This window comes from Chelmon rostratus, chromosome 21 (genome assembly GCF_017976325.1).
Source record: "Chelmon rostratus isolate fCheRos1 chromosome 21, fCheRos1.pri, whole genome shotgun sequence".
In the NCBI taxonomy this organism is placed as follows: Eukaryota; Metazoa; Chordata; class Actinopteri; order Chaetodontiformes; family Chaetodontidae; genus Chelmon; species Chelmon rostratus.
The window spans coordinates 9,505,907-9,650,085 of NC_055678.1; the positions used below are offsets into that span (position 1 = coordinate 9,505,907).

General features: G+C 45.1%; 1 protein-coding gene across 12 annotated transcripts; it reads left to right on the forward strand.

Moving 5' to 3' along the window:
• Nucleotides 1-8,817: 8,817 nt before the first annotated feature.
• tcf7l2 (transcription factor 7 like 2) lies at nt 8,818-96,771 on the forward strand. Of its 12 annotated transcripts, none has more exons than XM_041963050.1 (15): nt 8,818-9,342; nt 9,501-9,567; nt 9,805-9,929; nt 39,461-39,562; nt 46,943-47,002; nt 80,460-80,592; nt 83,231-83,333; nt 84,365-84,451; nt 88,672-88,812; nt 88,903-89,065; nt 89,374-89,481; nt 90,182-90,245; nt 91,061-91,111; nt 92,941-93,013; nt 95,667-96,771. In XM_041963050.1, exons 1-15 carry the CDS (start codon nt 9,154-9,156, stop codon nt 96,118-96,120), a joined length of 1,920 nt encoding a protein of 639 aa, XP_041818984.1. In that variant the 5' UTR covers nt 8,818-9,153; the 3' UTR covers nt 96,121-96,771. The 12 variants fall into 12 exon arrangements, with proteins under 12 accessions (XP_041818984.1, XP_041818985.1, XP_041818986.1 ...); XM_041963051.1 differs by having other exon boundaries at nt 90,197-90,245; XM_041963052.1 differs by having other exon boundaries at nt 88,687-88,812.
• Nucleotides 96,772-144,179: the final 47,408 nt, after the last annotated feature.

Below are 144,179 nucleotides of genomic sequence, written 5' to 3' on the forward strand. Positions count from 1 at the left end.
CCTGATGATGATGTGCAGTGCTTTAAAATGGCCCTAAATAAGCTGATGTCCTCTAGGCAAGAGGGATGCACAAAACACACCGATTCATCCAGCAACAATGCCGCGGATGATCACAGAATGTTAAAAGATCCTCATTTTGAAGTGTAAATAAGGCAGGCTCAAAAGTGTCGGCGGCGAGGGCACAATTTCTCCACAACACATCCCAATTCTTAGAAATCATGTTCACGTTAAGTGATGCTTAAGTGCCAACCAAAGACATCATTTCATGCCCCGAAATATACATTGTGCATCACAGGCTATCGCGAAAGGTGGAAAATTAGTGTTTATTTCATTGAAATTCATATATCAAAATCCTCCAGCTATGAACACATAAACAAAAGAGTGAGGGGGCTGCGGAGCCACCCATGTGGAAAGCATTGATTGCTGCTCGCTTGAAGCCTTCAGGAGTCTATTGGACACAAAACTTGAGGCCAATTGATTTTTCTGCATTAATTTCTCAATTAGGATCCTTGTAGAAGACCATGAGGGCTGCAGCCAAAAAAAACTCCAGTTGAAGCAGGAAGCTTTGGGGCCTTAATGGTGTGTGTGTGTGTGTGTGTGTGTGTGCAGTATGTGTCCACGCCGTATCTGATCTGCCTAACGCAGAACTATCTGTATGATTATCAACGATTTTGGGATCAATTTTGAGGAAAAAAGGAATACCTGAGAGGTAATCAATATTTGCTCCAACTATGCCCTTAAACTTCATACACTCACATCCCTCCATCAGAGTCAAACATTAAAACAAAAGGCCGACAGACCTCTAAGAGCAGCTGTGAGCGTGCAGTGTGTCATATATTGACAACAACAAGCATCTCAACAAAGAGAGAAATTGCACCGCTGAACGTGCAGTTTGTTGTGCTGTTTTTCCTCGTTGCTTTTCGCCCTCTGCTTTATTCCTGTTTTACCTGAAAAATAACTACTGTTATTGTTTCTAGGGGCCGTGTCCCTCAACCTGACAACAGGAACATACATATACAGCCAACATACAGTGAACACAGACAGATCACTGTTCACCAAAAACATGATTTTTTTGCAAACAAAACATAAAATCACCTCATAAAATAAGCTGAATTTTTGTAAATTACACAAATCAGCCCTATATAAGACACTTAAAATTAGTTAGCATGCTGCAACATTGAAATTCTGCTTTAACGCATTCAGATTCAGAAAAACTTTATTGATCCCTGCAGCAGAACAATAAAGTAATAAATAAAGTATGGTAAATATAATGGTAAATAAAGTAATAATACATTTAAGATTAAAGATACATAATGCACAATATAGTAAAAATAGTGCTGATAATATTAATGCAAGGTAAGAGTTCTACTTCATCATATAGTTGAATGGCCACTGGAAGGAAAAAGGGATGTATTTATACATCAGTATAATAGCATAAGACTCTGAGAGGGACTTTTTGGTATAATTAATACCTTTACCTTTGATATTTTGGACAGTGATGTATGTGTACGTGCAGGACTTTCACTGGTAATTGAGTATTTTTAGATTGTAGTATTGCTACTTTCTTTCTTAAGTAAACAATCGAAATATTTTCGTCCACCAGTCGATCACACAGATGTCCCCAACAAGCTATAAATTTGAGTTAAATCAATGCTGTCGTATGCTGTAAGGATTATATAGCCCCCTGAGGCAAATCTGTGATTTGTGATATTGGATTATATAAAGGAAATTCACCTAACTTTACTTGCTGAATGCAGAACTGCTGTAATGTGTCGATGGCACAAAGTGTACGGACTAGTTCAAATCTTCATGTTTGGTACATGCAGGTTGCTAATTTACCCTCTACTGTTATTCTCAAATGTTAACAACCTCGATCTTTTTGACCAATAAAAAAATGAGTTTACATACGTGCCTCACTGATGAATAGATTTTCGTATAGGTGCTGTTTTCCTGCTGTCTTTGAGATAGCGGCAGACATGTGTGACAACAGAGATATGAGCCTTTGCATCAACTATAACCTGCTCACAATTTAACCTTGGATGATGTTTACCGCTCTTTTGACTGCTTTTGTACAAAGAACGCAGACTGATGTCTCGTTAATGGGCTCATCTTCTATTCTGTTAATGAAAACATAGCCAAATGAACACGACGTTGCTCTGATTTGCACTGAGAGGCAACCCATTTGACTCAAGGTCACGTCTCCATTGTGCCGCTCGTTAATAAGCGTGCGCGTGGAGCGTTAAAGATGCAATTGTTTCTCTGTACGAAAGCTTTTCCAATAATTTATAGCATTGAAAGAAAAACAGCCGCTACTTTACAACTCAGCAAATGAGCAGCAGTGTCAAGTTCAAATGAAAAAAAAAGTAGGGCTTTCTTTATGTTTGCTAGAATTTCTTAAATTCGTCTGTGTGGTTTCATTTGATTTTCTGTAAAGATGATGAGATCATGTGTGCAATCAAAACTTGCCCTGTGCTAAACTAAAGTGCCTTGAATATCTTGGAAAATAGCCCTGAACCCAGTGAATGTGCGCTGGAATTCAAGGAGCACTTCTGTGAGTACCAGCAGCACCGCATGTTGCCTTTTGTGTCAATATGATATGATTTCATTTATTGTACAAAGTTGGGTAAATTGCATTCAATTTAAGTCGTCTTCTGATAAAGCTCAAAATGAATGCACATGCCAATCTAGACATAAAATAGCGCAAAACGCTGCTCAGAACTCGCACGCAGTCGCACAGAACAACCTGCCTCCAACGTGCACTTAATGACCCTTCACTCAAGCCCTAAAAGGTCAACTTGCCCTCGATGTGATTTTAATTATGACCCCATTGTCCGCAACATGAAGAAGACACTGTTCCCTCTTTTTCTTCTCTCACAATAAGGCCTCCTGCTTCCTGTTTGAGGAAGTACCTCCTGTGAGATGCTCCCAGCCTCTTAAACGACAATCAGAGAGCATTTTAGCCCCATTAAAAGCCCAAAGACGTGGAGGGTCCTGCATGCAAGACCATCGCGCAGACAAGAGGCAGCTCCTCTGTGCTCCTCAAACACAAAGCAGGGGTCAGCGGGAAGCTCCGCGTTTGTCCATCTGCATCTGCTCGCTGCAGCCGAGGGTTTTAAAAAGGTCAGAGATTCACTTTGTTTTCTGACTTCCTCTTTAGTGGCTCGCCAGCTGACAAACTCAAATTCATCTGGATCTCGCAAACATGGCTGGAAACATCGAGATAAGAGCTCATATCCATCTCTTCACGAGGGGTCATGTTCTTAAAAAGGACACCCGCAGGGTTGTTCCATCTATGATTCAGTTCCTGGTTCAATTACGCAGTCTGTCAGTGATTTTCCGTGTGATAGAATCAACCCCCTGCTCCATCATGTGGGCATGCGAGAGGATGACTGGACTTTACTTCGGACTGCGCGTGAACCGAAGGTCCAGTGGCGAACACGCACCATCTTCTCTCCCAATCAAGACATAAATCAGCGAATAGAAATCCCTTTGGCTGCCTGACGGCTGATGCATTCGCTGTAAAGCCAGTGTGAAAATATGACTCAAACCATTAACCCGCTGGCGTGTATACCATTGACCTTTAAGTAACATTTACCAGCCAGCGGCGGCTTGGCTCGTCTTCTCCCTGCGAGATGCTGCCGTGACGGACAGGTGAACGGGTTTTTGTGCCGGCCGCCAAATCTGCAGCGGCCGAGCACATACTGTAGGTTACCTTGTCTCTCAGGTGGATTCCATGTTTAGAGAGTTCAGGACCTGCCTCAGACCTTGATTAATGACTATCGCGTCCATTTCTGAAAAACGCTTGACTGTTTGTTTTGGAGGCGACGGGAGACAGCTCACGTAGCCGGCCTGATACGGTTCCCACGATGCTGTGCGGACGAGTTCTGGAGACGCTCGGCTCCTGCTTGAGTCCAGCACCTACAGTGATATGAAAAGCAGCATGGCTACATTAATCATGAGTGTCCAGGCTGTTCACAACTCCTGATCTCACTCCTGGGGTTTTTCTGTTGGGGGGAAAAAAATGAGGCTCCGCATCCTGAGATTTGATCTATTTTGATTATTGATTCATAAACTTTTAACCTAATGAAATGCTTGTTGAGCTGTCTGTTGTATTAGTTGAGACGTCTCTGGGGGGTGATATTGATTTTAGATGAGTGCAGAGTCACAGGCCAATGTGACTCACTCTTCATTACACTGTTTTTCTCCTCCTCTGCTGTCTTCATTGTGATTTGTGTTGTGGATTATAAACAGACAGAAAATGAATTTATGAAAAGGAAAAAAAACGTGTTTTCAATAGGTGCTTTTCAATACTAATGTGCATTTACAAAGCTACTCCCTCAGATATTGTTGACTTTCAATAAGCAGAAACACTCTATTTCGCTACATGTGCGTCACTCGCAATTCCAACAGTTTCTATACGTGAAAAAGATCAGCCTGTAAGCTTTGGTCAACATAACACAGAGTGTTTTGCCTTTTAAATTCGAGAACTAAAGAATTCCTGCATACAAAGCTTTTATTTGTATTTATCAAATGCATTGTCCCATTGTGTCAAGTGATTAGAATGCTGAGGACAAGAGAGCAGAGAAGCTCCTTTTCTGCAAGTACAATGAGAGAAAGCATGAATATATATATACACTGAATATACAGCGCATATGTAATAACTCACTTTTCTAAGGAAGCAACTCTTCCCTCGTCGTTCTTTGTGTTTTGATGTACAGAATACAAATCCCAAGCCGGCAGAGAACGGGTGAATATTTTCTTAGAGTAATTAAAATAAGTACACAGAAATATTCTGCATAGAGGGCAGCCGTGACGTGCTGGATTTAACAAGCGCAGTAATAAGTACGCTTATTCAGGAAAACACAATTGACCATCTACACACAAATGCAACCTGGATATTTGTTGCCTGATTTGCTTTTACTCTAATGAATAATATACAGCATGAAAGAATCTTTTCATAATGAGGTAAATCAGACATCTATTTCGCCATCCTGTCCATTCCAAAAAATGATGAGGACCATTAGTATACATGTAATTATGGCTAACCACAGTATTAGCCCGCTGATAGAATTTATATGAGCTGTGCTGACAATAAATGGCAAAATACTTAACAGCGTCTCTGCCAACAATAGAGGAAATTTGCACTCGACTACATGCAACTAAAGTTAGATGTTAAGTTTCACTTATTATCAAGTGAACAAACTTCATTGCTGGAATAAATCAAACCACAGTTGCCATAAAACAAGCCTGTTTTCATGAGAAAATGTCCAGCAGTAATATGTTAATCAGCAATGAGAGACCTTTTAGCCGGTATGGCTGGCGACATGGATGCATGATGGGTAATTAACTGTTTGCAAACACAGAGGAAGTGCACTGCGCGCCGCTGCTACCTTCCCGGCTCCAGATGAAACAGCCAGGGTGTTTCGCAGAAAAGTAGGTGATTTCTCAAAGTAGTTTGGTGCTCTGTGTGAGGATTTCTCAAATCTGTTTCTTTGAGTGCTTATGTAGAAATGTTTTCTTTTTTGTTGTTGTTATTTTTTAACCAAGCATTTCTACTGCAGGTGCAAAAAATGAAGAAAAAAGATGCTAAATCCAAATTACAAAGCGGTCAGTAAAAAAAACCCCCATAATTTTACAACAAAGAACAAATCGATATTAAAACACTGATCCGTAAAATATTATATTTAAGCTTCCCCGCAGGCAGCACAGATTACATATGTGTTCGTTTAATTATATGTCTTCTATTTCTTTTATTTCTTCACTTTTAAATGACAAGATCTGCAAACACAAACATATGTGCGGTGGGATTAAGAGGATTTAAGAGATTCTTGGTATTAAACACTCACCCTCTTTGTTAAAGCTCTGTTCACTCTGCTTATTTAAACAGTGCGCCCTGACTATGGATATACTATTTAATTATTTAACATTAAAAGAAATTCTGTCCCCAGAATCATTTGACACCAAAAAAAAAAAAGATTAAAGCTAAAATTTCTTGTGTAAAAAGCTGTGTGGCAACCTGTAAGAGTGCAATCTTTAAAATTCGCCCTCCCTCCCCTGAAAAAAATGCCTTAAATAAGCAAAATTATTTGGTGCATCTTGTATATGTATTGCATATATTGCTAGATATATTTGGAGTTTATTTGTCATCGTTCTGTTTTGTCTATGCCCCATATACATGCAAACATGCATGTAAGAGGCAAAAATATGTTGCCTCTTACATGCATTAATATTTCCCAGTAACATACAGAGTACAAGAACACAGCTGGTAGTCATGTAACAGATGATCAGGTGTAAAATATGAAAGTATCATGTGTTATTTAAAGTGCTTGTGTTTTGCAGTTTCATATCTTAAATTAGTGCAGGCTACAGAGACGGATTTCTAATTAAATCTGCCACAGTTTGATTATTGCTGACTTCAAATCTAATAGCTGAGGCCAGAATCAGCGTCTTTCTCATCAGGGCTGGTGGAGACAGTAGAGAGCTGGAGTCTTGTGATCACTGGTGATGCCTTTGACTTCCTCCAAGCTGCAGAGAAATGGAAGTGCGTGGATGAGACGCTCCCCAGAGGCACCGAAACCACATCTGCACGGGGAGCAGAGGTGAGCGTGCAAAAAAAAACAACCCATAACAATCTAAATAACAGCAACAGAAAGCCGTGCGCGCTCCTGCTCCATCGTTCAGAGCGGCGGCGGCGGCGGCAATGCAGCCTATCATCATCTTATTAAAGGGTCCTGCAGATTAGAATCACCAGGGCGGCATCAGAGGCAGGTGTCCCCACGGCAGGCATGATAACACGCTGCCAGCCCCCAGTAAACTCTCAGGTGCCTGCTGAGGCAATCCGGGGAGAGGCCAGCTCGGAGCTCCTCTGCTTTGGTTTGGCCTGTGTGGGCTCAGTTTTGGAGGGCCCCGAGCGGCGGGGTGCCTCTTCTTCCACCGGCTGCCTGAACACAGACGCACTGGATGAGAACCAGAGACGCCGATCCCTTCCCCTTCCTCCCTGCTCCCTCACGCTGCTGGCTGGGCTGCAGCCAGCTGAACACAAACGCTGCTTTCACCTCATCCCGATAAAGCACATCAGTGATCACTGAGCGGAATAGGCTGCTTTCATGGTGTCGCCTGGTCTAGGTGCGTTGGTAGGCAGGTTCACAACGCTGTGCACATAATTCCTCACCACTGCTGTTTGACAACACTTGCATATACACAGGAATTACTGCCATAATCTTGGTTCATCTAACAGCATGATGACATGGAACCATATTTTTTAATCAGCAATTCTGCGTCTTCTTTTGATCTTATAGTGATTTATTTTGCTTGAAGGGACCAGCCGTGTTGCAACAAGGTGTAAGTGTCACCTGGATGTATGTTTCAGCTCCACTCTCTTGCAAGCTGCATTCGAAATTCATTGTTGACTCTGTGATTGCTCCATCAAATATCGGCTATAATAGAAACTGCATTTCCTGAGCTGATGAGATAAGGTTACTGTGTGTGTGTGTGTGTGTGTGTGTGTGTGTGTGTGTGTGTGTGTGTGTGTGTGTGTGTGTGTGTGTGTGTGTGTGTGTGTGTGTGTGAGCGTGAGCTCATCACCGACACACACACGCACACATGCACAATCCCCTCGTGCAGCTGCAGAAAGCTGCTTCTCCTTCTATTGCTTTTATATACGTTTCAGGTGAACCACACGGCTGTTTGTTTTTGTTTTATTTTGTCTTTATCCCTAATTAACCGGTTTTTGCTCAGAGGAAATTGCTCAGTATTTAATATTTTAGCATTTTTCTCTTTGTTGCTCCATTTTGTTATCTTAATTGCTAATTAATAGGAGCACAGCACATCAGAAATGTCTAACTGACTTCACAGAGCAACTAGCGTGCATGTAAAATGAACAAAAGCAGGTAATAAGAACATAATATGGTTTAACAGACATATTCTATAAAGGTTATCTTCTAATTTAACGTGGCCAGATTCTATTTCCCTAAACTCCATATGAACCACAGCAGAAACGGACTGCCTTTTTATTTCCAGACGAAAAAAGACACAGAACTGGAGCATCCGAATCTGCATCGGTTATTTGTGTCCGGTCTGGCTGCTGAGGGAGACGGGGTGGGGGAGGTGGGGGGTGAAAGAGAAAAACAGCTCAGACTGCTGCCAGTGAGGAATTCAGGTTAGTCCCAGAGGACATCGCACCTGTCAAAGAAAGCAGGGATGCAACAACACCCTCCGTCCCAAAAAATAGATCTGAGGAAACATTATCTAATATAATGAGAAAAATAGATCTAAAGGAACTGACAAAGCAGATAAAATTGGAAAACAAGCTCAGAGTAGCGGCTTTTTTACTCTGCTTTGATAGGCCTCTTGCATTTAGTAAGCACAAAAAATAATAAAAAAAAAGTAGGTTGCAGAGGCTGAGTGTGAAGGTTTAAATGTGAACTTAATTTGGCCCGGGTGTCACACAGGACTGGTTGGGAATAGTGGAGTCAAACTGGTTGCAAACAGCCTGAGGAAGTACCTTCTTTTCATTCCCCCCCTCCTCCTCCTCCTCCTCCACCGGGAGACCGCCCATATGTGCGTTTAATCCACATTTTCTAGCAACTCCTCTATCTTCCTCCTATTTTACCACCACTGTCCTGCTCCCAAACTGCCTTTTTCCTCCTCACATGCTTTTCACTGCAGTCGTCCGCCGGCTTCCTCCTGCCTCTCTCTCTCTCTCTCTCTCTCTCCCCCCTCCTCCTCCTCCCTCTCTCTCTCTCTCTCTCCTTTTTTTCCTCCTATTTATGAAAACGTCACTTCAAGTCCCTCCCTGTTTGAATCTCATTAGTTTCTTGTGTGTTTCTCCCTGTCAATAATCCTGAATCCAGACTCTCTCTATTTCCATCCCTCTCTATCTGTCAATCAGCGCCGCCTTTGAACTGAAAACCACTCCGACCAACTTCAACTCACTCAATCCGAGCGGCTCGGCTCCTTCTCCGGCTTCCTTTTTCTGCCAAGATTCCCTTCTTTTTTAGTTTTGTACCAACCGCCAGAGCTTTGGAAAACGCCAATACAGACCCCAAACTTAAACTCGGACTTTCTAGATCGCCGAGATCAAGGGTTTAAAACTTCGTGTTTTGCCCCCCCCTCCCCACGCAAAAAAACAGAGAAATTTTCTGCTCGGGAAAAATGCCGCAGCTCAACGGCGGTGGAGGGGACGATCTGGGTGCAAACGATGAAATGATTTCCTTCAAAGACGAAGGGGAGCAGGAAGAGAAAATTTCGGAGAACTCCTCGGCAGAAAGGGATTTAGCCGATGTCAAATCTTCGCTTGTAAACGAGTCGGAAACGAATCAGAACAGCTCGTCGGACTCGGAGGTAAGTGGCTCGGTAAAACCCGGGGATCGATCGTCCCCGGCGCCGATACGTGAACTTTAGGGGCCTGCATTTGTGACAGTAGACCTGAAAAAGAAAGTTTCCAGTCGCCCTCTCCGTGTTAACTTTAACGCAATCCCTGTGTTTCATTGCATTTCAAGGCGGAAAGACGGCCTGCGCCTAGATCTGAAACTTTCAGAGACAAAACAAGAGAAAGTTTAGAGGAGGGTGAGTTTCTGGTTTATTGTTCCACATTTAAAAAATATATATATTTTAGTGCACCGTGGCATTACATGTGTGTGACGGAGGGGGGATCTCCCCTTTGCTTTATTGCTCTAATGCATTTTTTTTGTGGAGAAAAAAAAAGTTTTCAAGGCCACATTATTAAAAAAAAGTTTTCTTCTCCCACCCCCCCCACTCCACCCCCCCCTCCCCTCCCCTCCCTCCCCCCCCTCGCCATGTTAGCTGCGAAAAGGCAAGATGGAGGGCTGTTCAAGAGCCCACCGTACCCGGGCTATCCATTTATAATGATCCCCGATCTCACAAGCCCCTACCTTCCCAATGGATCACTTTCTCCAACAGCACGCACAGTAAGTTCATTTATTTACAACTGTATGTGCACACACTCCTCACACACACACTCCTCACACACACACACACTCTCACCAGACACGCAGTGTTGTCACCCAGAGGTGCAGCCGATAAAAACGCAGAGCCAAGTTTTGCAACTCATCATGAAGTGCACAGCAGAGCGGTCCATGCATGTCCGCCTGCAGCTCCCAGCCTGTGTGTGTGTGCGTGCGTGTGTGTGTGTGTGTCACGGACAGCGGCTAGCATGCTAACAGAGCTAAGCGCTAGGTGAAAAAAAAAAAAAAAAAGCAGGGCATTATGGTTTCATGGCAGGCCATGTGCACATTGCATTTTTTTTTTGCAACCGAATTTTTATTTTTGCAACTTTTAAATGAAATGCACGAGAGATTTAAAGGAAAAAAAAATAAGCAACACTGTTGTTGTAATTTGCGTTACTGTGGTGCTGCTGTGTTCCACGCCACAAGTGCATGTTTTTAAACCCTCTGAATAATGCAGTTGGCTCGTGTTTGCACAGCCTCATCAAACATGCCCTTTTTTCTGTGCGCAAGCTGCATGTGCGCTCAGACCTTTTGCGGCGACTGTCCGACACGCCGCACGCGGTGTAAAGCAATGTTAAAAAAAACAAACACACAAATAAAATCAATATGCAAATGAGCTGCTTGGGGTGATTTGCATGTGTCAAACCGTGGTGATAAAGACGAAATGTGCATGAGTTAAAAAAAAAATTGACAGCATTTTATTTGAATTCTCTAAAAACATTAAACAGGAATTCCCCCCCTCATTCATGTAGCTATATTTAAAAGTGTGGTTTATTGAATGGGAGTGATGCTGCTGTTCTGCATGTGCACCACCTTCCCTGCCTTAAAAAAAAAAAAGCACGTGCCATGTAAACCCATATTTATAAATAAATTCATGTTATTTAGACACAATCAGCCATGCTGTAATTATGCACACTTACTCATTTGCTCAGCACCTCGCCAGTCCCACTGGGCAATGGCAATCCTTAAGCGGAATAATTTTCTCAACCTTGGGTGTTTTTTTTGGCCCCCCTGTTTTAAACGGTTGCAATTACAAGTCTGCACTTTAGGACCTGTCATCTCATTTTACAAGGTTAAGGCAAAGACCAGGCATTAGGAAATATGACCCCTCCACCCCCACCACCACCTCAGCTCTGGCTAACGAAACTGATATTTGTTACCTCAATTTTTTTTTTTTTTTTTTTTTTTTTTTTTTTTGCAGTGCGCCGTGCACACCTTGAAAATAAACGCACATCTGACACATAACGCCTCCTTTTGTGTTTGACACAATTTCTGCTTCTGAGTTCACCCGGCTCTTTCACACAAAACCATTTCTGCCGCTTGCACAATTCTGTGTGTGTGTGTGTGTGTGTGTGTGTGTGTGTGTGTGTGTGTGTGTGTGTGTGTTTTTGCAGTTTGAAAGATTTGATCATTCCCGGCAAATGCACATATGAGAACATTTTGCCATTCTTTCCCTCTTAGTCAGCCCGGCCTTGTTAACGCTACTGGCTGGTATGTGGAATTAGTCACTCATTATTCTCATCAGCGCCGACACAAGCGCACATTCACAACAACGCACATGATTTGAAGTGAGGCACTTCCTTGTTTCAGTGGCAGGGGTTTGTAGTTGTCTTTTGTGGCTATCGCAGAACTGTGCTCGTCCGGGGAGCGCTCGTTCTCATTGTGCTTATGCAGCAGTTGAAGAAAAGCAGTAAACTGTGTAGCATGGCTGGAGGATGCTGCGGCGAGACGGTGCTGACCTTTGCTCTCTTAATTCCAGCCCTCAAATGCTATTTTCAGACAAAATTGAGCAATTTTTTTAAAAAAATATTTTTTTTTAAATGCATGTTCCTTGATTTGTTACCTGTGTGGTTTCCTGTCTGCGCCTCATGTGCACGAGATAAAGTCGTCACAAAATCTGAAAGCCACCGCTGATTATTGAGGAGGTGCTTTATGTGCAGACCGGGCGGCGTTTATTGCAGCTTAATTCACAGATGCACCTGAGCGAGCGAGTGTAGGTGAGCACGGTTTTCGGCTTGCGGTGATCTTCCTCCCGTGATCTTCCTTCTGTACAGCCTCGGCCCCCACTGTCTGCAGCGCCCTGTGTGTCCAGCCATTAGAGCTTTGAAGTCAGCGGCCGCTGTAATATAAATGTATTAGACTTAAAGCTGGCATAAATAATTCACCTGGACATTGATTAGCTGTCTCGCTCCCTAACATGTCATGCGAGACACTGAATATGACTGCTGGTATTATTGGAACGAGACTTTCTCTGTCTTGTCACGAGAGGCTTTGATTTTGGCTGCTTTTCCCTTCCTTTTTCTTCTTCTTCTGCTCGTCTTGGTCTGGGCGATGCTGTGGTATTATTTTTAGGATGTGGCTTTCAACTTGCAGGCCTTTTAAATCTGTGTTTTTGTATTTAACATCAGTGATTTAAATTGCGATTTTTTTCATACCTGAATAGTAAAAATTTCAGGTATTTCTCTGAGCAGAATTCTGCTCTATTTAGATTTTTTGTTTTTCTGTCAGCTGGCACTAATCCTGATCTGTTTGGATGTTTTACCTTGTCTCTGTGATTTTTGCTTTTGCATGACTTCTGATAGGGGGGAAAAAAATTCCGACATGTGGCAGTTACCATAATTTGTTGGACCTCTGGGAGCCATAATCAGTGAGAATTTGTTTTTCCTACCACCTAAGTCCAAGGAGGCTCACAATTTACTATCATTTAGCAATTTGACATGACGTTGTGCCCGGGCTTTAAAAGCCTTCCTGTCCTTCTCTCCTCCTCTCTGCTCCCTACCGTCTCCCTCCTCCCTAAAGCTCACACAAAGGCCTGCAGGATCACTGGGTGCAGGTCGAATTGGAATGGTGGCCTGCCCGGTTCACCCCTGTTTTCTGTCTCCTTTCACTTTCCTCCCTGTTCCCTTTGCTCTGTCTGTCTCCCTTCCTCTCTCTGTCTACCTTTTGTTTCCTGCCGATGCTAACGCAGGTCTTGTGAAAAAAGGCGGCGGGTTAACTCCGGTGCTGTGGGCTAACATCACACCTCAACAGGTCTGGAGACGCAGAGGCTCAGGGAGGGAGAGCGGGATCTGGATGGCCAGCTCTCCAGCATCGGGGCTGCAGGGCCGTAAATCCACTGGCTTTATTTACTGCCTCTCGGACTTATGAATGTTAAGATATTTGACGCCACCCCTGGCCCCATAATTCTCCAAGCCTGGAGACTTTTGGCGGAGGTTTTGAGTTTCGACGTATAATTACGAGTAGTTTAAAAAAGAACAAGAGAGTGGAAGGTGGGGGGTGGATGGGGGGGGATGAAAACGCAACACCAAGCATCCACCGCTGTGTTTAGAGTGAAAAAAGACGCTCCCAGAACCCGTGGCGATTCTGCTACAAGACGCTGGAAAAGCTTTGTTTGGTTGAAACAATAGCTTTTCTCCCCTTTTCCCTCTTTGTTTCAGTCGTGTTGTCGCGGCGGGATCGCTCACGTCGCCGTAGATTCACCTTCCTGGAGAGAGGAAAAAAAGAAAAAAAATCAATCCACTTTCACACAGGCTGACCACTTCCTTTATCAGTTTTATTTTAGGAAGAAATAATAGAGGATTTTCTGCTCAGATTATTGTAATGAACATGCAGAAGTGAATGCAACGCCACCGCCTTTGTGCTCACGTGCACGCACATTGCTGTGGCCTTATCTGTTCTAATTGACACAGACAGACAGTATCTCTCCCGAACGTGGCGGCAGCATAAGCATAACAATGGTGTATCATATGGATTATGTGTGTTCGGCTGCTGTAAATGGATTTTTGGCTGTGACAAGAGGAAAGATAGTTTAATGCGGATTTAAGGGATAGGGCCCACACCTTATCAAATTGGCTTTACATGTTAATGGGGCCTAATTGGTGTCCGCGGGGGGTTTCGTGGCACGACGCGGCCGCATTTTGTGCCTCTAGCCGCAAAATGCACTCTGAATTTAGTTGGAAGGTTGCGCTCCTTTTGTCTTGCAAATCACTTTTGTTTACAAAGTATGGCGGAAGCGGCTCCCGCTCTCTTTCTCTCCCCCCCCCCCACTACTCCTCTTCTGTGCTCCCTCTCTTCCTCCCTCTCTGCTGCATCTCTCATCCTATGCGAGGAGAGGGGAAAGAGAAGGTCCTTATTTTTCTTCGACTCAATAAACAGTCATAAAAAGCACAATCTGCTTTGGATTTGAGGAGTTAAGTTTGGGAAGGGGTGGAGGGTGTGTGTTGGGGGTGAAGGGGGGGGGGCAAAGTTTGGCACCATTAAACTAAAATTGGGGCCTGCTAGACATTAGCGGTGCACAGCACATTCTCGGAGCTTAATTAGTCCAAACTGTAATTGTTCATGGTCTGCCAATAGGAGTAATGCTCAGGAAAAGTGGAGTTGCACTAAATCGGCCCAGGGTTTTTAAAACAATAAATCACTCGCATATTTGTGCCGTGATTCAGATGGAGGCTCGACCTCTCCCATCTCGACATGTGGTAAATTGTAAAGTCAATGAATCGCAGATGTAGGGGTGGGGGGGGTGGTGGTGGTGGTAGTGTGCGTGTGTGTCGGGGGGGGGCTCAGAAAGCGAGGCAGTACAGTAAGGTTTTGTTAGTGCCTGGTGAATGAATGGAAAAGATTTGTGCAGTAAATATTTACTGAGGAGATATTTTTTTTTTTTTCTCTCCGCTAGCGGGGCTTAATTGTCTAATGCTGATGATGTTGGCAGGCTGAGCCGTGTGAGAGCTTAGGCGCTCGTCGATCTGTCACTCTGCTTGAAACAGCACAGAGGCAAAAAAAAAAAAAGGAAAAAAAAAAATCAGTCAGTTTGTGAGTGTGTTTCTAATCAGATTTTTAACTAGTGCAAAGGGAGCAGTGGTTCCCTGGTGGCGGTGTGAGCTGGGGTTGGGTGTAGCTAATGTTCAGCTGCAGTCAAGTCTGGTTTGGGGCTGAACCTTTTCTTTTTTTTTTTTTAAATTAAATCATTGACTTCATTGTTTTTAATGTAATAACGGCTAATCTGATGCCTAATTTTGACTTCAATGTAACAGATTATGCCTGTTGCTCATTAAGTCATAGCCTGGATGTTTTTTTTTAGTTTTTTTTTTTAGTTTAAACAAATTATTCTCCGAATGGATAAATCCATTTTCACCTCCTGTATCCTTCCCTGTTTCTGTCAGTGAGCCACCACTCTGCTTTTCTGTGCCTGAGCGAAGAAAAAAAAGGCATTAGTTTAGCAGCTGTGCACTGGTGCCCCCCCCCCCCCCACAGCCCCCAGTGTAACCCCCTCCTCTCCCAGTGGCACCCCCCCTCTCCTCGCTCCCTCTTGCTCCCATGCATTTCTATAGAGCTCAACACAAAGATAGTACTGTACATCTGGAATGCAACTTTTGTCATCTGTTAAATATAGGCCCGCTCTGCTCCTGGCCCACAGGGCTTGGGGCTCCCTGAAACATGGAAATTAAATTATTCTGTGTGTGCGTGCATGTAGCCACCAGTTAAATTTGTATCCACGTACAGAGCGTGCAGCTTTATTTTTATTTACTGTTTTTCCTTGATAGAGAGCACATTTTGCACTCCCTAGAATTGCTGGCAAGTTCACTTTTAATTTCAAAAGCAGTGCAGAAACATGCACAGAACCTGATATTCATTCCTTTCCTGACCTTTTCTTTTTCTCATTCTGCTTCTCGCTCCAAAGTAAAAGTCTGGATTTGTGAATATTTAAACATGAATGTACACCTGAGTTCCTGACAGGACTTTCAAAATGCGCTGGTCTTCTTGAAGGACAGTGTATAGCTGATCCACTCAACCCTGCTGAGTGTTGGTTGGTTGTGAAGCTTCCTCTCACTTTCCAGCCAGCAGAGTGACGTTACATGCAGTCGTTTCAAATAAAGACTTATTGAAAATGGTGATAAGCCCATTTGGAGTGCTTGGTGGAGTTTTGAGATTTGATTGGCATTGTTACTGCGCTGCGTCCACCTGAAAAGATAAGGTCAAAATGACTATTGATCGCATCTTTTCGATATGAAGGTTATGGTTAGGATTAGGTGGTTCCAAGAGATGATTGCTTAGAATTGGTATTTTTGTGTCACAAACACAAGAAATCGCAGAAAATGTTATTTTCTAGCAAAGACAGTTTAAGTGTTGAAGAATGTTGTCAAGTATTATGCCCTGCAGAGCTGTAAATGTGCACCTAAACATATATTAGCTGCACTGTGCTTGTGTGCAGAATTGTTAGAGCTCAGGTAGCTCTCCAGAAATACTTCTGGTTTGTGCATTTCTTTTTCTTCTTCTTCTTTGCCTTGCCTGAATGTGCATAAGTTCATTCATAATGGGCCCAGAGTGCTCCAGTAGCCAAATGAGTTCACCAGTAGTGGAGCGGGAGGGAAAGCACGGGGCGGGAGGGGGCAGAGAAAAGCGGGAAATGTGTGTTAGGACTGGTTGTGTGTGTGAGCGGAGGGGGACGGAGGGGTGACGGCGGCGGAGGGGGGGTGGGCGCTGGGGGTCGGACGCACAAAAGCCGTCTGAATAGAGCGCATAATTGCTGTTAATGCCAGGGCAATGAGAGCAGCGACAGTTCCTGGTTAGATGTCCAAACAATAGTGCCCCTAGGCTTCACATTTATCTTCCCATTTACAAAAAAAAAAAAAGGAAAGAAAAACCCAGCAGGGACTGAGCGGAGAGGAACACAGATTGGAGCAGGCAAGTTTCAGTTTTCAGCCACGCTTGACGAGCGGGCTTGCGTTCATGTGTGTGGTTTCTGCCTCCGAATCAGCCCCCGCGCTCCTACCCACCCTCTCCGACGCGTTGCTCTCCGCGCTTCCCACCCTCATCGTCATCAAAAAATTAGCCTTAAAAGCTCTGGGTGAGAGGGCCGCTGTGACGCCGGAGGAATTCTGGCGGTGCCGGCCTTCTGTTTGGATTGTGGAGTGTGTATGGGAAGGGTCAAAGTGCACCGGCGCTGACATGCTTTTCGTTGAGAAAGGAGCTTCCCCTCTCACCCCTTTTTTACAACAACTGATAGGGAGTGCTCGAGTCTCCACTGGAGTTTTTTTTTTTCCTCTTCCTGCTTGTGTGTGTGTGCGTGCGTGTGCATGTAGGGAGGAGGTGCCACACTGCCATCACAGCTCTTAATGATCATGTCGGGCTAGATAATGACTAGCCGTGCCAGTGTGCAGTGAACACCTGTGGTACACCAGCCTTTTATGGATGTGGTAGAATGCTCTGGAACGTACCACAGAAGAAGAATCTCATTCATGCTAATATCTTTAAAAAAAAAAGAAAAAATACTTTGCATTTATTTATTTTTGACTTTTTTGCTCTGGCACATGAAAAACCAGACAGTCGTGGTGGAAAATAGCTGCATCTACTGCATCAGCTAATTAAATGTTCTGCATAAAATTGAAACAAGCTGTCGTTTTACCTCAGTTGACATATCTTGTGGTGGTTTGAGCCCCTATATTCTGCAATATTTAAATCCTTATATCATGATGTTTAACATAAATAATATCAGACTCAATGAGCTGTATCAGTTTGCTCAACTACATGCAGTATATTATGCAGATGGTGTTTTTCTGCAGTCTTGTTTTTGTACCTAGTTTGTATCTCAAGTCTTAATGTAGTCAAGGGAATTTCTGTATGCAGATAATCTGTTCAAAATGGCTCTGATGGGAAGGAGGCACTTTGTGTGCGCTAAACACATAATGGAGGAGTTTAAGGTGATAAAACTCCAGCCAATGTATTTTTAATCTACTAATTAAACTTTTAATTGTAGCAGGATAAGCCCCAAGGAGTGTGTGCGGTTATGTGTGTGTGTCTGTGTGTGTGTTTGGGAAGCCGAGCGAGTCCACTAATGAGGTGATCGTCTGCTTGTTTGTCGTTAAAGGTGGTGGATTCATAACTGCCTGCAAAAGGTGAGGGAGGTTTTAGAGCGCAAGCAGAAATAAATTCATCTGCTAATCTGAGGATTACGATAGGATTTGAGGAGGAGGGGGGGGGTGTTGGCGAGATTACTTAAAAATGCACAAGGCTAATAAAATGTAACGCCTTTGCACTGGCGGACCATGTGGAACAACGTCAGATTCTTCCTTTTTTTTTCTAGTTGATGAACCAATTCCAGTGGAAAACAGATTAAGAGCAAATTCCCATGTTAGCTCTTAAACCAGCTGTTAGAAACCTATTTACACACAATAATAATACGCCTCTTGTAAAGAGACAGCTGTCAACTTGTGTGCAGCACTAGATAACGTTTCATGTGAACAGCTTGTCACATCCACACATGGCCTACGCCTAGCATGTGAGCACTGAATCGCTAAGCATTGTGCAGGTGATGGCGTGTTCGGAGAGCACTAAGTGTTTATTTTGCTCCAAAACGCAGCACAAGGCAATATGATTGGTTGTGCAAATTTAAATAGATTGCAATGTAATTGTTTAACATCTGTAAACAGTACTTTACAGGCTAAATATTTTTCCAAAAAACCCTCCTTGCCCCCTCATTCCACTCCAGCGAGAGGCCGGTGTGTCAGCAGTGTGAAGGGTCAGTTCCAAAAGTGAACAAATTGACTCACGGCACTGAGTGAATTGTCAGTGGCCTCCCTCCCTCCAGGGGTCAGAGTGAATGGAGTGTCTTGTTTGGACGACCGTCCTGAGGTGGGATGAGTGGCCCTCGCCGGCCAGCCGGAATGGACGGACGGACGGAGGAACCGAAATGAGCTGGCGGGCGAACAGAACGTGGCGCTGCTGAGGTGGAAAACAATGCAATCTAGTCAGCCCGAAGTGACTGTTTGATTGAAATAATGACCCGCAGTTCGCCGTCGTTGGCGGCTCTGTCGGCGTCCGCGCTGACACGGGCAGGAAGTAATGATTTTATTCTTCCTATAATAAAGCCAAGCCTGAATGACAGCTGATTTACTGGACCTCTGTACTAAATATCCTGTGCTTGAGTTTACATACTTCGGCTTTGGGAATGCACTCAGGGTGATCATTCTACGTCCCGGTTTGTCAAATGAGTCAAGTTCCTCGGCTGCAGTCCCTTTTCGCAACTGTTGAAGTGAGAGATTGGATTTCTTTCTTGGTTTGGAAGCCACCTAAGTGCAGCAACTCCTGTCAAAGTCCAGAATTAACACCACAGAATTCCAGGGTTTGTCTTCTGCGGATACACAAGTAAGAAGATACTGGCCTGTAACTTTTTGGATGTACTAAATGCAGCCTTTAATACATGAGTTATCCCCAACTTGAGAGAAGTTGTTGATGCCATGTATTTGTATGACTAACATGTGTACTATTAATGAGCTTTCCACATGTTTTCTCAAGCTAGTGGTAAGCTCTTTTACTATCTCTGGGCATGTAAGCAAAAGGTTAATTCACATTATGGACCGTGAATCCGAAACCTGCTCAGTCATACTGAAAGTTAAGGTTCAGAGGCTGGCATCACGGAGCAGGGCTGGCCTTTGTGTCATGTGATGCACGTCACAATGCCCTTTAGAACTAGGAGGTTCTTTATCTCCTCTTTACTGCCTCCTCTATCTTTATTGGCTACCACACTTTGCATATTTGAAATATCAATAAAGATAAATTGCCGGTTTCGTCATCACAGGTGGCGCCGAGCAGGTTGCGATTTCAGGAGCGACGTGATGATTTTGCTTCTTTCGCGAGCTAATCTCTGTTCTGTGGGAGGTCAGCGAGGACTCTGGCAGTCAGCGTTCAAGCAGCCAGCGCAGGGCTGAGATGAGTCCAGTTTTGCATGTCTATAAAAGCCCTTTGTCCGTCGTGGATGACCCTTGCTGCTGTAAGGCCTGTGTCTGTCTCTGCTCAGGCAGGCAGGCAGGCAGGCCTGCAGTGAGGATGCAGCAGCTGGCCGGGGCCCAGGCACAGGAATGCTGTGTGTGCTGTTTAAACAGTGGCTTGTCTCAGTGCAGGCTTGGAGGAGCTGAGGGAAGGAAGTTGCTGCATGTTTACATAGCTGAATTGTCCTTTGGGCCCCCCCAGCGTCTAATGCACTTCTGTTCAAACAGTCACAAGTGTGGAGATGACCCTCGCTGATGCCGGTGTTCGCAGCTCTGCCTTCACCCAGCCCCTGCTCTCTGTCTGAATGTGTGTTTGTGAACAATGAAACAGTGAAAGACCAATAGCCGCTACTTTCTTCCCTACTGTGGGTGTTTGCTGCTTTGACCTGGAGGCTTGGATGAGAGATAAAAAGTATTACAAGGCTCAATTTATCACACTGAGACATAAGGGAAGGGCAGCAAGAAGAGATGTACAGACAGATGAAGAGATAGAAGGCACCTCATTGCTCCTGTCCAACAAGGAGCCAGACATTGACATACGGCGGTGTCGTCGAGCTAATTGTTGTTTGAATTACCTGTTATGATCCGATGACAAATCTCTCACACTCTTGCCACCAGAGCGGAAAATGTATCCGGGGATTGGCATGATCTTCGCGAGCGTGTAAACCTGGCTTCAACAAGATGGATAAATGCAATTATTGGGCAGACCTGGAGAGGAGAAAATCCATTTAAAGCCCGTAAAGCTAAGCAGGGGCCGTGGTTAATTCATTTGGCCAATTTACGGGTGATGTACGAGTGTCAGGGCACATTAGTCAGGCGGGGGAGAGGTGAGTGTGTGTTGGCTCGGTGCTTGGGGTGGATGTGTATGTTTTCTTTTGCAGGGTGGGGGGTGCTACATGTGAAGATGCTCTCTGGTTGCACATCAGTCTCCTTGAGGCCTGGTTCCTCCCTCCCCCTTTGCCACCTCAGCGGACGAAACAAATGGAGCCTGGACATTGAAATGACAAAAAGATGCACTGAGCGCACTGAGTGGGAGGGAAGCGGGATTGCTTTGCAAATGAGGTGGGGAAACGTGGCTGTGGTCCGCTGGGCGGCAGAGCGAGTGCCGGCGCACTTTTGCCGTACCGAGAACTCAATCAGGTCCTGTCGGCAACCCCACTTCCTGCGAGTTAAATGCTTTTCCCCTGCGCAGCAGTTGTGGCCAAGCTGTGACCAGTCATAGTAATTAAATGCCTGAACAGAGCAGACCTATAACCTAATTTCTGCTTCTAGTGTCAATCTATCAATCTTTACAAGCATTCCCATGTAATTTGGAGTGCGTGTAAGATAATGCATAGAGGAGCAAGCTGAATAAAGAAATAAAAATGTTGCTGCAGGGTTTGTGTTGATGTTGTGTTGCAATTTGCTCTGACCCAGATTGACTTTGATACTCTCTCTGAACTCAGTAGAGTCTCTTATTGGGTTATAATTACAGTGCGGATGTCATTGTTTACTGTGGCTACGCACAGCCTGCAGCACATTGACAGGCTCACCTGAGATGTTCCCTCTGGCCTGAGCGCCGTTTGCCCATGCAACAGGAAGTCACGCCTACGTTGCTTTCAGTTTATCATGACAGCTCCTCAGCTGCTTAATGCTTCCAGTTATTTTGGGCTGTCTCTCTTGTGTGGCGTGGACAGATTTATGTGTATCAACTCCCGCAACTCATTGACATTAGGTGGCTTCGCTCTGCTTAGTCTCTGTTACACAGCCATTGTCTCGCTGGAGCAAAAACCACTCAACGGTTACACAAGCTGAGCGGTATGCAAAAACAGTGGTTAAAGCATTGCCGGGCGGGTGAGAGGCGTTGAGGTAAGCTTTGGTTTACAGCTCCAAGCCACAGCCTGAATCAGGGCACGGTTTGCTATCAGACGGAGAAACACGAGAGGCCAAGACCTCTCTCACTATGATGCCGATGCCTTTTAAGTGGTCGGGATCGTAGTTAAGTGCCTCTTGGTTCTGTAGATTTGGATTGCCGCGCACATGCATGTTTGCAGTGTGTGTCAGAGGCAGTGTGTGTTAGCATTTGTCACCTGACTGTCAGGCAGCCGGTCTCAGGAAACCAGAGTCAGTGTGAATGCTGAGGCTTGTCAAAGACAGGTGCCAGCGATGCCACCTATGCCTGCCGTACAGCAGCTGGGGAAAGACTGCAAGGCCCACAGTCAAGTGTGGGCCACTGGGATACAGCATCAGCTAGAATTCCCTGCAGGCGGGGGATCAAATGGGTAGGCCTCACTGCAGTCCTGTGGCTTAAAGCTGAAACATGCTGTATGTTCAGGAGGAGTATACCGTCTGCAGCCACTCGGTATACCCTACATACTTTCTGCGCCCTTGTCTTTGTAATCCTGCAGAGAGACATGCAATTGTGCTCTGAAATAAACACAGAAAGATCCTCTTTTTGCTTCAAATACTGTCGCTCATGTTTTAAACACTATCAAAATAAGCAAACTAGAACACAGAAGTCTGTTTTAATCTGAAAACTTGAACTGCTGAACGGACTCTGTTGAAAAACCCAAAAGATTTATAGGGAAGAATCAAACATTGTGCAAACACAAACAAGTCCAGCTGATCTGTTGTTTTTCATTTCGTTGCGCACACCGAGAACCAAACATCGAAAAGCCTGCAATTAAGGCATTGGCAGTGTTTTGAATTTTGACAGATAGGCAACAGATCTGCACACATGCTACAATTACATCACTGCAGACGTGAGACCTGTGCTGGCGAGCAGCAGCAACCACAAGAGGCATGTATGGCCTTCAGTGTTCGAAATATTCCACTATGTAACATCTGCTGCGTGATTATTTATAACAGAAGCGCTAAAATGCTTCCTACAGATTTGACTTTGTTCTGGTTTTGTTCTGTTTTAGCCCTGAACGTGTGATTTTCACATCAGTCTGAATTAGTTGCAGTTAAATTGTAATCTGAATGTTCTTTTTCGTGACCCGACATAATGTGAGGAATGCAGACCAACTGGTAATAAATTCACCATGTAAAACTGCCCCTTCAACTTCTCTCTGTTAATGTTTTGGTGTCTCTGACTTCCAGTCGTGCTTGTGAACACTGTGGCATTAAGCAGCCTCTCTGAACAGGAAACCTCCCCCGTCCTCTCAGGATAGTGGGGTTCTAGATGTGCCTGGGAGCCATTACTGGAAGCCCTCTGAGCCTTCGAGGGGGAAGTTCCACGGACCCTTCTCCTCTCATTCGCTCGTCTCGCCTTTGGGATCACTTTGAGTGCAATCTGAAAATCCAGCGCTGCGAATACGCACATGTAGTCATCATTTTCTCCTGAATCCGCTCGCTTCTTCCCAGATGCTTGCCCACCCTCGTGGGAGAACAACTGCCGTCTGTAGGCCGGAGCAATTCCTCACCCTGACTCGGGGAAAAGGAAAAAAAAAAAAAAGACATGCATGGAAGCTTTCGATGTGCTCCCACAGATCATTTTACATCAGTAGACGTGCCTCTCAACACAACTGTTCCCAGTTAGTGGCGGGCTGCCAACCTTATTACGGTCACCAGTAGGACAAATGTTTTTCACTACCACTGTGTGGAGTTTCATACGATGTGGTTTGGTTGAAAAAGTTATTCAAGCTGGTGAACCAACTTCTTCCTCTTATGCTTCGGCAAACTTAGAAACAAACACTGGACTCAGCCGTACCTCACATGGCATACTTTTGGCCACTCCTGACATGAAACGCCGAGGCGCAAGGATAAATTATGGAGAAAAAATGCAAAGTTATCCCAGCAAGCAGCCTGTCAGCTGGGAGAATTTAGAGTCGCACAGTCCAAAGCCTCATCTTTTTTTTTTTTTTTGGTATGCCCATGAACCAAGTTTTGGTAATTGAGTCAACATTAGTGGCAGGCCTCGCACATTGAGAAAGCTCTCACTGAAAGCATTTTATGCCTGACATTAATGAGGCCAGTCAGCACAGTTAATTTGCTGTTATTTAGCTCTGTGGTAGTGTTAAATCATAAACAGGCCGAGAGAGGCCTCACTAACAGTCAGTGATGAGTAAATAGCAAAATTCGGGCCCGAGCTTGAGGAGAGTCTTGTTTCTTGGCTGGCTGGCTGGACTGCTGGGGCTCCCTGGCCAGAGATTGAGATGCTGTGGTCTGAGACGCTGGGAAAGTCAACCTCTAATTGTTCACAGAAGCCATTGGCAGGAGGAGCTGAGAAATGATGAGTGAGGCATCAACAGGGGCGGACATGAGATGATACCGCTCACACTTGCCGTTTGGGGTTTTTCAGGAAAGAAGTCCGCTGGGACGCTCCCCAACGACAGACTGGTCATCCTAAAGAGAAAAAAAAACAACAAAACTCTAGAAAAACCCAGCTCGTTTTCCTTGGCTCGCCTTTAAGAGACAGGCACTTTCTTCACGTTTTAAATTGGCCTTGTCATGCGGTTTCCTCAACTGGGCTGCCGGGAGCCGACTGTTTCCACATAGGCCAATGTTCTGTACCAGTTTTGGTTTCGAGAAAAATAAGGGTCTGCTTTTTCTGGCGCTGATCACTGTGGTATTAAACTTCCAGTTTTTTTTCCAAAGGCGAACACAGTCATGCGCTTGTATCCTTCACGCCTTTTTGATCTCTGTCACAGTTGCTTGGCAAGAGGCACATCTGCCTCTGTCCTAACGCTGCCACGACCCTTTAACCCCCCCTCCCACCTCCTCCCCTCCCACTTGTAGCTCAAATCCAGTTTTTGTGGCATTTTTCTGTGTGCCATATTCAGCAAATAACATTAGTAATGATTCAATTGGGCATAAAGTAATTGAGAGGCGGCCTGCTTGCCATCTGTCTGGTGAGATTACTACTTTCTGTGTAATTAAACGTGTGACCTTGCAGCCGTGGAGGGAGGTGCCAGTGGGCAGCCACTGCCAAACAGCCAGGCCGTCTTATTTGAAGTCGGGGGAGGCTGGCTGGGGGGGGGGGGGTTGTTGTGCGGTTTTAACAGTTTAGCCCAGCTGCTAAAGATAGCGCAGGCTGATGTGAGTCGAGCTTAAGTGGCAGTCTCCTTTACATGGATGTGGCCTGTGTGAGTGTGTGTGCGCGTGTGTGTGTGTGTGTTCACACAAGCCAACGAGCCCGTGTCAAAACCCAAGTCACCGAGCCTCAGTCAATTTGGCGATGTGAGTGGAGCCCCGCTGAAGTCGGAGTGATCCCTGTGTGCATACAGTGTAACCAGCAAAGGGTAGAAGCAGGAGCTAGAAAGTGTGTGTGTGTGTGTGTGTGTGTGTGTGTGTGTGTGTGTGTGTGTGTGTGTGTGTGCTGGTGGGGTCACGACGGGCCGAATAGAGGCTGCTGTTTTAACTCTGATTTTATGTGTGGTTTTGTTTTTGACTCCTGAGGTTTGGTTTCCCTTGGACAGTGTCCAGAGACTACAGGGCCTGCTTCTCCTCAGCTCTCCTGCGAGGCCGACGCGAATGGCCCTGCAAAGCCCCGTGATTGGATTTCAGTCCTGATCTGGTCGTTTTGTGCTGTAAACAGGACATTAAAGACGGGGCGAGCTAATGAGCCTTTGTGCCAGTGTGCGCGCAGGGGGTGTGTTGTTGCGGTTTGCAGGCTTTATCTTGTGCATCCTCCATTGTGGCGATACACGCTCAGCGAAGAAGAGGAACTAAAACCCCCGTAGTAGCCTGGCGATGTACAGCGCGCACACAAACACAGAATGCGCAACTGAAAAAGACATCAGTGTGGTTTACTCAGTGTGGGCTGGATGGTGTCTTGCAATACTTCCGCCCAGAGCTTGGAAAAAAAAATCCCTCTTGTTCCCCTAAACAAAAATAACCATTTTAATTACTATGGTTGTGCTATGCTGCAGCCACAGCGCGGCTGGCAGGACCCGGCTGAGGTGGCACCGGCCACTGGGGATGGGGACGAGGTCTGGGCCGGCCTCCAGGGAAATTACAGGGTGGTGAGGAGGAGGAGGAGGACAGGATGGTGGTGGGGGGGTGCTGAAGCCTGCATCCACTCCCTGCTGTCAGCCCAGAGAGCTCCTGTTTGCAGCTAGCTAGCTCCTCTCTGTTTCATCCTCGCCCTCTGGAGAGAAACGGAGGATGTACTCTGTGTAAACACGTTTTTTTTTTGTTTCAAAGTTAAGGTGCATTGTTTCAGTCCAGCGTGCAGAAAAGCTAAATTAAATCAGTTTTTCTTTTTTAAATAGTGCTCTCGAAGTGGACATTTTCTGGTGTTTCTTACATTCTTCTGCTCCCCCTCTAATCTCTTCAGCCATCTCCCGTCTCCCTTTTCCACCTCCCTCTCTCCACCGAGTGATCCCTCCCCCCCTCTCCCTCTCCTCTCTCAGTATGTGCTCTGATTACCTCTCCAAACTGGCAATAAGTTGATTGCTTTACAGAGATGATGTAAGCCCCTGCCCTAGGGTACATCAGGTTGGATTTCTCCCGCTTTATCTTGTAAAGCCTAAATTAACAGCTGGTTTGGTTGGAGTTCTCCTGGATCTGACTAAAGGATTAGGCTTGGTTCTCATGCGAGTCAATCCGGTTTGATTTATTGCAGGTCTATCAAAAAAGATCAATGGGAGTCCTTTTGAAAGTAAATCCTTAATCGCTCTTTGCACTTACGTGTCATCATTGTGAATTTTTTTCCCCCTCCCTTCTATCTCTTGCTCTCTTCTTTCTCTATTTCTCACTCCCTAATTCTTATTCTTTCCTTACACCACTGCCTTGTCTGTTTTTATTTCTTTTTTTCACCCCCTTTCTCCTTTTACGCCCCACCCATCCCAGTCTGTGGTAGTGATCTGCCTCTGTCGATGGTATCATGGCGAATCGCCGGATGGATTTTTCTGTGTTCTCATTAGGTATCCATCCGGGCCAGGCAGCCCTAAGCACGGTTTTAGCATCCTCTGGTCGTGATCACAACCGAAATGAGACCCTGCTGCTGCCGCTCATGTTTCGTCTTCACCCAAACTTCACCTAAATCATGCCCCGTCTTTTCTCCACATTAGGCCTGTCAATCACCTCTTGCTCTAGGTAACAAGCAAGTTGAAGAATTCATGTGTTTTGTTGTCATAGCCTTGGACCATCCACTCGATATTAGTGAGCTTGAAATGGCCATGCTGGTGAAAGCGAACATGAGTCAAGTGAGATGGGCGCATTCATTTTGATTTGCAAATTATCACACTGTTGTGTTGCTTTATGAAGCTGATTTACATGTCGTGCTTCCTTAAAGGTCAACAGAGCGTCAGCAGATTTCACCCTCTGATGACATTTTTCAAATCTCAGGTCTTTGCTCTTTGGTTTTGGGAGAACGAGTCGTCTAAGACGGCTCGAACTCTGTAAATATTACCACCGTCAGACTCAGAAATCCATTTGGATTCTGGTTCGTCTTCCCGTGTTGACCGCTTCTTGCTTTCAGCCTGCATTCCCTCCAGGCCTGGACGCATGCTAACGCGTGAAACATGCTGAGCAGATTCCAGTAACATAATCCTAACTTTCACTCATCTCACAGTATTGGAATACTGAATATTTTCTTGCACATTCAAGCGCACATACTTCCCTGTCGACAAAATGATATAACACTCAAACAACACCCTGCTGCATGTTTTCTCCCAGACGTTGGGAAAGTGACCTGGCAGCTGTTGAGAAGTGGGGAAGGGGGGTTAAGATCTCACTGCGGTTTATGTTCTTCCTGCTGCTCCAGCTTTCTCTTTCTCCACTCGTTCTTGCCTCCTGCTCGGCCCTCCATCTGTGAAGGCCACGACTTTCAAGGAGTAGCTTGAAGAATACAACCGGCAGCTCGGGCTGAAGGGCTAGACGGATGGACGGGTGGCGTTGATGGGTCTGGTGATGTGTAGCCTACGTTTCGCTGGTGTGGCGGCTCCTCCTGAGCTCCTCCTCCCCATCCACCCAACGCCCTTATCTCTCTCGAGGATTTCTCTGAACACTCCGGAGTCTATTTTTTTGCACTGTTGTGCGAGTGCGAACGGGGCGGCGGGAGGTGAAACTCGGGGCCGGTCGATGTCAAATTCAGGTGTGTCCTCCTGGCATGCTCGACGAGCTGGCAGACCTAGGGGTGGAGGTGCGGGAGGGGCTGGAGGTCGGGTGTGTGTGTGTGTGTGTGGGGAGGTGGAGTGGGGGGTTGAGATCGACGGGATACGTGGGAAGGAAGGGCTTGCTGTCAGCCAGCTGGACCTCTTAATCCCACAGCCTTGGGGAAAGGGTGTGTGAGCGTGCACGTGTGTGTGTGCGCGTGGATTGTGTTTGTCTCGTAGAGATTTGTCAAGTTTAGCGCACCTCTGCTCCCCTCGTTGGCCCAGCTGAGCCCACAGAGCGTGTGTTTGTGCTCCGGCGAGAGACGACCAGGATTTTGCGTGCACTGTGTTTACTGTAGCCCTCGCTTTAGCGGCGTGCTGTATATCTATGGCGAGACGACTCAGCCTCTCGCCCCCTTGATGTGGAAGAGGCGCTGGGTGTGTGTGGGGGGGTCGGTGCGAGTAGGAAACCAGCGAGGGGTGGTGGCTGTCCTGCGTTGCGTGTTGAGGGTGCGGGAGGAAGAGGAGGGGAAGCTGCAAGGGCAACAAACACTGCCAGCGCCCCCTGCTCTGCCCCATCCCGTCCCCGACCTCCGTGCCCAACGCCTGCTCTCTAAAACCACGTGTGTGCACTTTATCCAGCCCTACGTCACACTCTAACTAGCCGGCTGATTGCGTCATCCTCTTGTCATTCATTAGACACAAAACATACTATTTAGCCACATTCCATGCAAGCTTGTTTTTTTTTTGCGCCCCAGCACCCTCTCTCTCCCTCTCTCCCTCTCTCCCTCTCTCTGCCCTACTCTCTCTCTTTTGGCGTAGACTTTTGCATATATCACAGGCTGGCAGGCTAAGAGCTTGGGACTTCCCCACGCCACACTCCAAGCCTTTGATCCTTTGCTTTGGAGGTAACATCAAAAGGAGAGGCATAGAAAGGCAGCTACTACTGTGAAGTTCAATGTTCAACTTGATGGCTTGGCTGAGGGCTTTTTTTCCTCTCTCCTCCTCCCCCTCCCCTCACCTCCCTCCCTCCTCCCGCTGCTCCCTCGATCCCTTCGCTGCATCCCTCAGCTGACAAAAACACACAGTTTGTAGCCAAGGGTTTTTTTTTTTTGTGCCTCTGACCTCACCACCATAGAGCCTATCTGGCATGAAACAAGACCTCCTCCCTGTAAAAACTCAGCTATACAGATGGTGTACACAAAGATTCAGTCGTTTCTTTTTGATGGTGTGGTAAAAGGTGCAGTTCCAGCGCCCGGCCCTTCCCTTTCTCCCTGTTTCTTCCACTCTCTGTGTGGATGACATGCAGCAGCATCCTATATTGCAGCCGGTTGCGTCAATGCCAAGCCAGGCCCGCTGCCGCAGCGGTGGTGGATAGGTTAGCAGGAGGAGCGGGGCATCGCGCCGCATTGTTTTCCGCACGCCCTCTCTGCACGGATCCGTCGCGACTCGCTACGTCACCTCCTCTGAACGCGAGGAAAAGACAGAAAATGCTCAGAGGAAGAGGCAGACCTTTCTCTCTGTTTTTTTCCCCAGCTGCTTTGGTTGCCGTGTTGACACGGGGCGCATAAAGCTCGCAATCATTCGCTCGCAGGAAAAACAAACGATTTTCATAATGAATGCCTCAGCTGAGTTTCTTATGCAAACTCTCTAAATTAAGGAAGTATCAGATGAAGCCATGCATTCCAGGTCAAAGCCGTGCTTTTCTGTGGTGTAGCCGACGGTATTTAAATGACACAGACTTGATAAGGCGATCCAGAAAGCTGAGGTGCTCCACTAAATGCTTTTTCGTCTTTTATGAGCTTCCCTGTCTGACTGTGCCAATTAGCAAAGGCGTGTGGCCTGCTTTTCTTCTCCTCTTTCTCCCTTTTTTTTTCCCCTGCTCCAACTCTCTTTCTAGATAGACGCTCTCTACCATGCTCCCGCACACACACACGCCGCCGTACACACACCAAGCACACGTTTGGTGTATCATTAGCTTAGTGTGCGGGGAGGCGTGCGAGCCCGGGCTCTCCCCTGCCTTATCTCCATGTCAATCACAGCGTGTGTGTGAACATCAGTTGTAATGATCTCCATCCAGCCTGTCGGTGCGTGTTAGCGCCTGGCTTCCCTCGCCCCCGGAGCAAGCCGTTCCCTAGCTAATAGATGCAAAATTAAGTTGATCAATAGATGGCCTCAGCTCATTATTGACATGTTATCGCGGCGTGGGATTTTTGTGCGGGGGTTTTGTGCAGAGCTAGATGGAGATGCAAGGCAGGAAGAGCATGAAAAAAAGAGAAGAAGTTAGCTGTCTTCTCCAAATGGCTCAGGCCACTTTAATTCAACCCAACAATGATATTACATTAAACTAATTATTATTCAAGCTTATGTGTGCGGCATTTCAGATGCTAAAGCCGTTTTCTGCTCATATAACTTGTCCTATTGGAAGAGTAATCACCTGCTCAGTGGTAGGAAATGAGATGGAGACTTTGTAAAACACCATATTAAAGATTCATCAATAATTGGCATGTGTGCTGCTGTTTGTGTTGCGGGGGAGGAGGGTGGGGGTGGCTCTTATGGACGGATCACCATGTGATTGAGCTAAGTGGTAATTAACCATGAGAGAGGTGTGTGTTTTGTGTGTGTCTTTTCAAGCCTGCGCTTGCAGGTGTGTGTGTGTGTGTGCGTGAAGATGCATGTGCTGCTGTGTCAGAAAAGGTGGGGGATGCAGAGGGGAAGGTTGGGGGTGCATCGCTGACAGAGTTGATTTGGAGGTGAGCGCTGGGGGCATGTGGTCAGGTAATGGAGGGACGAGGGGAGGCGGCTGCGGAGCTCGGGCCACAGCCGCCTCCCCTGACCCTCCTCAGGTCTTATTGTCATGGCAGCATCTCCCATTTTAATGAGCTCCAATAACCAAGCCCTTATTACTTATTTATTCATTAAGCTACCGTGGCAAAGCGGCAGTACCCCACTGTGTGAGTGTGCATGTAATTGCTTGTGTGGGAATTTTTTTTCCTCCCTTCTTTCATGCACGATATCATAGTAAATACCATGTTTCGTAACAACAATAATAAGTTAGGTTAAAGCTAATTGAACCCCAAATAGATAGCTTAAAGGTGAAGAATTAGCCTAGTTGCTTGGGTTACAAATCCATAACCTAAAACCATATTTGAGATTTGAGCCGAAACCCTTAAAATCCTGGGCTTTAGGTATGCTGAGGGAGTAGGCCTCATGAATATGGAGGCTGAACTGCTTCAAGGTGTATGTGCAAGTGTGAAAGAGACAAAAAACAGACTTAATGTTTGTTGGTTTCATATGATGCTTTTGTGAAGATTAATTGCCTGTTGGTATGTGTGCGTGATGCCTTCGACATAATGCTTTCTGATTGATGAATATGCGTAGGTGGAACTGTGTGATAGTGTGTAGTGTTTTCAGAATATCGGAAGTCTTTGTGAAGCCTGAGAGTGTACACATTCTCTCCCTCTGAGGCATGTTTCATAGCTTCCTTATATCCAGTCTACCGTTTAACTAATTCATAGTGAACTCTCGCAGAACAAAAACCAGACACTCAACATCAAGGGCAGCGTTCAGCTCTCCTCCAGCACAATACCAAATACAGCGTTCTCCAGCAGAATGTGGGCGCTGCAATCAGCTCACTTTTCTCCCTCAGCAGAGCTCAGCTGCTGCTCACCTTTTTAACTCTCACCTCCACGCACCAGACCCGGCTTCCTGCAAACAAAGGTAAGCGTGTAGTGAGCGTATGAGTTGCCCAACCTCTTCTCCTCCCTTCCCCTTGCCTGGCCTTGCGTAAGGGGCTCAGACACGCCTAGGCTCTGCAGACATGCCCGCTCACCTCCATGTAGCCTGTATGTAGGTCAGTGTGTACGAGACTCCGGCCAGGAAGGTCTGGGGCATGGTCTTTGGCCTGACAATCCATCAGTCTGCTTCTGATGAGATGTGGAACCTGTACTGCATTACAATGCATTAGCATCATCAACAATAATGATGTTGATTTAATTATGCTGAATATCAGATTGCACACAAACCACAATTACTGCGAATACCCAGACTGTGCTAATAGTTTACGCAGATGTTTACATGGTTTTCATGCTTGATGCATGGAGGGATGTGTGGTAGCCTACAAGCTAATATGAAAAAAAAATCCCACAGGGAAATAAGGTATCTAAAGGCATCTGGATTTGCTGTTTTAAGACATTTCACCTTTCATCCAAGATCCCTATGAGTACTCAGAATTGATAAGTGGCAAAGCGTCCTCAAGACGAAACCAGTAAATCCAGTTTCCTTTGAGTACATGTAGTTATCTTCTTACATGGTTGAGTGATAATCTAAAGTAGAGGGACTCGTTTATCATGTTGATGATTTAATAGAGCACCTGAGTACAAGCATATACTTTTTTTTTTGTTTTAGCTGTTACATAAAATACGTTTTTGTGCTACGCCAAAAAAAAAGCTTCATCTCCGCTGCTCTTATGTTTTAAAATAACTGCGCTGATGCATCCAGATATCTTTTTAGTCTGAACGCAAAATCAGAACAATCACTAGACCAGTAATCCCACTCTGTTCAGTAATTACCTCAACTATGATTACAACCCTAATAGGTCTAAGTAAGACAACCTTATTAAGATGTATTTATTGCCAATACAGTGGCAACACTCAGTTTGCCACTGTAGGGATTATGAAAGCCAATGAAAGCGCCCCAAGTTATATTTGTGTCTGAGTAAAGGAAAAGAAAGAAAGAAAGAGGAAGATTCATTCAGCAGGAACAGCAGCGAGTGCAGCTCTGTGAAGCAGGAAAAACACCTGAAAGCAGAGGCTTTCTGCAGCAGGGCCTGATGCTAAAGGTGCCAGAGCGCCTGTTCATTAGTGGGGCTGATGGAAGACCAGCCAGCTCCTGCTGGCCTTCACCCTCCCTGCCACAATATTTATAGAGCAGCCAGGAGATATTCCTAATGACACGGGGAGAGGGACAGTGGGAAAGGGAGGAGGGGGTGCAAAAGTCAGAAGTGGAACACGGTTTACTTTCTGAGGCTCGTTGAGAAGTTGGTGTGTTTTGGACTGCAGTCGTGTCACCCCCACACTTCCTTTGAGAAAACTGTGTGTGCATCCAGGTGTGTCCAATCGTGGCTGTAGCCTGTTCTCATCCAACCAATGTAATCAAGTGTAGTGAAGTACATTTTAGGTGAGTTATTGATGATTTTGCTGTCTACTTGTCAAAAATGTAGTTTTTGTTTTTTTATTCTAGAAAAATGCGTCGACGACATGTTGCACAATCCTTTGAAACTTTCCGGTCAATCAGCTGGTGTTTGAACAGCGCATTTGTCCACACTTGCTAAGTAAACAGTGTCACAGCAAAGCCGCACTTATCTCATGAACCAGTGTGTAAGAGAGCGAAACTAACTTCCAGAACAGGCCAGACAAAAGTCACATGTTCACAGAAATGAGTCTAAAGAAAGGACACCAAACAGGTCGGTTAAAAAATGAGCCGCCCTCCCCTTTCTGCTCAAAGTCTGCAATGCTGTCTCAGATATTATGAACAATAGTAGTTTCACAAGCCTGTTTCCACAGCCTCATTTTGAGGGGTGAGTAAAGTCTGAGTTGGGTTGAGAGGAAGGAGAGGTCATGTGCGCGTTTCCCATGTGGAAAAAAGGCTTATAGGAAAGTGTCAGGTTGAGTTTCTCTGCAAGAAAGGGAGAGAAGGGGAGTTCTAGGTGGAGGTGGAGATAGTTGGCAAAGGGGGTGGGGGTAGGAGGTGAGATGGGGAGGTTTTGGATCAGGTCGGCAGCCCCAGTGCTGTCAGGGCCAGTGGAACCCCCAAGCGGTTCTGGCTTTGGAGTAAATATGGGCCCAGCGGACCCCTTCCCGCCCCAGGGCACACAAACCCCAGGCCTTCCCACATTCCACTTTTATTTTCCTGGTTGCAAAATGCCTCTGGCTATCAGAGCAGGTGGGGTGTTTTTTTTTCTTTAATATTTACTCATAAAATGTGCATTAGTAGAACCAAAGCAGCCATGATGGGCCCTCTTGTGTCGGCTAACTTTCTCCCAGTTTTGTCAGGGAGTTCTTGCGATGCTTCCATTCGCTTCACGGTACTCCCGCTCCTCCAAAGGCCGGCACTGTGCACAGACACATCAGCGCATCATGGAGCTGAGGTGACTGGTGATTGCGGTTTGAACCAGGGGGATTTCAAAGGGTCTGAGATGCATTAAGCGTCTCCCTTCTGTCCCATCCTCAACAAATTGCGTGTTTGCGTGAGCGCGTGTTTGCTTCTTCTCTTGCGCTTGTGAGTGAGGACAAAGACTGCCGGCACTATCCGCAGCAGATCAAGACAATATGCTCAGCTCTCGTTTTTAAAGGGATAAAATTGTAGTCAAACTGGATGAACTAATCTTTTAAGCTCTGTGCAGTTTACTTGCAGAGCTTTGAATGGGCTCCTCTTACTAGCCTTGATCATTTCAGACTTAAATAAAGCTCTTTATAGTAGCGGTCTGATTGGTGTAATCTGCAAGCTGTCAATCCCATCTCCGAGCGCGCTCCCAGAGGAGCTGCTGGGCCTGTCGACCAGAGGCTGCTCCGATGTGGGTGAGCATTGTTGTTCAGGTGTGAATGAGCGTGTGAGCGTGTAAAGTATGTCAGGGGGTCACTGCGAATGTACATGTGTTATCTGTATGATGCTGTGGAGCTATGCCATGTCTGCGACATGAGGCGGCCACAGATGGGTCGAAGATCTGCTGGACCTCTCTGGAGCGACACCCAGCATCCATATGCTGCCTCTAAACCCAAGCTGCTATCTGTCTGTCTGTCTGCGTCTGTCTCCCATCCTCTCTCGCATCGCTCACATGGCTGGAATGGCTTGATGGAGCCCCGGTGGTCCTCGTCATCTGTCCTGTGGTTCCCTGCTGGAACGCGGACCAGCGTATGGGAGCCACACTGGCACATAAGGAGCTCTGTTTGTTTGATTGGTCTGAAGCTCTCTGCTCTTAATCCAAAACAAAACGAACAAGCCGGGTGGCGGCTGCTGCTCCAGCCGCCAGGCCGCATGTGATAAACACATCAGATGTGGGCTTGATGGAAAAGGAGCTGGCTGTTGACCAGAAACGGGCAGAACAATCCTGCGCTGTCTGTCATTCACGCTAAAAAATGTATGAGTAAGACTTCTTCCCCCTTCTTTGTCAATAGCACGTATTGACGTTTGGTTAATGTTTGATAGGATGTGGAAAAGGTGTTTTATTTTTGGGAAAATCAGACGTCGAGCACTGGTACCAGGAAGGAGTGTTTTAGGCCAAATTGCTTCTGCGCCAGCCCGCTGAATTAATAACAACAATGGTGGGAAACGGCGTGTAGACGTGTGAGGATGATGTGTGAGCGCTCAGGATGCCCCCCCACGTGTCTCCAGCCTCCCTGCCCTCTGCCACGAGCCGTGACACCGGGACCAGGGCCCCAGCTTGTTTTCACTGTGATGACAGTCAGTGTGGATCTGGGTTAACACTCCGCAACCCACAACATGCCAAACCATGATGCAGCAGCAGCAGCAGCAGCCACTCACCTAGGGGTGAGTGGTCCAGCATGCAAGGAGAAAGCCCCCGTTGGAACATACTATAGTCAGAAAAAAGCCAAACTGTATTGGTTCTGGCTTCTTTAATGGATATATTCAAGTTGTGGACAAATTTGAAGGCATCACCTTTGACCTTGGGCTCTGGGAACTTCTGACAGGCACATTTTGCTGTTTTATTGATTAAACGGTTAATTGAAAGAGGAACAGACAGGATAATCAATAATGAAAATAATCATTAGTCATCATAGCCCTTGTAAACAGCTCTCACCCACCACCGCCAGCCCCCTGCTTGTGCTTGGGAAAGCAGTGGAGGACAGGCAAATCGGGACAGTGAGAGTGAGTTCATCCCTCAGTAAGGATTTAGAGGACTCCCTTGTCTTTCACTTCATCAGAGACAATTGAGTCATTCAGCTCCCATTGTGGGGCTGGCCCGGCGAGGAGGGGCGCAGGGTAGGGGAAGGGAACGGGTGGGGGGAGGTTGGGTGGGAAGGCTGAAAGGGAGAGGGGAGAAGGAGAAGCGGTCTGCTGCACAGCCCGGAGCCGGACAACAACCGCTGGGTGGCTCTTACGGGGTGGGGGTCTGTCAAGGGGTGGGGGTCTGCTCCGTGTTTGTGTGTGTGGGAGGAGGGCAGGAAGAGAGGCAGAGGAGAGGAGAGAGTTATCCTGGAACTCCAGGGCAATTTGTCACATTGGAATGGCTCTTGAGTTACCCGGGGGGCCCCCCTCATAGCAGGAGAGTTTTCAGGTCGCAGAGTGGGGAGCAGGGAGGGGCTCGGGGCAGCAGAGAGGGGTCAGAGGTCACGGCCTACTCAAGCCCAGGCGGTGCGTCCGTTAGCAGGGCGGGTGGGTGCAGAGAGAGGAAGGAGGCCAAGAAGGGGGGGGGGTCGGAAAGCCCGGTGCTTGCCAGGGCTCCGTTTTCCTTGGCATGCTTGTAAAACCTGCAGGAGAGATTAGTGTGTGAGAACATTTGCAATAGCTGGGCTGAAGTGGAGCCACTTGTCAGGGCATGCGCCCCGACACCCTCCCTCTCTCTGTACGCCTTCGGTGTCTCTCTACCCCGCCGCCGCACTCAGGGGTGTCACCTTCACGCTCCTCACCCATCTACCCAGAACGTCCTCTCACCCGAGCCCTTCTCCGGCTGCAGCTGTGTTTGAATATTTGCACGTGTGAGCGTGCGTGCACACGCGGTGGCAGGACTTTCCCATGACTGGATTCACAGTCCGCCCCCCTTCTCTGCAGCACTGCCCTGTCTCCTAGCCCCTCTGGCACCAGCGGACACTGTCTTGAATTACCTCATAGATGACAGCAGCCCCGTCGCTCTCTTCCTCCTCTTTTACTGTTACACCCCGCCCCCCTTCCCCCCTCCTCTCTCCCCTTCATGGCAATTAATACCCAGTGTGGGGGGTCCATAAAAACCCACAAGACCTCAAGTCTAGTTTTTACAACCTTTCTTTTTCCACTTTCAGGACACACAAACAAGCGTAAACAAACCCTGTTTTTTAGCAGTAAACGCCGTCTTGGGGTCATAAATGAGTGGTAGTGGTGGAGAAAGACCAGACAGCAAACTGTTTTTTTCCCTTGCAGGGGCTGTAACTGAGGACATGGAGTCAATAACTCCCTCCAGCGCCTACCACTGGCAGGCACCCCACAGTGAACTCTTCGCTAATTACCACTGATTTAGACACAGTCTCAGGAAGGGTCGCGACACACTCACTCTCTGACCAGCTCTGACACACATACAGCACACACACACAGGCGTACTGCATACAAACTAGTGGTCACCAGCACAAAGAAACTCCATCTAATATATCTGCATCACCATAAAACTACCAAGTGAGCCGTAGCTTAGCTCGCTTCATGGATTGTTGTGTTAGGGGCCTGAACCGTTTGCACTAAAAGTTGTAATTTATAGAACTCAACTTGTCGCTGAGAGCCAAAATCTGATCCCGCGCTCCGGGCCAATGACGATAGTGAGATAATTATGAAGCAGAGCAGGACTGCTGTTATCATCGCAGAGAAGCACATGATCTCAATCAGTCGTGAAATATAATTTAATAGGATTCAGATAGCATCTTGAAGTGAAGCAACAAACTCCAAACATGTGGATGTCAGGCTGTGGAAGGAGAGCAAAGGCACTCCAGTGTTTAGAGTTCTCCATCATGTTGAAGGTTTGTGTCCAAGTGGCGTCACAGGCCCGGATCCAAGTCCAGGTTCACCTGTCAGACTGTTTTTAGGGGGATGTCTGGTGTGTGAAAGAGCAGCTTATATCCATGAAGAATTTGCGCCATGTTCATTGGCCCGTTGCGTGTTGATTCCACCAGGTCCGGCTGTGACACAGTTTTGTTCTGTCCTCAGCACAGCCTCATACCCCACCAGGACAGTTTCAGAAGGGTTTTGCCTGCTGAAGTTTGTTGACTTACCCAGATTTGTTTCTTTGCAAATTTTTTCTTTGATTTTTGTGCTTCTACCATGAGTTTCTCGTTTGTCTGTTTAACTTGTGTTTGTTGACATACGATCTGGAGTCTGCACAGTGTGTTTTATTTTGAAACGCCGTTATGCTGTTCCAGTGTCCGACTTCCTGCCTGGCTCAATCTGCTCTCTGCAGCTTGTCGTGGCTTCATATATATTTGCAGCAGAGTGGAGAGCTGCATCTGGGATGCTTCTGGTGAAATCAGAAACATCGTCTAGGATGGCCGCGATCATCTCTGGCGTCCGCGTCTCAGCCTGAACGTGATGCAGCCGAGCCCGGTGGACCAAAGATTGTTCCTATTCTTTCAATTGCTTACTTGAGACAAAACCTGTTCTATTGCCTTTTTTTTTATTTGAGTGTGTGAATAGTACTTTAATGGTCTTTGTCAGAAGAGGCTTTTTATTTGATATATATTTTTTAGATCAAACTCATTTTCATTGCCTCTGGTTTTTATTAGCCTCAGTAGCAGTTTAGGTGATCTCTTTATTGCATGCAAATAAAGGGATCACCTAAGCTGCTACTGAGGCTAATATTTGAATTGGAACTTTTGCAAGCAATGCAAAAGTGTCTGGTTTCAGACTGTTTACAGCTGTTTCCCTTGATATTCAGTAGTTTCCACTCTTCACTCGGCCCTTCACCTCTTAGTACCCAATCGAAAGGCCTCAGAGCTGGAACAGCTGCTCTGACCTCTTAACCTCAAATTAGGTGGTCGTGACATTGATAAGCAGAGTCTGGACCACATACTGCAGCAGGGTCACTGCCAGGCAGTCTACAAATCTGTGGAGAATTTGCTGTTTGGCCACAGAGTAGTTTTCACTCTCATATGAATCTGCAGATTTGGATGTTTGCCAGGTTTTATGACCATCGAATATATGACGATGAGGCACAATGTAGCCCATTTTAGGTAGAACAGTCGACAAAGCACATGTCATCAAATTAAGGACTCCACCCAGTTTATAGCATAAAGACAGATGTTTCTCATGACCCTTGTTTCTGCTTATCTCTGCTTGTGTGTGTGTGTGTGTGTGAGAGAGAGAGAGATAGACAGAGAGAGAGAGAGAGAGGGTGGGAGAAAGAGAGGGAGACGTGTGATAGAGGCCAAGTCAATCATTTATGGGAGCAGTCAGGAGGTTTAGCCTCAGAGGAGCGTGGTTAGACGCCATGCTTTAACCTCTTTATGGGTTCCAATAAAAGCCTGACAACAGTCACATTTATGACATTAGGTCATGTTAAAGCCATGAGCTGTGTACAGTACCGTAACCTCTGCCCAACTCCGAATTAGTGACTTAATACAAAGTCACTCGTCAGCTACTTTTCAAAAAAGTTTAAAAAAGCTTTTTGTTCTTGAATTGCTGCTCACTGTGAAGGAGCCTGGCTGCAAAAAAAAAGAAGTTTTCTGTTGTGTATTTCGGAAAAAATGTGTAATTTGGTTTACACAACCGCTGTGTGCACTCCTGCTGGACTCTCAGATGCATGCTGGAGGCCATCCTCACCCCATCCACCATCCGCCTTAAGATCTTTGTTTGCGTTTCCATGTTTTTGAGTTTCCACTCCCATACACCTGTCAAGAAATGTCGTCTCCCTTTTTTTTGTCTTATTTTTAATTTGTTCTTTTGCGTTTTGCTTTCTGCATTGTTAACATGTTTTGTTTCTTTCTTTCCATTCTGTTTCCTTTCTGCCATTCAGTACCTACAGATGAAATGGCCCCTGCTAGATGTTCAACCAGGAGGTCTTCAAAGTAGACAAGCACTTAAAGATGCCAGGTCCCCGTCACCGGCACACATCGTTGTAAGTAAACACTCCGCTCGGTACTTTTCCTCTTTCACCAGCTCTTCTTCCCTCATTCACGACAGGAAGACAAACAAACCCTGCTTTTCTTCTCTCATCCATCCTGTGAACAGCTTCAGTGTTAAAGCCCTCCCCTTTTCCCCATGAATGGATGTTTTGACTGGAAAAATGCATATTTGTTTGCATTTGCCCTTAAATCACAGTCCCTAACACACTCAGATAGTTTTATGTGAGCTCGTTTTGACAATTAAAGTTTTGTGGATCTCTGAAAGTAGAGCTTTTTGCCTGTTGCGATTGATCATTAGGCGACTGGGAGTGGAGACTGCCACTCAGGCAGGTGCAGCAGTTGTTCTTTGGACAGCCACACCGCCTGTAATCCTGGAGAAAATGATCACTCCCAGCTCGGCCTTGCACCGAGCTGGATGATTATGGAAAGCTGGTCTCATGTTGACGGCGTTTTTGAGAGAATGAGCTAATGCTGGGCTGCTAACATACTGTCTTTGAGAGAAGTGTGGGCGTTCCTTCAACATTGATTACCCTATCCATGGAGTTGGAGGAGTAGTCTGGCAGGAGAGTTGGCCGGACAGCGATAGGGGCATATGCAGTGGATGCACATAACAGAGCATCCACCGCAGGCACGTCGATATCTAAGAGGATAGCAGCTCTAGAATGAACAGTTGAACGTGAACTTAGTTGTTAGCCAAAGGCATGAAGTTTTCAGGAGGTCAGTGGAAAGGTTGAACATAGGGAGGTGTACGTATGTGGTCACAGGGTTAGCGAGCCAGGAAAATCAATGAGAGTGGGGATTGAGCAGAATTAGTGAGGTGATCATGAGTGCCCTGGGCCATTATTGGCACAGTTGTTACTTTTGTCTTGGAGTCGTGCATCTTCTGCATATCCGTATGAAAATGGAAATTTGAAAAGCAAATAACGATTTTAAGACGGAGAAGCCTTCCAAGTTTATATGCTCATGAATACAGTATCTCCTGTGGTAACAGTTCAGTGCTGGAGCTAATAATACACCGCTGACCCTTTCTGTTTATGCAACAACACGGTTTGCAGTCGTCATGGCTCTGGAGCTCACCAAGAAGGTAGTGATGATTTTCATCGCGCAAATTACGCCGTCAAGACGCATTGTCCTTCTGAGTCACATTTGACATTTGATCAGTTGGGTTACTTTTATGGTCTGCAATAAATACCATCTAGAACGGTTACTCAAAAGTTGGCGAGCCGAGGCCTCCTTGGTATTTTGCCCGTTCAAGTTAAGCACGTCTTAAAATAGCAGGAGTCGACAAGGCTGTTTATCTGAAACAGAAACCTTGTCAAAAGTTGCGTTTGAGACAAAGAGCTCGCGATGACAGTGTTGTTCTGAACAAAACAAGCCCAGCTAAGGCCCTCCTTATCTTTCCCTGCGATGCCAGTGTTATTTTTATACCAAAGAGTTCAGGGGCCTCTTCTTACTCTGTTATTTTAGGAGACGCTGAGAAAAGAGTCCCAACTCCTATGAAGTCATTAAACTGGTCGTAGGCAGCACAAGCTGCAGGTAAATACTTGAGGTTTTATCCTGCTATGAGTCATATGGCTGTAAATACTTCCCACCTCACATCCACCTAAACGCCTGCTGTACAATTCACTTTTAAAGGAAGTTTAGGAACAACTCTAACATGTCATGGTTGCAGACCCAACTTTTTAAGAAGGCATTAGTGACGTCATAACACATTTTATATACGTTTCTCTTGTATGACCTTAAAAAAAATCAGATTGTGCAGTGATGAGTTGGGTGCTAACGTGATCTGTAATTACAGCAAAACACTTTTCTGTCTTAGTTTTGGGAAAATAAGTGCAAACATCTATTTTTCACAATGTACACAGAGAGTCGTAATACAAACAGTCAAGCGTGCAACACTAACAGGCCTGGAACAAACAGGCAGCACCAGCAAGTCATCACAAAACAGAAATTGGCTGTGGGGCAAAAACAAACTTGAAACAACAAAGATGGACAAGCAGTCAGATGGAAAAAATAAGGCTCGCTGAAGTGCAGACATTCACAGCAACACGCTGCAGTGACTGTAATACGAAATCCTGAGCGTCGGTCTGTTATTAAGTATGAGTTTGTGTTATCATGGCAGATGAAGCCGAAGCTCGCTTTAAAGTAACACTAAATTGTGATATAACAGTAAGAGAAAAGGATGTGTGAGAACAGGAAGTTTGCATATGCAGCCTGCCTCCATGGCGAGGTTAAAAACACCATGCGGTGCCATCCATCATTGAATTTCTGCACAGACAGACCTCAGACCAGGGAATAACCGATTTGATTTCATCATGAGGTTAGAATTTTAACCACAATTGAGACTGAAGAGAGTCGTCCAAATCCTGAAGGTGTTTTTTTTTTTTTTTTTTGCAGGGTGAAGAAAACAGTTGAATTTAATGATAAACAACTCACTTTCTGAGCCTTAGATTAACCTTCTGGCTCCTTTCTGTCTTTGTGCTTCAGTTCTAAGCAGAAAACAAAAGCAAAAGCAGAACAGAGCAGCTGGAGCCCCATTACACACATATCGTGATTAGTACTGACACTGATCAATACCAGAGAATGTATGGTAATATTATATACTGCCCGGCCCTCGTGCGATCTGTTTGATAGAATACACAGGCTGGTAAGATCAGAGGCGTTGCAGCATCGCCGCATCGTCTCACAACTCGCTGTTAGCACAAGTGATACAATTGAATGTGAAATGCAGCTTGCATTGTTGCCGCTCCCACCATCCTGCTCCAGCATCCACCTCTGACTGAGAAGGAAGTGTGATTGAATGTTTCCCTGGTTTGCATCATACTGGCTGTTGTACATATAGAAAAGACAGATAACTGTGGACAGCATCGTGAATGCCAATGATAACCCCACACGGACTCCCGCTGGTGTCACTCAGTCAGTCAGGCTTTTCTCTTTTCATTTTTTTCTCCCTTTTTCACCACAATATGTAGGCCTGCGTGTTCCAGTACGTGATCCCCTTATCAATAAATTGGGCTGTAAACGGTAGTGTCTTTTTGTTTACAAATGCGAAGAAACACTCAGACACCTTGACCTCTCCCTGCCTGGAGCGCTAGCAGGCTGCATTGGCAGTGATAAGGAGCCGTCAATTGGCCTGCTAGATAACAGCGATCTGAAGCCTAAGTGACCCTGAGACAGTTGAAACAACAATAGAGAGACAGCGATAGACCGAAGGAGGGATATAGATGGGTGTAGATAAAGCCTGTTAGAAAGTTGTGGCCGAGGAGAAGGATGGAGGAGAGACGGACGGGGATGGAGATGCAGACAGACGGTCTCATTTGCGGCTGGAAGGCTCAGTCGAGGTGGAACGCTGGAGGATCAGCCGAGAAAAGAGGAAGTGACCTCACGCAGGCCGGTCTGTCTGAGGGCACGCTGTATGCCCCTGTTTACCATGCCCTCAAAGGGGGCCACGCAGGACCTTTTGAAGTGCCTGACCACCCCGCAGGCAGCCTCAAAACCTGCCGCTGCTGAACTTTTATGCCATTGGCTGAAAGTTATTCAATATTTATCCACCTATTGATGTGTATTTTTTTTTTTTTTTTGAGGGAGAGACTCCAAGATACATTTTTATGCCTCACACGGCTCCTGAGGGAAAGATCACAAACAGTCCTTGCTTTGTCAACTCGCCTTTTATTATGATGTTTTAATTTGACATTGTGGACTTGAAGAGTCTTTGTGGGTACTTAGCAGCAAGAAGTAGCTTTAAGCCCGTGGACAAATTAAGGAAATGTGTGTGTGTCTGTGTGTGTGTTATTGTTTTTTTTTTGCCGCTTTCACACTTATGGTATTTAGACAGTGATTATTGCATTAACCCAGTAACACAACATACCATACCGGATTGATTTGTAACCCCCGACTTAAAGTGTGCCTGTGCTGATAGCATCCACATTGGTGCAGTAAAGGACTCAGCTGGAGTCCAGGCAGGCTCATGTTGGTAATGTCATGACATAATTTGGCTCATCTCACAGTCGTGTGATCAAACTTTTGTTTCAGTCTCAGATGAAGAGCAGCAGCCTTAGAATGAGAAGTAAAAGCATTTTAAACACAAGTCATTCTTACTGAATCGCCTTTCTAATTTTGCCATTCTGGGAATTGGGGCAGAATCATGCAAATGTTAAGGGCATATGCACACAAACATCTTTCCTGACATTCACGTGCATACACACACACACACGCATACACATGCACACACACACACACACACACACACACACACACACAAGTGCGCATACACAGCCTTAGAGTCTAGAGCCTAGCCCTGCTCGAACAATGTCTCCATTGTTTTGTGGGCTTTCACTGGCAGCAGGGGACGGCTGGAGTGTTAACCATTTCCCAACTGTGCCTCACTGTGTATTCTTGTGTGTGTATGTGTGTGTGTGTCAGAGGTAGTGAAGCATGGGCTCAGGGAGGGAGGGAGGGAGCGCACTTGCTCCAAGTGTATGGTAATTAGTGTGGAGGAAGTGATGGAATCTGGCCATTTTTATGGCCTGCAAGACCTCCCACCTGAGCCTTTACAACTACTGAACAACTTATTTTATTCCCATTCAGTCTCACTCGTTTCTCTGAAGAATGTGCACTGGAGAGAGGCCGCGTGAAAAGAGCTGACGTGTTTCTGATATCATTTTGAAGAAACAAAATGCGGCGTCTTAGCCAAGCATTCAGAAAACACATGCCACAGTAACTCTGTGCATCCTAACAATGGGCCAAAGCACTGCGCTGCCATGTGACCGTTCCTCTTGGTCCATGTTAGAAAAGACAGAGCCCCGATCACATTCACCCTCCTTGACCGTTCCTCTGTCCGTTTTGGAGGAACGGGGATAAAGGGGGCTTCCTGTGGCCTGAATGGGCCATGCACCTGGGCTGGCCAGACAATTGCTCAAGACTCTGGGAAGCTTGGCCTCCTCAGCTGTTAATGAGCGACCCCATGGTCAGCAGGCACCACCCACACACTGTCCACAGGCTTTACCTAGAATGCTTTCTCTGTCCTGCCTTATGCCGACCTTAAAGTGCTCTTTCCCTCTGTATTTTAAGCCCTTTTCCAAATAACCTCTCTCACCTCCTTTTTGTCTTCTTTCTGTGCATGCATTCCTCCATCCACCCTTACCCTTTGCTGCAAGAGGAAGCTCATATCTCAGAGTTGTGGTCACTCTTGGATCCAGAGTTGCAAAACGCTCTTGGCATGTAGGATTAGACGATATAACAGACATTCGCATCTGGTTCTTTTTATCCATAGACTGGTTACTTTACATGTAGTGTATCATGACATATGTTCATACAGAAATCTTCTTTTACATATACTGTCCAAACCTCAGATAGAGGCCATTGTGTCTGTCAGCTGCCTCTCACTGTCTCACCCCAGACAAGACGTTTGTTCAGGGGGTCACGCTTACATCATCGGCTCGGGCCCAAATCTGAGGCCGTCGAGACGTGGCGTCAAGCCCCGGGAACCGTGACAATGAAAATGAGAGCACCTCGGTCATTGTGTCTGTCCAGCAGTCTGGATGGCCGCTTGTTCCCTCAGACAATCCCGTCAGTGTTGGCTTAGTCAGCAACAGTACTGCAACGACTCGAGGGTCCTCCTGCCCCTTCATGGACTATGGACATATTTTTAAGTATAGGTGCCTGATTAATTTGCGTTTGCATACTTTTTTGTCAAACGTGTACACTGAATGTGCGAAGGACATCGTTAAGGATCTCTGTTACAGCACATGATTGTAGGAACTGTGAACAGCAGTTTGTTGTTTCTGTCTCTGTGAGTTTCTGTGAGTGTGAATAGCTCCAGGGCTACTGTCGTCTTTTTTTTCTTTTTTCCTTGCCGTGGTATTTGACCGTTGCATAACCCCTGTGAACTTAAGCTACCCCAGAGTATGTGTGACTCTGAGTTGGACATTCACATTTAAAATGGATAATACGTATTTGTATCGGTAAGCGTGTGTGTGCAAGCTTACCAATAACCACACGCTGACTAGCTGTTATGAAAAGTTATCTAGCTGGCCCCGGGGTCAAGCACAAGTAGAAATAGAAACCCAGTGATCTCAGTGCAGAGAGAGCGACTGACACGGTAGCTTTTAGGTGCTGGAGCCCAAACTTAAAGCTCCTGTTGCTTTTCTCTGCATGTTCTGAGACTTCTGCTAGCGTGTCCTTTCTTCCCCAGGAAATCAATAACTCCCATTCCCTATTTTCTTCCTCTTTCTCCCTTTCCTGTCCTCTATCTGTCAGAGAGAAGGGAGATCTGAATTTCAGTTGATACAAGTGTGCCAGGTTAACCTCTGAATGCCTCCTCCTCTAAAGAAACTTGTGTTTGAACAGCTAGTAAGACCAGGCAGTTCACAATTTCAATTTCAGAGCACAGTGAGGTGGTAAAAATATCAGATATGGCTGATCAGGGTACCCGCTGTCAGCCTGCTTCCTTATTTTCATTATAGGCTCACTCAAACTGCACTTTTAACAGCGCTAACATCTAGAAAAACAGAACTTTAGGACATTTTGGTTGATATTATTATATTATATATATTATTGTGCTGGATCATGCTACCCGTTTGCAGTTTATAGATATTTAGTCGGGGTGGGAATCACACAGTAACTCATGATGCGATATGTTGTCCACGATGGTATCAGGAAACTGTGATTCTGTATCACGATGTGTGTGCAAGTGAAGTAGAAAAAATAACCCTAAAAAGGCAAAAAGCTGGAAATTCTATATTTATTCAGCTGAGATGAAACAATTTGCATAAAAGTGCATGCCTCCCTAACACACACACACCTGCATGTATTAATAAAAATATCGACATGTGGTGCCAGTGTATCAATAATGTATCCCAAGAGGAAGTAATGCTATATATTCCCTCATCAATATTTTGTCCCACTCCTGATATTCAGAGCTTGATGTGTGCCAAAACGTGGTGGCGACAGTGGATCCCCAGACCAGCTGACTGCTCCTGTGGAGATGCCGAGGAGATTAAAATGTTCTCCCAAAGTGAAAGGGTGTTTTAACAACCAGTCAGCCAGTACCAACAGCCACGTAACCAGTGCAGAGCCGGTGTTCCCCTATTCTCTGTGTGTAAAATTAGTAATAATGGGGCCGAACACGTACCCAGGAGAAAGCTGAGCCAGCAGAGACGAGGTAGTAGTTTAAATAACTAAAAAGCCAGGGGATGCATTATTTCCAGGGAGAGCACGTTGCCTTTGCATAAAACCTGGTCGGCTGGGATTGTGTACAGATGTGTATGTGTGTGTGCGTGTGTGTGTGAGAGAGAGAGAGAGAGAGAGAACGGACAAGAGATGGAGAGCTGATATAATTGTGTGACTTGGGAACGTCCGTCTTTGCCTTTCAGGGGCCCTTCTGCTGGGAATTCCCCGGACAGTCAGATCTGAGCCTTCACCAATTTCATTTGGTGAGAGACCTTTGAATTCCAAAAATATCTTGTTGGATTTTTTTGGTTGATTCCACACACAAATTAACAACTGATAATTGCTGATTATTGTCTTTTTAAGCAAAAGTAATGAATGAAAACCCTGAATCCTGGTGATGATGCTGATAATCATGCTGTGTTGTGCTTTGTGCTGTAATTCAGTGCTGCTGCTATGCTGCTGGTGTGGTTTTTAATGTTTTACAATGTCAGTGCAGGTGAGGGGATATTTGTGGGGGAGGGGGATATTTTGGATGGTGCATACATCATACACTAAACAGAGACCGTCCACCTTCGTGGGGGTAGTCAAGTTGTTTTCTCCTCCAGCTTTGTTTGACTTTTAACTCATTTCTCTGTGTTAAGGATTCTGTTTGCCTTCTTTATTTGTCTTATGCGTAACAGGTCTCGGTTTCTGGATCGCTCTGGTTTAATGCCAGCATCCTTTTTAGCCTTGGGAGTCATTGTTGATGTATTTGGTTTGAATTAGCCTGCGATCTACCAGCAGGAGAAGGGAGGCTTTCTGCTTTGTTTGCATGTCTTTGAGAAGCTGTTTATGAGCATCATCTGGGTCTGAATGTTAGACAAAGAGGTAGAAAAACACGCTGTTTGTGTCGGCTGATAGAAGATCTGGATTAGAGGTGACCCAACCTGAAAAGTGCTGCAACACTGCATGCTTTTCTCTGATTCCAAACAAGATGTCCTGCAACAAGACGGCCCTTGAATATGTAATATAAAGAAAGTTGAAGCTAAAGGTAAAGTTGGTCTTGCTTTCACTGCAGAGCTGCCATGCTGGGGACATCAGTGGGCCTTGTTGTGATTTGGGCTCTGTGAAGCCGGGAAGACGCTGGCATTGTGAAGCCCAGAGAATAACTTATTAATCTCCTCTGAGGCGACCGTGGCTCTGTGGATTGCCTACTTGAATTGTCTGACTAATCAATTGCTTGTTGATTTTGCACACTCTGCCGGGCCTTTGTTGCCAGTAAATAACACGAGCCCTTTAAAAAAAAAAGAAATAGGGGAAAAAAATGAAGAGAAGAAAGAAGGTAAATCATGCTTGATTGTGAAAACAGCTGTTAATATGATGTGCGGTCGAAAAGGATTTTGGACAAAATAAGGCAACAACAAAAAAAAAAAAAAAACATTCCTCTCTCCATGTCAACTTGCTGCTTCTCCTCCCTCTCTTATACAAGCGCCTTTGCTGGAACTTGTTTGACAAGGTCTGGCAGGATCACTGATGGGTGTGCCTGTCTTACTGCGTGTGTGTCTTACAAACACACCTTTGTCTACGCCAGCGTATCTGTAGTATCCTTGCATATTAGGTGTGATTTCAGTTTTGGATGACTAGTCAGAGCTGGGTCAGGCCAGGTTATAACTTTCATGTGTTTGCATACGAGAACATGGGATCATTTAGCCCAGAGATCTGCCTCACAGGTGCAGAGTGGATGCTGAGCAAGAAGGAAAAAATACTTGTGTGGTCATCATGATTTGGGCAGAGTTCATTTACACAAAGGGCTGGGATCAAGGTTCAGAAGTGATATTGATAAATAATCTAATTTATGATGAACCACTCCTAACAGACTGACCGTCGAGTGCACTCATCTCTGACAAATTTTCCCAGATAGCACGATCCCCGGCTCCGCTCAGCGGCCAGCCTCGTGAGCGACAACAGACTCAGCAGCTCCCTACGCTACTGTATTAACACTGGAGGCCGTTTCACAGGGAAACTTGTTTTGACAGAACTCCAGGTGTCTCATTGTTGGAGCTGGCATGGTTCAACAGATTTACCAATTAGCACTGGGCTGAGGGCACAGGAAGGGTGGGAGTGGAGGAGAGGGGAGGGGAGGGAGGAAGGGGAGGGAAGAAATGAAATGGGGGCGGGGGCGCCGATGGATGAGGCGGATTTGGCCACAGTGATGGAATGAGATTTTGAGTGAGAGGTGCTGGTAGGGGAAGGTGTGGATAGAAGGTGGGGGGGGGGGGGGAGTTTGTGACCATACGAAGGCAGGATGGAGTAAGGCGATCCGTGACCTCTTTTTTTTTTTTTTCCCCAGCAGCAGTATGGAAGGGGCTGAGGTTTGAGCTGAGCCACAAAGAGGAGGGGAACTACATAGAAAAAGAAGAACAGGGCAGGAGGGTAGTAGAGGAAAAGGGGAGACTGTGTTACTGAATGGAGACTTTTTAACTCAACGTACACCTCAACTCAGCTGAAACGTCTTCTTCAGCTTTTGTACCTACTGAATAAAGCATAACTGTGGTCACTTGTGGTATTTTGGTTCTAGATAAACCCCTGACACTTGAATCTGTTGTTATGCGTTGCTAGCACATCTGCAGGAGCGTTGATTTGTTTTTGCTGCAAGTCCCTCTTGGCTTGCTGTTCTCACTCTGGTACGAGGCAGAATTGTGTGGGATTAAACACAATGTTATTACTCTCACTAACCCTCTTTGTTATTCCTCAGAAATGTCTGCTCCTTTTTCCAGGAAGTTTGGAAGTGAACTTTTGAGAACGGGTTGAAGTGATTAAGTGAATATCCCAGGGGTGGCCTGCAGAATTTAGAGTAGTTTTTGGCTCTTGAGTGTTATGACACTGGCACACGCATGCACAGGCAGTGTAGCATGCATGTGTTGTAGGTACATGAGCAACATGAAATCACTGCCCTCTCAAAAAAGGGGGTTGAAAATATATAACTAGTGAGGGTGTGCTTGCAGTATTTCGTTCAAACTGACAGCTTTTCTGAAGTTGAGAAAAGTTTCATTTCTTGGAGGAGCATGCTTTTTTTTCTGTGTGTATTTGAGTCGACCAATCACAACAAAGAAAAGTCGGGCTTTCTCTATACGTAGGAAGCTGTCAGTTTACTACAACAACCAGAATAAAACTGGAAAATAGCGGAGGAGAAGCTGAGGGGTAGCTTTTTGTCTGATCTTTTAGTCTGCAAGCAGTGCATGGGATGCCTTGTTTGAGTCAGTGTTCAGCATCGGGGGACTTGGACAGAAGTAATGTTCATGGCAGCTAGTCTTACGGAAAACTGGTGACCTGAGGTCACAAAACAGTAGGTGCTGAATGCATGGCATAAAAACGGGAGTAGTGAGGATGGATTTTTCTATCATCACTGAGCAGAAATGATTTCAGTCGCACCGGGAAAGGTTGTCAAACGCTTGAAGCCTAAATATTTCCTGCATACCCTTTAACAGTGCTTGGAGGGGTTGTAGTGGTGCAACGTGGTATGAAAACTGACTGATGACATGTACATTTGCTTATTTACGTGATTGAATTCTACTGTGTTAGTGTTATTAAAAAAAACTCTAGCACGTAATATTTTGTGAAAATATAGTAAAGCATTTGTTCACCCTTTGTCTTCATCCCTTTAAGGGTCGTTGTAGCTGATAATAATGATAATAGCAATAATGATTATAATTGTGTCACACCGTGATATTTTATGAGTTATCCTACCGTGAAAGTCTCATACTGTTGCGGCAAGAGTAGATACCTCATAACTTGTGGGCTACCAGGGCAATGCTAAGCTAAATTAAGACATTAGTATTTAAGAATCCAACCAGCCACAGATCAATCATCAGAGAAGCAGTCGATAATAATCAAACTGGAAAAGCAAGTTTCAACGATGCAGCACACAAGCTATTGGTGCGTCCTTAATGATAAGCTCCACATCGCTATGTGGCCTCATGAATCTCTGGTTTTGTAATGACTTAGCGTTGAGCGATCCCACAATTGCTATGGCGACTGCTTGTTGTGTACATATGTACAAGCAGCTTGTGATTGAGAGTGATGGAGACAGCTTTGTGGAAAGGGAGAGAAGAAGGGGACCGGAGAGGCGAAGGAGGGGTGGAGAATATGAAGCCCCGCCAAATTCCCCAAAGAACAATTTACAGTTATGGATGAATACGCTGTCACAGTCAAATTTTAACTCTGTGGAAGTGTGTGTGTGTGTGTGTGTTGAAGACAGTGGAATGCTGAGTGATTCCAGAGAGCACTTAAGCTGCCTTGAATTCAGTTTTCTGTTCCCCCCGCGTTATAGCGGGAGAGGGGCTCGTCTTTGGAGTTTGTAAGGGTAAACACAGGGTATCTGCTTTCTGAGTCATTTAGCATCGTCCTCTGTCACCTTCCTCATATATTCTAAACAGTGTTTTCAGGTTTGTCAGGCCAGCCTGAACGAGACTAACCCCCCCAATTTATTTGATTTTGCTCCTCTTGGCAGTTCCACTGAAGACCTATCTGAACTTTTCTTGGATTTGTTTGGCTCTGGTTTTGATGTGCGTGTTGTTGTTTTTTTTTTTTCTTCTTCTTCTTCTTCTCCGTCTTCCAAGTCTGTGTAGTCGACGGCGCCTGAGTGCCAGGCCCTGCTTTTGTCTCGGCCCAGGGAAGGAATTTGATGTGAGACTTATTTTCCTACCCAGTCAGTTTCTTTGAGCGTTTTTCCCCCCGCTCCTCTGTTTTTTTTGTTTTTTTTTTTGTTTTGTTTTGTTTTTTCTAATAGTCCTGGAAGTTTGGGACACTTCTTTGAGGCAGGTGACGCTGCGATTTGACTGCTCTTGCATACCTGTGCAGGTGTGCGCACGCCGTTGTATTTGTTTATCCAGCCTCTCAAAGAAATGTACTCTAATTGGGTGGCCTGTTAAAACGTCACTGAAATCAGTCATGTAATAGCAAGAGGGAAGTGTGACGGGGTGAAAAGGAGACCTGGATTCCATGAGATTAAGGAGGATCACCATACTAGAGGTTTCGGATGAAGGGAGAGTTATATGAGCTGACGTTATATGGGCTGTTTTTCATGGGAGAGAAATCTAAACTCACGTGTCAGACTAGTTTTTCTCATCAGCGAGATATGCTATAGACGCCCAACATCGGCCAGACGTCGCCTGGGAATGATGCAGAGAATTGCATGCTGGGAAAAGAATAAACAAGCCTGTCACCAAAGTTGGGAAGAACCCTTAGTGCAGCGCTACTGTCAAAAAGCAGCTTCCATTTCATACATTATTAACATTACCTAAACGCATTATTTGTGTATTTATTCATTCATTTGTCTTGTTAACATCCTCCTGGAGTAAGATAAACAGCGCGGCCAGACTGGCTGTGTGACAGTTGTGTGTGAGATTTGAATAAAAAGCCCGGCAGCCTGATTGGAGCGAGACAGGAGCGGATTCTGTGGACACCAGACTTCCTCTCCAGGCTCATTAAGGGACAGTAAGGCGATGATGTCGAATCGGCGCGCACTTTACCGGCCTGCCTTTTTCTTTGAACAGCGTCGGCCTCTTATCTGCAACATGCTCTGTTCCTCCATAACAAGACGCTCCCACTCCCATGCACACACACGCTCTGTCTGTCTCCCTCACGCGCACACACATTCTGCCTGCATACACACTCCTCATACTTATTTAGTTTGTGTAGACAGAAAACTCTTAAGTATGTGGCTTGTCCACAGAATTTTGGCAGCTTTTGTTGTATTTTCTCCTACGCTATCGAAAAAGCCTGGTACTTGGTTTTTTGTTTTGTTTTTTGTTCCTTTTTTTTCTGCACAGACATCACAAATGGATATTTTAATTGGAACTTTTGGCACTGTCTCCATCTTGTGTTGGAATGGCAGACAAGTGAGTGGCTGGCGAGGCCGGGGCCGGGCTGATTGGTGTGTAGCGAGGCGTGCCTAAATCAACTGGCAGCATGAATAGCTCGCTTGATTCTCACTGGCATTCACTGGAATCCATGGCAGTTTTTTTCTTAAACAAGATTCTTTCTTTGGAAAAAAAAAAAGTCTGGAATAACCAACAAGGGACAGAGAATACCTCCTCCTTCCTTGAAGCATGACTTCCCTTTTGTTTTGTTGGTGCAATTTACTTGCCTTTATGCCAACTCACTCTCTGGTGCTTTTGTAATGTCAGAATAAAATGACTAACCTCTGTTGTCGCTGTATCCCAGCCATAGATCCATTCATTCACGGTGCAAGTTCATATGGAGGTTTTGAAATGTTAATGCGCTCATGATAATGGAAATAATCACGTTAGCATCATGAATTATCGTTGCACTCTTGATGTATTTATATTGCAGCCTGCTAAGTCAAAGCAAGGGGTGAGCTGTTCAGATTAGAAAACTAATGCAATCAACCCTGAAGATAATTTAAGATATCTGCTTTTTGAAGTGCCATTCAGGCTGTGTGTGTGGCAGACTTAGTCATGACTCTGACTTATGCTCCATTGTGTTGCTAGGCTTTAAGAAGTAGTGATGTCATACCAGGATCTTTGTGCACCACCAAGTTCAAGCATGAGGACTAAAGCAAGTGAATTAAAAAGAGCTAATAATGTGTGCGTTTGAATGTGATGTGACAGAGGTAGAAACTTGGCTAAATGCTCTCTTTTTTTCTTTGGTCTCTTGAACTTGAACTGATATCAAGAGGCTCCACTGCTCCACTTATTATTTCTGTGCCAGAGAGCCGTTTACTCACAATTGCACATTTTTTCAGAGATTAAATCTGCATACGGTACCACAGAGTAGCTTATTCATTCATGCACCTTTTTTGGAATTTTTAGGAAATATTCGCTTCCTGACTTCAGGGAATTGAAAACGAATACATCACCAACCTCATGTTGGGCTTGACTCCTGCTCCAGTGAAAGCTCACTCTGGCTTCACTGCAGCAGCTAATGTGAACCACATGCTTGAGCTGCGCATCTGCATAAGTACACACCTGTTTAAACTGTGGACAGTCTTTTACCTCAAACAGTAAATTCAGGCACACTCACGCCAGAGGCGGAGCAGCTGCAGAGCCGGGTCAGGTTGGAGTCATTGTAATCCTCCTTGACATAATGTAGTCCTTGTGTTTGGCTGGGCCTGTGTGTGTGTGTGTGTGTGTGTGTGTGTGTGTGTGTGTGTGTGTGTGTGTGTGTGTGTGTGTGTGTGTGTGTGAGGAGGAGGAGAGAGAATGGAGAGGGAGATATCGTGTGTGTGCAGGTGGGGTTGTGTGATCTGTATACTCTGTGCTTGCAAATAAGTGTTTTTGTGTATGCGTGTGGTAGTGGGCCTTTCTCTTCTGGCTGGTAGTCAGTGCTGTGTAATTACCTGGCTGTCTGCCACTGAGCCCCACTGGAGCAGAGACAGAAGTGGAGCTGTGTCTTACACAACGTAACGCAGCAGCCCGTCTGAACCACTGGCCCAGAGTTTGTTCAGCTTGGGGTCTGGACACAACATGGGATCTCTTGAGATACAGGCGAGGTCCTTCTTCTACTTCTAAAGGCCAATGGATCAGAATGTACATATTTAGATGTTTTGTGTAGGGGAAAAAAAGCATATCCTCACTTCCTTATACTACCTACAAAACAGAATAAACCAGATTTAATTCACATATGATCTTGCCAGCTCTTGTTGCTGGGATTATGATAATTTTGATAAACTGAAGATGGCTACTAATGATTATATTCATGCCATAAAATTAGGAAAAATACCTTGCTCAAGTTCCCATAGCCCAAGGTCGTGTCTTCAAATTTGTTCCACCAAAAGTCAAAGGTATGCAGTTTGAAATAATATAAAAACAGAAAATGCAAATTCTTGCATTTGAGGTGCCAAAACACAATAAAACCTGTTTGGCATTTTTGCCTACTAATGGATAATTACAACTGATGACTAGATTGACATTGACAAATTGATACCGAAGTAAATACAGGGCCAGGTAGTGTTGGGAAATGCTGCACTACTGCCACAGGGCAGAAAGCTCCTAATTGACAGACCAAAACAGGGCCAGCCAATCAGAAGCCAGGAAAAGCCACAAGACAGATGTATGGCTTTGGCATAAAAAACATCTCTCAACTTGTATGTGACTTCTCAAAGCTTCACCAATCACTGGGATACTGATATCTGCTCTAATACTGAGGTGCACCCCCTACCTGTGAAGGCCAGGTCCGGGGCGCGCAGGCGGGCACATGGCACACGAGCCGCACGAGCGCACTCTGCGGTGTCAGCCTGCCTCTCCCGCCATTTTAATTGTTATATCTCCTCAGCCTTGATATGAGCAAAAAGGGAGGCCTCGGCAGAACCTGGCACATCAAAGGCTACCTCCCCTAGTCTTACAAGTTGCCTGTCTCTCCCAGGCTTCGGAGAGCCAGAGAAGGGGATTGGAGAGGCGGTGTGGATTCCCGGCTGGAATGAGTTTGATGGGCTAATTGTAGCCCCCAGTGGACACAGGCACTCATCACAGAGGGCCGGCAGAGCGGGGAGCAGAAACTGTGGACGAGGAGCTGCAGTGGCTGTCAAATACTCCTGCTAGCTTTCCCCTTCATCTCTGGATATCTGCACATGGCTCTCTGGCGCCTTTGATTTTAGTATCCTGTCTTGAGTACGTGGATGTCAGAAATATTCCCGACGTATATCACTCGTTCCCTCATTACTTGTGCTGCACATTTCAGTTTTCCCTGGCTCTGTAAATCTCCCTTGAGTAGTCCTTCCCATCTTTGTGTTTTCTCACAAGCCTGCAGGTTTTTTTGTTGTTGTGTGTGTTTGTGTGTGTGTGTTTTTTTTTTTTTCCGTGATGCAGCTGTAGGCCTAATCTGCTCACTTTGACATTCTCCATCGGAATAGACACTTTCTGCAGGCGCTTGTGCACATTAATGATGCAAGGCGAGCCTCGACCAAGAATGCATGTTGGTCACTACATCTAATAAGCCCTCTGACCACGCAGAATCACAGGCTGAAGCCTAACACAGAACATAACAAAGCCAATGTAATGCACGGAGAAACATGCGCAATCCTTGTGCCTTACCACCAACAACATTACCAACTGGCTCGACTGTAGTGGTGATCAAAAAAGCTCTCCGCAGCTTTGAACAGTTCTCTTTTTTCCCCATCTGCATCAAAAAGAAATCAATAGCCAAAACTTTTGAGCACATGTATCAGTTTTTCCTCCCATTGCACCCTCCCTCCCACCCCCATCCCCACCGCCAGTTTGGCAGTTGTACATTATGCCACAAGAGTAAAACACAGTTAAAAGGAGAAAGGCACAAGGAGATGACACCAGCGAGGAAGCGGCTCGTGTTGGGTAGGGCCCTGGCTGGGAGAAAATCAATGGGAGGGAACGCTTCCATACACGGAAATGGCACAATGGGAGGGAGAGGAGGGAGTAAAGATATATATATATTTTTTTCTTTCTTTTTTTTTTACGGAAAAATGATGCATTTGTTTTACCCAGGGAGAGAAAAAGCAGAGACGAGGAGAGAGAGAGAGAGCGTGAAAAAAAACACTCTTCTGAACATCTTTTGAAAAAAGCGAGTTCTTTGGTGAGGTTGAGTTGTGTGGTTAAGGTTTGTTTTATCCAACTGTGCGGAAGCGTGTGTAGCTGTCTTTCAGGTCTCTTTTTAGTTGAAGCGCAGAAAGACTACTCATGGCATGTTCAAGGGCACTCAGTGGACACGGATGCCCTGCAGGAGGCGGAATTATGAATACAACATGAGTAAACAGACACCTACATATACTATTAAAATAGTAAGCCTAGTCCTTGGCAAGAGACCATCCTAAGTAGTAATTTGAGCTGGTCCATAGCAGTTCAACCTTACTCTTCTGAGGGTCATTGATAAAGACTTGTGAAAAATCAGCTCTAATTTGCCTGATAGTAGAATGATTTGCACATTGGCAGTAATGTATTCCTGTGTGCATTCCTCCAATACAACCCTTTTAGTATTCAGTTTAGTGATAAAGGATTTTTTTACACAGCAGCTGTGAACAAAGAATACAATAGCACACAAACTTGAAACACAATTCCGAGCCTGAGCACTGAATGGCATTCAGACTTCACTGTGACTGAGCGAACCCATTCAGTGGGAGTACGCGGCGGTTGGAGAGATGGTATCAAGTTGCCTGCAGATGGAGGTCAGTGTGACTGGCACAGTTGGCACCTTGGCACAGCAGCAGTGTGCTGCGGCACTCAGCTCCGCAAAGGATGCGTCGACTGAAGGGGGGGACTGGGGAGCGGAGCGTTTTTCTCACTTCTCCTCTTTTTTTTATTGTCTCTGCTTCCTGTTTTGAAAGCCATTAAGGAGCAAATTTCCTCACAGCGAGAGGGGAGATGAAAAGGCCCCGTCTTTTGAAACATGTCCAAGCGCAAATGTGAAAAAGAGGGGGAATGATAGCTATCTGTAAACATCTCTGTTGAGGGGTCGACGGAAAAGGAATTGTGAGGGAATGATACATTCATTTGCGTTCTTCTTCTTCTTTTTTTTTTTTTTTTGATTTCCTGATGAAAGGGATGCTGCAGTTTTTGTTCCAAGCCAGCTGTATTGCTCTATTCACAGCCACACTAATATATCAGGGCAGGCTCGCATAACTACACAGCCACCACCCCCTATCCCCCTTCCGAAAATGCTTTGTGACATCTGCATCCACACATGTCTGCATTCACTGTAGCCAGTGAGTATTTATAGACGAGTTGGTTTTGTCATCCATTGATCCCTTCAGGTTCTCTGATCACAAAACTGCACTTTTAAGCAGCTTTTATGTGGCATCATAAAGGTAATCTCTATGTATTTGAACTGAGAGCACCCGAGGTTACCTGCAGAACCTGACCTGGTTATGAAGACTTGATTAGGCCCTTGGCAATTCTTTCTTTCTGAGTCCAACACTGGTAACATCAGTTAGTCATTTAACTGTCACAGCTGTCAGTTCTGTTTAGTATCTGTTTAGTTGGCATACAGTATATTTACACCAGTTTCCTCTCAGTGGTGCTTGCCTAGTTTCTCAAGAGTAGCAGTAGCTTGGTGCTGCAGACTCTCCTCCTCCCTCTCCTCTTCCTCCTCCCTCCTCTACCCCTCACTGCCCCCGAGCCTGGCCAGTCTGTGCCTCTTAATAAAACTGACAGGCTCTAATTGGGCTTAATTGCACCCTTCGGGCGTCGTCAAAAGGAGTGTTGCTAAACAAACTGCAGGGTCTGCAAGCAGGCCAGCCCGTCTACGGCAGCACATTGGCCGCTGATCTCATGCCGGCACGTATGTGTACAAATCGCCAGAGCTGCCGTGTAAATGTGCATTACATGCGAGTGTCTAATTGCACATTAGGAATGTGCATGAGTAAGCATCAAATTTAACGGCGTGGGTGTATGTGCGCTGAGGTTTGAGGGATGTAGCAAGCCGCTCATTCCTCGCAGTGAGCCAACTGAACAAGAGCTCACAAGTCTGAGAATCTCATGCATTCAAGCAGGCAGCATCACCTGACTGTGAATCTCTCAGCGCTCGCTGCCGCTAAATCGACGCCGACAGTAAAACAGAGTATGCCTGTGTCTTTGAGGAAGTGTCTACAACTCCAGGTGTCAGAAAAGCCTTTTAAATCCCCACTATTATGAAAAACCCCGACCAAACAAATCCCCGCCTTGCTTTTCAGCCGCATAAGCAAAAAGGATGAAGTGGCGCTCTACATCCCAGTAGCACCACCTCCTGGTTGACGGACAGGGGCGACCACGACGCCGGCTCCCATTCGAACGTGGTCTAATTCGGAGAGGTGGGGCAGGCGCCCGCCACATGGGCCTTTGCTGGGTCACTGAGCACAATCGATAGAGAGCTCCAGATGCGATTGAGTCATTGAAATGGCAAAGCCTAACCTGTGTGTGTGTGTGTGTGTGTGTGTGTGAGAGACAGAGAGTCTGAGACGGTGGTGACCCCTAAAGCTGCGACCCGCAAGGAAAGAGGACCGATAATCACATTGAGCACAGCGCTGTGCTAAAATTCTTCTGGCCATTTGTTCCTCCCGTCCACGCTTTGAGCTATTTACTCATTACGGCCTTTCACAGCCTGTTAGTCTCCCCGAAAAGTTTGGGAGTTCCAGTTTGTTTTGAAGACGTTCAGCGTGATGCGAAAAAATGCCACAAACAGGATGGTTTCTATTGTGCGTTGCGCCAGGAAAGACGCGGGGAACGAGGCATCCGCAGTGTTTTTGTTCAGAGCTTAAAAGTCATGTAATGATGCAGTGGCTGAGCTGGAGGCCCCATAAAGACTGGAAGGGCCTCATTTCAGTGGCCTGCTGCTGCTCCAGTGCCTGACTAGCTGACTCTGTCACCCCTTCTTTTAGGAAAAGAGGCAGAGCACATAATTAAGATATACAGCCCAGGGTGGACTGAATATATAGACTGAAAGTATAGAGGAGCAGACCAGTCGGCCTCAATCATAGCCTGCGGTTTCGTGTTTGGCTGCAGACGGTGCCCAGACCTGCGCGAGTGTGTGTGTATCAGTGTGTGTCTGTCAGCTTGTGTGTGTGTGTCAGCAGTCTGAGCAGCATGCTATAAAAGGCTGGTGAGTCGAGCCATAGCCTCTCTGTGTGTCGGGGTCACAGTGAGCCAAACTGTTTGTGCGTGTATGGGAACACGTACACATACTCTGTGTGGGTATTCTCTGTATTTATTTGTCTGTGTGTGTGTGTGTGTGTGTGTAGGACGCTCCCTGACCCAAAGTTCCTTCCCCATTCCTTCCCTCCGTATTCATCCCTGTAGTAATATATAATCCTGCTGTCTCGCGCAATAGTGTGTATCTGAGAGGACACATCCTCCTGCTCCTTGACTTTATGCCCGGTCCTCACACACACACACACACACTTTGCCGCTCACGCCTCAGTTGTTTCAGTGCTTTGTCACTCTCTAATGATAACTATCCATCAATGGTAGGGGCGTTACTCTTGGAAATGAAGATGGATTGAATTAGCGTTGAGCGCTCTGGCCGTTGCATTGCGGTGGCAGCCCGTAATTACACTGTCAGGACCATTGAACCCCCCTCGACGAGACGTTGAACTTAACACATTTGCGCCAGTGTTGATTACAAGGTCTTTTAGTCTGGGCAGATTCACATCATGTAGTTCCTAATAGCAAGTGAAAGGCCCAGTCATTTGCGGAGGATTAGTGTATCGCGGCGTGCACGCGGGGGCTCCATCGCACTGAATCAACAGCAGCGATCGACCGACTGCTGCAAATTCACCCTTATTGTTAGAAAAATGGGAACGGCGGCAAAAGCTTGTGGTCCCATTATGAACAAATGCACATTTGGCTGGTAATTAGCTCTCAGGTATCTGTGGAAAACACTGCTGTATTTGCAGTTGTAAAAGCGGCACGTTCATGAGAATTCTGAATGGGAGCTGACATTACACTATTGGTCTTTGAAGAAACACAAACACAGATAGCAGTCCGGGGCGGTGAAGGCAAGTAAAACAAGCACAAACAGCCAACCCCCCCTCCTCCTCCACCGCCACGTTCCCTGAGTCTCCCCCTCTCTGTGGGAAGTGAAAATTGGGCTGAAGTGTTTGTTATTAAATACGTCCAGGGAAAACTCCGGGAAATGGACTTAATTTCATATAGAGGCACATGACTCAGAGGATCTTAGCGAACCAATTAACCTCACCTCAGCTCATTAAAAACTCTCCTTTCATGGCCAGAAGCAGCGACTCATCCGCTAACACGGGACATGAAAGCGCAAATTTGTCCATCCAAAACTCTTAAAAGTAATTGGAAAGGTAGATACGAAGGGCCAGTAATCTAGTGACACAGCCGAACTCGAGTGATGTGAAAATAGGGGTGATTATTGGGAACGGGCGAGACGGGATCCATCACACGGACGATCTCGGGGCGTGCAGGAGTTCTCAAAGCTACCCGCTCGGGATTTAGGGAGTTTCACTCAAGGTCACCGTGTGGTTGAGGGGCAACAGCAGCTGGAAACATCTCCTTCGCACAATGGAGGTCAGGTCACTCTTAGCCTCAGGGAATGCCAGGAGAGCTGTTTCAGGTAGCAGCAATATGGCTGCCATAATTACTGATTCCACATTTTGGTGCAGTCAAATCCAGCGTTTTTTCTTCTCAATCGGCCCACTGCCATAAAAGGATGTAAACAGTCGCCACAGTGATGGTGGTATTTTTCTGCAAGAGAAATTTCTTTGCAAGCAAAGAGCCTGCCCTGGAATTTGAACAAACTTGCAGATTTTTATCCACAGTGGGAGAGCTAAATATCTCTTTTTTTGTGTGTGTGTGCAGTGGTGTTTTCCTGCTTTGGTTGCTTTTCTAAGCTCAGCTCGACACGTTCTGTTGTTGCCTGGGGTTTTCTCTTTCAGTCTCATTGAAAGTCCATTTGTGTCGCCCAACAAGAACATTAATATTAGTTATAAGTTGAGGATGACGGCGCAGTAATTGCATGTGCGCTGTGCTCCGAGTATTTTTTCCCGCACATGAAACATTATTTCCGGGCCTTTGTTGAAACTATCTAATGGGTTAATGGCATTGAGAGGAACCATTCAGCTCTTTCCACGCCAGTGTGCAGACACGCGTGCCTCGCCTGCGCTCGCGTGTGTGTTTGCGTGCGCACACGCGCCTTGGCTCACACTGTGCACACTCATCAAGCCACATGCAAACAACCAATCTCTGTCATCTGCATCAAAATAATTACAGAGAGATAAACACAGCATTTGACCATTTTCACAGTGATCTAATCTGAAGCCGGGCTGTGAGAGCGCACGGGGGGAGATGATCAAATCCCTGCTTAATGGAACTGATCACTACTGTGTGTTCAACATTCAGCCGACAGCCGTATTACAGATGCATCTACTCGTCTTCCTCTGCATTCAGCCTATTTAGAGCAGAAATTAGGGTAAAAATTCCATTTAGTGTTAATTTAGATTTTGACTGCGTGACCCATTTTTCTTGGCTGTGTGTACCATGTAGATCAAATGTGAGGGGGGGGGGGAAGTGCAGGCCTTTTGTCTTGAGGTCAGGATGGTGTTGAACTGGGAGTGTATTGGTTACAGCCCTACTGCTCCACGCGCTTCCATCTCCCTTTAGCTAGAAGGCAAACGGCATCCGAAATCTGATTAGCCTCCATTATAAAGAGTGATATTTTCATCCCGCCGGTTCTCGGCACTGCGTCAGAGCATTCGGTCGCTTTAATGCCGGGAAAAGCCCGCTCTTTTGACAGATAGTAGATATTCCCAACATCACTTGTTTGGACATTTCTGTCTTTTGTGACATGGAATAAAAGACGGCCGAGAAAATAAAAAGCAGCTAAATAATGTCAAAAGATCAGAAATCAATGGGCCGGAGGAACGTGATCCGCACGGCTCCGTATGCGACCGACCCTCTCCCGCCGCCCCCCCTACCCTCGCATTACGAGTGTCTTTCCACAGCCACTAAAGTTGCTTTTGTTCACCCCCTCGGAGATGTAACTCAAGCATGAGGAAGCCGTCTGACAATGTTTGGATATCGGCAAAAAATAGCCCTTTACTTAAAGGTTACTGGCCCAGGTTTATAGAGTTACATGTTCGTCAGTGATGGGAGGCAGAAGAGTTGAGCCATGAGAGAGCTTCGTTAATGTGCAGGTTTGTGTTTCACATTTTGATGCAAGCGTGATGCGGAGGGAGCAGGAAGTGATCAATGAGGCTGTGGATAAAACGGTCAGATGGAAGTTGGGTTTTGGACGGATGTTTTTTTTCTGTTTTTCTTTTTAATCTAACAACAAAATACATTTAAATCTACATTAAAATAGGTCAGAAAAAAATCCAAATAATTGCACTATATGAGAAATTAATTTTACTGTATGCAGTCTTAAATTTGCTGATATAAAGAGAATACAGGATTTGTTAGTATAATCTATATATATGGAAAATATTTTTTGCAATTTGTCTTTAAATTGTTAATGTCCTGAATATATTTGATGTATTTTGCAAAAAATCTATTCTTTTATTTACGTAGATGAATAGGACTTAATTAGAAAAACATGGCTGCGAGACAAACGTAAAGATAACAGCTCCGCGCGTCTGTAAATTCAAAGATTAGCGCTCATGTGAAGATTGATTTTGAAGATTGATAAATACCAAAAAAAAAAAAAGGCCCAACAATTTCCCTTTAAAGCGTTTTATTTGTTTAATCAGATAATAGCTCCCCTTGTTGGGTGAGAATAGATACTGCATTTATCAGCGTCTAGTATTTTTGTTAAAGCTGCAGGTCACTGGCGGGCCACTCTATCGCCTCCTTTTAAAGAAATGCCGGACTCCTTTTTAGAACAATTTTTCCGGGTTACACCAGAGTTTACAGTATAGGGTTTCAACTTCTGTGGGAGTTGTGATCTGTTCTAATGAGAAAAAGAAAATGCAGCACCACAATGCTTTGTGTCACCCGCTGAGGCTGAGAGATAGACACAGGATTAAAAAAAAAAAAAGAAAGAAAAAGAAAGAAAGAAAGGGGAGGGGGGGAAACAATTTCTGGACATTTCTAGGAGATAAATTTAATTTCTTTGCTATTTGGAGGTCTTCTTTGAAAATGCAATTGTAATGAACACATTCAAAACTGGAGAATAGATTTACCCTCGGCTTCAAATAAGTCGGCGTTATCGGGCTCTGTCATTCGCTCCTTCCCATTTTCGAGCTGCTAATTGATGTTTTTGATGTCGGCGAGAAAATTGAAGAAAATGTCATGTGTGAACCGGCGCGGAAGTTAATAAGATTGACTTCGTTGACTGAATTCACAATGAGCGAAGGAGAGGCGTGTAATGGGGACTGCTGCGAATTCGCCCGTCCATCTGCCGAGGGATGAAATCGACACCTAGCGCGAATGGGCCCGTAGAGGTCGATATGGAGGGATGGAACATTTGGGATGCCCCCTCCACCTCAAAAAAAACCCAAAACAAAACAGTTTTTTTTTCCGCCCGTCTTAGCAGTTGGGTTTTGGTTTTGTGTCCCACTGATTGGAGTGCATAAGCAGCTGTTTTTCCAGAGGGCTCCTGCCCCGGCTTTTCCGCGGACTCGTCTCCCAGGGCTGCCTCCCCGCAAACAATACGCGTTCTTAATGCTGTTTTGAGTCTGAAAAGCCACAGAGCTTTATAAAGGTTAGATTAAGATGTGGCTAAAAGATGCACCTATATCAGTTAGGGTCATTGCATATGCTTGGCCAATGTGTAACAGAGCCTGAACTTAAATCCCCTTAAATAAAAGGATAGAAGCGCCACCGGGGTCGCTCCATCTTGAGCCATTTATCGAGCGCTGGCCCAGAGCCAAACGGAGCCGCTTTAATTCTCTTTCTCGTGAAGCGAGTTTCACCTAATAATCAAATTATTTGTCAGAATTTGCCGATCGCCAATAAATGTATGATTTGCTTAAAAGCGTTTATTTGTCGATTCACGATTAACGCTAGGTGTAATGGGTTCCGCGTTTTTAATTGGGGTACGGATTAGTTGAGTTTGGTTCAGTGCTTCTGATTATTTTTCCCGGCCTAAAGGGGACTGAGCTAAACCCCTAATACGGCCAGTACCCCTAAGCGCTCCTCTTTTTGAAGACACCAAACAAAAAAAAAAAGAAGAAAAAAAGTGGCCTCTGCTAGCGTTCGGCCCTCCGAGGATCGTGGATAAGGGACATTATTCTCAGAATAGGCAATTAATTCCGCTGGCAACGATCGGTTAGAGCTTCTTCCCCCACCGCCCCTCCAAATGCCCTCCTCTCCACCCTCCACTCGCCATTTGAAATGCTAACACAATGAAATATTTTTCTATTGGTCCGTGTCCCTCGGCTAAGCCACCGCCGCGGGCAAAGAATTTCATCGACTGATGAGACCACAGGCATGCCCGATAAAAAGGTTAACTGTACGTGACACGCACTCCAAGCAGCCCGCGGTACCTTGAACTCTCAAGTTCTGTAACTTTTATTTGACTTTTTATTGTTAGCGAGGCCGGGCTTGTTTGGCCGCGGAGGCCGAAAACGAAGCAGGTTTTTTTTTTTTTTTTTTTGTCGCCGTATTACTGAAGAATGAGGATAACGTGACAGGGTTTTTTTTTTTCTTGTCTTTTTCTTTTTATAAAGCAATTTCCCTGTTTTTGATTGCGCTTTTCCCGCGATGACATTTTGCGGGCGAGTTGCTATTGTCCGCTGATTATTTGACAGCTGTTTTTCATAAAAAGGAAATGAGTTAGAATCAAATGCAGTGCCTTTCAGATGATAACGGGATAGCTTTATCCACGTAATGTCCTGTTTCACACGGTGCGATTGAGGAATTAATTTGTCGAACGATGGAAATATTCCCATGAAGAAAGAGAAATTGATTCAGAAGAATAAATAACACTAGCGTTTGTATTGTGCTGAATTATTATTATTCTGTAAGCACTAAAACCTTTCATTTACATTTTCCCTCAACGCGGTGTACGTTTTGTATCCATTGTGCTGGATGTTACAATAGCTTGGCTGTGCTGTGCGAGAATAAAGAACAATCCAGGATGGCACATTTCTTCCACCTTCAGGGATAGGCAAGGTAGACTGCCAGAGAGTGGGAGGAGGATTTCAGGCTCTTTTTAAATTGTTAGTAAAAGATATATGGGCACAGAATAGGTATGGCTGCTGCAGTACCCCCCAACCCCATCTTTCATGCACACAAACACACTTGCGTGCGCGCACACACGCACACACGCGCGGAGTGCTGTGCGAGGACTGAGGCAGGTGGCTCCCCATGGCTGCAGCTTCATGACAACATGCCATTAGAAATAGCAGGCCTGTTGATCAATCCTGCCGACATGACAGCTTCGCCGCGAGGCCTGGCTCTTTGAGTGCCGACGCCGCGGCAGCTCCCTCTCCCGTTTCTCCCCACTAATTGGTGAAGGTTTCTCTTATATATGCTCGTGGCACAGGGCTTTTTTTTTCTCCTCCACCTCCTCCTCCTCCTCCTTTTCTTCTTTTTCTCCCTCTCCCTCTTTTTGCTTTTTTAGCTTCTGCTTCTCTTTTTCCCCCATCCATACACCCCCCCACCCCTGCCACCCATTTTTATCTCTCTTTTTTCTCTCTCTCTCTATCTTCTCTGTCTCTCTCTTTCTTTCTATACTATATTTATATATATATACATACATATATATATGTATATATGTCTCTATGTTTATATATAGAGATATCTAATTTTTTTGTTTTTTGTTGTAACATTGTCACATTGGAAGCGATAACTTTGGGTGAAATATTGCAAGTGGGTTGAGTAAAGGGATGTGTGTGCCGCGGGCACTGTTCGTTCTGTATTTTTTGTGGGACTGTTGGAGCTGGGATTTGACATTGACTCTAGGCAATGTGCATCAGCACCAGATACACAATGGGGATCATCCAGAAGAAAAAAAAAAAAGTAATCTTTGTCAGGTGAAATGAAGGAGAAACAAGGCCTTTGATATGATTGCATTTTTAATTGCATGGTTTATTTTGACAATTTAGGCAAGGCTGCTAAAAATACTATATCCATAATTAAGTGACACTGTGTCATTTACGTTGAAGCTCATTTATTTCTTTATTTTTTATGCTTTTCACAGCTGTGTTGCAGAATCCCTATTTGCGTTTATTTGATTTATCACGTAATCCCTTTCTTTCCCATCAAACAGAATTAAGTTGCAAACCGTCAAAGCGATTGTCAGGAAATGGCTGCGTGTCGCTCGCTGACTTGTCACGGCGCACGGGCCCGCGTTCTAATTCCACCAGCGTTTTCGCCGGCGCATCACTCTTAAACGCCACCCACTCTGAATCTCTCCCAACTAAATAAATGAGGGGGGAGATAAGCACACATTAAATGTTTAACTGTCTCGCATTTGTCATCTGTTTTACCCCTCTTAATTAAACAGACGCAGCTTAGCCCCGGCACTCCAAGTGCAGACACACTCGCGCACAGACACACACACGCAGACACCCCTCCTGCGAGCGCTGGAGCCTGAGCGCAAACACTGTCCTGCCGATGATTAATTTAGCCGTTAATATTTATTTTGCTCTGTCCTGCTAAGTTAGCAGCTCAGCGGAGCGCAAACCTGTGGTTTTGTTTCTCACTCTTGCAGGCTGTCTCGTTGCAAAATGAGGAGGAATCTTGATTTTTGTGTCGTTGTTTTTTTTTTTTCCCCCTTCATTTTTTATCATTATGTTTTTCACATTCGTCCCACAATGGTTTCAGCTGGCAGAGAGAAGTATTCTGTGGGCCGGTTGAGATTTGTGTCTGCTTCAGTGTATTATAGTGATGCGGTGCATGTTGAAAACATTAACTACTACCTCCACCCAGTGGCACAAAGTGAAAAAAAAAAAAAAAAGGCAGGTGTGATTGACAGCACACAGTATTTAATGTAGTGGGAAGACTTGCCTTAAGCGAAGAGGGGGATGTATTCACCACACAATAGTACTGCTATCTCCCACTCTGCATTGTCTCTCTCATCGCCGACCTTATTACATGCCGTATTTGGCATGAAGAATCCCCTTCTTATCGACACTGAATTTTAATGCCAATGCGCTTAGATGGCAGCCTTATTCTAGTAGTTGTTTTGACATCATATTGCATTTTTCTGTGTGTGTGTTGGTTTATTATTTCTTGGAGAATCAGAAAGGAGATCTGTCTGCACCACTGTACACTACTGTGCTCTCAACTTGCTGACTGCTGCGCAAAGCGTGGTGCGATTGAACGTTGTGTGGCACCGGCGCTTTGCCGGTTCTCGGGGCATCAGCAGACGTGTGAAAGGGAAAGGGAGAGCTGGAGCCCGGGCCCGGGGTGAGCGGGAGAAGAGAGGAGAGGAGAATTGGGGGTTCCTCTGAAGCCCCCTCTCCAGATCCGAGGAGCAGAGCGGGGATCAAAGTGGCTTGTTTTATGTGGCTGGTGCGAGACTTTGAAGTCCTAGAGTCACCTACAGCACTCACTTCATCAAGTTCACTAGTGTCTTAATAGCAGATCAATAAGTTTCAAAGTCAGAGAGTTAATTTGATACTAGCGCTGATGTGATCACGCTGGGCCACAGAGCTGCCTGCTCTGCTCCCTCTCGTCTCTCTCTTCCCTTCTCTGCTCCTCACCTAGATTGGACCTGTTTTAGGCTCTCAACTTGAATTAAGCCGCGGTGGGATTCTGTGTTCGGCGCCTGTTTTCATAGGCAGCCTCGCGTGAGCACTTAATCAGCGTCTGTGCTCGTGTCACAACAATTAAACGATCATTTGTTTAATTAGAATTTAATTTGCAGCATTCCTTCGCAGCCGGTTGAATTTTAAGATCTATATTTTACATCCACATTTTCAACGTTTGTGTAATAAAAGCTGTTATTTATTCATGTCAGTTTTTGCACTCTGAGCTGCAGTACAGATATCTTATTTTTGGACATTTTGAGCCACAAATGATGACATTTTTCTGGCTCTAAATTATTATTAAAAGACTCAAATTAATGTAATAAAATTTGGAATTTATTTTTGATTAAACCCTTTGATTAAATCATTTTTATCATTCTTTACTGCTGAACTGGATCGAGTCTAATTCATCAGACGTCTCATTGTGAGATTTTGTAAAGTTCTAAGTTTTAATTAGAATTAAATTGTGTGTGCAATGATACACATTTTGGCAAAATTTTAATGAAATTAACTAAACATTACAAAGTGATGCCTAAAGTTTTAAATGTGAAAAGAGCGCTGGCAAAATATCACGGCGATGCCGGCGGCTTTTGGCGAGTCGCAACGGAGCACTTTCTTATGCGCGCTATTCATTTCAGAAAAAGGCAGCACCATCTGTATTTGGTTCTGTGACACCAGCGAGGCTGGATCGGCACCTTGAGAACAAAAGGCCAATTTAGTATGTTCATCTAAGGGTTGCTAATGGTATTAGGGAGCCGGCAGGGTGGTCGGCAGGGGCCCGGCGCTCCAAGGTGAGCCCGCAGCTTGACCCCCGCACTCACACCAATTCACTGGGCTGCTGGCATTAGTGCCCCACATCTGCCATTTTTTGTGGGACCCCCTCAATGCTTTTCCCTTTATTTTATAGTTCTTCTGAAGGGCGCAAGTTGAAAATACGTTTTAATTTGACCGGATAAGATTTTGCATTCGGCCGTTCGTCGGACCGAAAGCACTGAACGGGGGGAACTAAACAGATAATTGTGCAAAAAGCGCGGATGGTGCTTTCAAAGCTTGACTCCGTGTTGCTCAGAATTTATGTGAGAGGAGAGAAAAGGGCTTGCTTTGTACAAATCATGCAAAAGACACAATGATGCTTTTGGGTAGAGAGGAGTGAAGAAGATGGCATGTCGTCTGCTTAATTTTTCAAGACAGGTACAGGTAGGAATGCTTTCGTTTTCAGGCAAATATTTCAGATATGAGAAAGAGAGATCTTTGTTTTTATTTAATCATCCCAGAAAGCAAATCTGCAGATAAATTGGAGAGACGTGATTATTTAGAAAAGATTGTGCATTGTGACATGTGTGATGGAGGTTTGGCAAATTGTGCAGAGAGCCGTATTTGACAGAGCCGCGGTTCCTAATGTGAAGCTGTTTCTGTGGCGAGCGGGTGGCGGAGCAGGGAGAAAGCCCCTGGATGCAGCGGGCGGTGCTGATGGAGGCTGCCTGTGTGGTCCTCAGCAGTCGGTGCTCCGCCGGGCTCTGCCGAGAGTGCTGGAGGTCCAGGGTTTTAATGAATGTTTCATGTTAAATTTAGCGCCGGCGCTGTTCACAGTGCAGCGCTTGCACGTCTTATTTCTCTCAGCGTTCCACCAAGGTGAAAAACCAAATCCAGGTCTTCTTGTAAAAAAAAAAAAAAAAAAATCAAGGAGAATGAATCCGTTTTTTCATCAAAAAGAAAAAAAAGATGCCCTTTGAATTTAAATTTTTGTCTGCCATCATCAAAATTATTTGTAATTTATGATTTCAGTCCTTAAAAAAACGGTTAAAATTAAGAGTCAAAATATTTCTATATTCCTCTCCTTTTTTTCTTGAGGTTCCTGCTGTTCATGCACCATGAAATCTTGCTTCATTAAAAGTGTATTAATCTTGCCTCGTCTCATGGGAGGTACCTTAAGATGATGCTGTGTCTTTTTCTTTAAATTGTTGGAGGAAAAAAAAAATCTTCCAGATTTGGTCCCTGTCAGTCAGAAATAATTGTGTGCTTAATCTTGTCCCTGATGGATGACTTGGAGTTCAGCAATGGGCCAGCTCCAATGACAAATACAATATTAATATTCATTAACTGCTTTGACAATGCTAATTTTGATGCAGTAGTAAAGGGCCTTCCAAAGTTAGCGGCCAAAGCATCAGAGCTGAGCAAGGTGGCAAGATAATTTGTGCTGCTTTACTGAGCTGAAGGCTTTTAAAGTCTTAAGCAGGGGAAAAAAAGGCTAGGTACCACAAACAAAATAAAAGAGAAAGGGAAAAAGTTCAGACGCATTGGAAACCAGGACTGTGGAAGTAATACGATCAAGAGACGGCTACAAATATTTGACACCTCCAATGCTGCATCTTTGAGCAAATATTTTTTTTTATTTAAACAAAAAAAACCTACAACAAAAAAAGGAGCATAACATGGTAAGTCAGCACATTCTCCATTTTTTTGTTTAATCTTTTTGATCTTTTCAATTATCGCTATTTGAAGATCAATAGTCATTTTTTTTCTGCTGTGGTTAAAAGGCTCACAGCGGTGGTATAGTGGATGGTCGGATCACGGCTTTAAGAGTGGGCTTCCTCTCTTCAAGCCACCAGTTGGCCGGGTTGAATTTTCTATTGCCAGCTCTCCAGAAAACCACACAGGGCTTGTATCCATTTATTGGTATTTTTGGTATTGTTTTAACTGCTGTTGTTGGCTTGTTGTCTGGCAGGTTTGACTTTGGAGTTTGGGGTTCCTTTTCCCCACTCAGTTGTCTTAAGAGAGTTCAGGCAGGAGAGTTGGAGGTGCAAAAGCTGCACTACAATGACAGGCTCTTTTGGTGATAAATGTTTGTTTTTTTCCTGTCTTTTGTGTGGCTGTTGTTTTTTTTTTTTGGTTGTTTTTTTGTCCGGGGGCTTCTTACATCAAAAATTGGGGCTACCGACGGGCAGGACCGTGGGGCAACGTGGCCGCAACGCCACACACCCTCTGCCCTGGATCGGAATGCTTTCCGCAGCCTTTTTTCTGACACTTTTCCTGCCCGGCGTTTGTGTTTTTGATTTTGCATTTAATTTAGTGTGACTAGCGGTGAATGGAGCGTGGCTAGTTTTGGGGATTAATGACATGACGAGAGACACCCCGCTGCTTGAGTTTAGCCAAGTTAGGGCAACTCCTATAGACGGCACTCCACTACCTTTATGTCTGCCAAGCCGCTGAATGAAAGCCTCTCTCTTTCTCTCCCTCTTTTTGTTGTTCTTTCAACTTATCAAAGAAAGAGAGATGGACACAAAAGAGCTTATTAGGGGGGATATGAAGATGGGCGAGGGGGAAAGAGGGAGTCCCGGTCAGACGCGGAGAGGAGCAGCGCAGCCTGAGCGTGCGTTTGAATGCGTGAGGGGGCTGAGAGTGAACAGCCGGCTCTCGCGGTCCTCTCCGCTCTGGGACCTGAAGGGCTGCCGTCCTTAGTCGCTCCAGCATACCTTGGCTCTCGCCCGGTCCTCCGGCCGCTCTCTTATCGGCTTAACCCATCGGGCGTCAGCGAGGGGCTGCCGTAGATGAGGTGCTGCCCCCCAGTGGATTAGTGGCTGACATGGTGGTGGGAGTCTGCTTGGAGTCTGTGCACTACCACGAGTGCCAGCATGCTTGTTTTAACCAGGAACCGAGCAGCATCCCAAATACAGCTCTTTTAAATGGTAAGACTTTTCAACATTTTAATTACTGCTGTGCTTTATTTTCCGGCGCTTGTTTGGCTTTAAATATTATGTTTTGATTGAATTTATTCATGGATATTTTTCTGGGCTCCGTTTGGCAATTTATAACACTTATGTTGCTAAGTGACAGATTGACAATTTGGATAATGAAAGGCAGTGTTTGATTGCTTTGTCTTGACAGCCTGACAGGGGTGTATTATTCTAAGACATCAAACTAAATATGATTATTGTTTATTGCATGTTAAAACTCAATTATATTAAATCTCATTGATAAATGGCAGTATTTATATAGAATTTAAAATATTATATATGCTATTAACATTTAGATTTAGGTCATTTTGATCGTGTGTCTGATCTGCTATTGCTGTTAGCATTAATAAATCAGGGTTGATATTTTTTAGAGTTCACGTCTAAAAGCTTTAACTATCTGCAATTTTTAATCAAATATGATTTTTGTAAATAACATAATTATACAGTAATTATAACAGTATATGCTAAAAGAAGAGAAGCAGGACTTGTGTGTTAATATTATTTTGTCTTTTCTGTTTTATCCTGCACATTTATCTGAGAAAATAAAGGTCATGGGCCGTTCCGTTGGCTTGTTTCGTAGAAGTTTTTGTTCCTCCTTGTGTTTTTTTCTTGTATTGCACACTTTTTTGGTCTCGTGCGAACATCTCAGACAGTGGAGTGGGATAGATATTTTTTTTTCTCCCCCCTCCGCTCTCTTGTGTTGTGGCGTTGATGCCATTGTGGCTGGGTGATTGGGAGCTGTCCATCACTTGCTGGTGAACTGGCAGTTTACTTAAGAAAGTGCACGTGGGACAAAAGGAGATGGCAGGAGTGTGGCAGGCCGGCTGAATGGAGGGAGGGCAGGCAATTAGCCACCGCCTTGTCGGGGCTCTTTTACTTGTCAAGCTGGAGCCCCCGCGCTATTGTCCAAGCTGTGTAAAGGACATTCCCAGGGCTTTGTTTTGGCTTTAAGGGCCTCAGGACTGCCTGCTGCAGGCCAGGGGAAGAGCAGGGTCCTAACAGTGACAGAGAGGCTGAACGACTGCAGGAGAAAAAGGGGGGAAAAAAAGGAACAGCGTATTAGGAGAAAAGTCTCTTGGTTGTTTCTGTTGCCAACTTTTTGAAATACCTTAATACAGCTGAAAAACATGAATCTTTTATTGAGCTCACTTTTAAAGATGTATTTGTTTCAGTCCCCCCCCCCCACGTGTCTAAATTCCTTCGCTTTGCTTAATTTTTCTTCATTATTTTCCTCTTTGATGACCTTCATCAGGTTGCATTAAAAACACATTAAATGTTTGCTGTGCTTAGATGGAAATAATTTTTCCCTATAAATATTTAATTTGTCATGGTCATTAGTCAGGTTCGGGTTGTTAGAGGTTGTAAAAGGTAATTAAAGGCTGACAGGTCTAGTTAATTATAGAATGCGAAGATGAAAATGAGCCTCATGTTAGGAAAAAGTTTATTCTGTTGTCAGAATTTGGATTTTTGATGATTTTAAGCTGCTTTGGAAATTATGATTTCTTTATCTGAGGTGGTTTAATAGCCTTTAAAATTGTGTTTCATTATTTTTTCCCTGTACTTTATCAAGCATCTGGATAATATTTCCCTAATATAATATTAAATGTTTAATGTGGGAAATCTTCTCTCTCAGCCATGTCAGGAGAAACATTTTAAACTTTTTCGTTTTTACTGCCACACTTTTTCTTTTTTTTTTTAACAGCATGGCAGATTTTAGCAACATTTCCCAAAATACCAAATGAAACGTTTGATGGAATTCCCATGTAATGCAGCTTGTCTGTGTGTGCACTGATGGTCAACAGATCTCTTGAATTTCTTGGCGCTCGCTGAAAGAAGTCGTGGCCATGTGAAGCTTATCATTTGACTTCAGCATTCAGAGGAATAATGGATTTGAAGGTGAAATAGTCGCGGAGAAAAGGGAACGGGGAGAAGAGGGCGGCGAGGAGGGGCTTGAGGCCTTGTTCACATGAGCCTTGAATGGAGACAGAGTTGACGGGGGAGTTGGGAGAAGAATGGTTCTCCGCTCTGAGGTATTGTTTAGAAAAAGGGTGAGAGGGAGGGAAAAAAAATAAGAAGGAGTGCGACGAAAGGTGCCACGTCCGTGTCAGAGTGAAGACTTTCTCTCCCTCTCCTCGGTTTACCCCCCTTCCTGGAAAGAGGGCATGAAGAGGGGACTGTCAGCATCACACAGATAAAGTGACTGTTGGCCACACTTTGCTGAGCCTGCCCTCCCTTTGTGGATGTTGTTGTGTCTTGTTCCCTTTTTTTTTCCTCCCTTCTATCTCTCTCCCTCTCCTGCTCTCTCCTCTTTGTCTCCATCTCTCGCCTTGCTCGCTTTACCTTGTAGCCAAAGCTTTTCAAGCTGCCAGTTCGTCTCTGGGCATCCTGGAGGCACAGCAGAGCCCACACACATACACACACATACTCTAAGAAACACATACACAGACCCAACGTACAGCCGGGATTTGGGTAATAACTGATTTTTTGCGTGTGTGTGTGTGTTTGTGTGTGTGTGAGTATATATTTTTTTCTGGAGTATTGCTTGTGGGAAGACTGCAGCAGTGCAGAAAAGCTGCTCACAGTAATTTTTCCTTCTCTGTCTGGCTCCCACTTTTTGTACTCCTTGTCACCGGCATCAAAACTTTCACTGAGAAAGAAGAGGAGACTGCCGGCCGCTAAGAGCAAGGGCTTCTGTGGTTAGAGTGAGGGATTTTGGGGGATTTTTTGTCAGGATGGATGTGGGTGGGTGGGGAGGATTGTGTGTGTGTGCATGGGGGAACTAGGCCCCAGACCCTGAGCCTGCTCCAGACGCCTCAAGAGATGCACGCACTCTAATGTCAAAACCTGGGGGAACAATGGTCAGCCGGCCGCGGCACCAAGTGCAAAGAGAGGGGGGACGCTGAACACGCATGCACGCACGCCACACATGCCCAGCAACACACTCGCACACAGCGGAGGAAGGAGCCAAGGCGGAACCAGACAAAGAAGGAGGAGAGGTGGAGGAGAGAAGCGGCCAAGAGCAGCAAGAGGGCTTCTCCCCGGCGTAGAGAGGAGGGAAGGAGGATCTGGGGGGGCCAGGTGGAAGAAGAAGAAGGAGGAGGAGGAGGAGGGGGAGGAGGAGACGGGGGCGGGGGTGGGACAGAGGGGGTCATGTACCCGCGGGATGGAGCTTCAGCCGGGCCGGAGGAGACGGGAGCCAAGGCAGGAGTCGTGGGCCCCGGGCTCTCTCTCCTCCAGCAGGTGGGCTGCTGGCACCTGAATCTGAGCAGCTGGGTGAGTAACGCAGCACTGCTCCCCTGCTTCTTCACTGTCTCTGCTCCCTCTGAAGGCTTACAGCATTATTCTGACAGGTTGTTGCTGCTGCTGCTGGAGGTTGGTGGTAGTTTGGTGATGGGAAGGGAGGGAGTTGGCATTTGGGTGGAGAGAGTCGTGGTCATCTGCGTTTAACATGTTCTGCCACGTAGAAAACTTTTGTGTTCACGTGCGTGCTCATTGCATTACGCGAATTACTCAAACCACTGGAATCCACATGAGCTGTCACACACTTTTAAATGATTTGTTTTTTTAATATTCCTAAATAGCAAATATTACAAACACTGCATCCAGATTGATTTAAAGAGCGCACATTCTCAGAAACCCGATTTTCTCCGGAGAGGAATATTATTTACTCGACAAAACATTATTCGATCAAGCTCATGTCTCAACCATGAAATGTAAAATAAGATTTCAATAACCTCACGCATTAACATACTCCTTTGTCAGTGTTGCCATCCAATTCAAATTCTTAATTGCCTGGCTTTCAACTGAAATTCTGAGGGGCTGATTGCATTTCAAAAGGCAGAATTCAGTCTGGCTCTTAACACTGTGATACAATATCACCTCTTAGAGAAGCCCCTTTAACTCAGGTACGAGAGCTCAAGAGGCTGTTTACATTGAAAAGGAAAAGCTTTAGCACACGTGTGTCTAAGAGGCGATTTGTCTTCACAGAATACAACGGTTCTTCCGAATACCACTTCATATTTAAGCTATTTGTGCGCAGTTTTATTTATCCGTGACATATCAGAACATGTCCTTTCTGCGATTCTATTTGATGTGCCGACTATCAAAGATGGGAAGCGAAAATAAATGGTGACGAACGACTTGAGTGCTAGCGAAGAGAGCAGGAGGAAGGGGAGCAAAGGCTCTGGCCCACATAATATTTTTGTTCAGCGCTGTGATCAAGCAGTCGGCATGTCACTGCAGCAAAGTGAATAGATTAACTTTTAAATATACTGTGGTCTCCGGAGCCCCTTGCCCTCAGAGACGCATCTTCTCTGCAAGAGAAAACTGATCAACACCTCCATATCTGCTTTTTAAAGCCTCTTGCTCCCCCCTACAATTCCCAGGTTCTTAATATTGTGCAGAGTTTTTTTTTTTTTCCCTCCTCTCTAATGATTAACCAAGAAATGTTATTTCTGAAATGTAGCTGGGTTTTTTTTAATCAGCGTGGTATGCTGGAGGATCGTGGCTCTGATAAGCCTTTAATTTGTCAGAGCATTTCATATTCCATCGGCGTTAATCTCTAAGTATTCCTTTAGATTGTCTGCTTGAATCTGAGGATTGATTTGACTGAGTGCTACCAGGGCTTGTGTGTGTGTGTGTGTGTGTGTGTGTGTGTGTGTGTGTGTGTGTGTGTGTGGACATTGGTTGGTATGATATGGGGTTTGCTGGGAGATGAAGATCTTTAGCCTGGAGGGGGCACTCCGTCCGTCCCTCCCATTGGAAAAACAGCAATCACGCCTGTAAACACATTGCAACAGGACGACCCTGAATGATACCAGATGATTCGGCGGATTGGTGGCAGCACAGTTTGTACTTTCTTGCTTTTGCTCAAACCGAACGGTGCGCACACATACAAACGACTCCTCTCTGACGCTTCCCCCAGCTCCCCAGTGCTGCTGGTGTGTGTGTTTTCTGCGTGGTGTCACTCCATGTGCCTTGGACGTGGGCCACTTGCATGCTCTTGGAGAGAGCTCAGGGCGCTCTGGCAGCTTTTTCTGCTTGCTTTGGAATTCGGAGGCCTGAGAGGACCCCAATCCATCACGGCACTGTCATCCCCAGCATCTCTCCCCTCTCCTCCTGGCCTTCCTTCCCCTGCCCCGGCCTCACTACAGCTCATTAGCGCCCCGCGAGCTGCTGTGACAACTCATCATATCATGACATAAAGCAGAGAGCGGCAGAGGCTCTAGCCCCCCGCCCGGCCACCCCTCGGGCCCGCGAGGTCGCCACCTTCGCATTTAGGGCTCAAATTGGCCCTGCGAGGTGCCACCAGGCGGAAATGCAAGGCCAACAGCTTTTTCCTGTCCGGCCTCCACCTCTCTGTCTCCCTCCCTTTGTCTCACTCCGTCCTGCTGTCACTTTCTCACCCCCCTCTGCCTTCTCCTGTACACCCCCCTTTCCCCAGAGGTCTGACTTGAAGCAGCTCATTCATTTGTCCACTTCCAAAAAGGCGCTTTTCACACGGTGGCGGAGCAGCATCTCTCGCCGGCTAGCATGGGAAATATTTTACACGTGAGCTGGTGTTCTGGTCGCGCCAGCAGTAGGGAAATGAGTTTAGCACTTGCAGGGCTGCACTGTCGGAAGTTTGGAGACCAAAAAAATAGTCCCGTTTGTTCGCCATCAGTGCACAGGGGATGGACAGGTATTGTAGAGAAGCACCATTGAGAGGAGAGGATGGCACAAAAAATACAAATGCGCGTAAGCTCCTTCTTCTTTAAGCATGTGAGCCTCGCAGCTGGAAGTGGAAGAATAAAATAGAGTAGAATGGAATAGAACAAATAGAGACGAAGCAATTTCAACAGCATGACCAGAGGGGGCAACTGCTGTTTCTGTTTGTGTCTGCTGTACTTAAGTGTGCTGCCTGCACTTCACAGCGCTGGCCTTCCTCAGCAGCGGGCGCCGTATGTGTCCTGGACGTAGAGGGAGTCAATGTGCTGCTTATTGATGTTTGTATAAGAGCGCGCTCTTAAATTTTTCTGCAGGCTCTTTTGAATGCAAGACCTCTTTTTTGAGGCTCGAGAATCATCACGGTCATCAACAGAGCGGCGTCTCCGCTTGCTATATTTGTTTGTTGTAATGACGGAGGCGGTGGGAAGGATGCAAGGCAGCGGGGGTGTAGGGGCAGGAAGTGTTCTTTCTTTTCCCCTGGCTTTTGTGGAGCAGGGAGAGTAAAGCCTCCCACGTCGCCTGCTTTTGTTTCTCGCCGCTCTGTGGGCCCCGTGCGGCTGAAGCACCCAGCAGCCTACCAGACGAATCCCGGGCTCGCATTGTCCCGCGGTGACCACAGGGCAGGTGCTGGGCCTCTTTTCCGCGGGGGACCACCGGGTGCTGCCTCGACGTCAGCGGGAGACGGTGGGTGTGCGACGATCACGTGGCAGGTGAGCTGATTGAGGACATCAGCTGACTGGCCGTGTGAGCGTCGGGTGATCAGCACCGTGGGTGAGAGGGAAGAAGGGAAGACCTCTGAAGGAATGTGAAGAGATAGAAAGCTGCAAAAGCCACCAGCACACTCACTACCAAAACTTCAGCTCATGTTGCTGTGTTCTTCCCTTCACATCCAGTCTGTAGTGGACTGAGCCCACTGTGGAGGCAGCAGTCACTCCAGCCCGTTGCTGTTCCCCTCACCCCGGGCTTTTCAAGAAAAAAAAAAAAGAGCACACTCTAAGACCACAAGTGAGTGTGATGTAAATCGGCTGGCTTCTAGCTCTTTCCGTCTCTCCCTCAGTCCCACACACACCCTCTCTAACACCCTCTGTCTAAATGTGGACTCAGTGGATGGGCATTTTGAACTGTCTACTCAATGGCCGGGGCCCCTGGACAAAAGAACTCATTTAAATGGCCACTAAAGCTTTTCAGCACCAAGAGATGAAGAATTGACAACATTCTTTCACATCATTACCCGAGGGAGGAGCGGGGAGTCGCGAAGGAGGAGGTTAGGAGGTGAGAGATGGGGGGGGCGAGAGAAGAAGAGGGAGCGAGAGTGGGGAAGACAGAGGCCATCTTCTGGCGCTCGGCTGCCGACTCATCAGCTGCGCTCGGCAGCTGCCATAATCCTCTTCCTCAGTGTTTTTCTACCACGTTTCTTTTTCTTCTCCATCCCTCTGTTCTAGATGTGCAGATCAGATCAGGAGCCCCAACGCAACGAGGAGCGCCTCGGTTTATGTTTCTTTTTAACGAATCCCATTCCACCTACCGCCCCCTCCACCCCCGATGCACAAACACCCCCCCCACCCCACCACCCTCCAACCCCGCTCTCCCTCTCTCCTCCATAGCCTTTTCAGCTCGGGGCTGTGAATGAGTCCCAGGAGTCTCTCTGCCTCCCTGGAGTTCTGCTGGGGTTCATTAATCTTTCATTGGGACCATGGCAATAGGGAATGCCCCCCCCCCCCCTCCCCTCCCGTCCCTCGCTCACTTTCCACTCCCCCACCACCGCCACTGCAGAATAGAGGTCTAGATGGCCTGGCTTGCGCGGACCATACAGATGGACGGCTTTAACTACCCAGTGGAAATTTAGCACGGGGCTCTGAATGGAGCGCCAGCCCGACATTAACTTCAGCCTCAACTTCGGGCTTGTGATTAGTTTGCAGCGTTAAATTCTGCTCACATTTGCCTCGCCCTGGGTCCACAGCTTTGCATTTGTATTGTCAATGAGCATCGGGCAACTGAGCATCTTATGTATGTATGCCCCCCCTGCCAACATCTAGTCCCATTAATGTTTTTCAAAGTCTGTTGGAAATGTGCCACAGTGGAGCTTTTTTTTTTTCGTCTTTCTTGCATGGGTTAAAGTCGCTAATGAGGGTGTGTGGCCTATGAGATCGAACACACACACACACACACACACACACACACACACACACACACACACACACACAAGCAGCTTGGTGTCTCACTCCTCTCCCCCTGAACATATCATCCATGTTATGATAAGCCTGATTAGTGCTGCTTCTTTGACTGCTGAGGGCAGGATAAGGATGTGTGGGTAAAGAGGCGAGAGCAGCCTCTTCCACCAGCCTAATCTACAGCAGAGCTCTAATCTGGTTATCTTGTGGTCGGGGACTGTGTGTGTATTAGTGTCTGTCTCGGCCTGGCCTGATGAGAGGGGCTGAGCTCCGGTTAACGCAGGGGCCCACGGCAGCACACCCCTAAAGCTCCACTGTAATCTTTGGGTAATTGAAAAAAGGGGGCCTGCACCACTTAGGAGCACAAAGAGAAGATTACATAGCTAAAACTAATTTGGCAAAAATGCAGAAATGGATTTTCAGCCCCACCTCCTCTCTCCTAACCCTTTTATTACAATACTCCCCTACCCTCTGTGAACCGGGCCCTGGGGGAATAGATGAGGGAAGGGGAGCGAGCAAGAGGGGAGACCGGGGAGGAGGCTCGAGAGCAGGGAGGAGGAGAGCCGAGCCGAGCTCCGACTGGAGCTGCTAATGACTGTGGATTTACACGCGCTGCCTTGATTTCGTGGTTTACAGATGATCGATTACTTCGCTGCAACCGTGGTTAAAAAGTGCCTCATCACACAGCAGACCCAAATGTGAACTGGCAACCCCCCAAGCCTCTTAGATTGTGTTACTGAATTCCAGGGTGACACCGCAGAAGTGTTTTTAATTACAAACCACACTATTTTCACTGTGGCTTGGCGGTTTGGCGCCCCGAGAGTACCCAGAATTTGATAGCTCCTCTTTCTGAGAGCCCTCAGACCAAGTTGTAATTCTGTGGAAAGCGCCTGCAATCTCTAACCCTTAACCCAGATATTAACAACCTGGCCTTTTTTTTTTGTTTCCCCCTTTCTCTCTCTCTTTATTCCCATCTATCTGTCTCTCTCTGTATCCTCCTCCTGTCTCTCAGTCTAATAAGGTTCCAGTGGTACAGCACCCTCACCATGTGCACCCTCTCACGCCTCTGATCACCTACAGCAATGAGCACTTCACACCGGGGAACCCCCCACCTCACCTACAGACAGACGTGGATCCCAAAACAGGTAAAGCAGTTTTCCACTGCATGCATGATTTTTATTCACAGCAGCCTTTCAGTTAGCAACATGCTACCTGGTTCCTGCTAAAAAAACAAACTGTAAAAAAAAAAAAAACAGTACAGCGTGTCTTTAGAGGTGTCAGGATGAAACTTCTGAGCGCACGTTTTGAAAAGAAGTTGAGGAAAAACCACAGAAGCGGCTCTGGCTCAGATAAGGCACGTCACCTCTTTGCACTGATGGCTGTGTAAATGTTTTATTACGCCCTGCCACCACGGCTCACACACTCAGGACTGTGTTTGTCATGGTGGCGTCTGTCTGTCTGCAGACACATTCTTGTAAAAACAGATCAAGATTAAAACATTCAGATGTCACGTTCACAATACAGGTGTTCTGTAAAGTAGACTGTACTGTTTAAACCAAGATCTTATTTAATATTGATACCACGCATGTATTATTCATATGATATTTTCCCATTAATTGCTTATTTAAGGATCTCAGAAATACAGCTTGGACTGTTCAGGAAGTGGGACAAACTCAATCTCAAGTGCTTCTTGCTGACAGCTGCTGCACTCACATGTTGCTGATTGATTTGGCTAGCATGCTAACGAGCGGTCTGGCCTCAGTGGAGAGTGGCCTTCCGCTCGAGAACGAGCACCTGAACGGCGAACGGCTCGCAAGCCTCTCGTTAAACGTGGAATTCAGCAAACAACCACGGCGGCTTGTGACCGCGACTCTGTTTGCCAAGGCTCAGAACAAGACGGCCACTGTAGTCAGAGGTCGTCGCATCTGAATACCAGAGAGCAGAGAGTCCTCGATCGCGTCTGTCTGGAATGATGTCCCCGTCGGAGGGTGCAGAAATCCCCACGATGGAAGATGCGGCCCGAGCGCTGGGATTTACATGCTTTCGTTCGTCGACTCCATCCTCTGCAGCCTGTTGATCCTGCAGGTTCAGCGTGTCCACGCGTAGCTGTCAGACCCTGCCCACGCATTGCCCTTCTCCATCCATTCAGCATCCATTTTTAGGCAATTTCAGTCATTTCCGTGAGCATCTTGACCCAGCACTTCATTTTGTTAACTGTCATTCAGCCCGTCCTTTCAGTGTAATGCATTTTCAGTGCGGTGAATAATTTCATGCTTTCTAGAGGTCTCTGGTGGATTCAGTCAGTGTTTTAGGTAATAATGTTCCCTTATTATGATGGTCCTTACAAGGGGGAAATAATGTGCCAGCTGCTGTTTAATGTAGTGCTTAATGGGGCTGCTTAATTGGGCTCAGTGTTTAATTAATTAATGAGCTATATTAGGTTTTCAGTGCTGGGTGGCAGTGGGATAATGTTGGTAAGGCTTTCCTTTTTAATAGAACTCGCCTTTGGTGTAGTCCAAGAGAAGTTTTCCGCTTAGACTCAAACTGCCGGACAGCGCATTGTCCATCAGTCACAGAATCCCTCTCAAGAGTCTGCTCCTGGATAACCTGGATCAGCTGCACGCTCTGGGTGTAACCGCCAACGCCGGCCAAGTGCTGATCTACGAAGACTGATCTGGCTCCGCGTTCGGCCGTGTTGGAACTGACCGCTATATCTGCAGCAAGAGCAGCTGCACGGGCGAGCCAGCTGTGTGGAAGAAGCACACATCAGCCAAAATGAAAGTCCCCCACCGTTCCTGGTCTACTGAGCGCACACACCTCCTTGCTGTGCCTTTTACACGTGTCTAGTGTTCCCAGTTTCAAGTTTGTCATGAGAGAGAAAGTTATTTTTACACCCGGCTGTGTACGAGACCTTTTCAAGGGCAGCTTGTCGATGCAGTTTCTTCGCCTGTCAGCTGCCACGGAAAGTAAAAGGCAACACCGTGGACGCTGTGATTGCTCGGCGATGCCCTCACCGAGAGCTTTCCTTAAATTGGACATCTTTGTCACTGTTCGTCTGCGGGGGGATAACAAACAAAATCCACTGCTGTGCATGTGCTAACTCCGAGGATTGGTTAGACTAATGGATGGCGATGAGCCGATGCACAGGCGGCGTTTCACATTGTTATTAACTATGTCGCTGTATTTAAGTCGCCATTAACCTGAGTCAAAAGCTTAAATTGGCGCCAACTTTCAGCTCGCGACCTGTAACTGTTGCATACTTCTAATATTGGTTTATTCATGTATGACATCAGGTAAAACCCGTATCCATCCAGCCGCTGTGACAGGATAAATCCGCCTGACTCAACCTGTAGCCCTGCATTAGCAGCTCTGTGATCACAGAGAAGGCTTTAATTATATTGTTGTGTTTTGTTAACTTCTAAACTTCAGTCATTTTAAATCATTAGAGCTGAATCAGTAGACAAATGTGACAAGAATCGTGTTGGTGTTTTCTCCTCACCTCTCTCCCCTCTGCCTCTTCCAACACATTGTGCCGCCGCCGCCGCCGCCTCAAAGGCCTTTGATCAGGAAGTGTGATTTAGCACTGTGTACATGCGAGCAACAAGCCCTCTTCCTCCTCCTCTTCCTCCCATCTGCACTCCTGTGATGTCTGCCCCATTCAGATGTGAAACTCTCAACAAAGAGCGAATTCAGCACTGACAAAGATTTGGTTCTCTCTCTCTGTCTGTCATCATCTTGTCTGTCCACCTCCTCTCTGCTCCTGTCATCCTCTTTCTTCCACAGGAATTCCAAGGCCTCCACATCCTCCAGATATATCTCCTTATTACCCACTGTCACCTGGCACTGTCGGCCAGATCCCCCATCCGCTAGGATGGTTAGTACCACAGTAAGCAAATCCTTTTTTTTATTACTCTTCCTACTGTATTCTCTTGTGAGCTGTGTGCAAAGGCTAGCGACACCCACGTATTGTAAGGATTAATAAGCATGTACTGTGTATCAAGCCAAATCATCAAAGAGGAAAACAGCAAACCATAAAAGCGGATATTACCTTACATGTGTGTACGCTGGCTGTGCAGCAGGATGTTGGTCTCTTTGTACACAAAGTCAATTATGGAAGCTGTCTCCGTCTCCTCTTGGTCCCCAGTGTGGGTCCTCTCTCTGTGTTCGAGTCCTCTAAAACTTCAGCTCGCACCCTTAACTTTCTGACGCACTCACTCCTGGACCACGGCAGCCCACTGCAGCTTCCTCAGGCCCTCGCCAACCTCAACCTGCTACTTTGTGGCAAATGCTATTTTGCATGTCTCTGTATGGTCCAATTAGAGTAATGAACCGTGATTGCCCGTATTTTACCCACAATTCCACACGGGGGCTCTCCCTTGGTAACTCTTGTCAACACTTGTTAATATGACAAAAGGCTACAAATTAAGCTCTGTTAATTTAATGTTTTCTCACCGCAATCTAAATACCGAGAGAGGCCCCGAGCGCAGCCATGGTGCCCTTTGATTTGCTGCACTTTATTTTGGTATAAATTTACATTCATTATTGTTTGTCTTTGAATGTGTAGACCTCAATTAGCGTGATGGCTCCATTAAAGAGACCCACGCTTCGTCTTTAATTATCACAACAAAACACCTAGTTCCAGCTTGGGGAGGAACAGGGCCCCACTCTGTCGACACCGAGCGAAGGGTTATGAAATTTAATTAGCCATCGCTATCAAGATTTGTGGCATTCAAATTGTTCAGAGTTTTCCTCCCTTTGATCTGCGCTCTGCAATCCCCTAGATTTTTGTCCTGATCAAATGAGAATAAAGAGGCCCACGGTGGGGAGAGGAGAGAGACAGAGGGCTTTACCTTCTCCTCTTCCATCAACCCTGTTCCTTTACCTATTCGCCTTTCTTCTTTTCTTCCCCCTTCCCAGGCAAGGTCAACCTGTTTATCCAATCACAACAGGGGGTTTTAGACACCCCTACCCAACTGCGCTCACTGTCAACGCATCCATGTCAAGGTGAGTTGAGCCCTAGGAGCTAAACACACACACACACACTTGCTCACACATCCAGTTGCGTGTGTTTGTGTTGGCTGTGAGGGCAATGCACAAGCAACACACATGCACACTCGCATGCAGAGACAGTGAGCAGCAAGTTCTCCCTTAAGGAGCGCTCGCACTCCCCATCTCTGTGTTCAAAAGGCCAATTCTCCAGTGTGGGGCTCCAGCTAGCGTGCTCAAATATTAATTATATTTATCATTTTCTAATGAGGCCCCTGAAGAACATTTACCCCCACTGCATGTCAGGCAGATCTGAAATGAGCTGGGGCATGTCCTTGCTGTGAGTTTGAGCAGGCAGACGGATAAACAAACACAGCAACACTTTGAAGGGGACTGGCTGATATAAGCCGGGGCCTGACACTTGGCTAGTTGCTTTGGTCCAGCCCATTAGGGTCCAGCTCAAGTGCTGCTGTGGACTTTAGTGCACCCATGGGGGGGTTGGGTGGGTATGTGTATTTGTTGCCATCTTGTATACATGTGTGTGTGTTTGTCAGTTGGTGTTAAACTACTTACTGTTCCCTTGAGGGACGCGTGTCCTCTATATTGGTGGGAAGCGAAAAGAATTAATTTTGGAGGACTAAAAGCCCATGATTTGTGGGTGTGGAGGAGCCAAAAAGGCACCAGCACAAAAAACAAACAGCCTCCTACTCCACTCCTCCTCCTCTTTCCTCCTCCCCTCTTTTCTATACGCCCTTGCAGCAGGGGCACTTTGGACGGGGCTGGTTTAGAGTCTAGGGATGAGGCCAAGCTTTAGTTTAATTACAGCCCAATTGGAAAAGCAGCTCCTGAGGGCGGCGTGTTTAGACCTCTGTGACATTGATGGATCATGTAGATGCAGGGAGGGAGGAGTCGCAAGGAGGGGGTGTGACATTTTTAAGTATAGCACTGAGAATAATAAAAAAACTGAGTTCATAAGCTCAGCCAGACAGCTCAGTTCACTTTTTGCCATCTTTGTGATTCAAATATAAAGACTTTCTTGCATCAAACATCACTTTTAAACTCTGCAGTAGGGTGTCTGGATTCGCCCCTCCCAGCCCGTCTCAGGTGCAGAGGGTCAGACGGTGGGTCTGTCCAGACATCGGCATCTGGCAGCAGCATCCAGCCAACCTGGGCTTTAAGTGACTGCTAATTTGGTCCCTTAATGACAGCCTCTACATTGTGATCATCTTATTTCCAGTGCAGTTAATTGAATATACCGGCTGGGGTGTGGGGGGGGACTGGCCATGGGGAAGAGCTAATGCTCTGTGATGAGGCCCCTAATTGAATTAGTATAACTGAATAGATGGAGGGCTCTGGGAGCTCTCTGGAGAATGGGAGGGGTTAACACATCTCCCCCCCAAAAAAAGAAAAACCCTACCTCCCTCCTCACACATGAAAAAACCCCACCCGAAATTCTGACTTTGACAGGGCAAAGGAAGAGAATCAATTTGTTGACAAAATCGAGTAAAAATCTGTCTAATTGTGTCAGCAAAATGGCAGGAGCCTTTCATACGTAGCCTTCAGCCAGTCGGTTTTGTTCAAAGAGTGGACCAGACTGTTGTGATAGCTCAAACGATTTGTAGGGAGCAGGCTGAGCGGAGGAAACGGGAGAGAAAAGACATCCCGGCCTTGTACACTTGTCGGGAGCCAGTTCTTTGCGGGAGCGCGGCGCTTCGGTATCGGTCCCCTGTGCCGTAGCCCGAACTGAATTAGGATGCGGAGAAGGAAGCTGGTACCTCGTAGTCCTGCGATGAGCACCTTACACCTAGGTCCTGTTAAAAAATGCATTCTTTTAGGACGGGAGGAAAGAGAGCCAAGGAGAGAAGAGACAGTCAGTGGAGCAAATGAAAGACATTATTTTGATAATGGGGTTGGAGCCAGTGCAGGTCCCTTATATTGTGTGTGTGTGTGTGTGTGTGTGTGTGTGTGTGTGTGTGTGTGTGTGTGTGTGTGTGTGTGTGTGTGACAGGTGGGAGGATGTGAAGGCCCCTTTGCCCCTCATGCTTAAGCCTGCCCTTTGATATGTTCCCCCATCATCCCGCTCCCTCTCTTTTCCTTGGGAACGGGAGAAGCGCACCGGCCAGATCATTATACATTAAACAGGCACGGGGGCTACTGCTTCGCATTGGCAATTAAATGGCACTGGCTGACACTGGGCTTGCTGCGCCAGTGACCCCCCCCCCTCCCCTCACCCTCACCCCCACCCCAACACTGCTAGCCATTCTTACCTTTCAGATTGAGACGTAGCAGCCCCGGGGTTGGGGTGGGTGGATGGGTGGGGGTCTCCGCTGCGTCTCCCCTCTCTGTGTTGGTTAAATTGGTCCAAGGCGCTGCTTGCTGCTGATGAGCCCGGATGATGATGATGATGCCCCCGTGCTTCAAAGGGATGGCCGTCATGTTTAAACCATAACCTGGGCCATGCAGTGGCAGCGGGAGGAGGAGAGGAGGGGGGGGGCGAAGGAGCATGGGGATGGTGAGGGGACAGGGAGGAGTAGAGAAGAAGAAAAAATAGATCTTGGAACAGAGGAAATTTTAACAAGTGCACAGAGAGAAGGAGGGAGGGTGAACAGGGAGAGAGGAAAATGCAGCAGCCTTAATGATGGGCGATATGCAGCCACTGCTGCCGAGCTCCCCATCAACGGATGACATGGCACAAACACCAATGTGTCAGTGATGAAGGGAGAAGAGGGGAAAGGAGAAAAAGAGGGAAAGAGTTTGAGGGGGGAGCGCACTGGCACTCCCCTGAGATGGCCTCCAACAGAAACTAGTTGTTCCTGGCGAGTTTATCCTCATCATTATATTCTGGCTCGGAGCCATGCAGCCAGACACAGCCGGATAATGAGCTGCTTTAAAAAAAAAGAAAGAAAGAAAGAAAAAAAAAGAATTATTCCTCCTTTTTTTTCTCCTCCTTCATCCTCCCCTCTTCTCTTAAATGTGTGTGTGGTCACGTGGAGCCGAGGCGCCGCGCTGTAAACACACAGATGCAGATAGGACGCGCACACGTTCAAATAATCTGACACAAATAATTAGTGTGATACATGCGCCGGCGCACACAGTGCAGCGGCGTCTCGCGGCTGTTCTGGCCACATTTCATAAATAAGGGTTTCTGGCCTCTATGTGTGGAGCGGTTGGAGATGACGAAATGATGATAGGAGTGTAGAGGGATGAAGATAAAAATGTCAGTGCTGCTGACAGTGCTGAATTGGCAGAAAAGAATGGGGGGGGGGCAAATAGAGACCCAATACCTGAAGTGATACCAGACTTTGATAGAACATTTTAATCTAGTTTGCAATATTCCTTGATAAGAGATAATGGTTCAAGCTTTCCCCCTCCAAAACCTGGCATTTTCATATCAATGCAACTGCTACAAACGCAGTTTTCCCTCAAATGTCACAATGAAGTTGTCATCTACGGATGAAAGACATTGTCACTGCGACTTAAATCTTATTTGGAAACCCCTTCCTCAGCTCTCATAGTTGGCAAAACACACAAAACTTTTTCCTCAAAAACCAAATGTGAAGGTGGAGGGAGCGCGTAATCAGTCCCAGCACCGATATATGAGAGTCTGCACGGTCTCTCCGGAGCTGGAGAAAGGTTCAAGGTGCACCGCGCCCTCTAGCCAACACGTTTCATCGGCTCTGTGACATGAATTGTTGCCTCTATTGGTGATGGATTATGAATGTCGGCGAGGTTGTGATTAAATAAAGGCTCAAGTGTTTAGCATCTGGGTTTTTTGGGGTGTTCCAAAATGGGATTCAAGAGTTTTATCCTTGTGCTATTGCACTTGCTCGCTGCCACACAATGCAGCTTTTTCAGAGCATTTTACTGACGGGTTAAGGGATGGTTTGTCATAATTTGCTGTTATACCTTTGTGTGAGGTGTTTAGCTGCCCGGGCTGCTTTCTGTGATCAAATTTAACCGCGACATTTGACCCGACACTCATTTTGAGTGGGAAAATCTGACTGCTTGCGAGTAATAATACAGGAATCAGCCTTGGACATTTTCATGTGGATGTTTTGTATGTGCATTTATGTCTTTTCTTGTGACTAAAGGCAAATTCTGTTTCTGTGAAAAAAAAATTGGGAAAAACTGCTTTGACTTGTCATTGAAAGATCAGAATGGAATTTAGCCTTTAGTCTTCTGTATACATGTGCTCCATCTCCTCATTTCACCCGTGTCCATTCTGACGATTTACACAGTCTTCTGTCCTCTAGGTTCCCCCCACACATGGTGCCCCCTCACCACAGTTTGCACACCACGGGCATCCCTCACCCAGCCATCGTCACACCCAACGTCAAGCAGGAATCCTCCCACAGCGACATCAGCTCTCTCAACAGCTCGTGAGTAGCCTTCCGCTGCCTTAAACTCACATTTCAGTCTTCGGTCAGAGGCCGGCTCTGCTCACCTCTCTGCCCTCTGCTCCTCCACAGGAAACAGTCGGACGCTAAAAAGGAGGAGGAGAAGAAGAAGCAGGTCCACATAAAGAAACCTCTGAACGCCTTCATGCTCTACATGAAGGAGATGCGGGCCAAGGTGGTGGCTGAGTGCACGCTGAAGGAAAGTGCTGCCATCAACCAGATCCTGGGGCGGAGGGTAAGTCCTAACAGTGGACATGCACCAACACTGTAATGGTCAGGCTTATCATAGTGATTCTCAATGGCGGCCCACTGCTACTTTTATTCTAAACGTGGACTGATTTGTGGGATACAAGGGGAGCAGAGTTGTGGCACTTGAGGACCACGATTTTGGATTCGCAAGCCTGTTAGGAGTTTAAAAGTGACCTAATGGCTTAATACTATAGATTTTATAGCCCAGTTCACAAGCTGCATGCCCATATTTGTCCTGTTTGGGGTAAAAATTTCTGTATGTCTTCTTCCTGTGTCTCGTTCCTCGTTTCGCAGTGGCACGCCCTATCGCGGGAGGAGCAGGCCAAGTACTACGAGCTGGCCAGGAAAGAGCGACAGCTCCACATGCAGCTGTACCCAGGCTGGTCAGCACGAGACAACTATGTAAGTTTTTAAGTTTACAAGTCGTAACGGCCTGTTCTTTTCCCCTTTCACTAGGTGACATGGCCAGGATGAGCTCTTTCTTTTGCTTTTTGTTTTTACCTAGCCTGAGGGGATCACTTTCTTCCTGTAATTTTCTTTTGATATGTGTATCTGAGGCTGGACAAATTGCCTTGACCTAGGCCCGTCTTGTTAGGACATGGAGGAACATTTGTAGCAGCCCGGCCGTGATGTTGTTCGCATGAATCCGCGGTGAATGTTTTGCGCCCTAGACGCTTTGTTCTGACACACGAGCGCGCAGATTCTCATCGGTTTTGTCCAGATTTGGGATCAAGCCGACCAGCCCTCCACGAGCAGCCTTAGAGAAATCTGTCTTCCAAAAGCAGAAGCTAGTCAAGAAGATGTGTAGATGCTCACAGAGCAGAGGAAAATAAGACAAAAGATTACAGAGAAAGAAGAAAACAGCATAAAAAGACAGAAAACAGAGAGAGGCGGGAGAATTCTGGTCTGGCCTGCAGTGGCTGTTACAAACCGGAGGGCAGAGACAGAAAAAAAAAAAAAGAAGAGGCAGGCAGAGAAAGAATGAATGAATAAATAAGTAAACACAAAGATGAGTCCTATTCTCTGTTTCATGTTTTGGGCATTCTGCAATATAATAACTAAGGTTCCTGTCTGTGTCTATTTTTTTCTTTCTATTTTTTTGGCGGCTAACCAACAGGGGAAAAGGAAGAAGAGAAAAAGGGAAAAGCAGCAAGCAGAGAGCAATGGTAAGTGAGCTGCAATTATCTCTCATATTAGAAGAGCCCCATCATGTGTCAGGCAGATGTGACATCTTGCAAGATAAAAGTCAAGCTAGTGTATTTTTTTTTGTTATGTTTCTTTTGTGTGTGTGTGTGTATGTGTGTGTGTGTCAGTGCGTGTGTGTTATTGTGCCTGGCTTTTTCTCTCTTTTTTTTTTTGTTTTTTGGTATAGTTATGCTACCCCAATGCAATATTTAAATGGTAGAGTTGCTTGTAATACCCCCCTTATCCCGTTTTCCCCTAGCCTTCCCCAGCTAACAACTGAATATGCATGACCCCCCACACTCCTTCTCACCTCCCCTCTTGACACCACCCTCCTCCACCCTCCTCCCCACTTTGCCCCTTAGCGTTCTGGTATTGTGATATGTATGTTTGGAGAATGTGAAGTTGAAGCATTGTGAGAGCCATTAACTTTGCCAGTGTTGTGTGCGTGGCCCGTTTTATAATGCCTGTGCCCTGCAGATAGACAGCACTACAGTACTGTGTGTGTGGTGTGCGTGTGCGTGTGCGTGTGTGTGTGTGTGTGTGTGCGTGCATGTGCTTGCTGGGCTGCACCTTGCTTGCTTTCGTGCATGCTTTTGTATCAACACAAGACAAATCACTTAAATCCTAAAATTAAGGAGGTTTGCTAATTCCATGATTTATCCATTTTTATTCCCATGATTCATATTCTTCTGATCGTATTGTGAGGAGAAATGGCGACTTGTTATCATGTATTTTGCGCTCGTATGGTGACGGATTTCTTCTTGAAGGCCTCTCTATCTGTTCTTTTTTTTTTCAGAACACAGAGAATATTTTCCAAACCCTTGCCTTTCACTCCCTCCGATTACAGGTGCTAATGTCATTTTGAGTATTAAATCACTAACTTGTTTATTTTTTCTTCATTTCTTTTTTTAAAATAATGTATATTTATTTATCAATGAATGTGCAATTATTAGGCAGGTTTAAGGTTAAATTCCATTTTGAAATATGCTCTTTTTGCTTTGTTTGCTGCTTTCTTTTCTTAAAATGTTGCTACTGTTTGACTTCAAGATAGATTATATTTAATTCATCTCCATTTACACATGTTGCTATTCATCTTAGAGCATTTTCCATATTTTGGCAAAGTCAGTATGCACTATGCTTGAGGAACTGATCATATAAAGACAGATTATCACTTTGGAGTATGACCTGAAGGTTGTGATGTTAGGGTAAACCTCCTTAATCTATATGCTTTAGTAGCTGCGCTTGTGCCTTTCCTATAGGCCAGCATGAGTTTGGCTTCAAATCTGTCTCTACTCGGACAAGACCTGGACTCAAACGCCACAGTATTCTGCTGTCACTCTGCTCTCCTTCTCATAAGGGCACGCTTACTGGGTAGAGCTAGCAAGTGACTGGCAGCTTTTCTGCAGCAGACAGCCAAAGTTGATGGGAAACAGTCAACTGTTTGATGCCAGGTCTAAGGAGTAGAATCCCTCTTCAGGTTCCAGCCTTTTTAATCCTTCCCTTGGCTAGGGCTAACTCACCACTGCGCTGTTTTAGCAGTCTGCTACTACTGCTGCCTAGTTCTCCCACCTTGACCTTGTCTTTTTGAACCCCTTAGTGCACTGATAACATCCACCAGTAAATTAATCCAGTCTGCGTTTGCTCCCTTTATTTCCTCTCCGCCAAATAAGCACTCCCTGTCTTCAGCTTTAACTCCAGCTAGAATTTAGATAACATGACCGAGAGCAACTGTTTCCATATTAATGTCATAATTTGATAATTTGCATGCATTTTGATTTTACTAATGTCTGAAACACACTAATTGTGTTCAGTTCTATCTTTAAAGGCACTCTTGAGAATGGCTTTAAGGGGGTTTTGGGAGGTGGGTGGGGGTTTCTTGCACAATGAGCCACTGCCAAGCTTCATAGATTCACTGTTACCTGTTTTTTCTCCTTATTTCTCTCCTCCTTTTGATTTCTGTTCCTTATGGTTTTGGTTCTATTCCTCCTCTCTGCTGGCTTCCCCTCCCTGTTGCGGCATCAGACCTGAGCGCTCCTAAGAAGTGTCGAGCGCGCTTTGGGCTCGATCAACAGAATAACTGGTGTGGCCCGTGCAGGTGTGTATGGTGTGTGCTTGCACTGGCCAGGGCCAGGTGAAGGCTGGGCAACAGTGCACTGGGACTTCCTCCTTCGCTCTCTGCTGCTGCTGCCTTTTCTTCCTCTTCTCTTCCCCACCCCCCACGCCCCCCCCTCTGTCTGTCCCGCCAGGCTATCGTGACCTCTCAGCTTCCTCCAGCCACGCCCTGCCGGTCTATCTCTAGGTTCCCACTATTTGATTTTTACCTCCTGTTTGGGAAGAAGGGTATTAACAGCACATGCCAGAGTGTTTGTGTGAATGGTGTCTGCGCGTATGTGTCCATGAAGGAGCATTTCAGGGTCACGGGGGTTTCGTTGCAGGATGTACAGTACAATAAGCCTCACTGAGATTGGTCAGAAATCCTAAACTGGCAGGGTCAGGGGTTTGGAGGATCTGGAGCCTGATGGTTTGGTCAATATGGAGGACATCCCAGTGTTGCCAGCCTAAACCTAAGCCCTGGCTACATGTTTTTGTCTGTGCAATGACGTGTCCATTTTCTTTTTTCTTTCTTTTTTTTTTTGTCTCTGTGTGTATGTTTGTGTCTACCTCTTTGGCTAACAGATGCAAATACCCCAAAGAAGTGTCGTGCCTTGTTCGGGCTTGACCAGCTGAGTTTATGGTGCAAACCATGCAGGTATAACTGCTGTAGTACCAATGGGAGGAAGACATCCACAATGAGCAGCTTCTTCTCCTTCAATATTATATCCCTCCAAAACATGTTTCCATCAGTGTGGTAACAGATGGCAAACTCTTCTGCTCCTTTCCCTTACTGAGGAGCTTCCTTCTATAAATTCCCTCACAGCGATTTTTCCTCACTGAACTCCGTTCAAGCCCGGTGGCAGAAAATGGATTTCCTAATAAGATCGCCAAACATTTAATCTCAACAAAATATGCTATCTGCAAGATCACAGTTTCTTAATGTCATTTGGAGCAACGTTTCTTCCAGTCGGACTTGTCGCGATTTGAAATCCATTTTCTCTCCAGGCGGTGGATAATTCCCTCCCATCTTAACTGTCATGTTTGTTCTAATTGGCGTCCTTTGAATAACAATGTTATGCTTACAAATTTAGCCCTGCTTTCTCTGAGGGCCTGCTCAGTGACACTCTTTTCTGTGCCCTCTTCCTCCTCCTTCTCCACCTCTTCTTCCTCCAAACTCCTCTTCAATAACCCTTACTTAGTCCCTACCTGTTGTCTTTCTGTTCTGACACAAGCAGTCTTTGAATTGGGAATATTTTCATGGTAGGTATTTGTTTCTGCTACGTAATACCCTTCTCTGTGTCTGGCTTGCACCACACCCTGCCCCACTCTCTCTTGACTCTTCAGCACCAGCCATTGCAACACATTGTTTGTTTCTGCTCCTACACCTTTCATTTGTTTTGATCATTCATGTGGCTCAAAAGCTGATTTTTTGTATTTTACTGCACCTTAAGAGGTCATTTGAGCACATTAGGACTCTAATTTAAAGGACATTTATCAGTTTTTGCCGCAATTTCAAGCGTACTGAACATCCAACAAAGTTTCACACATCACCTATAGTAATTTTTGCTTTAAAACTGTCTTTGAAACAAGCAGGACGTCACACTCACCCACTTCCACGCAGTCCGCCATTGTCGGTGCTTCCACTTGGCTCTCTCCTTTCCCCCCCAGCCGACACGCACGATATCAGAAGCGCTGCATTATTCCTTAAACAATAATAGCAGATCATGAGATCAGGAGGCTGGAAAAGCGCGATAATTCAGTCTTCGTCTTAGGAGCCGAGAGGTTAAAAGTTCTCTCTGGGCTCCATTTCCTAAAAGATGCATCTGGTGTAATTTCCCCCGAGACGGAGAAATCAATAACATACACAGGCACATACTATGAATCGATATGTCTGTTAAAAAATGGATATTAGCTCATTTGTTGCAGTTTGACAGACAGTTATCGAGAGCAAGATGTGCATGTAGTGGCAAAATGATACCTTTTTACGGCCGGTCGATACTGCGCACCACCCAGTGCTGCAGCATCAGTGTTGAACGCACTCATCCCCACCCCTTCCCCGACTTTTCCAGTGTTCAATACTGTCCCGTGTTGTGTGCTTGTACTGTCGAGCTTTCTCGGAAATGCATGCCTGTCTTTCACCCTAGAATGCGTTCAAGGTTTTGTGAGCCCTCTCATGTGATGTTGATGTCCCTCTTCCTTTTCATTCTCAGTAATCTGCTCTCTGCGTTCATGCAGAACCCCCCCCCCCCCCTTCCCTCGGAGTTTCAGGAAAAGGTTTGATTAGACGACCTTTATTAAAGAGTAGATGAGCCTTATGTGGTACAAAAGCCTCAGTCTCTCCTTTTTTTAAACACCTTAGTCTTCTTTTTTACCCGACTCCCTGTCCCTCCCAGAGTCTTAAACACTAATACTCCGTGGCCTTCAGGCATCCTCGCGATAGAATGGAGAGCTGAGAGAAGGGTCACTGCCAGGGTCAGGGTAAAGATGAGGTGGGCAGAGATTCCCCCTTAACCAAATCTGAGCACAGCTTTCGCAGCAGAGTCGCCACAGATAAATGCAACGATCCTCTGCTCTTCCCTCCCCTCCCCTCCCCTCCCCTCCCCTCCCATGCTCATTCATCGGGTTCCACTGAGCGCAACGGGCCTGGCCTCGGGACTCAGCAGGCAGGGGGGAGGGGTCCCGACCCCAGGCAGGAATGCAAACATGATGCCTTGACCCCTCATGCACACACACACTCGTGTCTGTGGGGCACATACGGGGTAGTGTGGGTCTTGTTGACTTTTTCGCCTCGCATCCAAACTCTGTCCCCTCAGGAGACGAGCGAGCAGAGCCAGATAGAGGTAGAGGAGTGAGACAGGTCCAGTAACCTCGTGTTGCTGGAGAGAACAGGCTGATCCCCAGCTGTAGCTCTGCCTGTAAGAAAGGCGGAGTTTACATCCAGAGAGCAACCATTACTACATCTTATCCGCTTCATTTTGTTCTCTCATCCTCACCATCACCTCTGTGTGTGCTTTTCATCTCCCTGCTGCTTCCTGTCCAGGTGCTTCACCCGTGATCTCTCCTTCATGTCTGTCCTGTCTGATGGTTTAGTATTTGGAAATTGACCGTCATTTCTGCCACCTTTCCCTCTTAGCGCGAGGAAGCTGCTCAAATGCACCTGCAAAACGCCATCTGTTCCGTGCAACCGGTTTTAAGTAACGGTTCTCCTCGATTGAAGGTGCATTTGAGCGGGCGACGGTGCTAAGAGGCGATGCGGTTTGAAGATGTGATGCTAAAAGATGCTCTCTTTCTCTCGCCTTGTCCCTCAGGAGAAAAAAAAAGTGCATTCGCTACATCCAAGGTGAAGGCAGCTGTGCCAGTCCTCCCTCTACGGACGGAAGCATACTAGACTCCCCCCCATCCTCCCCCTCCTCAGTGGTTCCCTCCCCCTCCTCAAAAGAGTCCAAACCTCAGACTGAACAAATGCAACCTCTCTCACTGACTATGAAACCGGCCCACCAGCCACTCCACCACCCGCACCTCCTGGCTGGGCCTCCACCATCTTTGGTTCAGCTGGAAAACTCTGCTGCAGCTAGCAAAACGCCCGGCGCCTCCTCCCACAACGGAGCCCTGGAGCACGGCGACGTCTCGTCCTCGCGGCAGCCGGGCTCCTCTGTGGTGCCCTCAATGGCCCGGCCCTCGGCATCGCTGTGTCATTCCCACTCGCTCCTCCCCTCCGCGGCCCCTCAGCCTCTGTCGCTAGTGACCAAGTCTATAGAATAGTCTACCCTATTCTTCTCCTCTTTTCTAGCTCTGCACACACACACCTTTCTAGGCCCTCCCTCTGCTATATTTCACTTGCCGTCAGTTCTTTTCTCTTTATGTTTCTGTGCCATAAGGCTTTGAAATTTTAGTTCTTGTTTTATTAAAGTTCATTGGTCAATATTTGACCCATCATTATCAAAAAATCTAATTATTATAAAGAAATGATACAATGAGCTGTAGTATAGCTTTGTGAATCTGCCAAAATTTTTATGAATTTTGTTTTGTCTTTTTTGTAGTGTTAAACAGTGCAAACAGAAAAATTATCTAGTTCAACTTCAAAATGTTTAAAAGACGGATATAAAAAGGTAGGCTAGATTATTCAGTGAGCCCTTTTCTTGAAAGAGTTGGTTCTCCTTCTTTATTTGTATTAAATACGAGCTTGCGAACCAATCATTTGACATCTGTTCAAACTCTAGGAGGGCATGAGGCTAGCGGTGACACCTCTCTGAGGAACAACTTTAATTGTGATGTTACTTGTTCTTGTTTAAATGTACAGAATAATGGGGAGGGGGGGGATTACTGTGTTAAATATGCATTCTTCCACTGCGTTGTCTTTTTTCTTTGTTGTTTACCTTTGGGGTGGAGTCAGGCAAGTTGGGTGGGCTTGAGGGGAGGTCGGGGTGGGAGGGTTGAGGGTTATTAAATTCAAAATGTCACAACGCTAGGACCAGTAGTATTTATTGCTTTAGAGATTGCTTGTTGTATCTTGTATGTGTCTCTTTTTGACTTTTTTTTTCTTAATACATTGTACAAATATTTTTTCTTAAGGTAAGCGACTTATATATGAATGATCCATTTTTACAAGGAGGTTTTAAAAAGGCAAATCTTTTGTTATTGATTTCTTTCCTCACTGAAAACCTGGATTCCACTCAGTGTACTGTGTAGATCTCATGAACAGAAGTATGCACAACTTCATTTCAAGAAATGCGTCTATAAGCCATTTTACAAAAAGAAGAAAAGAAAACTTGAAACAAGAGACAGTGGGTACCGTGTCTTCAGTAGTTGGAAAAGTGTCTAAAGCCCTTCTTTTTTATTGCACAGTCACATCTCTCAAGACTGTAGATTCGTGTACAGATTTTCCGTGCCAAATTTTGTGATAATTTTCTCTGCCCCTCTAACCATGCTGTAGGGATCTCTTTTTTTTTTTTTTTTGTTTCGTTTTGTTGTTGTTTGTTTTTTTTTATTTCGATACCATTCTTTGCTGTGACGTTACATAGATTGCTATGTATGTAGTATAAATGTTGCTATAACAAATGTGTTTGGTAGCAAATTGTCAAATATTAAAATTTAAACTTAATAAAAAGGCGGACATCATACTGTATAAACCCACAAGGGCCAAATTATGTATATTAGGAGGTTCATAAAAAAACTATTAAATACAAAAAAATACACAAACTGCCACTTTTAAGTACACTACTACATATAGGTAGATAGAAAAAATAGGCATGTTGATGTTGCAAGAGGCTGTAAAAAAAAGCTACAAGAGAATCATCCACTCGGTGCCATTGTAGTTGACATGACGCGACTGTAATCTGTCGATTTCTTCTCTGGTTTATTAAGATGCTAATGATAAATAGTTTGAATGTTTCCTTAACGGCTGTGATGTTCCTGTTCTATTTTATGCTCTTATCTTTTTGTTCGTTTGTTTTTTCCTGTTATTTTAAATGGTTCCAAAACCATGTTTTTTTGTAATGAATAAATGTTTATGCTGTACAGTCTCTGTAGCATGCAGTTCTGTATTAATAAAAGCAACTTAGTATGTGCACATCTTTGTCCTCCTTTTATTCTGAAATTCACTGGCAGGGGCAGGAACCTCAGAAAATGTTTAAACAGCGTCTTGGCAAGGCGCTCTTGTCCAGCCAAAGAACATGACATAATAACTTAGTTATAGTCTATGATCATGTTTTTTGAGAAACATACTGATATGCTGTATCAGGTTTAATGAAATGATGGCCTAGTAATTATATGAAAACCCAGTGACCTTGTAAACAAAGGGCACACATTGTTATTTGTGTGAGCATCAACAGAGAGCAAGAAATAATCAATAATAATTAAAGCATTAATGATTTTATGCAAAACATTAAGACCGAAGAACTTTAAGGTCAAGAAACTCCTGTCAGACTTCAGTCATTAATCTAAATGCAGCTTTCAGCCATGCAACCCATCACACGCTGTTTCACCTCATGTCACTTATTAATAATAATTCAACTGTTTCAAACAGTAGAGTTCTTATCAAGTGATTCCAGATCCTCACCAAGTTACATTTACAGGTTATAATAATATAATAAATCTTTTTTCTGGGTCTATATGCCTATATGCCAAAAATAATGTGGAACATAAAACATTCTGCTGTGTCCACTTTTAAGGAGACATTTGATAAAAGAGGAGACCACTCAGTCTTAATATGTAATTATGTTCATGGGCTGCAGTCAAATAAATAACTAAAAAAAGAGACAAAACTGGAGTGAAGGTTTTGTCAGGAAATACATCAACACCAGCAATTTCGTCTAAATACTAATCAAATTTTGCTCCCTGCATTATCACTTTCTGCAAGATACCTGCAAAGTGACAACTGCTCATGTTTTCTGCTTTTCTTCTGCAGTGTTTTAGCCGTGTAGGCGCACACCTGAGATAATTTACACCCAGTGAGATCACAGTGTTTTTAATGTAATCATTGTAATCTGGGTTATCAGTTAAAAAAAAACAAAAACAAAAACTGTTGTTGTCCTGGTTTAAGGACAAACAAATACAGCTAATGATTTATCTATCTTTCAAATAAATGCCTTGTTCACAGAAGATTTGTGTGGTATCCAGATATTAAAATTGACCAGATTGTGTCGAGCAGCCCAGACAGACTCGAGTTCACATCAAAATGCATCTCGATGGCAGCTTGCGTGATTAAGATCTCTTTTTAGTTTGGATTTCATCTAAGAAGAAACAACTGTTGCTGAACAAAGACGCGCACATCTGCACAAGGTCATAACGTACAGACAGAGAGGAGGATCATGGTTAGAATGTGAAACCCCGATTCTACGAGACTCTGTGTAAGACATGAATGAAAACTATTTTTAAGCAAACTGTTCACTGATGACAGGTTTACAAAGTGTTTCTGAGCCAATGTAATAACATCCTATATCCAATCATATGTTCACAAAGTGTTGAACCTCGCTCCATCTCTGCTTGTGAGCGACTGAGCCTTTCCAGGATGCCCCTTTCATACCCAATCATGATACTATCACCTGTTACTAATCAGCCTGTTTACCTGTGGAATGTTCCAAACAGGTGTTCCACAACTTTCCCAGTCTTTAGTTGCTCCTGTCCCAACTTGTTTGAATGTTGCTGCATCAAATTCAGAATCAGCAGATATTTACAAAGATCAATGAAGCTGATGAGGTCAAAAATTAAATACATTGTCTTTGTGCTGTTTTCAATTGAGTTCATGTGCAGAAAAGGGTCAGCAAGGATCACATTCTGTTTTATTCATGTTTTACACAGTGACCCAACTTTTCTTGGATCAGATAAAGGCAGAAATGCAAAAAAGGTCTCTTTAAAAAGAGCTGCAACAATTAGTCAAGAAATGCCAAATACTTTGAAAATCAGTTAATCATTTCAATCATTTTTAAGTGAAAATGTCAAACACTTGCTGGTTCCAGCTTCTTAAATGTAAGGATTGGCTGCTTTTTTTGTTATTTATGATAGCAGATGAACTCTTGAACTCTTTGGGTTTTGAACTCTTGGTTGCTGCCATTAAATTCAGGATAAGTAGATATTCAAATCAATAAAGATCATGAAGCAAAACATTAAATGCATTGTCTTTGTATTGTTTAGTATATGTCCAAAAAGGGTTAGCAAGTTATCACATTCTGTTTTATTGATGTTTTACAAACCGCCCAAACTTCTGCTGAACAGGGTTATACAGTATTTGGTACTATTGGTCAGGTACAGACTAAACCTACTGCAAGGTATTAAGCACAAGCAAATCAGCTGTGGTTTGAAGGTTTGTTGTCCAAAGTACAATCAAGAAAAGTGCAAAGCACAGAGCAGTGCAGATGTGTAGAGAAGATGATGCCAGAAACCGAAGGAAAATGTGAGAACTACTACAAAAAAATTCATGCTGCTCTGATCCCTAACACTCAGATAAAACTAATCTCTTTGCCCACATTGTCCGACCACCATCAGCCAAACATGCATCTCATACAAACGGGCCTCTAGCACTAAATTAATAGCGATACTTGACTAATCCCTAAGGGGAAATTCTCCATTCCCTTGCTTCCAGCTACGTGGAGGCCAGAGTTCAGGATGGGGTCAGAGCAGCACCTCTGGAGCAGGCAGAGATTCAGTGACCTGCTTGAGAACATCTCAACAAGGCTGCCGACAAAGGGTGCTCACTGTCTGCAGTGTGGTCGTCCGTTTGCCTGGGTATTTCAGGTAATCCGACATCAGCGTAAGGTGTCTCTCAGCACTTCAAAACTGCTTTCAACACGTAGGTTATTGGGTGTTTCATCGCAGCAGTGGTTTTATTTTGTCATAATAAGAGCGATGTTGCCCTTGCAGCATTTCAGTGCCTCTATCGGCGGTTAAGTCAGGAATTTTGTGAACAAATTTGCTGTATTAGAAACGGCACACAGGCGCTACATTCCTTTCAAAATGTGACGTTCTCAATGGATCAGCAACAGCTTTGCAAGAAAACAGTGTCTGTGTGTGCATGCTCGCAAGCGAGTGCAACGCTTTATGGAATCACTCGGTGCTGTGGAGAGCGGAATTGATTTCTTATTTATTTGAAGTTTGCTTAACTACAAAGTATCTAAGCAAACAACAAAAAAGTATTACAGTGTTGCTAAGGTGCATGCTGCACATGTACATAATGTAATGTAGTCCTCTAGTGAATACAGAGCAAAGAAGAACTCCAACCAGGGGGATGGGTTCAGTTATGATCAAGCAAATGTGGGACTCTTCTTTGTTCCCTTTGAATGTATACAATATGCACACTTAATGCATTTGTGTGGGCTATATCCTTGAACTATAAACCTACTAGCGATGTATAACATGGGAGCATCCGTGACGGTTCTATTAGATTTCAAGAAGGAGAAAAGGCGTTGTATACCTGAGTAAAGAAATGACATTTTTTGATGTCGGCGTGGCATGGAGGAACAATGTTGAAGGCCATCGCTGCAGGCAAGCATACAAATCACAAAACATTGCACAACATTAAGTATGTCCCCTAGGTTACAACAAACAGAACACAAAAAGATATTGTTTCGGATGTTATTAAAAAACCAGATGCATACCACTGACCCTGATCACGGTGGTAGAAGGAAATTGAAAGGTTGAGGAAATGGCCACAGTGGTGCGTAAACATCAACAATCTCCTTTGCTGAAGATGAAAATGCCACGCATTTTCATACAGCTTCATATTAACGGATTTCTGTTGTCCTCCATAATGACATTCCTCTTTTCACCCCAATTAGGTTTAACACAGAGTTAAAAGAAAAAAAGGATGGAGGGTCACTCTTCGGGTTGTCTGCGCAGGAGTTTTAGAGCCCTTGCTTTTCGTGAAAGGAGTTCTCATAACGCTCTTGAAGCAAAACAATTAAAAAGCCTGAATTGCACATACAGTTCAAAAGAATGCATTGAAACCGTCTCTGACGCATTCGAGCCCTGCTGTGACCTTCATCGGGGAGGAGCAAACCTTCATTCATTCCTCATGCACTTTGATATGCTGCTCCCTAAAGAAGACCACTGTGCGGCCAATGAAATTCATCGGTTCAAAATGCACTTGAGTAATTGTTCGGGAATTGGAAAACTGAGACGGAGCCTCGTTGGCGCTGTTCTTGACCGTATCTCATGATCTTAAGATTTAAGTCGCGTCTAAGGATGAACGGGAGTCAATTGATTTGCTGCAGGATTGCAGGACAAAAACCACATAGGTAAAAGATTTTGAGGTCACGTCAATACTTATTACAAGTTTGCACTCGACAGTGCGGGTGAAGAAGGTGAGGAGGAATAGGGCGACAAAGGAGGCGATGGTAAAAAAAAATAAAATTAATAAAATTAATACCATACAGCGAGGTCTGAGTGTTTCAAATGATTTTGTGTTGTATTCTCAAACAGTGGTGGGAAAAAAAAGAAGCTAACTCAGAGCATCACACTGCAGGTGAGAGGCCTTTTGGAAGTTCTCTGTGGAAACGGAGTGCAGGCTACATTATCAGAGACGCAAAGTGCAGGATCTGGTCAAATTGGATCTTAAAAGAGGACTGCGGCGCTGCAGTATTTCTGCTAAAGGTCAATGTGTTCATGGGAATGCCAACATTTTTGGATGTCATCAGTTTAGCAAAAAATTAAAGATTGGCCGAAGAAGGCAAAAAAAAAACCCCAAAACATTGTCCTTTAATGAATTTTGTTTTCAGTTTTCGTTATTGGTGTATGTATGTATGTGAATCTGTTGCTACCTGTTTGCTATATGTTGCTATACTCTCTCTGTTTTGGAAATACGAGAGACTGAGATGCATGCAGTTTCAGTAAAATGCATCTTAATATACTCATACTTAATATATGAAAGAAGGCCCGGGTGGCGGGAGCCTGGAAAGCAAAAAGCGCTATGCTTTTGAAATGTTCATGTTTACTTCTTCTCATTAGCTCTTTATGCTCAGAACCCCTTGTCTATACCTATTTTCATCAATTCTAATACAGGCCACTTAGTAACTTGTAGACAAAATATCTTCCTCTTTTCCAAAACTAATTTTTGAAAGAATCCCCCCACTCTTTATTCAGTAACAATTGTCCTCTAACCTTGAAGAACAAAATGAAGCACATGAAAGGTGGGTATTTTGAGAGCTTTTTTTTCTTTCCTGCCATATGAAAGAGTCTCTTTTATCTGAGAAATAAATAGGGGCTACCACACAGGGGAAATTTTGGTACAATTTGGTGCACAATGCTTTCCCTAAAGGACTATCCTGCAGCGTGCCAGTAACAAGGCCATCTTTAATCAGAGAGATTTTGGATCCATTAAGGCCATATTGTGTGTATTGCACTACAATAGATTCTGAAAAGAGGGACAATGAAAGTAGCGATCAAGTACACAGAGGAGAGGAATAAGCAACAGGGAGTGCAGGGCTGTTCCATCAGAAAAAAGATTTTTGCGATTCAGACCGGAACACAGAGAATCTTTTCACTTTTCCAGCTCCAGCCTCTCTCATAAACCTGCGTCCGACCCTTGAAAATTAAATGCCACGACGTCTGATGTATGAAACCAAAGGTCACGCGTTGGCAATAGTTGGGCAACACAGCGCTGAGAGAAGAAACAGATTTGAATGTCTGTTGTGCTCCTCGTATTGTGCTACACGAGCCAACGGGACAATCGGCTGCTTTTGGAGCATGTGTGACAAGTGTATGGCATTGATGAAGTGATGAAGTCAAAGGTGTGCTGTATAAGAAAAGTCCTGAAGTGACTTGATTAACTAATGTGATCAGTCGATCCCTTAAGTCATTTATTAAGCACAAGTTCCAACTATTTGATGAAATACAGCCTCAAATGTGCGAATTTAAGACTTGATTTTGTTTTATACCGTTGGAAATTTGGGTTTTCGACACTTTCAAGACTAAATTAACAGAATAAATAATGCAGAGAATGCTCAGTAATCAAATATTCCTAGGTAATCAATGAGAATTCATAGTGACAAACACACAGATCACCTGACTCTGCAGTTCTCTTCAGCTCAGCTTTTTAGTGTCTTTCAGCTCGCTGTGTTGGCTTTCCGGCACGCCGCTTTATCACTCTCAGCGTTCAGCAGCTGTTTCAGAAAAAGGCTCTAAAACTCACTGTACTCTACCTGCCCAGCCAGGTGTGTCCCAGAGGAGCCGATGGAGAGTAGAGAGAGTAGAGAGAGTAGAGAGAGGTGTGAACAAGCAGATGTCATTTTCGCTTTATAAGGCAATAATATGTCGATATTGTGTTCACAGCTTGCTTCCACTGCCCCCACGTGGTCAGGAAATTAGTTAATGCAGGTTTTATTGACCAATATTGGCAGCCATGCAGAGAAAATGGTCGTGGGAAGCCAGAAAACTCTGCAAGTCACCATTAGGTCACTAGTATTGATTAATACTCTACAGAAATATACTGTTTATCCTGCGCTATAGGACCATAAACTTCTCATTCATCACACTTTCAAAGGCTACTTACACGCTGGTCATTGTTGCATGCATTTATCGTCAAGAAGCCTGGTTTGCATCTCAGCTAAGTAGCGCTTTGTGTGGGGACTCAGACTCAGCGATTACAGAGCTATTATAACTTGAGAGCCTGTGTGAGGCCAGGACAGAGCGAGAGAAGGCTGCAGAGACGAGGTGCAGCATATATACAGGTGCTGTGTGTATGTGCTGCTGTCTGAATGTAGGCTTGTGTGTCACCTTCCCAGCACAAGTGCCCTAGTCCCTAATGATGGCGGTGTGCAGCGAGCTAACTACCCTCACAGTGGAGCGAGCCCCCAGGCTAGTGCCACATCTCTCCATCAAGGCCTGCCTTCATCCCGCTTTACACTGGGCCCTTTCCAAAGACACACACATACACACATACACAGAGCCAATGACAAATAATTCATATTATGGCCTGCCTGAAAGTTTGCCACACTACCTCATTAAGCAGCCTATTGTAACTGGCTGACATTCTTTCAGCACAATAACATTCCTTGGTCGGGTTGTTTTTGAAGTGACATCTCACTAGAGGGAAACAGAAATAAATAAAGTAATAAAAAAAAAACACCCAGTTGTGCTATGTTGTTTTTCACCTTCGGAACTCTCAAGGTGAGGCAACTTTAGCTGCCAGGTATCAATAATGGATCCCTGTTGTTTCTTGATATGAATGATAGATATTAATGAAGACACTATGGCTCAATCCAAACCTACATATTGAGTTTGATCTCCCACTTAGGGCTGCATTGATTTTTCCTCTTAGCCGCGCAGTCCAGTGCACCGCTTCTGACACCAATGGAAATTAGTCAATTTGATTTCATGTGCGAAAATTTACGATGAGCAAAAGAGAGAGGCGGGCTGGGTGGGTCGGGATTGCATGGGGGGGCATTTGGGAACGGGGTGTATGGCTTGATGAGGGTGTGGAGAGGGGGTAAGTGAATAAGTGAATAAGCTCCTTTGATGTGCTCCATGTTTGCGAGCACGGCAGCAAATGGCAGCATGGCAACCGTGTGGGTGTCTTTTTTTTTTTTTTTTGTCTGAGTGGCAATCAGTCAGTTCAGAGGCGCTGAGCTCCTGGCGAGCCTACGAGGCATGTGGCTAGGTGCTCTCTGTCCTGGGGGCGAGACGGGGAGAGCTCTGACTTAGCTCTGACTTTTCCGGGGCATCAGCGAGGCATGGGAGAGGAAGAAGAAACTTTCTCAGCAAAGTGAAAGCGGGTTGAAGGGTGGGGCGGGGGGGATCATCCAAGTAAGGCAGACTTGAAGCCAAAGCACTGACGAGCACTTCAATCTTCACTTCAGTCTCGACAAGTATGCCAAACATGGATTTTGCGTAAACACACAGCACTTCAGAGGCAGACGTGGAGATGAAGACGAAGTTATTCGAATAACAAAAGGGAAAATGAGAGGAAGATGGAAGGCGAACCCCCCAAACATGAGGAAAGATGGAAGACAACCCCTGCTAAGTTGGATTCTGCGGCTGTCTTCCATCTCCCTCAGCAGATAGCAGGAATGATAGCAGAGCATGTTCCAGCCTCCTATAATGAAGTCCAGATGCATCAAGTCAGCTCTGCTACTCATCATCACAGACTGTGACCTTGGGAAAACTACCTCAGCTGTGGGCCTTCTCTCATATTTACAGAACACTGCAGAGACACAGCAAGCATGCTCGCTGCTCAGGGATTAGAAGTAGAAAAATTCCAGAGAAACGTCTTTTCCAAACGCCAAACGGCTGCATCTCCGTCATCTGTTAATATTGAATTAATGGACTGGCTAGCCTCCTCGTCTCCTTAACCTTCCACCTTTCTGCGTGAAAGGCGATGCTATTGAGTTGACCCTTGCCTACCCTGTGCAACAGCACAGAGGCAGTGCGGGAGATCTTTTCCACTTTGTCAACTCGACTGCATGAAAAATTTCAAGGGTGACAACAAGAGGCCAAGGCGACATGCATGCCTAACCCTTAAAAATACAAAAAAAAAATGCATGCAATTCACCTATATGTAACCAAGAAGCAGCAATTTCCAGTAAATAAGAAAATTTTAATTAAAATCTGACTATATTACGAGCACAAAATCAAAATGTTTTTCCTCTTTGACAGAATCTCTTGCCATTGAGCCGCAGCAGATAAAACGACAATTTAACAGCGATGTAAGGTGTGCTAATGCGCCAGGTGCAGACCTGAATGTAAAACATCAATGTAATCAATTAAAAGTAATGGCAGTCTTCCTCTTTTTAGTTGCCAAATACAAAAACTTGAGAAGTCTTTAAAATAAAACCTCAACTCCTGCTCCAATTTTCCTACAAGGTGCTGAATATAGGCCCCGGAGTAGAGGCAGCCGTCAATTAGTATTCCTAAGCCCTTGTGAAATACAACAGTCTCAATCGCTTTGCCTGAGTATATACTTAACAAGTTGGTTTCATCCCAAGGCTGACAATGGGAGCAGATTGTGTTTTTGTACTGCATATTACTTCTTATTACCTCTTTTAGTGATGGGAGATTAGAAAGCACAAGACACACTGATGTGGCTGAGAATAGCAGGTAAAAACATTTCACTGATTTTCAACTCCTCAGTCAAGTGCAATGTATCACAACTTCAGTGGCGCGCACTCACTGTATGAAACAAAAGTGGTGTAAAAGTGGGACGGCAAGTCTCATCGAGTAGACACAATTACAGTGTTGAGGATACGCTGTGAGCATCGGATGTAAGACAAGAGAGCCATTTTAAAGGAGATTAGTGCTGACACCTCCCTGTGTCTCAGCGTGCAGTGATCACACTGCGCCAGCTACTGTGTGTGGGAGGCCTTTTGTCACTTGTACCATTCAAAGTGGGAGAGGGAAAACAAGCGATGGGATGACACCCAGCCGCCTCCGATAGATCAAAACCGAACTAATAAGCCAGGATGCTCAAATTAACAATGAGGCCTCTTGTTTAACTCGGCTGCTTGACTTCCTCGGCTGAGGCACATCAACTACACAGGCACATTTAAATCCATATGAGGATGAGACTTTGGAAATAATGACGGTGCTCAGCGTCACCGGAAAAAGAATTTGGGTGGAAAGGCGATAACAAAAGCTATTTTCCCATCGACGTGCCTCAAAATCTAAACTGGATGCGCACGGCTCGCGATCATAACAAAAACCGTAATAGACAGCTGATAACAAAGGCAGTGTACTGTAGTTGAGGCGAGGTGGAGGCATATTAAGAGGCCAGTCATCCACTTAGTGGACCTTGGAGTAAAGCATGAGGCCCTTTACAACGATAATCCATCTCCATTGTTCCCCTGAAGAGGCTTGTTGAAAATTAATTTGGGCTGGTCAACAGTCAATAACATGCTCCCCAGAGACACACAGTTTAACCCCAGTACTGTTGAGTGTATTAGAGTACGCACACACAAACACACGCACACACTCAAATCCACATTCCACTCAGTTGCCTCTCAATAGTGAGAGGAAAGCATTATTGACCAATTTCTGATCTTAATGTGCCTACATTTCACCCCCCAGGCAATCCACTCTCACCCCCTGCACCCGCTTTTATCATGTTGTCATGTTACCGTGTTGTTTTTTACTCGCGCTGCGCTGTTAGACGAGAACGTTTTGGTGACAGGAGACGGTGATGAGGAGTGCGCCGGGAAAGTTACATAGTGCAGGCCGACCCGATGGTTTTACAGTGGATTTTTTTGTTGCAGGAGTCTAACCTCCGTAATGGTTTCATATTATCCTGAGTGAAATGTGGTCTGAAAACTAGAGCTCGTAAAAATCTTTTTAGAAATAACATTATTGTGGGTATTACTGAGAAGCAGGGCCTATTTGATGTTTAAAACTGATATTATGAGATTAATAAAAAATAACACTGATATTTGGATTAATTTCATATACATAATATGTATGTAAAATGGTCATATATTCAAACTGGATGAAAGAAAAAGTGACAAAAGACTCACTGTGTACAGCACAGTGAAGGCAAGGCACACTGAGTGACAGAGTGACAATAGAGAACATATTTGACTTGTTTTAAAACTTTCTCATGGTGATATGTCAGGTAATATTTTCCTCTTTCCTCACAGAAATACAACCTGAGAAAAAAAGGCAGCGGGAAAAAAACTGTGCACTGTCCCGAGAAGCCCTTAAGACCACTTGTTATACTGCTGTATATTCACTTCAGATCACACCAAACACCTCAGCCTCGCGTTTGGCCATTCGCCGCAGACGGCGCTCCACACGACAGCATCTTTTTGCCGGAAAGTGCAGCAGGTTTTGGAGCAGTCAGCTATTTTCAACTCTCAGCGCTCAAGTTCAGTGTCTGCAGACGCGGGCATGAGGCAACTCTGCAAAGGAACAACACAACAGCGTGCACTGTCCAGCATGTGTATTTATTCCTCCATAAAGTAGACGCTGTGATTCATCCCTAAGGGTCACCCCATAAAAAAAGCTTCTCTGTCTAGTGACAGACTGAGGCAACAGCCGGCAAAGTGTTGCAATTCCCTTGAACAAATTTGGGACACTTACATCAGGACATTTTCTCCAACTATTATATCTTTTCCAGGGCTGAAAACCTTCCCCCAATGACAAAACTCCTGACTGTCTTGTTAAATATAAGAGCAGATTACAGTTTATTTGTATGGCTGATGACATAATTAGAGTAAGACTGAATGTTGATAAAGCTTTCGGGAAAATGAGACATTTTTCTGTTGTAAAGACGCTTTGTGGATATAATTTTCATTACATCTCTTTACTCACAGTTGGGCACTGACATGCAACATTGTTTAGCTCGTAATATAAGAAATCAAAAGAATGATTGACAGGGTATTTCTACACAATAATCCTTTCTTATCTTACCTTGTGGAAACAATTAAAACTGAGCTGAAACAGACATTGGTGAATATCTTTTCAAAGTGGAAGCACTTGTTTTTCACCTGAGCTTCTCAACATTGTGGAGGCAAAATAAAGGCTTTTCTCTCCTCATAACCGATCCAGCGCCCCGGACCTATCGATAACAAAACTGCGCTTCTCCGACTCTCACCTCCTCTGAGAGGAAAACTACAAGCCCCCGAATGTTTGGCGCTGCTGAGATGTGTATAGAGGAGCACACATGAGCCATTTTGTCAGAGCAAGTGGTGAGGGTTTGGCGGTGAGTGAAGACACCAGAGGAGAAGCGCCTGTATTAAAGTTGAGAAAGAGTGAGAGAGAAAAGAGAGAATGGGGCTCAACCCCCCCACATCAAAGCTTTTCCCTCCAGCGGTGTCTTGTGATATTTATTTATTGAGATGATTTTGCCAGAAACCCAGTGGCCTGGCTGTGCCCCCCCCACTCTTTGATATGTTGCTTGGTTCTTAGCTGGCTGTCCTCAGAGAAAGAGGGGTCGGCGGGTCAGCCAAAGAGACCCCCAGAGGAAAACAACATGGCTCACAGAGTACACCTAGAAACACCACACACCATACCGTATACACATACACACACAAACAGCGCACCAGATGATGCACGGGGAAAGTGGAGGGGGCGGTGGTGGTGGTGGTGGTGGGTGGGGGGTTCAGGCATTGATTATTATTAAAGGGCCAATGATTTGTTTCCTCCACCATTTGGAGGAACACGGCTCACATCTAAATGAATAACAGATTAGCACCTTGAAGTCATTACAGCGCGCTCTTGATTGTCATGTTCAGTTCATGCACACAACAAGCTACATGCTAAAAAAAAACACACACACGAAAAAAAAAAGGGGTGTGATGAAGCTCGAGAGATTTTTTTTTTTTTCCTCCATGTGTGTGTCTAGTGGACAAAGAACAGAGAAACAGCCTGGGGGTTCATTTCTCTCATTAAAATGTCCAAATACAAAACAGGTCGACACCTCGTGATGAAATACCCACACACACGTACGCACGCTTTGCACACACAAGCGAATGATCACATGTGCACCGTCAGCGGCGACGCAGCAGCTTAGCCAGGCCTCCTGCAGCCACACGCAGCTTCCTTTATGGTCAAAGAAATGGTCACGTGCTGCTGAGGGAGCTAAGATTAGCTGCAGAGGAGGAGAGCCAAGACGGGCGATCCCGATCCAGTAGGCCCGAGTGGAAGCCATATGTTAGCACCACGTCGTTCGCAGGGTAAAATAGCCCGGGGATGGACCTGGGGTGGCATGTTTATAGGCCAAATAATTTCCATGGAGCAGTAAACCACTTGATGGGAGAGAGCTGTGAACTCTTTAAAACGTCAACTGGAACTGACACAACATCGAGACTTCAACAGCAGTTTTTTCTGCTGTCACATGAGGAGTTTCTTGCCCGTAGGTGGAGCCCTACAAGCCCATCGCTAGCTCAGGTTTAAAGGTCATGTTTAAGGAGGAAAGAAATGCATGCAAAGTTAAGGTTGTGGTCAACAATGCAGTGCAAATCTGGGACACAAAACGACAGCGGAATCCATGCATACTGATGTTTTTTATCATTTATTTTGGCAGTCACTAACTCTGAGTAAGTGAGGAGGGCCCCTGTCAATGGGCCCCTGTGTCAAAGCTGTCCGCAGAGGATTCACAAAGCGGGGCGGGGGAGGCGGTCCTCACTTCACCGCGGGTTGTAATTTCAGCCGCAGGGGAGGGCATGCTCATCTTTTTTGCGTGACAGATCTCCAACATAATGCATTGTCAAATAATTCTTAATACGGCGGGTGTGACACGACGGCCGCGTTCTCAATATTCAGATTTGCTCTGGCTCATAAACTCAGCCGCCACCGCGTGCCACCGGCCCATCAATCAAGACATCTCCACCCCGCCTCCTCCTCCGACTCTTCTTCACCTGTCAGCCCATTTGAATAGGCCTGTGAGGTGGCGCTTGGACGGCTTCCACAAAATAAGCCTCCGGGAGAACGCGGCCTGGCAAGGCTGTTTACACGTGTAGGAATTTTTGATTGAGGAATATGCACAGCACTCCTGTGCCAATGGATGTGACAACCCCTCTCAGAGGTCTTCTCCAGGTTTATTTGCACGTTACGAGGTATATCCTCATCATCTTGAGGAAGAAGTCAAGGCTTTTATAAGTCAATTTGAATATTTGCCTCTAATGTTGACGCTCATTGTTTGAACAGGCTTTTACAAAATTCCTTGGCAAACAAGGTGGCTTAAAATGAAAGACTCGACAGTGTTTGCTTTAGTTTGATGATGAGAACAAACACTGACAGAAAATATCAAGGACTGACAATCACTGCCCATCTTTCTTATTCTCCCCTTCAATAAGTCTCCCTTTAGACGCCCCCTATAATTGAACTCGTGTAAACAATCATCCATCTAAAAGCAGAAGGGCCATTTAACACGGAGTGATTGTCTGCGTATGCGGGTAAGCAAACAGAGTGCTACTGGATCTGTCATGGTTCGGACCCCTCTAGATAAAGATGGATGGGGGAGCGGGAAGGAGGGAGGGGGCCAAGGGACCGGGGCAGGCAGTAAAGAGCCGCGTCAACTGCTCTCCCCTCCTCATGCATTAAATTCAAAGGAGGCTGGTGTACAAAACTCCACACTGATCAATTGTAAGCAAAAGGGAGCGGAGTGGAGGGAGGATGGGAGGGAGGGGTGGGGAGGTGCGAGGCTCTGGTTTGGCAAACGTGATCAGCACATTGGGCCAAATGATGTCATCCATCAGGATGGACACTGCAATTTGCCATCTATTTCCTCATCAATCAAACTCGAGCGCTCTTAGAAGGGGGCGTGTTTGTGCATGTGTGTGCGTCTGCGCGTGTCTTCCAGAGAGGCATCGGCAGTCTCCAGACTTTACCTTTAGGGCATTAAAGTGGCATCAACCGAATCCATGAGTAAGATTTACAATCAGTTCATAATTTGAATTATTATGCATACAACGCTCGGTGACTTTTATCTGCAATTTTTTAAATTTTTGTCCACATGCAATATTCCAAAGAATACAGTTTAATTCCCTTTGCGATAATAGAAGAATTTTAACTTTGCAAAAGAAGACAGAAGACTTTTACATTTTATCTTGTTTTTTTTTTTTCAAAATAGCCTATAGGTTGCCTGCTCTCTCTCTCTCCCGCTGCACTGCTATCAGTAACTTCACAGCGCTCAGCTGTTGAGCTGTTTTGAACTCAATGCACCTTTGGCTCTTGAATATACTGTATCTCATAGAAGATCCTCTAACTGACCACCAGATGTTATCCCTAAATTCCCCAAAAGAGCTCCTAAATACATTAAGTCCCAACTTTTTATCTATTATCAACAGCTACTTAGCCGCTGGCACACTTCCATACACTTTTAGCAGGATTTTGACTGCTCTCGAAAAAATGCCCATTCAGAACGCAGCTAGTCTGAGCAACTACTGGAAGGTTTTAGAGGAATGAAACATTAGTGGAAACATTTGTTTGCATATGTGTGTGCTTAGTAATCACTCCATAAACTGGATTAGCAGTGCTGGATGGTTCGCCCTGGGTCTCTCACTTAGAAATGACAAATTACCTGTTGGATCCTGAGCCGAGTTTATTCTCAGCTTCTATCTCATGAGGCGGTTATTCTGACTACTGAGCTTATCCCAAATAGCGGCTTGAAGATAAAGCAGACATTAAGCGTTTGATGATTAACTTCAGTATTTCAAGTATTAAACCAGATGCAGTTGCGGTTTAGAGCTAACCTGCGTGGATCACCTTTGTCAGCTGGCTCATGATTGAACCACGCTGATCAAGGCAGGGAGACGCCTCTGAGAATCAACAGAAGGTACAAACACTGTACCTGGAGTTTGATCCAGGTCACTGACACATGACAATACTCATTATACAGGATTGACACACTACAACAATTCCAGGGAATAACATATAAATGACTTAGCAGGTACAAACAAGGCATACTAAGTGAGACAATAGAGAATAGATTTTACTTCTTTAACTTAGTGATTTATTACTTTACTTAAGTTCCTTTTCAGTCCATCTCCTGCTTCTTCTTCTCAATATTAGTGCAACTATGACTTTCACTAATGCCGTTATTACTACCCCTGCTTATAATCCATTTATCTATGATCTCATGACCACTATCAGATCCAGAAAAATCACCGCTCCCTCCTCTTCTTACACACATTGTTGAGATAATGGTCGTCTCCCCTCAGTGGAAAGAGCGGCCGGTCTTCTCCGGGACTGGAGAAGATCAAGTTCACCTCATTATTAACCCACTCACCCCTTCTGACCTCTGCAGCACCCACCCACAAGGCAGCAACATGTGCATCTCATTGGCCCCCCCTTTTACCCCCGGCCTGGCTCTACTGGCTCGTGTGGAGATCCAGAGCTGATTTATGGGCCTAACGGATTGGTCCCCAGTGACTCAGATGCTTTGCGAAATGTGACGCACAATTAAGGGCTGGCACAAGTGTTCCTTGCATGACTGATGAGCAGGCAGAATGTGTTTGCTCAGTTAGTTAGTTGAGATCTATTTTTGCAAAAATCATACAGCATTGTCAGAAACACAAGTTAGCAAAGCTCTAAAGTCTCTAACTTCCAGGTGTGTTGCAGGTCATTCTAGCGGGAAGGTGCACAGTACCTGAAGCCACTCCTCCCCAGTTCAGAGTTGTTATGAGGAACTTTTAAAGCCAACCTACCCTCTGATCTGGCGTCATTATTAGCTCCGACCCCAATCAAAGACTGACTAAATATCTCTCAAGCTTTGATAGTGTGGCCTCATAAATTAAGACATGGTTGTGCTGATGCCCTCTAGATGCAAGTGATGACCATCCAACTTTTTCATGTATCTCACAGTGTATGATCTTGTGCAGTGAAATGAGTGGCACTGTGATAGATAGTGTGCAGTGGTTTATGGGTAGTGGCAGCAGCATAAGTATACAGGATATCTCCTGTATTGTATGTTTTTCCAGTTTTCAAAGGAGAAACAAGCTTTGTTCAGGTATAAGAATCCAATTAGATTCTAGATTTAATTTATGACGCATATTCGGCCTAGGATGGGATTGGGATCATCAGTATTTAGCACTCTAGTGAAATGCATTGATGATGACACTTTAAATTAAAGAGGGACATGGTCTGGTTTGTGGTGGGGCTGATGGCATCATCGGCATAAAATAAAATAAAAAGAAAATAAATATTATCATGTACAGATAAATAGCAGTGGGCCTAATATTAATCCTTGAGGGACACCATTCAGAGTCTTGACTTGAACCCACTGACAACAATAGTTTGAACACTACAAAGGCCACAGAATGCAGCTTATTTAACGAAATGCTGTGATCAGCGCTATCAAAAGCCTTGGACAGATCTACCAAGGGTGCAGCACTGTGTTGTGTTGTTATCCACAACAGTTGTTGGAGCAGTTATTGTGCTCTGACCAAGTCTAAAGCTTGGCTGCTGTGGCTGAAGGACATTATTATCCCCCAGGAAGCCAAGCTGCTATGCGCTGACTAGTGATTCTGGGGTTTTGGATGGACGGGAGACCTGAGCAGTCTTTCATAGAGGACAAATTTTGCCTGAAGTAAAAGTTTAATTAAAAAATGTGTACAAGGGATACAGCAAGCAACAGGAGTCTTTCTTGTGTTTAAGTTGATCACTGCATCATATAAGAGTGCTGCCTTTGATGAAATGATTATTAAAAGCTTCAAGCATGCCACCTATATTAATAATGGGCCTGTTTTTACTGATAATTACTGGTGTGAGCAGAGTAGAGGAGTTGTTCTTTAAGAATTTTACCAATTTCCAAAATGCAGTTCCAATACCACTGCCCTTGAGAAGGCAGACGAATAATTAGATTAATAAGATTTTACTTTTCTTATAAAAACGATGGTGCACTTCCTCTGCTGTCTGAAGTTCTGCCAGTAAGTGTTTGCGCCAGAAGTTCTTGCAATGGACCAAAGTTTATTTCTATTACGTATGGCTGGAGTGAGCTGTGGAGAAAACCAAAGCTTTGATCTATTTTTTGTTCTAAATATTTCGTACGGAGTATGAGACTTTAATAAAACAGGACATTCCAACATTAAAGTGATAGAAATTGTTGAGGAAAACCTGTACATTAAAGTGCCTGCAATGTCTATTTTAAGGAAAGTATGATTGGATTTTTATTTTTCAAGAGCTGTGAGGGAGTTGTAGAATGACGTCTATGACTGGAGATTTAGCAAGATTTTCCGGGTGGGTCTGGTTGCTTTGGATATCAGCTGAGATATCTTTAGCATGTCTGATTTGCTGGATAATAAGTTAAGGTTAAGGTCACATATAGTGAGCAACTCAGAGGGTTTGACTGGCTGCAGAGGAGGAACAGAATCAAATTTCTTAGGCAATGACGAGGAGTTGAGTAGATGTACAGCGGAATCAGTTATTTACATAAACTAGTACACCGCCTCCTTTATTTCTCCTATCACATCTACATGGATCATTACCAGTGACGGATAAATCTTCATTATTAGGAGCTTCAGCAGTGAGCCAGGTTTCCCCGGGTTTCTGTAAGAATGAAAGTGATTTAGCTTGCCTGTTTTTAGCCTAAGAACTGTGGATTTAAGGGATTTATAGAAAAAAAAAATTAAAAGTCACCAATCTTTTCTTATTTTTTATGTGAAAAAAGAAATGGCAGCTGTGAATTTTCTGATCCATGTGCAAAAACATAAATATCCTCAGACCACACATCTCAACATCACCTTTATATATATATATATTTATATATATAGCTCAATATTACAAATACATTGACAATCTGTACAGTGCATTACTAATGTAAATGTAATTTGGCCTGCGTTTTCCCTCACTGACACATTAATACCTTTTCAGGTCTGTAAGGTTTTTTTTATTGCATATTAATTGACATGACGAGGCAGAGGGTGAAATCCAGCAAGGCCCTAGCACGTGGAGCATCTGTGTGTTTAAAATCTTACGAGGGGTTAACGAATCAAGTCAGTGGCTATCAGCTGTGTAAGCTCATCTGATCCAGAATTTCATGGGTTTGCAAACAGACGCTTCTCCCCCATGACAAACTGACTATATGCTAACTTACAACGTTTGAACACAATCAGCACGTATGTTCACCGTGTTTACATTGACGTTTTTCTGAATGATGCATCTTTGATCATTTTTTTTTGATAAATAACATAAAATACCATGTTTTTGATGTGGACTGTACGGGGTGGTGTTTCTTCAACCCAGACATGCATCGCGTTGGAGCACAACAGATGAGATACAAAACAGAAGGAGAGAGGGCCGACAGTTTCATAAAAGAATAAATATGCAAAAAGAACAAAAAGTAGAGGCACTGTACAAAACACACACACACACACACACACACACACACAACAGATTCTCTCTTTCTCACTTACTCACTCTCTTTTTCACTCTCTTTGTCATCCAGTTTCAGTGCTAGCGAGAGAGCTGGCATCCACTAGGGCTGGGAGATGTTCTAAGACCTCTTCTTACTTTGTGCCAGCTCTGCTATACCCTAGTGGGTGTGCGTTTAAGTTTCCCCATCTGCTTCTGTTCACATTATCTAGCTCCAGGGCAGGCACCTTGTCTAAAATACACACATGCACACACACACGCACTCACGCACAGACGCACACACTCGAGAGTTTCATCTTTGTGCTGATGACGCAGTTTTACAGTTGTGTGAAGCCCACACACACAGCATAGCAGGGGTGTTTTTTTATCTTTACCTTCCTTTTCTTTCTCGACAGAACAGGCGAAATCAAGAGGAAGTGCTGGCCTCTGGAGAGCGGAGGCCGCTAACTTCCTCTGAGCGTTGTGATCACTGGCTGCTCATCCCTGGAGGTTAAATCAGCGGTGGAGCTCGGAGGACTTAGGGGAGCAAACATCACTGGCGGTTCTGCTGTGAACGAGGGGCCAAATTTGCATCAGGGTTCTCCTCTTTTTTTTTTTTTTTTAACTACCTCCTCAATCAAATCTTATTCGTCTTCGCGGGGTTATGACTTTCGAGGTACGGGCAAACAAAATAAAAGCCAGAGAAGCTTCAGATTCTTAAAGAACACTGATTATGATTTGAGAAAATAAAGGAAGTGAGTAATATCTGAAGACGGGGTAAATGCCCAAAGTGATTTGCCGTGTCGCTCTATAAATTAAATCCTGCAGCAGCTGGGGAGGGTTACAATTAAAGAACCTCCAAAGAGGCCTCCCGGTGGCTTTTTCCCCCCAGAGCCATGTGTGGCTATGCTCTCCCTTTCTCTGCTATGACTGGTGCCATAAAAAGCTGATTGAGCTGTCTGCTCAAGGGGTCAGAGGTCAAACTCATCCTGTCAGAAGCAGGCTGGTGGTGAGCCACAGGGAGGGGTTAGGGGGCTGCGACCTGTTGATTGTCCGAGGTATGATGGACTGGGAATAGGGGAGGAAGAGTGCGGGGGAGGCTGCAGTGTGTAGCTCCCCGTGAACTATGAGGAAAATCAGCGGCGACAAGAGGTGACTCGGGGTGGCTGGGCAATTCTGTCACCACCTGACGCTCGTCTCTAAAACCGGGGAGGAGACGGGGAGGTTGAAAAGCAGCTAGAAAAGAGGAAAAATTGTGTCCAACAGGGGGCTGTTCTTCTAAGAATATTTTAGTTCAAAGCCTTAGTCAGACATCATTCGGAGTTATTTGAAAATACATCAGTGGAAGTTAAAAATAAAAGCACCACGAGGTACCTGGCACAATCACACAGCCATTATGTAACAAGCTCAAATTCATGAAATGCCGCGGACCATTTCTGCAAGCATTGTCTCAATAAATGTATGCACGCGAGCTATTTTCCACCTCTGCTGACAAAAACCTCAAGGGCAAGGTCCAGCAGGCCCGTGAGCGCGGCGGCCTGTCAGTGATGACTCCTTCTTTACTGTATATCTGTGTGAAGACTGAGAGACCTTGACAAGCCATGCAGCGCCATCAAACAAACGATTACTTCCCATTTAAAAAGACGTGCCTTCACATGCGTAGTTTTCATGTTTCTTTCAGCTCCTCGGAAAACCTCGTCAGGGCCCCCGTGTTTCACGCCCGATGAGATGTTGTGTGTGTGTTTGTGTGTGTGCCTGTCTGCCTGCCTCCCCTCTCCCTTATTGCTTTATGTTTGCTTATCTGTTTGCCTTTACTTATTCATATCTGCGTTTTGGGCGCTCCTTTCTTGCCTCTTGATATTTGTCAATATGGGCTTGACCTCAACGGGCCAAGTCTCTCCTCTGAAGTGGGAGCTGGCGATAGCCTTGAAAACAGACCTTTAAATTAAACGAGGGAGAACACAGATTGTTGTATAATTCATCTGGACCCCCCGCCGAGGATCCTCTGTGCAGTCGTGTTACTGTCTAGATTAGAATTTCCTTTTGTTGCTGCCTGTTTGTGTAATACACAATGTGGATCCTGCCAGGGCCCAGTAAATTACCTCTTTAAACATTCATTTGCCTTAACCAAGAGGAAGGGGGAGACGGAGCGGAGGGGAAAAAGGAAAAAACCTCTTGATTTCACATACAATGAATAAGTTAATAAAAAGATTTTTTCCCTCTCCTGCGCACGCATTTTTATTTTTTTTTCCCCTCCACACTTGAAATCATCCTCACCAAATCAAAAAGTAAGAGAGAAAGAGGAAGGGAGGTGGGAAGAAAGAAAGAGGGAGAACTAGAGTGAGACAGAGAATGTCTGCGTATGCAGAAGTACAACAACAACAAGAAAGAGGAGAGGAAGCCGATTGGAGAGGAGAGAGGAAGCAAGAGAGAGAGAGAAAGAGCCACATGAGCTCTTGGAATGATGTGCCTCATAGTCCCCGCTTGCGTATCCCAAAATACCTGGTGCTGGAAATGTGAAAGCCAGGCGCACGACGGACGCCATTCCCCAGAGAGGCTCCGCTGGTATCATTAGCGAGGGAAACGGCGGGCTCAAGTGGCGTACAAACTTCAGCAAAACGTCAAGCGAGGGAAATGTGCACGCATTGCGCCTCTTCTTTTTTTTTTTCCTCCCCTCTTTCCCCCTTTTCCCTCACTCTCCCTCTCTCTCTTTTTTCTTTCTTTGTGTTCTGTTTCACATACGACACCACTCTTCTACCAAATTAATATTTCTCAAAATAAAAGCCAGGACAACTTTAAACTAGCGAGGGAAGAAAGGGGAGGGAAGAAAAGAGAGACGGGGAAAAGAGGGAGAGAGGGAGAATTTGGTTCAGTTTGCGCGCCTCCTGTGAAGTGGAGTCTCTGTCTTCCCGCTCACCTCATTTTGAGGTCTGTGGTTTTGTCGTCTCCGTCTTGGAGTCAGCTCCATCTAACTGATGAGGTCGTCACAACTGCTTATGAATGCCAAATGAGGGAAAACAGCGAGCATCCGTGCTGGCAGAGGGGCATTTACATACGGTTTGTAACACAAGCAGAAATCCTCCTCGACCTGGACAAAGTGTCGTCACGGTACCGGACTGCTCTGCCATTTTGAGAACAAAAGCACAAAAACGGCATCGTGTGCCAACCGAGCTCGCTGTGTGCTCATAGTTGTAGCCTTCCACTCTCTGAGGCACAAACTTAGCACATTTAACGGTGAGATATAAGTGTCCTCCTGCCTTGTGACATATTTACTCACACCAACACATTCAGAACAGTTGAGTCACTTACAATTGCTTCCTAAATGAGATCCTGGTGGCTCACTTCTCGCAGAGCCGTTGGGATGGCACGGCTACAGTGCACAACTGTAATCAAGAGGGACAGCAAGCGCCCTTTGACGATTGGCTGGTGAGCGGAGCCAAATATGTCTTTTCTACGTGGTGCAGTCTGTCGCAGACGTAATTACAAGTTAGATCTAAATAAACAAACAGCTGCTGCCTGACCGCCCCTTCAGGAGCTGTTTGGTGGCTGCTGCTGGAGATGTCTGCTTGCTTTGCTCGCAGCGTTCGAGCCCAATCACAGACGAGTGCACACAGGCATGTTCTATATAGAGTGCGCTACACACACAGCACTGCAGCTAACCCTGTTATCATGCAAGACCTCACATGCACTGCATACTTCCTAATGACAACTCTAGTAAGAGGATAAACATACATAACGCATACATTCAGGCTCACAACGTACAATTTTAGCTGTGAAGGCCCTATAGATGTGAAAGAGAGGATTTTTCTGTCTGATGAAAAAGAGGAAGGCACAAATACGGAGGAATTGCTGAGCAAAGTAACAATTAGCCCGTTATTTTAATTGGAGCATTTCAAAGTGAATCAGTGGGCCACTGAGGCTAACCAAAAGTACCGAGCGGTGCTAAACTTGGAGCGAGTTGGGCCACTTTCCGGCGGCACTATTTTAAAAAAGCGGGAGAGAGAGGGAAATATAGAAGTCGGGAGAGGGAAGAGAACTGTGCTCTGTGATACATGCAGGATCCAACGGAGAGCTCCTCTGCCACCTCAACAAAACATATCTGTGGTGCGCCGCTACAAAACCAGACAGCAAACGAAACATCTGCCTCCCTCTAGGGAAAATTACAGGTGGTGGACAATTTAATCTGTGTGCTGTGTACTTCAATGCTTCTGTGGCCAGCAGATGACATGGAGTTAGACGGTCATTCTCAGCTGCCGCTGTTTAAACTGGCCCAATACTTAGCAGCTGGAATCTAGAGTAATAAGTCACGAAGCAACCGGATAATGCCATCTCCAAAGACGATCTGCTCTGAGACATCAGATTAAATGTCTGTGTAATATTCTGACTTTTTTTTTTTTTTTTTTTACTAATTTGTTTAAGAACTTAAAATTACTTGGGTAGACTATTTTTAAGTGTGATTTTGCTAATATTTTACTTGGTTCAATGTAGAAAAAACAGTGAGATTAACTCACTTTTCATGCAACAGACAAACAGATGTTTTAGTACAAATAAGTATGCCTGTCTGTGCACCTTGTCTGTGTACTCTGTACAGCACTTCGGGTATAAAATGTGCTGTACAAATATATTTGCCTTGCCTTGTCTATGAATTATCTGCAAGAGCAGGCTCTTAACTCACATTTCAGTACAACATTATCAGTGTTTTCTTTAATTAAAACCACAGTTTAAAAGGAAAGAATGCAGTTCTATGAAAGTAATTTCCTTGCATTCATGATGCAAATCAGTTTGAGTTAGTTGTGCAAAATTAGCAAGAAATGAATTAGAAAGCGTTTTTTATTAACAACCAAACCCTGCTGCCAAACATCAATTGGCTAACCTTCAGTTCATCACATTGGGGAATCAGACTGAATCAACAGCCTGCCGTCTGTCATGCATGTTCACTCAATGCATTTCAAAAGCAGAACAAACATTTAGGCAAAGCAAACGGTGGGAAATCAGAATTACCTGAGCTATTGTCAAAATCCTGCAGTTGGAGCAGCTAGCAGGTAGGCTAACGCGCGAGCCACTAACCGATCACAGCTGTGAGAGGCTGGCCGTTGATGCAGATGCCTTCCGGTAGAAGTTGCTGGAAACGGTCTTTAGGGAAATGCAGACACTGCAGATGTGAATTCTTAATGCTGCTGTCATCCAAACTATGCTGTTAGAAAAAGTCTTTTTGTGACATATTATCAGTGTTTGGATAACTGGCTAATAGGCAGGAACCGGCAAAGTGGGCAGTTGGTACGATAATGTTAATACAGCAGGATTTGATCACCATTTGACCGCACTGAGGCTTTCCATAGGCTTCTAGTGATTAATTTTGTACTCCTGACAGACTGAGTTAGAGAATCATTTTGAACCAACTGTGTTTAAGTGATCAGTATCTGAGAGGTTTGCTTACAGTTTGATGAAAAACCCGAGAAAAAAAAACACCCTAAAAGTGATGGAGGACTGGCGTGTTGTGGGAAAACCAACTCGACATGAACGCAAGCAAGTTTCCAATCCACAATAAGAAATGCTCTGTGATACTTAAGAATATCACACAAGCCGGACAGACAGCAAAGCCAGCGGTGTGACTCCGCTGAGCGTCGCGTGCAGAGTTCAAAGGTCGCTCCCCTTTGTCAAACTGTGTTACATTGTCCCCTGCAGAAAAATTAGCCATTGATGGCGGCTCCAGAGCAGCTAATGTGCTGATAACACATTACATTTGAAGGTTTCAGTGCTTTGAAACACCGGAGGGATGAGGTGTGGGAATCCAATCCATTAGATAAAGCCAACAGTAATAGGTATCCCATATCAAAGGGATATAGTTTAAACTGCAGGGGCTTTGGATGCGCTCATTTCTATTTATTGTTTTAAGTGGAGCTTTATGCACAGGAGGTGATATCAACACACCAACAAAACCCTTTCAACACCATTGGGCTTTGCGTGACATCAAATGTGTCTATTAACCAACCTCTTGACAAGCCAAGGTGATTCATCTCCACTGTGCTGCATGTGTGTCTGCTGTGTGTGTGTGTGTGTGTGAGGGAGAGAGCGTGGATGTTTTCATTCCAGATAGCAGATAGTGATTTGAATGTAGCCTAACAACAAACCAAACTGAACATTAACTATTTTAACTACTCCTTAGAAGTGATTTTCAAAGTGGCCTTTTTCCTTTCAAACTGTTCCCAAAATTCTACTTTTCCTCTCCAGCAGCGCACAATAAAAACAATAACAACAATAAAAAAAAATAAAATTTGAACACAAAATCCTAAAAGACAAAACCTCATTTCTTCCCTTCAGAGGGACGGACTTGGTACCGGCGTACTACAATAAACTGTTAAGAGTAAATCTCTTTGTGTGCAGCTTTGAGTGTGTAAAAAATAAATAAAAAAGTGAACCGTCATACGCTGACAGCTCACCAGATTTCCTGAAGCCTGGCGGCTAAACCCAATGCCATTCTGAAAAACAAGGAGAGGCCCCAGAATCAAAGTCCCCCTTCAGCTCAATCACTCTGGCTGCCTCTCCCAAACACTAATAATCACTTTCCTCCCTTCCTTTCTTCTCCCTTGTGTGAAACATCACATTGCCTTTGATTGGGCTGTTTAAATTATTAGCACACCACCTCGGCGGAGACGGCTGGCAGTGGCGCCGGGGAGAAGGGGAGCGCGAGCCTCCTGCTGAGAGCACCGAGATGCGCGGTGTAGAGATGAGGCTCGGACCCCCTGTCACATCAGAAGAAGATGGCGTCCAATAAACACTCGCAATGGCCACATCTCTCCCGCGCAGTTTGTCTCGCTTACCTACATGCTTTCACTTAGTATTTGTTCCCCAGAGGCTTGTTTTATGAAGGGGAGTTCGAGTTGGGGGAGGAGGGAGGTTGTTCTGATTTGGAAGATGTCACCTTAATTCGTTTTTTGTTTTGTTGTGTGGCTAGTGGCGCAATGCAAATCTGGGTGCATGTACGGTGTTGCATCTCCAAACTAAGAATAGCATAAGATTTAATGCCCGTCCACGAAATAGACCAAAAAATAAGGGAGAAATAGTTTGCAGCTATTTCATGTTTCCATCTGAGAACCAGGCCCTCCCTGTACGTGATCTGACACTAGACCAAAGAACAACATGAGGACATTTTTCAAGGAGCTGATCCTACTCAGGATCCTTGTGTCGAACATTTACTAACACATTGAGTGACAATACCTTCATACAGCAAGCCTTTGTAGGGGGGAAAAAAAAATGCAGCCTTGATCCTTGGCTGCTTGAGAAAGGACGTCTCAAACGGGTAAATTGTGGTGACCGTTGGTATTCAGTGGCCCCGGTTCCCCCAGGCACACCGGAAAAATACAAGTGGGCAGACAATTGGAACAAGCAAAATATAGAGTCAATGCCAAAGCCAGGATTTTTTTTTTATTTCACTTTGAGGACACAACTTTGGTCTCGATGCCCAGAGTCTTAAATGAGTAGCATGGGGAGAGAGAGAGACTTTGATGTGACAATCATTCCCAAGTTAATTTGTCTTCAGTCACAAGTGCTCAGGGCATCCGGCATGCAATCAGTAGAAAGACAAAGACACACTACAGAAAAAAATGTTTTCTGAATAATGGTCCCGCTTTGATATGCCGGTTGATCGGTGCCCACACCTAAAGGCTAGACTGTAAGTTAAGATCCATAAAGACAATGCATCAGTCGGAGCCTGTTATTATGCAATATCTGCACACTCATCAATCAATTTCTTTACTTTGCTCTTACTCCTGGATACGCACACATAGTCACACAGGCAAGCTGTTGTTCAGATAAATGACTGCCGAATAAAGTTACATCCGCGCTCTCTGAAAGGGAGCAGATTTGACAGAGCTTCAGTTGCCAGAGAGGAAGTAATATGCGAGAGGCCACTGATTGTCAGTTGCTTTTATTAGGCGTGTAAACAGCTTTAATTTTTTTTTGTGTACACATACTTTAAATACAGGTCAATGTAAAATATTTGATGGCAAACATGCCATAATTCAGGCTCCAACTTGGCAACAGCGATTTTAAAACAGAAAAATATACAGTAAAAAACAATGCTGTTGCATACTGTGCAGCAGATCGCCCTCATAGTCATCAAAATGTAAAAGCTGAGATATGCACTCAAACAATTACCAAACGCCACATAGAAATCCTACTTCTAAAAGCTTTTACATACACTAAATTCCCAGATGGACAGAGCTTGTTCTGCTATATCACATTTTTTCCTATCATATATTTACACTTCTATCCTCATCTACCCCTGCCAGCCACAGCTCTTGAGCCTACAATAACATGCATGTATGCTTCTCACCTGAATGCACAGACAGGTACGCAGCAAAATATGTGTTCCTGAATGTGATCGAATGATATACATACTTTTAATTATGCCTTTAATTATCTGAGTTTTATTTAAATTTGCTTGCATTTTAGTTCAATTTTGCCCTCATTTTTTACAAAAGGCCTTCTTAAGACGAATAAAGGGCTTGCATATTATTGCACTTGCATGTGTACAGTGGCAGCCATGTGATCAAGACGCATATCTGCATACTTGACTGTAAGTTTAACAGTAATTTCCAGGGCTGTTGGGGTAGTTTTTTGTAGGAGGTTCGCACACAGGCAAAAAGCCTCCCCTCGCCATCGCTGGCGAGTGGAGCTGAGCCGTTTAAAGGAGCGGCCTGTTCCTTGTGCTCTTCTGCCACCCGGTGGCCATTGGGGAGAACAGAGAGAAATCTCCAAAGAGGCTTTGCCTGGAGAGGTTGATCAGTCCTCATCCTGCATCAAAATATCATGATTGCATCTTAGGAGATTCTTTGCCATCAGCCTGGAAGGCAAAAAATAAATCTCTCTCAACTCTTGCTTCTTCACATCCCTCTGCCTTCCCTTCTCTTTATGTCTTTGTCAGTGGCATGACAGCTGATACCTCTTTAATGACTAAGACAATTAACTTTCTTCCGGGTGCAAAATAAGAAATAAGGGGTTTGCAAGGGGGGGTGGGGGACATTTAAAGACAGAAAAGGAAGCTATGTCTGTTTACCCACGTCATCATTAAAGTGACGGCCAACACTAGCCCAATGGGCTCATCTGCATAATTGAATAGAGTTAAGAGTTGCACCAAAGCCTCTGGTTTCTGGCTGTGTGTGGACTCTGGAGACTCAGTTTCTTCCTCTTGGTACAAACGTCATCATTAGACCTCCTTAGCCCAGCGCATAACAAAGAGTTAGCTCATTACTGACAAAAATATCTTTGCTAATGTCCCCCTCGCTTTCCCCGATTCTCTTCTAATCTCTCTTGGCACAAATGACTTCAATTTCGTGATGATAACACGGGGGAGAGGGGGGAAAAAAAAGAAACGTGCACAGAGGAAGCAGAAGAGAAAAGAAACGGCTTCGGTGACATGGCCACACTGTGTACAGAGATAGGCATGCCAAAATACAGAGAGAATAAAAAGAAATGAAAGTGCTTTCTTCCTGGCAATATTCCTGCCAACATCTGTCACAGGCAATGCTTGGTGTGTGAAGGTGTCTGCGTGCTATACAGTATGTGCCAGCCATGTGCGCGGCTGTGTACTCGCTGCCGAATGCTAAGGAATACATATTCATGTTGTGTGAGAGCGTGTACATCTGTGTACAGGCCCGGCAAACGTGTGTGTTTATGTGATTCCATCTGAATGTCTGCAGGAGTATGCATTCACACACGCCAGTACTTATGTTTTTATATGTACATCCAAAGCCTCCTCTCCTCATTTCCTGCACATTTTGTGCGCGCGCGTCAAAGAGCGCAGTCTTATGTGTATTCAAGTGTGTGCAAGGCCAACCCAAGTGTTTTTATGCATACATCCAACGCTTCCTCATTTACCCCATATTTGTAGGTGTGTGTAGGCTTTGCACGTGTTGTTGTGTGTGTGTGTGTGTGTGTGTGTGTGTGTACTCCAGCATGCCATTAAGATGAGCAATGACAGCTGTAGCCTCTTCACCCTGCAGCCCTCCTTTTCGCCTCTAGAAATGTGCCTCCTGCTTGTCATAGAGACGCTTGGCCTCTCACCACTATCATATATCAAACTGCTGAATAGAGGTGGAAAGAGTGCAGAAATATTTTACTCAAGTACAATCACCGCAACTTCAGTAAGTGCCCCTTTCGAACGGTGTCTCAAAGCTGACTTCAGTGAGGGCTGAATGAAATGACAGAAAAGTGCTTTTAAAATGAATCATAGGGAGGTAAAGGCCCTCAGAAAAAGAGGTTGTGTTACTCTCTAAATATCCTCTCAAGCCCAATAACAAGAGATGAAATAACTAGTTAATTTATACCTCTGGTCTTGAGTGTATCTCATAACACGCTGGATAAGAGGGGAAGTGAGGTATGTTAGGCTAAAGCACACTCCAAGGTATGTGCCCCAAAGGAAAGCTGGAGCCACGAGTGGATGAGGAGAGACGACGCACTGCCTGCTCTTTTTATGGCAAACTTTCATGAAAAATTTGAGCAAAGGAAAAGCAAGAAAATGACTGCAACCTGGGGAGGGAACGTCAAAAAAGGCACAAACGACAGGTAGAGAGAAAGCGAATGAGCACGAAAGTCTAATAAGGAAAGAAAAGAAAACCCATAAGATTTTTACATTATAAAATATTTCTTATTGGTCTCTTCAGCTTGAAGTAAAGATTCATAAAGAAAATCACACCTCCCCTAGCTCTGTTACCATACCTAAAGAAAAAGGAATTTAAGGTCAATTAAAAGACATCATCACATCCGCAAAATCCATTACTCAGAAATGAAAAATAAAGCACAAATTCCACCGAGCAGCGAGAAGTTGGAAAATGACAATTACAGCAAGGACGATGGAATAACATCGTAAATTTGGTGGCAGTAAATTTCAAGCCTCAAAAAGTGTGTTTTCCATATTCTATCAAAAATACAAGCGGCACAGAGTCTGCCTGGAAGAGTATTATAACAGAGGTTCTGCAGGAGTGATAACATACTGTAGACCTTCGGCTGAAGCTGGCGAATTGATGTTATTACTGATCTCATCAAATGCTGCGAGTCGCATTCGCTTTGGTGGCTGAAGTGTTGACGGCCAATGTCAGGATTCAAGAAGAAGGTCAGGCAGATGTCACCAGTGATGCCCATTTACACTGAGACATGTGAAAAATCTCAAGAATCAATATAAAATCTCGCTGAACCGCAATTATTATTGACCACAGGGTCGATGTCAATCAGTCAATCAACACAGCAGGTGTTAAAATAAAGACCGTTTTGGTTCTGCGGTGCAGCTCTGGACCTGCTGCCGTTTTAAAAAAACCCAAACTCAGGCCTTTCCGTCTGTAAGAGCAACCCTCCTCTGACCCAGACCGGTATCACCCAAACCAGAGCCCTGCAGCTCCAGCCAAGGCCTCTCTCTCCTCTCATCCGCCTTCACAAGACAGCTGAGATCTAGCTTCTCCTCTAAAAGTCCATCTGAGAAGAGGAGCAGACCTGGCGATGCTCTGGTCTCCTCTCTCCACACATCTCCCCCGTTCGAGAAAGCCTCAGTGCTTCTGCTGGGCTGATTGGCCGGCTCAGTGCAAGGACCAGATAGGATCTTTCTATTTGCCCAGCGGCGGGGCTGCCTCTCTATCAGCGCTACCTCTGGAGGGGGTTTATCTGGCCTGCTGATAATAATGTTTTCCCCTGCCTCCCTCCCCTCCCTGACGGTTTGTTACACTAGTAAATGGGAGTCAAGGCTGGGGCTGAGCAGCCACTGCAGTCAGCTGGTCCTACGCTACTCCTTGTAAACAAGATTGGCTCCGTTTGCTTTTACGACTCCTCAGTGGTGTGTGTGTGTGTGTGTGTGTGTGTGTGTGTGTGTGTGTGTGTGAGAGAGAGAGAGAGAGAGAGAGTGAGAGAGAGACAGGCACAGAGAACAACAGAGCTGGAAAAAGAGAAAAAAAAACGTAGCCTTTTCATAAGCTACACTTCTTCCATCACCAGACAAATTAGTGATGGTGCACAAAGTTTCTGAACATACTTCTGATGCGTTTATCATTGTTTTTCACACTCCTGTGCTGTGTAGCCTGAGTCCTGTTTTTACTGCACTGCTGCCAGTACATCTGCCGCTGGAGAGTTGCCAGCCTGACAAATCTGTGTCGAACAATATGCACTGGAGTCCATGGAAGCAGCACTAAATAGCGTCTGTGTCAGATGAAGCCTTGGCCGGTGCAGGAGGTAGTTCTTAGCAAAGTGCGCCCGAGTATAAGTTGTAGATCACTCTCCGAGCTTGGCTGGGGCAAAACCTTCAACATGCTTTTTCATTCATGCCGTGGTGGGAAAAGCCTCGCGTTCTCTGCATGGCTGAAACATCTGTAAGCTGTTGCGGAGACAGAGCCCAGAGGAAAACATTTACCTAACAGAATACTAATTCTTTCAGGCCCCAGTGTCAGCACTTCGTAAATAAGCTTGCACATATGGTACTGTTTTCTCAAGGTGGGTCTGGGAGAACCATTCTGGCTGTGGTAATCTGCCACATCCACTCATGAGGTTTTGTTCAATGTTGCTATGGTTCTTGCATTTCTCGCTTTCCTTCCCCATATATATATGCACGGTTTGTCTGTTCTGCACGCATTTATCCTGCTAAAGCATGTGTAGCTGTTGTCCTTTGATTTAAAGCAAATGGTAAAGCTGTAACAAAATATTAAGAAACAAATTGAAAACATTGCATGCATGAATCCGTCTATCCTGCTGATCTAGTGCTACAGTCTTTTTGACACTCTGAATCTGCACGTCCAGAATAAATGTTCAGCTCTTGTAAAGAAGCTTTTAGAATAAAAAACGGTGCAACATTTTTCAAACATGCGGGGTGCTGTTGACGTCTTCACAGGCTATAAGAACCCCATCCAGCTAATGGCCCACCATCTCCATCGCCCTCATAGCACAGCTAAAACTCTGCTTTTATGTCCCTGCAATGAGCATGTGCATTCCTCTTTGGGATGACTGTCCTAGATTTAAAGGCTTGTCAGACACCACTAGCCCTTTATTTTTCCATAAACTTGTGTTGTTGTTTTTTTTTTAATCTTTTGCATTTTTCACTGGGGAATTCCTGCTGCAGGAATGGTGTTGCAATGGATTATACGAAAAATGTCCACAACTGGGAGTTGAAATGGAAGGCTCCTTCATCTTTGCCTTGCAGCATCTTTTGTTGTGATGCCTGCGTGCTGCAGCACTGGAGCGCAAAAAGTATTCAAATGCACACGAACTGCAGAACTGGAGGTTTAATTTCAGGAACGGTAATGTGCATAATCTCCTTATTAAAGGCACAAGCATGAAGTTGATGGCACAAGCAGCTAACGACCTCTCCGTAAATGCCATTATAATTGGCATTAGTTGAACATCTGTAGGCTTTTGCAGCTAATCAATGCTCCCTGGTAGCCAGCAAGGTCACGGTTTGTCTGAGACAGGAAATGGAGATATTCAGCGCTGACAAGTCATCCTGTGATTGTGTCAGCCGCTGAGATACATAATTCAGTGCTTTTAAACTGGACCCGTCTGGTGAAGCGAGTGGCGCTTGTGTTGTCTCTTTAGTACATCTGTCTCCTCGTCATTCCTGGAGGCTGACATCTCTCTCAGCGTCGTGGCACGACGGAGGAAAGAGCACTTCCATGGCGCAGGTAAAAACCCGCCAAGAGATAGAAGGCCTCCTCATGAATAAATGATTGTGACACGCAGCAATAATTTGCATCCGTGTAAAAGTGACGCATCAGCGCTTTTGTCTGCCGAGAAGTCTAGAGGTGCGTTTTTTATTTTATTATTTAATGGAAAATGGCTTTCATTAACAGTGGCAAACCAAAAGGTGTTGACAGCGATGCACCGACTTGTCAAGCCGATCACAGCCTGTTTTTCAAGCCGATCACAGCCCCTGCCTTTTTTTTTTCTCTAATTAGGCATATGCTGCAAGCATCATAACAAACGCTGAAACAGGTTTGTCCTTGCCTAATCCGGGGAACTAATTTTTAAGGTTATTATGCAAATCGATACTGTTTACAAACATGAAAGCTGGCGTCCTATTTTTGATCTGCCACATCGGTTTTCGATAGCTTAAAGCCCGGCTCGGCAGGTGTCATGTCAATAACAACCAGCAATCGATCGGTGCCAGTCTGAGGGGAATTGGGACTGCTGGGCCTTGCTGTGTAGAGGGGTTTTTCATCAGCTAAAGCCACGGTCACAGCACACCCTTAAATCTTTTGTGCATGGACAGAGCCATGGATGAAACTGGCTAATGTCATGCTAAGACATGACAGATGTTTATGGCTTTTTCTTATTTCAGTGTGATAGTTTTTTTTTTAATGACGCCGTAATCAGTACAATCTTAAAACCTCTCCAGATTCTATAAATTCATATTAAGACAATCTAGTTTTAAAGATTTAAAGATAATTTGGACTGGAACTGTATCTGTGCACAAATAAAAATACACATGCTCATATTATTTAATCACAGATAAGAGATAGACTTCCTGAAGCACTCCATAATGACCCTATTGTGTGACTTTTTTGCAAAATGTGCAACATTTAAGCACATTTCTCATATTAAAACCATGTACAGGTAGCCTCTTGTCCAATCTGTGTGCTAAGTTTTAAGGAAAATGTTATATTTTGACAAGCTGCTGCTGCTGCAGACTGGCTCATCTACAGTAGCGCTAGAGAAAAATACAGCACAGAGCCAGATCAGGTTTCTGAAAGCACACAGAATCTAAATGTATTTAACAGTAGATGTGGCAGTCCATATAAAAGCCTGATTTGTTTAACACTTTAATAAAGTTTCTGCGGATTTTTATTTCTTTTTGATAGAGATTTATGTTTTACTGACAGCTGTAAATGATACTGCACTTACAAAATGACTGTCCACATTGACTAACAGACCGAACCTTGTTGCCATCTGCTCCCTTCAGAAACATTTATCTTGGCCTCTTCATGCATATCACACCACATCAACAAGACTTTAATGTAGGCTAGGCTAGAGGCCAGAGATGAGACTTTAGTTGGCCACCTACAAATAATTTGCACAAACTTACTGCAACTTGAACTAGGTTTATAACTTCTTTTATGGAATCCAGGTTTGACTTCGACTCATTGTCAGTGGTTTATAAGCACCTTTCACTGTTGTGTGCCGCGGCACTGTGAACATTTCCACAGGAGCAAAGTTGTTTTGATTTTTTGATGCATCGCATTGTGCACCTGCCAGTCACAGTTGTGGGACACAAATGAATCGACAAAATACATCCGTAATCGATGTGCAGCAAGCCAGCAAGCCGCGTAGGCCGAACCACTAGATCTGTATAGTGTGAAGCAGCTTTTGGATTCAGGGACTTCAAAGCCTTAAAAGCTGAAGAAAATGTGTTACATATATTCAGTGACCACATTCTGATGAAGGCTTCATTTTTATTGCAGTCTCCAAAAATGCCAAAAGGAGATGCCAAAGAACTTGGAATTGGGACTTGTCATTTAGGACTTGTGCTGCGACCTCCATCCATCCATTATTTCTATCCATTTTCTGCCTCTTATCCGGGGCCGGGTCAAGGTGGCAGCAGGCTAAGCAAAGGGGTCTGGAAGTCCCTCTCTCCACCAACATTTTCCAGCTCCTCCTGGGGGATCCTGAGGCGTTCCCAAGCCAGATGAAATATATAATCTCTCCAGCGTGTTCTGGATCTACCTCGGGGTCTCCTACCAGTCGGACATGCCCAGAAAACCTTCAAAGAAAGGCAACCTCTTGCCAGGAGGCATCCTGATCAGCTGCCTGAACCATCTCGACTGGCTGCTTTCGACACAAAGAGACAGCAGCTCTACTCCCAGCTCCCCCCGGATATCTGAGCTCCTCTCTGCTCCATCTCTGAGGGTGAAGTAAGATGTTGCTGTGACTCAGAGGTCAAAAATGTTAGCCTTGACTTTATTTTATGCCACCGTTTTGCTTCTCTGACAAGGCAACTGGTTTTCAGTCGATGAAACTGAAACTAGAGCACAATGCTAGGATTTTTGCCTTTTCTGCACCACTACACACTCAGCTTCAATCTCAGACTTTTTCTTGTGATTTCAGTTTTCATTAATCAATCAAAACTGCACTTTTCTGCTTAGAAATTCAAATTGTAAGCTTCCGAACTGAGAAAAGAGCAGTTTCAGATTTTTTTTCCCACTCCTTTTTCCTCTAGAAATACTTGATAAAGTTCAAATCTTCGGTTTTCTCCAGTGATTTCAGTCCAGCCATTCATTTATCAAGTAATTTATTCATACATTTATTTGAAGCATCGCTCAATAGCATCTGACCCCGGTGCCCCATCATCCGACTCTCCCTTCCGAGACAGAGCGCAAGCGGTCCCTCAAGAGTGAGGAAATGCGGGTCAGAGGCAGAGTTTACTTGGGGAGGAGGGGGGGCGCGGGGGGCATTTTTCACAACGCAATAGCGTTAAGCGGGTAATCATAATGTGATAGTGCTCTAGCTGCTGGGGTCATGTATGCTTATGAATGTTAAGGAGGACTGTTTTAAAGGCCTTCAAAATTACCCCTGATATCAAACACTGACCTTTGGTAGAGGCTGCAACATGCTACAATGATTAGAATTACAATGTGTGCAGCTTTTGCCAGATTTGACAACAGGAACATGCTTACACCCTCAAACTGTTCTTTATGCACGCTCTGATACAAGGAAACGAACATAGCATATATAGTATATATATATTATAGTGTATATAGTTGAATGTGTGGGATTTGAAACAACAGGATGTAAAAAAATTAAATCTACTACTTTCGGTAATTATTTGAGATATATGCCAGATGAAACACTATTAGACCCACATATTCACTGTCAGCATGGGTGTGTACCAGAAGTCACTAAATCATCCATCATTTGACACGGAGAATCAATACTGTAGTGAGGTTACCAATTAAGCCCCGTGTGTCTTTTAAGTCTGCTCCACAGATCAAAATATTATGCTCCTATGCTGCTCTTTAAATTAAAATACAAGAGGGTTTATAGATCTATTTATAATGTTCGGCATCAGCTAGTTTTCTTTTTTTCCCCCTCACAATAAGCCAATCCTCAAATGCTACGAAACTGGGGCTTGGAAGTTAGAATACACAAGACTTTGTCACCAATGAAAACTTTCGGTTAACTCAACGAAACACACATCCAAGGAGTTCAGCTCTTATCAGAGAGCAGGATAATTGTTGAAACAGGTGTAACTGTCGAAGTGTCAGCGCGCCTCTCTCTGTGTTCTGGTCCCTGAACCAACCTCCGCCTATGACTCCATCTCATAAGTCTTTCAGACAACCTTGGTGTGATTTCTTGACAAAAGCACACTCGCTCTCAAGGTGCACTCGAGCGCGATATGAAAGGGGACAAAGACAGAGCCTGAGAGAAGATAGGAGAAGCAATGGATTTCTTCTCTAATTATGCAAGAAAAAGAGACTTTGTGAAGATAAAGTTGGGTGACACAAGGGCATATTGAGGGACACAATCACTTTAGGAACATTTTTCAAAGTGGGAGGCACAAATGGATGTTTGTGCTATGAGCTATGGCTGCTAATTGGTGCAAACTTAATGAATGCAGGGTGCTGTGTGGAGACAGATGCTTTGTGCAATGTGGCAGATTTCAGTGGCTGCGCGTCTCTCTCCATTGCTGGAACATCAAGAAGAGGAGAACATTTGGCAGGTCACAAAATTATGCGAGGAAAAGGGGAAGCCCAAGAAGGAAGGGGGGGGAAAAAAATGTAAACAGTTGTTTGTTTATTTTTTCGTTAATTTATGGGTGACTGTGTGTATGTGTTCGCGCGTGTGTGTGTTCGGTGTGAGAGTTAGCAGTTCTCGAGCGCTTGTCTATTTGTTTGAGCCATCGCTTTTGTTTTGGCTTTCTTGCCTCGCCAGCTCTGTGGCTCTCAATTAGCGTGCAAGCCTCAGGGACCTAATTAACCAGTTCAATTAATAAATAATTTTCTTAAAAATCCCATACAAGCCATTCTGACATTTGTCAGCCACTCAGGAGCTGTTGTGTGCGTCTGTGTGTGAGAAAAAGAGAGAGAAAAAGGGAGGGAATGATTAGCTTGTTTGCAAGCGCTGCTCATCCCCCAGGTGGCTGATGCAGGGGACAGTGCTGCGTGTGTGTGTGTGTTTGCATGTGTGTGTGGCTGGATAGAGAGGGGCTTACTCGCAGTGCTGGACCCCACAGCAGAGGAGGGCCCCCATGACCTTTTTATCGAGTGTCCAATCAATAATGTGCGAGCGTCCATCTCTTTGAGTTGCAGCCCGAGCCCGGGCTTCTGAAGGCCTGTGGCCAGCAGCAAAGCAGGATGGGAACAGGCTACACAGTGGGGCAAAAGAGTCCTTGGGGGGCCAGGAGTGGAACAGAACCAACCGCCTCATGTCATTTACTCATAATGATGTCTTCCTTTAGTTGAAAAGGGAGGGGTGCAGGGGATGGAGAGGGGGGGGGCTGTGTCCCCCTCCTCCACTAGCCACCGCAGATTCAGCCTCTCTCTTCCTTTGTCTGACGGTGGAAGCATCCTCTTTGGTCTGTCACCGGGCTCTGTGATTAAGGAGCAGAAACAGACCCTGGCTTTTTTCACATTAGAGTCCCATTTAGCGCTTCTTATCATAGCTATCTATCTGGTCACATGTTGGGATGGAGTTGTGTTTCATTGTTTCGTGAACTGCAACGTATATTCCCTCGTGGGCACAATGGGACAGATGCGCTTGTTTAATTTGTAGCATTATCTCCAAACATCGACATTACAGGATCTGGTTGTCACCGCCAAAGAGCCAGCGCTGATGGATCTGACTGTGTACCAGTGTTCATTAAACACACTCCAAACAGCCTTCAAACTGACTCTATTAGTGGCTGCCTCTAGAACAAGAAGCGCTTGAACGCAATTTTTGACCATGAAATGCTCTTTAAGCAGATGAGCGAGACTTGAAAGATGAACGGGACTTGAAGTTTCCGCTTTTTTTTTTCTTCTTTTTTTTCTTGAAAATGCCAGTGAGGAGTCAATCACTGGATATCAAAGCGGCAGAGACACACAAGAAAATCCAGTGAGAATACACAGGCTGCCCACACTCTGAAGACTGTTAAGATGGCCATCGCGAGTACCAGCGGCGGCACAAAGAGCAGACTCCGGCCTTTCGGCGAGCGGCTAGCTGTCGCTCTGCATCGGCTGCAGGCGTTTGACGACACTTTGCGTTGAATTGAGATGCTGTTTGCTGTGTAGCTGCGCAGAGGGAGCCAAGAGACGTCTTCAAGACACTTGGCTGACCCACGCTGCCCACAGCAGTCAACATATGGCTCCCCGGTCTGGCTTCATCGTATACGTATGCTGCGCATTATTTCTACACCGCTCCACTGAGAATACCCACACAAAATGAAGCTGCTTGACAAAGGAGGAAACACATTCTGGCAGCCAGATGAGAAGAAAAGCGAGTTAAATATATCGGCAGACAACTAACCATTTAAGTCTGCATGTTCATATTAAGCATCATCGGCGGTAGTCATTCCTCATCACAGCTGGGCTGGAGAGATTTTCAGCCCATCGATCGGCAAAGTAAGTGTGTGAAAGAGAGTATGAGTCAAAAGGGGATCTGAAGGTGGGCTGACAGATGGAAGACACATGGAGGACCTGAAGATGGAGAGATCACTTTTGTTCCCTGTCAGGTTTGACCGAGGCCTCCTCTGCTCAGAGGTGACTGTTGCACTCTCTGGCGCCCTCTAACACCCCCGAGAGATCACTCCACTCAACTCCACTGCCTCTGCTTTGATGCAAAAGGGGGGTTATTGTGTAAATATTTTGCTTGAGCATTTGAGCATCTTAATCTTCCATAAGGTGATCTTTGGAGTGGAGCAACACGGGGTGCCGATGTTCAGAGGAGCTCCCAGTTGTAGAAAGAAAGAGGGAGCGAAAGAGACAGAGGAGGGAGGGAGAGGAAAAAGAAGAAGGTCTGTGTACTTGCTAGAGTGCTGGGAGCTAGAGTTCACTACGGGGGCGTAAGTGTGTCAAGAAGAGCGCTTTTCCCCCATCCGCAAGCCCCGGGCCCTCTCCACAACATTAAAAAGCATAAACAGTCAATACTGAATGTAACTCAGAGAAAGAGCAAGAGAGAGAGCGTGGAAAAAAAAAGAAACAAGTACGAGAACGCAAGGGTTTTTCAAGCGTTACACAACATAGTGAGATCAGAGAAATGGAGGCTGGGCTGTAGTGTATAGTTGCAAAGCTTTCTGATGGAGGAAGGGAGCCTCTCCAAGTGAATCATTCATTGCGGGCGGCAGGGGTGTAAATATGAAGGGGAGGGTTGAAGGAGAGCGGGATCAAGGAAATGCACACCTGGTGCAAGACAGGGGTCAGATTGGCCCTGCACAAAAGGAAACGAAAAGGGAAAAAGAGAATGAGTTGTTTGGCATACCTCCGTTTAGACAGCAGCAGCAGCAGCGCTTCTATCAGTGTGCTTGTGCAAAGCAGGACAGAATGGAGTAGGTAGAAGGTGCATATGGTGGTAGGCTGTCTGTGCCGATACACATGCTGAAAACACATGCTTTCTATGCCGATGAGAGGCTCGTCTTATTTAAAGGGGAGGGAGAAAAAAAAAGAGTTTCAAACGTTCAGCATTTTAGACTTCCAGTTTGAGATGTGAGGGCTTGTTTATCTGTGGCACATTGTTGTTGCTCATAATCGCTCAAGAGTCCCAATCAGTCACTCCCTCTCTCTCCGTCTCTTACAAGTTTTTCAAACGACATCTCCCAAACACTCGACACCTGGCTGGCTGACTTCAGAGCTGAAATCGTCGTTGAAGTCTGTCTTTTTTTTTTTTTTTTAATCATCCATTCAGTCGCGCCTCACATGTTCAGGCCTATGCATTCGGGGAGCTCTTCCTCTATAGACGGATCATAAAGCGGCAGAGCTTACCGGAGAGCAGGTGTGGGACGGCTGCTGCGCCGCGGCCCTGCTTTTGGGGGGCATGTGCGAGCAACATGCAAGTGTATGCCTTCGAATACATCACAATGTTTCTTTCATTCATTTGAGGGAAAAGAAGACACTTCTAGTCTGCTTCCATAGGACAGCCAGGTAAAATCATGGATATTATTTGGTCTAAAACATCTACAGCATCCTTGACAGGACAACAAAGACAAACATCCAGTAAAGATAATTGCAAAGAAAAATATAAACGCGCATATGGCGCTACCTTGATTTTCAAGGTTATCCGGTTTGCTCAGAAGTCACGAACTGCTGTTTTCATCAATAAACAATTCTGTCTTACAGCAAGGACATTCAGACCACTTAGCGTTTTTCTCCTCTTTCTTCTGGTTTGTGGCCAAACAAAAGTAACTTCAGTACAAAGTAGTGTTTGAGCCACTTCCCTACCAGAGCAAGACTCCATATTTTAAACATTTGGAGGAGGGAACAATATCTATGAAAAGTGCGAAATTTGATTTCTACCCCACGGAATAGGCCGTTTCCTTCTGTTGTCAAACAGAATGACTAAACATGCTCATTCACATGCTCCCATGGTAGGACGTTATTAATTTATCACTTCAGTGTTATCAGTGCTCTCTCTCGCACGCACACACACACACACAGCCGCACACACGTTTGCTCCTCGATGATTGACAATGTGATAAATTTTATTTGAATATGGCTGACATGAATTATGTAACCAGTGAGACTGGTGGCTTTGTTGCTTCCCTCTAGCTCTTCGCTTTTCCTCCAAGATAACATACAGTTGATAATTTACAGTAGAACACATTCTGAAACTATAAAGAAAGATATAGCGACAATGCCCCAAAGGGAAAAAACAGAGCGCTTCAGTGCAGCCAGCTGAGCTGATTCTGAGGAGCGCCGAGAAGTGGAGAGGAGAAGGTTCGCTTTGTGGCAACGCTGCAGCGAGGTTAGGTGGTCGACACTTTGACACTGGAAAGTGATTTTTCTTGAGTTAAGCTCTGATGGTAGCGATGAGGCCTCGGCAGACTGGGTTAGTCCAAAAAAAATAAGAGAGGAAAATAAACACAAATGAAAGGCAAAAAATGAGCACAGCACTCGTGGTATCTGATGTTGATAGCTGTGGTGAAAGGCTGTCTTTGAAAGGCTTGAGGAAAGTGACAATGCTGTATGTTTTTTCCTTGTTGCTGCTCCTCCAGACGGCCAACATAAAAAAAAAAAAAGACTCGTCTGATTGGTCTGAAAAGACTGTCAAATGTCAAGCAGTTATCAAACAGCAGACATGTTTTCTTTTAAAAAGATACCGGCAGAAGGAAAAGCCTAACCTTTCAGCGAGCGAGTGAAAGTCAGTCATCCCATCATGTGCGGTACTCCACACAGCCGAAACCCCTGCTCTTTACAGAGCTTACTCTTTCCCCTCTGATTCAGATCTATAGTTGTTGACACAAGTTGTCTACAGCTGACATAAATGGATCTGTAAAAACACCTAATTCCAGGGAATTATTTACTTGGCAGGTTGCAACACAGAGGCAAGAGGACAAACTCCTCACATTCACACATTACCTAAAAAACTGCTTTTCTGTGCAGCCCCGATTCCCAAAAAAAAAAAAAAAAAGTCGGGACGCTGTGTGAAACATAAATAAAAACAGAACGCAATCATTTGCAACCAAACTGTGTTTACTGACGACAGTTTTACAAAGTGTTCCTGAGCCCATGCAGTAATCTCCTTTATCCAATCATGTGTTCACAAAGTGGTGAACCTCGCTCCATCCTCGCTTGTGAACGACTGAGCCTTTCCAGGATGCTCCTTTTATACTCAATCATTATACTATCACTTGTTACCAATCAACCCGTTTCCCTCTGGAATGATCCAAACAGGTGTTTTTGGAGCATTCCACAACTTTCCCAGTCATTTGTTGCTCCTGTCCCAACTTATTTGAAATGTGTTGCTGCTCCAATTTCAGAATAAGCAGATATTTACAGAAATCAATGAAGCTGATGAGGTAAAACATAAAACATATTGTCTTTGAGCTGTTTTCAATTTGTCAAAAGGGGATTAGCAAATGATTACATTCTTGTTTTTTTATGTTTTACACAGCGTCCCCACTTTCTTTGAATCAGGGTTGTACAAGAAGATGCATTAACTAAAAATTAAGTAATCTAATTGGAAGACATCCTCGCTCAGAATAAACAGGCCTTTCCCTCGGCTCACGGTCACTTTTAGATTGAAAATTGCTTCGAGGTCTTTTTGCAGCACCCCTCGCTCCTCTGCATCATGTTTACGTCCCAACGTGTGGCCTGCACAGCCTTCATGTCATCCTCACCAGCCCGGACTGACAGGAACAGCTTGCTCAACACGGGGTGTACAGCTGTATTCTGCTGTTCCAGTTCCTGTGGCTGATGTTGTTCAACTCCCTTCCCGCCGAGCAGCGCTCGTACGAAACGGGAGATGGGACGACGATGTCCTTGATTTTCAAAGCGGTGAGACTTGTTAATGCCCTCATTTTCATGTACACCACTGAATCAATCATTACTGCTCTGTTGCACTGTTCAAACAAACTTCTGCACAACTTTCACATGAACCTACATTTCTATTCTCATTATTTTTGATTTTATTCGGAGAATGTCTCTTTGTGCTCTGTGCTCGCTGCGCAGGCAGGTCAGAGATCAGGCTGGAGCTGGCAAGGATTCTGTGTCTTGCTCAAAGACACTTTAGCAGACTGGGTGCTTGCTACTGTGGGCCTCGAGCCCAGCTATACTGCCCTGCAACCCCAACACTGACAGCTGATATGAATCTCAAAGAGCCTGTGTTACACTGAATATTTTTATCCTGCACTTTTGTTCTTGGATTGTCTAAAGAGGCAGAGAGTAATCAATGGTTTTTATCTCCAAATAGGAAATTACAACATCTCTGGCGATGCTTAAGGTGACCTGGAACTGAGGGGAAATAATAGCCACATAAAGTCTTCGCAGTAGAGTGAGTAAGATAATTACAACAGAGATCCAATAGCGGCTTGAAGTGAAAAATCTAGGAAAGTATCACAATAAACAATCATACAGCTTTGCCTCTTGTCGTGCATTTTTTTTCTTGGCTTCAGAATAAAATGTGTTGCTGGCGATGGAGATGGGGGAGAAGCAGAGGATGGATTTTGTGTTGTCACACGCTCCTCCATCTATGAGTGATTGAACCACACGAGGGGGTCTGTAAAGAGAGTCTTGACAGCCAGATATCTTTAAACCCGGCATTGTCGAGCCTTCGGTATCGATCGGAGACGCGTTATCAATTTCTCACACATGCATTATTTTTAATTTCCAGGCACAGAATTCCCTCCAATTCCCCCTTTTAAAGCTGGAAACTTGAGTCCTCTTTCTGAGGCGGATGGAGTTCCGCATTCCTGCAGCCAGATTCGAAGTGGTCGCCAGGTTTTATTTAAAACACAGCAGCCGACAAGGCCACAAACATCACATCTCCGTTTTCAAACGAAGGTGAGGCCAGGACAAACTCTGCACTTTGGAATTTCTCTGCATTGAAGGGAGGTGATAATGAACATTAATATGTACAGCTGGCTCTTTATACAACTCTTGCTGTGCTGCCTTTGGTGTCCTGTTGAGAGGGTGTCGAAGCAGTGCACCATCAATGGCAGGGAACAAAGCCAGAGAAAATATCAAGTCTTTTTCCACAACTGCCTGCCTGCCTTGCTCTGCCTTAAGATTAATCTAATTTGGTCTTTATTGAGAAATGGGTAAGAGCAGTTTTGTTTTATTTATGTATGTTTTTTCCTCCTCTGCTCCTTTCCTTTGTTGCTTCTCCTCGGCTGCCTCTGACAAAAGACAGCCAGCCTGCCAAGCCCGGTGTTGCTCTGGGACGGACCTGTCAATCACTCCTGACGGCACCCTGACAACATGTACGTTAAAATTTCAAACGGGACTCAAAGGCGGCGCGTGACAGCAGAGCCTTTGAAAGTGGCTGTAGCGCTCGGCGACAGCCAGAGGAGTACGGGTGGAAAACAAACTAGAAAACAACAGTGCGGAGGGAAAAGAGAGAGAGAGAGAGAGTCAGAGACAGAGAGGGGAAGAGAAGGGAAAAAAACAAAAGTTAAAAGCAAAACAGTGAAGAATGTGGGTCTTGATGATGGGAATTGGCATTAGATTCTCCCTTGGTGTATCATTGTTTTTTAATTTGGTTGAAACTCCCTCGAGTGGAGCTTTCGGTCTTCCAGGGACTCTGCTGAGGGCCCGTTCTCGCCGCAGTCCAGGGACGGCAGCGCCTCTCTCCTGCTCCTCTGAGGCCTTGCTCAGATCAAGTCAAGCCTCTTATGCATCTCACTACCCTCCCCTTCAACACAAAACAACTGCGCACCAATGTTAATAACATTCTTGATTCCATTCCGCATACCTTCGCTTCACGGTTGTGCAATTAATTCCCAGTAGAAATGGAAACCAGTGCCTCGCTGCCAAGATAAGCCTCTTCTGTAGAACTCATAAATCTAAGATCTGTAACTTCCAACGCCGGTGAGGAAATGGACAGCTCAATTTAGATTCTTGCTTTGCTGTCCTGAATGCGCCAGGATGAAATCTTTACACAAAACTGTGCATCCACAAACCTTTGCCCACAAGCAAACAAACGGCATATGGCGTGCGATGTGCACACACGGGCTCGAGGATGTACTTTCAAATGATCACCCGGCACGCAGACACAGGCCACCACCACCTCTTCAACATGGCTAAATGAACAGTGCAAACGGGGTAAAACAAAAAGGCCCGGGCTGTGCCAGACCCTATGGGAGAACTGCCATCTCTGCAGTCCTGCAGTTTGTGCACTGATCCTTCAGTCAGCGTCCACATCTGCAGTTCAAAAACACACACTGGCTTGAAACTGCTACAAAGCTAGCTGTTCATTGTCTGTCTGAGACTTTGTTTGACCACGCTGTGTGTGTTTGTGTACATGAACGTGCGCGTCCAGCCTAAGTTTGTTTGAAAGCAGCGGTCTAAAATCAACTCTAACGCTGTAGTGTGTGTGTGGAGGGAATGTGTGTGTCGTTTCCACAAACAAGTGGACAAGCGGCATGTGTGCTGGGACACAGGTCATGTCAGCCTGTTAGTGAATTTATTGCTTGTTTGTTTGTTTTTTTTACTTCTCCCTCGGTAAAACTATGTCTGAGCGCTGATAGGCTTCAGTACAGACAGGAGCCATGGCAGTGACACAGTCGCACAGAGTTGTACCACATGAAGCCGAGCCACTGTGCAACTCATGTCTATACACATGTGTGTCCAAGCTCACTCACAAATGTATACATGCAAGCAAAAACCACACATACACAACACAATATCAGAGATATGGCTGTGGTATAAAGAACTTAAAACAGCCATCCTGCAGTCAGGCAATGCTCTGGCTTCTAGTGCCCTCTAGTGCTTGGAACAACCTGCAAATTAACTGGAATATCTGCAGAAACTGGTCAACTGTGAAGACAGGCTGAGTGCTACTGAAATGTAATAGAACTATTAAGAGCAGCAATATATTTTGACCAGCATCTGTCAAACACTTGCTTCGAAATTAGTTTTATCTGAGCACTGGTGAGTGGCGGTATCGTGACATCAGATATCGATTCAAGGCAAAGATTGAAAAAGTCACTTCAGGGAATAATAAGTGTCACAAATGATTTTTACAGATTTTAAAGAAACTGATTTTAAACATACTCCTCTAGAATTGCAAATGTGCATTTCGGCAGTTCAATGATGTTAATTTTAAAACATAACATGTTTTTATTTTTCATGGCTTTAACTACATGTGCATTTAAATATATTTCATTCTACATGTTTTGCATTGTATAAAAACAAAAACGTTTTCCAACATTATGGATTATCCCATATATGAAAACGCGAGAGTGGATTCACTTTGTATTTTTGAAATGTTGAAAGTTGCTATATTAAACGAGATGTTCTTTTCACAAAGCTGGCTGCAGAGGGAAAATCATATTTAAAAAAAAAAAAACTCCAAGCCTGTCTTATCTCTGGAGTCCCATCAAATTGCTTTATAATAAGATCAATCAAGCTAATTTACATAAATATATAGCTTTCATTTTATACTCAGCCCCTCAAGTCTAGATTATAGCAACGTTTTCTAAAGCATGTTTCTGTATTCTTAAAAACTTAATAGCTGCAGAAACTATTAAAACACATCTTTACTTTCTTTGTGCGGTTTAGTTTGTTAAAATGACAATAATATCTCTTAATATGATGAAACTGAATCTCTTGTGAATTTTAATCAATTAAATGTTTCTGGTAGCCAAGTTGTAAAACGTGATATAACAATGCATGGCAAATAAAATGGACTAATAATTACAATAGTTTGTTTCAACTGGGGCTGGTGGGGCTGGGTTTTGGAAAAGTGATCTAAGACTATATATTTTAAACTGTGCGCTCATAAGCAACGAGCGCGTCTGGACAAAAAAAAAAAAAAAACGCATCCCGTTATTCTGCTCTCGGTTTTGTATTATTTATGCGGTGCACAGGAAAGGCCTTTGAACTTGGTAACATTACTGATGTGTGATGCACTACAAACATTTTTCGCATGAAATGTGACTTCTGCTTCCACGTACCTGGATAACATCACACTTTTTGTCTTCCATGTGTTTTATCCCCTCAAGCGATTAATTCTTT

Bases quoted from the DNA above. Each gene is read 5' to 3' on its own strand.
- tcf7l2 (XM_041963050.1), top strand. From the start codon at position 9,154: ATGCCGCAGCTCAACGGCGGTGGAGGGGACGATCTGGGTGCAAACGAT. The intron at 47,003-80,459 runs GTGAGAGACCTT...CCTGTCTCTCAG, and splicing joins GCCTTCACCAATTTCATTTG to TCTAATAAGGTTCCAGTGGT. The intron at 88,813-88,902 runs GTGAGTAGCCTT...GCTCCTCCACAG, and splicing joins ATCAGCTCTCTCAACAGCTC to GAAACAGTCGGACGCTAAAA.